Source organism: Pseudophryne corroboree (genome assembly GCF_028390025.1).
Source record: "Pseudophryne corroboree isolate aPseCor3 chromosome 3 unlocalized genomic scaffold, aPseCor3.hap2 SUPER_3_unloc_20, whole genome shotgun sequence".
In the NCBI taxonomy this organism is placed as follows: Eukaryota; Metazoa; Chordata; class Amphibia; order Anura; family Myobatrachidae; genus Pseudophryne; species Pseudophryne corroboree.
Window position 1 is genome coordinate 1,666,476 of NW_026967509.1, and position 144,179 is coordinate 1,810,654.

The window sequence follows — 144,179 nt, forward strand, 5'->3', positions numbered from 1 at the left end:
GTACAAGTATTGCAGACAATCCGCACTTGGGATGGGTGCCCAGCATCCACTACGGACTACGAGAAATAGAATTATCGGTTAATAAATTCTTATTTTCTCTGACGTCCTAAGTGGATGCTGGGACTCTGTAAGGACCATGGGGATTATACCAAAGCTCCCAAACGGGCGGGAGAGTGCGGATGACTCTGCAGCACCGAATGAGAGAACTCCAGGTCCTCCTCAGCCAGGGTATCAAATTTGTAGAATTTTGCAAACGTGTTTGCCCCTGACCAAGTAGCTGCTTGGCAAAGTTGTAAAGCCGAGACCCCTCGGGCAGCCGCCCAAGATGAGCCCCCCTTCCTTGTGGAGTGGGCATTTACAGATTTTGGCTGTGGCAGGCCTGCCACAGAATGTGCAAGCTGAATTGTACTACAAATCCAACGAGCAATCGTCTGCTTAGAAGTAGGAGCACCCAGCTTGTTGGGTGCATACAGTATAAATAGCGAGTCAGTTTTCCTGACTCCAGCCGTCCTTGAATATATATTTTTAGGGCTCTGACAACGTCTAGCAACTTGGAGTCCTCCAAGTCCCTAGTAGCCGCAGGCACCACAATAGGTTGGTTCAGGTGAAACGCTGACACCACCTTAGGGAGAAACTGGGGACGGGTCCGCAGTTCTGCCCTGTCCGAATGGAAAATCAGATATGGGCTTTTGTAAGATAAAGCCGCCAATTCTGACACTCGCCTGGCCGAGGCCAGGGCCAACAGCATGGTCACTTTCCATGTGAGATATTTCAAATCCACAGATTTGAGCGGTTCAAACCAATGTGATTTGAGGAATCCCAGAACTACATTGAGATCCCACGGTGCCACTGGAGGCACAAAGGGGTGCTGTATATGCAGTACTCCCTTGATAAACGTCTGGACTTCAGGAACTGAAGCCAATTCTTTCTGGAAGAAAATTGACAGGGCCGAAATTTGAACCTTAATGGACCCCAATTTGAGGCCCATAGATACTCCTGTTTGCAGGAAATGCAGGAATCGACCCAGTTGAAATTCCTCCGTCGGGGCCCTCCTGGCCTCACACCACGCAACATATTTTCGCCAAATACGGTGATAATGTTGTGCGGTCACCTCCTTCCTGGCTTTGATCAGGGTAGGGATGACTTCCTCCGGAATGCCTTTTTCCTTCAGGATCCGGCGTTCAACCGCCATGCCGTCAAACGCAGCCGCGGTAAGTCTTGGAACAGACAGGGTCCTTGCTGAAACAGGTCCCTTCTTAGTGGCAGAGGCCATGGGTCCTCTGTGAGCATCTCTTGAAGTTCCGGGTACCAAGTCCTACTTGGCCAATCCGGAGCCACGAGTATAATTCTTACTCCTCTCCGTCTTATAATTCTCAGTACCTTGGGTATGAGAGGCAGAGGAGGGAACACATACACTGACTGGAACACCCAAGGTGTTACCAGAGCGTCCACAGCTATTGCCTGAGGGTCCCTTGACCTGGCGCAATACCTTTCTAGTTTTTTGTTGAGGCGGGACGCCATCATGTCCACCTTTGGTTTTTCCCAACGGTTCACAAACATGTGGAAGACTTCCGGATGAAGTCCCCACTCTCCCGGGTGGAGGTCGTGCCTGCTGAGGAAGTCTGCTTCCCAGTTGTCCACTCCCGGAATGAACACTGCTGACAGTGCTATCACATGATTTTCCGCCCAGCGAAGAATCCTTGCAGCTTCCGCCATTGCCCTCCTGCTTCTTGTGCCGCCCTGTCTGTTTACGTGGGTGACTGCCGTGATGTTGTCCGACTGGATCAACACCGGCTGACCATGAAGCAGAGGACTTGCTAGGCTTAGAGCATTGTAAATTGCCCTTAGCTCCAGTATATTTATGTGAAATGAAGTCTCTAGGCTTGACCACACTCCCTGGAAATTTCTTCCCTGTGTGACTGCTCCCCAGCCTCGAAGGCTGGCATCCGTGGTCACCAGGACCCAGTCCTGAATGCCAAATCTGCGGCCCTCTAGAAGATGAGCACTCTGCAACCACCACAGAAGAGACACCCTTGTCCTTGGAGACAGGGTTATCCGCTGATGCATCTGAAGATGCGATCCGGACCATTTGTCCAGCAGATCCCACTGAAAAGTTCTTGCGTGGAATCTGCTGAATGGAATCGCTTCGTAAGAAGCCACCATTTTTCCCAGTACCCTTGTGCATTGATGCACTGACACTTGGCCTGGTTTTAGGAGGTTCCTGACTAGCTCGGATAACTCCCTGGCTTTCTCCTCCGGGAGAAACACTTTTTTCTGGACTGTGTCCAGAATCATCCCTAGGAACAGCAGACGTGTCGTCGGACTCAGCTGCGATTTTGGAATATTTAGAATCCACCCGTGCTGTCGTAGTACTACTTGAGATAGTGCTATTCCGACCTCTAACTGTTCTCTGGACCTTGCCCTTATCAGGAGATCGTCCAAGTAAGGGATAATTAAGACGCCTTTTCTTCGAAGAAGAATCATCATTTCGGCCATTACCTTGGTAAAGACCCGGGGTGCCGTGGACAATCCAAACGGCAGCGTTTGAAACTGATAGTGACAGTTCTGTACCACGAACCTGAGGTACCCTTGGTGAGAAGGGCAAATTGGGACATGGAGGTAAGCATCCTTGATGTCCAGAGACACCATATAGTCCCCTTCTTCCAGGTTCGCTATCACTGCTCTGAGTGACTCCATTTTGAATTTGAACCTTTGTATGTAAGTGTTCAAGGACTTTAGATTTAGAATAGGTCTCACCGAGCCGTCCGGCTTCGGTACCACAAACAGTGTGGAATAATACCCCTTTCCCTGTTGTAGGAGGGGTACTTTGATTATCACCTGCTGGGAATACAGCTTGTGAATGGCTTCCAATACCACCTCCCTGTCGGAGGGAGACGTTGGTAAAGCAGACTTCAGGAACCGGCGAGGGGGAGATGTCTCGAATTCCAATCTGTACCCCTGAGATACTACCTGCAGGATCCAGGGGTCCACTTGCGAGTGAGCCCACTGCGCGCTGAAACTCTTGAGACGACCCCCCACCGTACCTGAGTCCGCTTGTAAGGCCCCAGCGTCATGCTGAGGACTTGGCAGAAGCGGGGGAGGGCTTCTGTTCCTGGGAAGAGGCTGCCTGCTGCAGTCTTTTCCCCCTTCCTCTACCCCGGGGCAGATATGAGTGGCCTTTTACCCGCTTGCCCTTATGGGGACGAAAGGACTGAGGTTGAAAAGACGGTGTCTTTTTCTGCTGAGAGGTGACCTGGGGTAAAAAGGTGGATTTCCCAGCTGTTGCCGTGGCCACCAGGTCCGATAGACCGACCCCAAATAACTCCTCTCCTTTATACGGCAATACTTACATGTGCCGTTTGGAATCCGCATCACCTGACCACTGTCGTGTCCATAAACTTCTTCTGGCAGAAATGGACAGCGCACTTACTCTTGATGCCAGAGTGCAAATATCCCTCTGTGCATCTCGCATATATAGAAATGCATCTTTTAAATGCTCTATAGTCAATAATATATTGTCCCTGTCCAGGGTATCAATATTTTCAGTCAGGGACTCCGACCAAGCTACCCCCGCACTGTACATCCAGGCTGAGGCGATTGCTGGTCGCAGTATAACACCAGTATGTGTGTATATACTTTTCAGGATATTTTCCAGCTTTCTATCAGCTGGTTCCTTGAGGGCGGCCGTATCAGGAGACGGTAACGCCACTTGTTTTGATAAGCGTGTGAGCGCTTTATCTACCCTAGGGGGCGTTTCCCAGCGCGCCCTAACCTCTGGCGGGAAAGGGTATAATGCCAATCATTTTTTAGAAATTAGCAGTTTTTTATCGGGGGAAACCCACGCTTCATCACACACCTCATTTAATTCATCTGATTCAGGAAAAACTACAGGTAGTTTTTTCACACCCCACATAATACCCCTTTTTGTGGTACTTGTAGTATCAGAAATATGCAAAACCTCCTTCATTGCCGTGATCATGTAACGTGTGGCCCTACTGGAAAATACGTTTGTTTCTTCACCGTCGACACTGGAGTCAGTGTCCGTGTCTGTGTCGACCGACTGAGGTAACGGGCGCTTTAGAGCCCCTGACGGTGTTGGAGGCGCCTGAACAGGCACTAATTGATCTGCCGGCTGTCTCATGTCGTCAACAGTCTTTTTCAAAGTGCTGACGCTATCACGTAATTCCTTAAATGAGACCATCCAGTCAGGTGTCGACTCCCTAAGGGGTGACATCACTATTACCGGCAATTGCTCCGCCTCCACACCATTTTCCTCCTCATACATGTCGACACACACGTACCGACACACAGCACACACACAGGGAATGCTCTGATAGAGGACAGGACCCCACTAGCCCTTTGGGGAGACAGAGGGAGAGTTTGCCAGCACACACCAGAGCGCTATAATATGTATAGGGACAACCTTATATAAGTGTTTCTCCCTTATAGCTGCTATGTAGTTTATATATGCCAAATTAGTGCCCCCCCCTTTCTTTTTTACCCTGTTTCTGTAGTGCAGGACTGCAGGGGAGTGTCAGGGAGACGTCCTTCCAGCGGAGCTGTGAGGGAAAATGGCGCTTGTGTGCTGAGGAGATTGGCTCCGCCCCCTTCTCAGCAGCCTTTTCTCCCGCTTTTTACAGAAAAACTGGCAGGAGTTAAATACATCCATATAGCCCAGGAGCTATATGTGATGTATATTTTGCCAAAAAAAGTGTTTATATTGCGTCTCAGGGCGCCCCCCCCCCCCAGCGCCCTGCACCCTCAGTGACCGGAGTGTGAAGTGTGCTGAGAGCAATGGCGCACAGCTGCAGTGCTGTGCGCTACCTTTACTGAAGACAGGACGTCTTCTGCCGCCGATTTCTGGACCTCTTCTGTCTTCTGGCTCTGTAAGGGGGCCGGCGGCGCGGCTCCGGGACCCATCCATGGCTGGGCCTGTGATTTATCCCTCTGGAGCCTAAGAAGCCTAAGAAGCCCAATCCACTCTGCACGCAGGTGAGTTTGCTTCTTCTCCCCTTAGTCCCTCGATGCAGTGAGCCTGTTGCCAGCAGGACTCACTGAAAATAAAAAAACCTAAGTCTAAACTTTTACTCTAAGCAGCTCAGGAGAGCCACCCAGATTGCACCCTTCTCGGCCGGGCACAAAATTCTAACTGAGGCTTGGAGGAGGGTCATAGGGGGAGGAGCCAGTGCACACCAGCTAGTCCTAAAGCTTTTACTTTGTGCCCAGTCTCCTGCGGAGCCGCTATTCCCCATGGTCCTTAAGGAAGTCCCAGCATCCACTACGGACGTCAGAGAAAAGTGTTTATTACTCACCTGTGCTGATATCTGTAGGAATCTCCTCCTCCTTACACTGCTGATCACCCCTCACACACGTCTCTTCTTCTTCCTCTATATTTTCTGCCTTTATATCAGTCACATACGTCTCTTCTTCTCCCTCTATATCTTCTGCCTTTATATCAGTCACAAACGTCTCCTCTTCTCCCTCTATATCTTCTGCCTTTATATCAGTCACATACGTCTCTTCTTCTCCCTCTATATCTTCTGCCTTTATATCAGTCACAAACGTCTCCTCTTCTCCCTCTATATCTTCTGCCTTTATATCAGTCACATAAGTCTCTTCTTCTCCCTCAATATCTTCTGCCTTTATATCAGTCACATACGTCTCTTCTTCTTCCTCTATATCTTCTGCCTTTATATCAGTCACATATGTCTCTTCTTCTACCTCTGTACCTTGTATTTTTATATCAGACAGACGTTGTGCCTAAAAAACAAACAAACAAACAAACAAACAAACACTCTAATGACATTTGCATACAGTCTAATTAAACTGAGGTGAAACAGTATAATATCAGTGTACAAGACACAGCTCCTCTACAGATCATGTAGTTACAGTCACTTTGGTATATGGGTGAGACCCTAAATCCCACCTACCTGATCCTCCTGTGGGATCCTGTGATTCTCCTCTGTACTATCCTGGGAATACAGAGGACGGGGACATCTCTCTGGGGTATCTCTGTTACTGGGTCCTTCTGTAGGAGACACACAGTGACTGAGTACAGTGTATATATGTGATTATCAGATGATGTGTGTATATAGGGGCCCCCATACCTGCTCTCCACTGTACAATACATGACAGTCTCCTCTTACCCAGTGATGTGAGGGGCCGGTGATTCTCCATCATCACGTCCTTGTACAGACCCCTGTGTTCCTCTATATACTCCCCCTCCTGCATGGAGACATAGACAGTGACATCCTGACACCTTATAGGAACCAGACACACAGTGATACAGTCATCACCCCGACACATCCCCTGGTGTTACTGTATAATGCCCCATTCCCAGCAGTCACCTCTCCAGTCATCACCCAGACACATCCCCTGGTGTTACTGTATAATGTCCCATTCCCAGCAGTCACCTCTCCAGTCATCACCCAGACACATCCCCTGGTGTTACTGTATAATGTCCCATTCCCAGCAGTCACCTCTCCAGTCATCACCCGGACACGTCCCCTGGTGTTACTGTATAATGTCCCATTCCCAGCAGTCACCTCTTCAGTCATCACCCAGACACGTCCCCTGGTGTTACTGTATAATGCCCCATTCCCAGCAGTCACCTCTCCAGTCATCACCCAGACATATCCCCCGGTGTTACTGTATAATGTGCAATTCCCAACAGGCACCTCTCCAGTTATCACCCAGACACATTCCCCGATGTTACTGTATAATGTCCCATTCCCAGCAGTCACGTCTCCAGTCAACGCCCAGACATGTCCCCTGGTGTTACTGTATAATGCCCCATTCCCAGCAGTCACCTCTCCAGTCATCACCCAGACACGTCCCCTGGTGTTACTGTATAATGTCCCATTCCCAGCAGTCACCTCTCCAGTCAACGCCCAGACATGTCCCCTGGTGTTCCTGTATAATGTCCCATTCCCAGCAGTCACCTCTCCAGTCATCACCCAGACACATCCCCTGGTGTTACTGTATAATGTCCCATTCCCAGCAGTCACCTCTCCAGTCAACGCCCAGACATGTCCCCTGGTGTTCCTGTATAATATCCAATTCCAAGAAGTCACCTCTCCAGTCATCAAGCAGACATGTCCCCCGGTGTTACTGTATAATGCCCCATTCCCAGCAGTCACCTCTCCAGTCATCACCCAGACACATCCCCTGGTGTTACTGTATAATGTTCCATTCCCAGCAGTCACCTCTCCAGTCAACGCCCAGACACGTCCCCTGGTGTTACTGTATAATGCCCCATTACCAGCAGTCACCTTTCCAGTCATCACCCAGACACACCCCCTGGTGTTACTGTATAATGTTCCATACCCAGCAGTCACCTATCCAGTCATCACCCAGACACATCCCCTGGTGTTACTGTATAATGTCCCATTCCCAGCAGTCACCTCTCCAGTCATCACCCAGACACGTGCCCTGGCGTTACTGTGTAATGCCCCATTCCCGGCAGTCACCTCTCTAGTCATCACCCAGACACATGCCCTGGTGTTACTGTATAATGTCCCATTCCCAGCATTCACCTCTCCAGTCAGCAGCTGAATGATCTTGTTGGTGAGTTCCAGGATCTTCTGGTCACTGTGTCTCTCATGTATCAGTGAGTGAGGTGGAGGCACCGTAATGGGGCTCTGGGTTCTGCTTAGTCCTTCTGACAAACAGGGACGGCTGCTGGGTGTCTCACACTCATTGGATGTCTTCTTCACTACTGTGCAATCCTGCAAAATGGGGAAGGCATCAATATCACTATAAATACTGCCAGATCCCCTCACCTCCCCAGTCATGTCCCTGTATTATCACTATAGATATAAGTGATGTCACAGTGACACTCCCAGATCCCCTCACCTCCCCAGTCATGTACCTGTATTATCACTATAGATATAAGTGATGTCACTGTGATGCTCCCGCATCCCCCCACCTCCCCAGTCATGTCCCTGTATTACTATAGATATAAGTGATGTCACTGTGACGCTCCCAGATCCCCTCACCGCCCCAGTCATGTCCCCGTATTATTACTATAGATATAAGTGATGTCACTGTGACACTCCCAGATCCCCTCACCTCCCCAGTCATGTCCCTGTATTATTACTATAGCTATAAGTGTAGCTCCCTAGTAAGATGCTATGATTTGTACGAGTGTAAATAAATGAAATTTATATGGTAGTTATATGCCCTTGAGGGTGATCCTATTTCAATGCACCCTGTACTATGGGATCAGCGGGACAGTGGGACTAGATGGGCACGAGGGGACTGGAGAAAATTCTTCTAGAAGCCCCCGCGCCAGGACAAAGTGGTGTTCGCGTGCTGGTGGAGGAAGATACAGCGCCCGAGGAGAGAGACCATTAACTGGAAAAAGGACTGACCGGTAAACGGAGTTTAGAGGCTGTGTGGTGCAGAGAGCGGAGAACGGGTGGTAGCGGGTGAGGTCCTGAGTCCCTGAGCCTGGCCTGAACTGGTGGTGTAACGGCGGCCTGACTACGAGCAGGGGCAGCTCAGCAGAAGAAACGGGGAGTGACCTGACCATGGAGACAGGAGATTTGGTCGTGCTGCACCGACCGAGCGTACCAGCGTACCGCTAGTTAGCGACAGAAAGTGACGGCTCCTCTAGGGTCACTGGGTGTCCCATTATACATAAGCAGCGGTGGCGGACAGTGAAAGACGTGCCCATCAGGTGGGTGGTCCTACGCAGTACAAGAGGAAAGAGTCGCAGCCTACGAAACGGGGGATGTGATACAGGAGGCGGCCAGCGTTGCTCAGTAAGGAGGAGGCAGAAGATATGGGGGGAGTAACGGCTGGACATCCAATTCGCATGAGTCATAAGTGAAATTCCACCCCAGCACTCCGTACATGCCCAAGGAATGTTAATGGGATTTGGAGCAGCCCTAGGTGTAATACAGGGACGAACGCTGTGCACACACCCCTTAGTCCCGCTGCTGCGGAACCCGTAGTGAGACTGCTATTCATATACAGATAGGCCGGCACCATCTACGGTATCTGCGAAACCCATAGTGAGACTGCTATTCATATACAGATAGGCCGGCACCATCTACGGTATCTGCGAAACCCATAGTGAGACTGCTATTCATATACAGATAGGCCGGCACCATCTCAGGACACAGTTGTGCATGCGCGCGCGGGGGCAGGACACAGTTGTGCACGCGCGCGCGGGGGCAGGACACAGTTGTGCACGCGCGCGCGGGGGCAGGACACAGTTGTGCACGCGCGCGCGGGGGCAGGACACAGTTGTGCACGCACGCGCGGGGGCAGGACACAGTTATATACACACGCGCGGGGGCAGGAAACAGTTATATACACACGCGCGCGCGGGGGCAGGAAACAGTTATATACACACGCGCGCGCGGGGGCAGGACACAGTTATATACACACGCGCGCGCGGGGGCAGGACACAGTTATATACACACGCGCGCGGGGGCAGGACACAGTTATATACACACGCTCGCGCGGGGGCAGGACACAGTTATATACACACGCGCGCGCGGGGGCAGGACACAGTTATATACACACGCGCGCGCGGGGGCAGGGCACAGTTATATACACACGCGCGCGCGGGGGCAGGGCACAGTTATATACACACGCGCGCGCGGGGGCAGGGCACAGTTATATACACACGCGCAGGCGGGGGCAGGGCACAGTTATATACACACGCGCGCGGGGGCAGGGCACAGTTATATACACACGCGGGGGCAGGGCACAGTTATATACACACGCGCGCGCGGGGGCAGGGCAGTTATATACACACGCGCGCGCGGGGGCAGGGCACAGTTATATACACACGCGCGCGCGGGGGCAGGGCACAGTTATATACACACGCGCGCGCGGGGGCAGGGCACAGTTATATACACACGCGCGCGCGGGGGCAGGGCACAGTTATATACACACGCGCGCGCGGGGGCAGGGCACAGTTATATACACACGCGCGCGCGGGGGCAGGGCACAGTTATATACACACACGCGCGCGGGGGCAGGACACAGTTATATACACACGCGCGCGCGGGGGCAGGACACAGTTATATACACACGCGCGCGCGGGGGCAGGACAGTTATATACACACGCGCGCGCGGGGGCAGGACAGTTATATACACACGCGCGCGCGGGGGCAGGACAGTTATATACACACGCGCGCGCGGGGGGGCAGGACACAGTTATATACACACGCGCGCGGGGGCAGGACACAGTTATATATACACACGCGCGCGGGGGCAGGACACAGTTATATACACACGCACGCGGGGGCAGGACACAGTTATATACACACGCACGCGGGGGCAGAACACAGTTATATACACACGCACTCAGGGGCAGGACACAGTTATATACATTACACACGCAGGTCACAGTTATATACACACACGGGGGCAGGACACAGTTATATACACACGCACGCGGGGGCAGGACACAGTTATATACACACGCACGCGGGGGCAGGACAGAGTTATATACACACGCACGCGGGGGCAGGACACAGTTATATACACACGCACGCGGGGGCAGGACACAGTTATATACACACGCACGCGGGGGCAGGACACAGTTATATACACACGAGGGGGCAGGACACAGTTATATACACACGCACGCGGGGGCAGGACACAGTTATATACATTACACACGCAGGTCACAGTTATATACACACACGGGGCAGGACACAGTTATATACACGCGGGGGCAGGACACAGTTATATACACACGCACGCGGGGGCAGGACACAGTTATATACATTACACACGCAGGTCACAGTTATATACACACACAGGGGCAGGACACAGTTATATACACGCGGGGGCAGGACACAGTTATATACACACGCGGGGGCAGGACACAGTTATATACACACGCGGGGGCAGGACACAGTTATATACACACGCGGGGGCAGGACACAGTTATATACACACGCGGGGGCAGGACACAGTCATATACACACGCGGGCAGGACACAGTCATATACACACGCGGGCAGGACACAGTTATATACACACGCGGGGCAGGACACAGTCATATACACACGCGGGGGCAGGACACAGTTATATACACGGGGGCAGGACAGAGTTATATACACGCGGGCAGGAAACAGTTATATACACACACGGGGGCAGGACACTGATATATACACACGCGGGGGCAGGACACAGTTATATACACACGCGGGGGCAGGACACTGATATATACACACGTGGGGGCAGGACACTGATATATACACACGCGGGCAGGACACAGTCATATACACACGCGGGCAGGACACAGTTATATACACACGCGGGGCAGGACACAGTCATATACACATGCGGGGGCAGGACACAGTCATATACACGGGGGCAGGAAACAGTTATATACACACACTGGGGCAGGACACGGATATATAAACACGCGGGGGCAGGACACTGTTATATACACACGCGGGGGCAGGACACTTATATACACACGCGAGGGCAGGACACTGTTACATACACACGCGGGGGCAGGACACTGTTACATACACACGCGGGGGCAGGACACTGTTACATACACACGCGGGGGCAGGACACTGTTACATACACAAGCGGGGGCAGGACACTGTTACATACACACGCGGGGGCAGGACACTGTTACATACACACGCGGGGGCAGGACACTGTTACATACACACGCGGGGGCAGGACACTGTTACATACACACGCGGGGGCAGGACACTGTTACATACACACGCGGGGGCAGGACACTGTTACATACACACGCGGGGGCAGGACACTGTTACATACACACGCGGGGGAAGGAAACTGTTACATACACACGCGGGGGAAGGACACTGTTACATACACACGCGGGGGCAGGACACTGTTACATACACACGCGGGGGCAGGACACTGTTACATACACACGCGGGGGAAGGACACTGTTACATACACACGCGGGGGAAGGACACTGTTACATACACACGCGGGGGCAGGACACTGTTACATACACACGCGGGGGCAGGACACTGTTACATACACACGCGGGGGCAGGACACTGTTACATACACACGCGGGGGCAGGACACTGTTACATACACACGCGGGGGCAGGACACTGTTACATACACACGCGGGGGCAGGACACTGTTACATACACACGCAGGGGCAACACACGCGGGGGCAGGACACTGTTACATACACACGCAGGGGCAGGACATGTTATATCCACACGCAGGGGCAGGACACTGTTCCATATACACGCGGGGGCAGGACACTGTTACATACACACGCTGGGCAGGACACTGTTACATACACACGCGGGGCAGGACACTGTTACATACACACGCGGGGCAGGACACTGTTACATACACACGCGGGGCAGGACACTGTTACATACACACGCGGGGCAGGACACTGTTACATATACACGCGGGGCAGGACACTGTTACATATACACGCGGGGCAGGACACAGTTATATATACACGCGGGGCAGGACACAGTTATATATACACGCGGGGCAGGACACAGTTATATATACACGCGGGGCAGGACACAGTTACATACACACGCGGGGGCAGGACACAGTTATATACACACGCGGGGCAGGACACAGTTATACACACGCGGGGCAGGACACAGTTATATATACACGCGGGGCAGGACACAGTTATATATACACGCGGGGCAGGACACAGTTATATATACACGCGGGGGCAGGACACAGTTATATATACACGCGGGGCAGGACACAGTTATATATACACGCGGGGCAGGACACAGTTATATACACACGCGGGGCAGGACACAGTTATATACACACGCGGGGCAGGACACAGTTATATATACACGCGGGGCAGGACACAGTTATATATACACACGGGACAGGACACTGTTATATACACACGCGGGGGCAGGACACTGTTATATACACACGCGGGGGCAGGACACTGTTATATACACACGCGGGGCAGGACACTGTTATATATACACGCGGGGCAGGACACTGTTATATACACACGCGGGGCAGGACACTGTTATATACACACGCGGGGCAGGACACAGTTATACATACACGCGGGGCAGGACACAGTTATACACACACGCGGGGCAGGACACAGTTATACACACACGCGGGGCAGGACACAGTTATACACACACGCGGGGCAGGACACAGTTATACACACACGCGGGGCAGGACACAGTTATATATACACGCGGGGCAGGACACAGTTATATATACACGCGGGGCAGGACACAGTTATATATACACGCGGGGAAGGACACAGTTACATACACACGCGGGGGCAGGACACAGTTATATACACACGCGGGGCAGGACACAGTTATACACACGCGGGGCAGGACACAGTTATATATACACGCGGGGCAGGACACAGTTATATATACACGCGGGGCAGGACACAGTTATATATACACGCGGGGGCAGGACACAGTTATATATACATGCGGGGCAGGACACAGTTATATATACACGCGGGGCAGGACACAGTTATATACACACGCGGGGCAGGACACAGTTATATACACACGCGGGGCAGGACACAGTTATATATACACGCGGGGCAGGACACAGTTATATATACACACGGGAAAGGACACTGTTATATACACACGCGAGGGCAGGACACTGTTATATACACACGCGGGGCAGGACACTGTTATATATACACGCGGGGCAGGACACTGTTATATACACACGCGGGGCAGGACACTGTTATATACACACGCGGGGCAGGACACTGTTATATACACACGCGGGGCAGGACACAGTTATACATACACGCGGGGCAGGACACAGTTATACACACACGCGGGGCAGGACACAGTTATACACACACGCGGGGCAGGACACAGTTATACACACACGCGGGGCAGGACACAGTTATACACACACGCGGGGCAGGACACAGTTATATATACACGCGGGGCAGGACACAGTTATATATACACGCGGGGCAGGACACAGTTATATATACACGCGGGGCAGGACACAGTTATATATACACGCGGGGCAGGACACTGTTATATACACACGCGGGGCAGGACACAGTTATACACACGCGAGGCAGGACACAGTTATACACACGCGGGGCAGGACACAGTTATACACACGCGGGGCAGGACACAGTTATATATACACGCTGGGGCAGGACACAGTTATATATACACTCGGGGCAGGACAGTTATATATACACGCGGGGCAGGACACAGTTACATACACACGCGGGGCAGGACACTGTTACATACACACGCGGGGGCAGGGCACTGTTATATACACACGCGGGGCAGGACACTGTTATATATACACGCGGGGCAGGACACTGTTATATATACACGCGGGGGCAGGGCACTGTTACATACACACGCGGGGCAGGACACAGTTATACACACGCGGGGCAGGACACAGTTATACACACGCGGGGCAGGACACAGTTATACACACGCGGGGCAGGACACAGTTATATATACACGCGGGGCAGGACACAGTTATATATACACGCGGGGGCAGGACACAGTTATATATACACGCGGGGGCAGGACACAGTTATATATACACGCGGGGCAGGACACAGTTATATATACACGCGGGGCAGGACACAGTTATATATACACGCGGGGCAGGACACAGTTATATATACACGCGGGGGCAGGACACAGTTATATATACACGCGGGGGCAGGACACAGTTATATATACACGCGGGGCAGGACACAGTTATATATACACGCGGGGCAGGACACAGTTATATATACACGCGGGGCAGGACACAGTTATATATACACGCGGGGCAGGACACAGTTATATATACACGCGGGGCAGGACACAGTTATATATACACGCGGGGCAGGACACAGTTATATATACACGCGGGGCAGGACACAGTTATATATACACGCGGGGCAGGACACAGTTATATATACACGCGGGGCAGGACACAGTTATATATACACGCGGGGCAGGACACAGTTATATATACACGCGGGGCAGGACACAGTTATATATACACGCGGGGCAGGACACAGTTATATATACACGCGGGGCAGGACACAGTTATATATACACACGCGGGGCAGGACACAGTTATATATACACACGCGGGGCAGGACACAGTTATATACACACGCGGGGCAGGACACAGTTATATACACACGCGGGGCAGGACACAGTGTATACAGTGAGTTGGGGTATTGGGGTCTGCACTGTGCACAGTGACGTCACAGTACGATATAAATATATATATAAACAACGAAATCCTGCACTCTCATCGGAAAAAGTTCATCATATTGTGGGTGCTCCCAATGGACCAAATAGGCCCACGTACATACAGTAGAGGAATACAAAGGATTTGGAAGGTGCACTCGCACTAGTACAGAATTGTAGAACCTTCTTCTTTAAAATCACCAATACTTTTATTGTCGACGTTTCGGTCTGATAACAGGCCTTTTTCAAGACAGGTGATATATCATCTTCATCAATTCATCATCATAGACAACTCATATGTAGTCTTCAAAAAACACAGTGGTATATAGTCATTCATTTCTTGGACGTGACGATCATGAATACAGGCACAGTTGAGTTATACTCTCTATCGTAAAACCTACGGATCGCAATCAATTACTACTAGCGACTAGCCATCATCCCTCAGCTTTAAAAGAGAGAGTTTCCCACTTCACAGTACTTGAGAGTAATGAGGTTGAATTCTGATCCTGTGAGCAGAGATGATCAATGTAATGAGATCACTACACGTTTTCTAGAACGTGGCTATTCTCCTAAATTATTACGGGGGTGTAGACACAGAGCTGAACAAGCAATTATGGGGACTAAACCTAAAAGGAAAATGCAGGAGCGCTTGATCTTTCCTACACAGTTTGATGGGAATGCCACGAGGATGAAAAAGGCATTGCATCACCATTGGCCAATTATTAAATAAGATGAGTCTCTACCCTTCACGAAAACGGGGGTACCAATGATGGCTTATAGAAGGGGAGCTAATCTCAAACAGCTTCTCATGAAACCTAGATCGTTTCCTGAAGAAGACCCCATCAAGACTCCATGGACTACCTTGATGCAATCTAAACCGGCATGTTTTTCATGCGGCAGTTGCACTACGTGTCGGTCCATGATTACAGTTCCGACATTTAGTCACCCGCACACTGGAAAAACCATCCGATTAAAGTACCATCTACACTTCCGTCTTGACTTTATTATATATATACTGAAGTGCCCCTGTTGGTTGTATTATGTTGGCCTTAAGACACGTGTGTTTTGTGATCGTATGGCCAATCACAGGTCTTCCATACATACGGCTATTCTCACGGGTAAAACTGATAAGCCAGTGGCCCGCCACTTTTTGGATGCTAGACACCAAGTGGCATGCCTTAAATGTAAAATAATTGATTGGATCCCCCCAAATCTAATGGGGGGGTCGCTCCCTGGCTCTCAAACAGCGAGAGTGTTATTGGATACACCCTTTAGATACTGTAGCCCCTAGGGGACTTAATAAAGCAAATTCTTTACATCCCTTTCTTTAAGGGCCATTTATTAACCGTGTGATGTGGAGCCTCACGTGGTATATAGCAGACCTGTAAGTTGGCAGATGGGCTTCTTCCTACATTGAAGCCTTTTTGTCAATTAAAAAAATTTTTTTGTATGTGTAGTCATTTTTTGCACTTTTTGATTATAGGATCATTGTTATGTGAATGTCTCACCGGCCTCCGGGGTAGCCGAACAGACCTTTGGACCACTGTAATTTGCAACCCTAATAGTGCGTAGAGTACGCGTGAATTTATATGCGATGACATAGGCACATTGGGATGGTTGGATGCTCGAGTATATTTTTTTCCCAGGTGATATATAAACAATATTGGGCGAGTTTGGTTTGTTGACTTAAGGAGATAAATTTCACTCCTTAATAACAATCTGGTGCTTTTGTAGAATTTGTTGGTGGGTGCACAAGGTGTACCTATGAATAGTGCCATTGAGGGGTTTTAATTTTCCACTCTCCTACTGGACATGATGGGTATTCTATTAGATGGTTTAATATTGGGCGTAGACCGGCTGTACCCTGGCATCGATTGGAGGGGACAAGAAAATCTTTATGATTTGGAATATTGTTATGGGGAAGTGTGGAGGCACGATCCCTATGTCATTGGGTCATTACACCTATGTCTTTTGAGCCCTGATGTGCTAGCATGACGACTCCGCGGTTACGGCATTCGGATGTACACTTCCGGCAGTTGAACCGCACGTAAGTACCGTTGGAACGCATGATGACGCGTTTCCAGCGGTGCTGCACCGGGATCTTATGTGTGCGGCGTGGGCCGTCACGGGGGGATATGCGATGTGGCGGCTGGGTGTGCAGGTGAAGGGCAGTGCGTTTGGCACATTCTGGAGTTCGCTTGATTTAGAAGTTGGCTGTAATAGGAGTTTATTAGGTTGCAAGTGTGATTTCCGGAATGGACGTCACTTCCGGTCCACACGGTTTAAATAGCTTAGATGTTTATGGGGACGGCGTGCAGCAATGCCTGTGGCGTCCTCGGGCTAATGTAAGTACTGATGTGGTATTTTGTACTATTATGGGTTGTACAATGACATGTTTACAAATACTTAGTGAGGATATTATTTCCCTTAGGTGTTGGTAGGTGGACTTTCCTAAACCAAATGCCTCATACAATATTGCTGCATTAGTCCTTTGGCTACTTAATAAGGTATGAGACTGTTATTGATAACATGTTGGATGTAAGATAGCGGTGGTGGATATTATTAAGCCCTATGTATAAACGTGTATTTAAAACCTCTCTTGACAGATGGAGGTAGCTTTTTAGCGTACTTGAGTGTCCTGACATAAGTGATGCCCGGTGTGGATTCCTTGATGTTTCTCAGGTATTAAAAGGAGGATGGTTATACCCTCTAGGCACACTTCCAATGGATGTCTGTTGGTGATGGGTCCAATAGTGTCACTGTCGGGTGCCCACGGGGGCCGGTGAGGCATATTGCTAGTGACTATATACCACTGTGTTTTTTGCAGTCTACAAATGAGTTGTCTATGATGATGAATTGATGAAGATGATATATCACCTGTCTTGAAAAAGGCCTGTTATCAGACCGAAACATCGACAATAATAGTATTGGTGATTTTAAAGTTGGTTCTACAATTCTTTACTAGTGCGAGTGCACCTTCCAAATCCTTTGGAGTTCTCTACTATATATATATATATATCAGTGTAAGTATATATGCAATAAGTACTGACCAGTGTTGCCAACTATTAAATGAAAAACAAGCAACTGATGACTAAAAAATAAGCCCAAAACAAGCTCAAACCGTTACTAAAAAGCTGCCAAAAAAGCCCAACTTAAGTTTTTGGATATAGTGTAATTATTAGTGCTATGTCTGGTTGCTGGATGGACTGAAGTTCTGGATCTTGAAGTCAGGTGGATAGTTTCAGTTTCTTGAACTTTTTCTTCTGCTATCTGGTTCTCCAGTCGGGATGGTAATGATATCCCGGCAGACGGGATGCCAGGGGTCAATATACCAACAGCGGCATCCTGGCCGCAAGAATACTGGCAGCGGGGCAAGCGCAAAGAGTACATTCGCCACGGCACGGTGGCTCACTACACTCACCACAGGTTTTATTGTCACTCTATGGGTGTAGTGGACACACGAGTGGGAAAACCTGTGGCGAGCGCTGACGGCATTCCCGTCTGTCAGGATTTCGGCATCAGGATCCTTAATGCCGGGATCACGACAGCTGGGTAACTACATCCCGTCCAGTCGGTGGCAAGGGGGATACCGATGGGGGAGATGTGTGCTGAGTGTTCTTAACACAGACGGCTCAGCACACATTTCTCCCCACGCTCAGCGCAGTGCGATGCGAGGGGGGATGACGACGGGGTCCGCTCACTTCACACAGCGGCCCACTAGATTGAGTCTGCATGCAGGCTCAATCTAGCACTGGCGACAGACGTGTCATGGCTGTTTTCAGGGCCGGCCAATGATGTCGCTGCATTTCCTGCGATTGGAAACATGGCGGCGGTGCCGCTGCTTATGCATAGGCCGGGGTCAGTCACTATGTGAATTGCGATGGCATGGCGGGGCAGCACCACACATGCCGGGCGGTCTCGCCCTGTTCTGGGCGGCCCCCTGCGTGCCATTCTGGTGGTCACACATTTTGGTAAAATAGTAAAATCTGCGACAAACTCTGAATAATCTCCTCACCCTGCAGAACAGCGCTCCATCACTATCATCATCTCACTGTCACGTCACAGCGACACAATGTAACACCCCAATTACTCTATTCATCCGCAGCTTCTCACCCGTGTCTGATGGGCGGTGCCAGTAATAACATTAAAAAATACAAAATATAAAAAAAAAGCCCAAAAACAAGCAACCACCAAAGAAAAATAATATAAATGTATATATATATATAGATATAGATAGATATATATAAATATAAATAAAGCAACTTGGGGGGAAAAACTATGCTACTGACCTGTATATACTGGAGGGGAGCGCATGGGATTATGGGTAGGCACAGACGCAGTCACTAAGCAACCAGTAGCTCTCCCGCTCATAGGCTGTAGTATCCCGTCACTCATCTTCTAGCCCCGCCCACTCCTTATTTCATACACCAAGGAGTCCATCATACAGCCCCGCCCACTCTACTCGCCATTGGTCGGACTGTCCCGTCACTCATCGTGACCTGTTTGGGAGGGGGAGGGGGCGGGGCTGCGAGCAATGGGCGGGAGAAAGGTTACAGAGTGACTGGACCCTGCGACCAATAGCTAGAGACAGAGGCGGGGCTGGCTGAGTGACGGGTCGCTACAGCCTATGAGAGAGTGGGCGGGGCTGGTGGCTGATCCCATGCTCTATACGGTGACCCGGAAACAGTGCCCCTTCCCTTCCTGTACACAGAGCTCCGCCCCCGGTCTCCACCAGGTAATGGCCGCCGCCCCCTCTCCTGCCGGGCAGGGTGTATGTGCTGCAGTGTGTGGCAGGGACGTGCAGTCAGGGGAGGCAGGGGAGGCAGTGCCTCCCCTGTCATTACTGATTAAAATAATACAAAGATGATACTTATGACACATATTCTGTGTCATAATTATCTTCCTAATATTAATATAATCGTTGTTATTCATTAAATTGGTTTGGGAGGCACTGATTGCAGTGCCTCCCATAGACAATGGGAACGGGACAGAGCCGGGGGGCGGGGCCAGGCACTGGGCTGTAAAAGCCCATTGAAAAAAGGGAAGAAAGCGGCACTAGTATTGGTGCCTCTTTGACAGAGACGGGCTTTCAGCACACATCAAAGCCCGCCCCTGTCAGTGAACAGATATGATTGGACAGCGGATCCAGTGCTGGATCCGCTGGTCCAATCACCAATAAGCGGCGTCGGGACAAGGCAATCAGATCAGTCCCTGATCTGCTGCTGATGGGGGGGGGGGACACACGTCTACACAGAAGCGGGGGATTCGAAAGCCGGACCGGACCATATTCTGGAACCCCGGACGAGACCTGCTCCCTGCAGCGACCCCTGCGCTGTGGAGCTTTGTATGCACGTTCCCGGCCGGGGGACATGTCACTAACAGACTGTCAGCGGGGACCGGGGAGACAGAGAGCGAGAATGTTTATAGACGGCCGGGCTGCTGCTCCCTGTCAGCGCTGCACACACAGCGGACGGGCGGACGGGTCCGTGCGCTGATGTGGGGAGACATGACAGCCTCTTATCCCGCTGCTGCTGTGCCCGGACAGAGGTAGGGAGGGAGGGGGGAGCAGCACAGGGAGATGCTGGTGCTGTGCTGCATACAGATCATTTGTATAGCCACCTGTTGCAAACAGGGGGAGGGGGGGTTAAATTATACAGTGTTTTATATATATATATATATATATATATATATATATATATATATATATATAGCAACAGTACAAAAGAAAAAAAAACATTTGTGTGCAAAGGAGGGATCAAATAATATTTAATATTGGACCTTGGTAATACCATGTAAAATATATGTATATATATAATGCAGGGACGTGAACCTTATAGTGACCACACTTTTAAAAAATGGTGACAGCCAATTGTGATATTTTTTTAAAGTGTGGGCACTATGAGGTTCATTATATATATACACATATATGTTATATGGTATTACCAAGGTCTGATTTTATAGTTAAATTTAATCTCAAATAAATAATATTAAAGAAACACTCACTCTCCGTCACCCCGGTCACCATTGACAGCCTGTTAGAGACATGCTCCTCCCCAGACGGGAACGTGCATACAAAGCTCCTCAGTGGCAGGGGTCGCTGCAGGGAGCAGGTCTCGTCCGGGGTTCCTTTATCTGGTCCGGTCCGGTTTTCACTGAATCCCCAGAAGCGGCGGCTGCAGCAAAAAGCACCCCCTCGATACACAGAAGCAGCCGGTAGCAGCATACAGTGCTCTCGACACCCCCCCCTACCCCCCCCCCCCCCCCCCCCCGAGTATCCAGCCTAAAGCCATTCAATGGGAGGCGAGGAGGATAAAGGTACTCATCTTGGACAGGTAAGCGCTGGAGCAGTGCTGTTGCTCACGCGACACAGGGGGGGTTTCTGAGAACATAGAAACCCCCCCATGGCCGCCACAGTATATACACAGTGGCTGCAGTACCAGCCCACCCCCCCCAGGTACTCTAACGTAACTGATGTTCCTAAAAAGTGAGCTTAGGTTTGTGTTCTTGTGCTGCTGGGGATGTACTGGAGAAGCCAGTGCCTCCCCAGCCATTGACCTCACCGCACGCCACTGGTGTGTGGTGCATGGAGAGTATATTACCCGTGTCATACACACACACAGCGCTGCTCACACTGCTGTCACTGCTCATACAGGCGTGTTACACATAGGGGGCGGTATATACACATAGGGGGAGGTATATACACATAGGGGGCGCTATATACACATAGGGGGCGGTATACACACATGGGGGGCGGTATACCCACATAGGGGCACTATACACACATAGGGGACGGTATATACACATAGGGGACGCTATACACACATAGGGGGGCGCTATACACACATAGGGGGCGCTATACACACATAGGGGACGGTATATACACGTAGGGGACGCTATACACACATAGGGGGGCGCTATACACACATAGGGGGCGCTATACACACATAGGGGACGGTATATACACGTAGGGGACGCTATACACACATAGGGGGCGCTATATACACATAGGGGGTGCTATACACACATAGGGGACGGTATATACACATAGGGGACGCTATACACACATAGGGGGCGCTATACACACATAGGGGCGCTATACACACATAGGGGGCGGTATACACACATAGGGGCACTATACACATGGGGGGCGGTATACACTCATAGGGGGTGCTATACACACATAGGGGGGCGGTATACACACATAGGGGCACTATACACACATGTGGGGCGCTATACACACATGGGGGGCGCTATACACACATGGGGGGCGCTATACACACATGGGGGGCGGTATACACACATAGGGGCACTATACACACATAGGGGGTGCTGTACACACATAGGGGCGGTATACACACATAAGGGGCGCTATACACACATAGGGGGGCGCTATATACACATAAGGGGTGCTATACACACATAGGGGACGGTATACACACATAGGGAGCGCTATACACACATAGGGGCACTATACACACATGTGGGGCGCTATACACACATGGGGGGCGGTATACACACATAGGGGCACTATACACACATAGGGGGTGCTGTACACACATAGGGGCGGTATACACACATAGGGGGCACTATACACACATAGGGGACGGTATACACACATAGGGGGTCGCTATATACACATAGGGGGCGGTATACACACATAGGGGCACTATACACACATAGGGGGTGCTGTACACACATAGGGGCGGTATACACACATAGGGGGCGCTATACACACATAAGGGGCGCTATACACACATAGGGGGCGCTATATACACAAAAGGGGTTCTATACACACATAGGGGACGGTATACACACATAGGGAGCGCTATACACACATAGGGGGCGGTATACACACATAGGGGCACTATACACACATGGGGGGCGCTATACACACATGGGGGGCGCTATACACACATGGGGGCGCTATACACACATGGGGGCGCTATACACACATGGGGGGCGCTATACACACATGGGGGGCGCTATACACACATGGGGGGCGCTATACACACATGGGGGGCGCTATACACACATGGGGGGCGCTATACACACATGGGGGGCGCTATACACACATGGGGGGCGCTATACACACATAGGGGGCGCTATACACACATAGGGGCACTATACACACATAGGGGGTGCTGTTCACACAAGGGCGGTATACACACATAGGGGGCGCTATACACACATGGGGGGTGCTGTACACACATGGGGGGTGCTGTACACACATAGGGGGCACTATACACACATAGGGGCACCATACACACATAGGGGGCGCTATACACACATGGGGGGGCGGTATACACATATGGGGGGGCGGTATACACACATGGGGGGGCGGTATACACACATGGGGGTATACACACATGGGGGGCGGTATACACACATGGGGGGGCGGTATACACACATGGGGGGGCGGTATACACACATAGGGGGCGGTATACACACATAGGGGGCGGTATACACACATAGGGGGCGCTGTACACACATAGGGGGCGCTGTACACACATAGGGGGTGCTGTACACACATGGGGGGCGGTATACACACATAGGGGCACTATACACACATGTGGGGCGCTATACACACATGGGGGGCGGTATACACACATGGGGGGCGGTATACACACATAGGGGCACTATACACGCATGGGGGGCGCTATACACACATGGGGGGCGGTATACACACATAGGGGGGCGGTATACACTCATAGGGGGTGCTATACACACATAGGGGGCGGTATACACACATAGGGGGCGCTATACACACATAGGGAGCGGTATATACACATAGGGGGCACTATACACACATAGGGAGCGCTATGCACACATAGGGGGCACTATACACACATAGGGGGCGCTATACACACACAGGGGGTGCTATACACACAGGGGGGCGGTATACACACATGGGGGGCGGTATACACACATGGGGGCGGTATACACACATGGGGGGCGGTATACACACATGGGGGGCGGTATACACACATGGGGGGCGGTATACACACATGGGGGGCGCTATACACACATAGGGGCACTATACACACAGGGGGCGCTATATACACATAGGGGGACGCTATATACACATAGGGGGCACTATACTCACATAGGGAGCGCTATACTCACATAGGGAGCGCTATACACACATAGGGGGCGCTATACACATAGGGGGTGCTATACACACATGGGGGGCGGTATACACACATGGGGTGCGCTATACACACATAGGGGGCGCTATACACACATAGGGGCGCTATATACACATAGGGGGCGCTATATACACATAGGGGGCACTATACACACATAGGGGATGGTATACACACATAGGGGGTCGCTATATACACATAGGGGGCGGTATACACACATAGGGGCACTATACACACATAGGGGGTGCTGTACACACATAGGGGCGGTATACAGACAGGGGGCACTATACACACATAGGGGGCGCTATACACACATAGGGGGCGCTATATATACATAGGGGGTGCTATACACACATAGGGGATGGTATACACACATAGGGAGCGCTATACACACATGGGGGGCGGTATACACACATAGGGGGTGCTATACACACATGGGGGGCAGTATACACACATGGGGGGGCGGTATACACACATAGGGGCACTATACACACAGGGGGCGCTATATACATAGGGGGCGCTATATACACATAGGGGGCACTATACACACATAGGGGCACTATACACACATAGGGGGTCGCTATATACACATAGGGGCGCTATACACACATAGGGGCACTATACACACATAGGGGGTGCTGTACACAAATAGGGGCGGTATACACACATAGGGGGCGCTATACACACATAGGGGGCGCTATATACACATAGGGGGCGCTATATACACATAGGGGGCGCTATATACACATAGGGGGTGCTATACACACATAGGGAGCGCTATACACACATAGGGGGCGGTATACACACATAGGGGCACTATACACACATGTGGGGCGCTATACACACATGGGGGGCGGTATACACACATAGGGGCACTATACACACATAGGGGGTACTGTACACACATAGGGGCGGTATACACACATAGGGGGCGCTATACACACATAAGGGGCGCTATACACACATAGGGGGCGCTATATACACAAAAGGGGTGCTATACACACATAGGGGACGGTATACACACATAGGGAGCGCTATACACACATAGGGGGCGGTATACACACATAGGGAGCGCTATACACACATAGGGGGAGGTATACACACATAGGGAGCGCTATACACACATGGGGGGCACTATACACACATGGGGGGCGCTATACACACATGGGGGGCGCTATACACACATGGGGGGCGCTATACACACATGGGGGCGCTATACACACATGGGGGCGCTATACACACATGGGGGCGCTATACACACATGGGGGGGCGCTATACACACATGGGGGGGCGCTATACACACATGGGGGGGCGCTATACACACATGGGGGGCGCTATACACACATGGGGGGCGCTATACACACATGGGGGGCGCTATACACACATAGGGGGCGCTATACACACATAGGGGCACTATACACACAAAGGGGGTGCTGTTCACTCAAGGGCGGTATACACACATAGGGGGCGGTATACACACATAGGGAGCGCTATACACACATAGGGGGAGGTATACACACATAGGGAGCGCTATACACACATGGGGGGCACTATACACACATGGGGGGCGCTATACACACATGGGGGGCGCTATACACACATGGGGGGCGCTATACACACATGGGGGCGCTATACACACATGGGGGCGCTATACACACATGGGGGCGCTATACACACATGGGGGGGCGCTATACACACATGGGGGGGCGCTATACACACATGGGGGGGCGCTATACACACATGGGGGGCGCTATACACACATGGGGGGCGCTATACACACATGGGGGGCGCTATACACACATAGGGGGCGCTATACACACATAGGGGCACTATACACACAAAGGGGGTGCTGTTCACTCAAGGGCGGTATACACACATAGGGGGCGCTATACACACATGGGGGGTGCTGTACACACATGGGGGGCGGTATACACACATAGGGGGCGCTATACACACATAGGGGCACCACACACACATGGGGGGGAGGTATACACACATGGGGGGCGGTATACACACATGGGGGGGCGGTATACACACATGGGGGGGCGGCATACACACATGAGGGGGCGCTATACACACATAGGGGGCGGTATACACACATAGGGGGCGGTATACACACATAGGGGGCGGTATACACACATAGGGGGCGGTATACACACATAGGGGGCGGTATACACACATAGGGGGCGGTATACACACATAGGGGGCGCTGTACACACATAGGGGGCGCTGTACACACATAGGGGGGCGGTATACACTCATAGGGGGTGCTATACACACATAGGGGGGCGGTATACACACATAGGGGCACTATACACACATGTGGGGCGCTATACACACATGGGGGGCGGTATACACACATAGGGAGCGCTATACACACATGGGGGCGGTATACACACATAGGGGCACTATACACGCATGGGGGGCGCTATACACACATAGGGGGGCGGTATACACTCATAGGGGGTGCTATACACACATAGGGGGGCGGTATACACACATAGGGGGCGCTATACACACATAGGGAGCGGTATATACACATAGGGGGCACTATACACACATAGGGAGCGCTATGCACACATAGGGGGCACTATACACACATAGGGGGCGCTATACACACAGGGGGGCGGTATACACACATGGGGGGCGGTATACACACATGGGGGGCGGTATACACACATGGGGGGCGCTATACACACATGGGGGGCGCTATACACACATAGGGGCACTATACACACGGGGGCGCTATATACACATAGGGGGACGCTATATACACATAGGGGGCACTATACTCACATAGGGAGCGCTATACTCACATAGGGAGCGCTATACACACATAGGGGGCGCTATACACATAGGGGGTGCTATACACACATGGGGGGCGGTATACACACATGGGGGGCACTATACACACATAGGGGGCGCTATACACACATGGGGGGTGCTGTACACACATGGGGAGCGGTATACACACATAGGGGGCGCTATACACACATAGGGGGCGGTATACACACATGGGGGGGCGGTATACACACATGGGGGGGCGGTATACACACATGGGGGGGCGGTATACACACATGGGGGGGCGGTATACACACATGGGGGGGCGGTATACACACATAGGGGGCGCTATACACACATAGGGGGCGCTATACACACATAGGGGGTGCTGTACACACATAGGGGGTGCTGTACACACATGGGGGGCGGTATACACACATAGGGGCACTATACACACATGTGGGGCTCTATACACACATGGGGGGCGGTATACACACATGGGGGGCGGTATACACACATAGGGGCACTATACACGCATGGGGGGCGCTATACACACATGTGGGGCGGTATACACACATAGGGGGGCGGTATACACTCATAGGGGGTGCTATACACACATAGGGGGCGGTATACACACATAGGGGGCGCTATACACACATAGGGAGCGGTATATACACATAGGGGGCACTATACACACATAGGGAGCGCTATGCACACATAGGGGGCACTATACACACATAGGGGGCGCTATACACACACAGGGGGTGCTATACACACAGGGGGGCGGTATACACACATGGGGGGCGGTATACACACATGGGGGGCGGTATACACACAAGGGGGCCGTATACACACATGGGGGGCGGTATACACACATGGGGGGCGGTATACACACATGGGGGGCGCTATACACACATAGGGGCACTATACACACAGGGGGGCGCTATATACACATAGGGGGACGCTATATACACATAGGGGGCACTATACTCACATAGGGAGCGCTATACTCACATAGGGAGCGCTATACACACATAGGGGGCGCTATACACATAGGGGGTGCTATACACACATGGGGGGCGGTATACACACATGGGGGGCGGTATACACACATGGGGGGCGCTATACACACATAGGGGGCGCTATATACACATAGGGGGCGCTATATACACATAGGGGGCACTATACACACATAGGGGACGGTATACACACATAGGGGGTCGCTATATACACATAGGGGGCACTATACACACATAGGGGGTGCTGTACACACATAGGGGCGGTATACAGACAGGGGGCACTATACACACATAGGGGGCGCTATATATAAATAGGGGGTGCTATACACACACAGGGGATGGTATACACACATAGGGAGCGCTATACACACATGGGGGGCGGTATACACACATAGGGGGTGCTATACACACATGGGGGGCAGTATACACACATGGGGGGGCGGTATACACACATAGGGGGCGCTATACACACATAGGGGCACTATACACACAGGGGGCGCTATATACATAGGGGGCGCTATATACACATAGGGGGCACTATACACACATAGGGGCACTATACACACATAGGGGGTCGCTATATACACATAGGGGGCGCTATACACACATAGGGGCACTATACACACATAGGGGGTGCTGTACACAAATAGGGGCGGTATACACACATAGGGTGGCGCTATATACACATAGGGGGCGCTATATACACATAGGGGGTGCTATACACACATAGGGAGCGCTATACACACATAGGGGGCGGTATACACACATAGGGGCACTATACACACATGGGGGGCGGTATACACACATAGGGGCACTATACACACATAGGGGGTGCTGTACACACATAGGGGCGGTATACACACATAGGGGGCGCTATACACACATAAGGGGCGCTATACACACATAGGGGGCACTATATACACAAAAGGGGTGCTATACACACATAGGGGACGGTATACACACATAGGGAGCGCTATACACACATAGGGGGCGGTATACACACATAGGGGGTGCTGTACACACATAGGGGCGGTATACACACATAGGGGGCGCTATACACACATAAGGGGCGCTATACACACATAGGGGGCGCTATATACACAAAAGGGGTGCTATACACACATAGGGGACGGTATACACACATAGGGAGCGCTATACACACATAGGGGGCGGTATACACACATAGGGAGCGCTATACACACATAGGGGGAGGTATACACACATAGGGAGCGCTATACACACATGGGGGGCACTATACACACATGGGGGGCGCTATACACACATGGGGGGCGCTATACACACATGGGGGGCGCTATACACACATGGGGGCGCTATACACACATGGGGGCGCTATACACACATGGGGGCGCTATACACACATGGGGGGGCGCTATACACACATGGGGGGCGCTATACACACATGGGGGGCGCTATACACACATGGGGGCGCTATACACACATGGGGGGCGCTATACACACATGGGGGGCGCTATACACACATAGGGGGCGATATACACACATAGGGGGCGCTATACACACATAGGGGCACTATACACACATAGGGGGTGCTGTTCACTCAAGGGCGGTATACACACATAGGGGGTGCTATACACACATGGGGGGTGCTGTACACACATGGGGGGCGGTATACACACATAGGGGGCGCTATACACACATAGGGGCACCACACACACATGGGGGGGCGGTATACACACATGGGGGGGCGGTATACACACATGGGGGGGCGGTATACACACATGGGGGGGCGGTATACACACATAGGGGGCGCTATACACACATAGGGGGCGGTATACACACATAGGGGGCGGTATACACACATAGGGGGCGGTATACACACATAGGGGGCGGTATACACACATAGGGGGCGGTATACACACATAGGGGGCGGAATACACACATAGGGGGTGCTGTACACACATAGGGGGGCGGTATACACTCATAGGGGGTGCTATACACACATAGGGGGGCGGTATACACACATAGGGGCACTATACACACATGTGGGGCGCTATACACACATGGGGGGCGGTATACACACATAGGGAGCGCTATACACACATGGGGGCGGTATACACACATAGGGGCACTATACACGCATGGGGGGCGCTATACACACATAGGGGGGCGGTATACACTCATAGGGGGTGCTATACACACATAGGGGGGCGGTATACACACATAGGGGGCGCTATACACACATAGGGAGCGGTATATACACATAGGGGGCACTATACACACATAGGGAGCGTTATGCACACATAGGGGGCACTATACACACATAGGGGGCGCTATACACACATAGGGGGTGCTATACACACAGGGGGGCGGTATACACACATGGGGGGCGGTATACACACATGGGGGGCGGTATACACACATGGGGGGCGCTATACACACATGGGGGCGCTATACACACATAGGGGCACTATACACACGGGGGCGCTATATACACATAGGGGGACGCTATATACACATAGGGGGCACTATACTCACATAGGGAGCGCTATACTCACATAGGGAGCGCTATACAAACATAGGGGGCGCTATACACATAGGGGGTGCTATACACACATGGGCGGTATACACACATGGGGGGCGCTATACACACATAGGGGGCGCTATACACACATAGGGGGCGCTATATGCACATAGGGGGCGCTATATACACATAGGGGGGCGCTATATACACATAGGGGGCACTATACACACATAGGGAGCGCTATGCACACATAGGGGGCACTATACACACATAGGGGGCGCTATACACACACAGGGGGTGCTATACACACAGGGGGGCGGTATACACACATGGGGGGCGGTATACACACATGGGGGCGGTATACACACATGGGGGGCGGTATACACACATGGGGGGCGGTATACACACATGGGGGGCGCTATACACACATGGGGGCGCTATACACACATAGGGGCACTATACACACAGGGGGGCGCTATATACACATAGGGGGACGCTATATACACATAGGGGGCACTATACTCACATAGGGAGCGCTATACTCACATAGGGAGCGCTATACACACATAGGGGGCGCTATACACATAGGGGGTGCTATACACACATGGGGGGCGGTATACACACATGGGGGGCGCTATACACACATAGGGGGCGCTATACACACATAGGGGGCGCTATATACACATAGGGGGCGCTATATACACATAGGGGGCACTATACACACACAGGGGACGGTATACACACATAGGGGGTCGCTATATACACATAGGGGGCGGTATACACACATAGGGGCACTATACACACATAGGGGGGTGCTGTGCACACATAGGGGCGGTATACAGACAGGGGGCACTATACACACATAGGGGGCGCTATACACACATAGGGGGCGTTATATATACATAGGGGGTGCTATACACACATAGGGGATGGTATACACACATAGGGAGCGCTATACACACATGGGGGGCGGTATACACACATAGGGGGTGCTATACACACATGGGGGGCAGTATACACACATGGGGGGGCGGTATACACACATAGGGGCACTATACACACAGGGGGCGCTATATACATAGGGGGCGCTATATACACATAGGGGGCACTATACACACATAGGGGCACTATACACACATAGGGGGTCGCTATATACACATAGGGGGCGCTATACACACATGGGGGGCGGTATACACACATAGGGGCACTATACACACATAGGGGGTGCTGTACACAAATAGGGGCGGTATACACACATAGGGGGCGCTATACACACATAGGGGGGCGCTATATACTGACAATGCTAAATTCCTTTGTCGTATAAACAACCCTTTATGAAGCTAAGAACACTGTACGCTGTTTACTTAAGAAGTACCGTAATGGTACGCTATCTGCGTAACGATCGCTCAGCCGTAGGCGAGACGCTCAAGCGTCACGTTCGCTCACGGCCCAGTGATCACAGGACACGTTATTGGTTATGTCTAGGGGAATGATTCGCTGTAGCGTAGCGTACACTCGAGACCACGAGGAGGTCACCAGCGATGCAGACGCTCACAACACTATACCTTTATGTCTAAACCTTTTACCAATGAAATACACTGAATACCTTAATGTGAGTACAGGGTGTAAGTGCAACCTTGTGTAACCTGACTATCTACAAAGCTGCTTGAGCGTCACCGACGCTCAAGTGAACACTCAACACTATAGAAAATACACAGATACTGGTTTAGGTTCCAAGGCCTATTAACTGTATTATATCTAATATACTTGTAAAAGGGGATAACAGTACAAATGATACACTACAATATAACAGAGACTTCCTAACCACAGAACTAAACAATAAATACAAAAAGACAATACTATACTGACCTAAATGCAATACAATACAATGCTATAATACTATGAGAGATATAAGAGAAAAGAGGAGAGAGAGAGATAGAGAGAGAGAGAGAAATTGGCTCACAGAAAGACAATGATTACGGAGAGAAAACTTACGCACAAAGGGTAACGATCGCATGCGCCTCGATATCCAGCTCCCGGCTATCAGCAGATAACCGTTGATGAGAGAGTGACTTTGGATATGGTCGGCCTGCCTATTTATGCCCCACACACAATGCAATCTCATAGTCCCTACAATCCCATTGTTCATTGGCCGAAGGAATTCGGCCCTGCATCATAACAAAAGGTCATAGGGTGATTCATACAGGTGGGCTGTGACGATTTCCAACAGCTCAGGTGGGTGGGAAACTAGGTTTCCCGCCGCATACCTGAGTATGAGTAAATAATAGAAATGAGCATAAACTTCTTATGTCCATAACTATTCGCATGAGCGATTAATACGCTCCAAACCAACACCGGAATATTGCTAATTAAATACTCTTCCGATGGGTACCAAACACTGCTGTATGATTCCTGTTAGACCCTTCGTACGATGCAAAGAGGGATTCCTCAGCTCAGGGACCTTCTATATTAACTAAACTTTCAGAATCTATCAAAGGGACCATGATCTATAAACTACATTAATTGTGAAAACATGTAACGAATGGGTCGCACGCTGCGACCACGTAAACTCTACCGTAAATACGCATACCGCGCCTGCGAGTGCACGTTATTGTGGGTATGCGCTTCCACGGGAGAGTGCACGCACGCGCAGCACGGACCAGTGTGCGGTGCAAATATGGCAACGTGCATTGAGACATTTTTCTGACTTCGACAGTCCACCCTTTGGCAGTCAATAATAACTGCCACAAAACATTTAAGGAGAAAAATGTAAGTCAGGGGTTAATTGATTTCCATGGTGGGGTAGGGAAGGAGAGAGGAGTAGGTGTGAAAAGGGTATGACCTAGTGAGAAAGTAGAAGCATGTGTGTATGAGTCCATGTTTGGGGGGTCATGTATCATCGTGCCGTACGTGTGGTAAATCAAGCTTCGAGGTATTGCGAAGTATACATTTGAATTCCTTCTTATCCCGTACTAAGGGTCTGTGGATGGGCTGTCAAACTCTACCGAGCTCATTTCGGCTGTGGTTGCAACAAAATGGGGATGCACATTTTAGTTGATGATACATGAATGGGGGAGGTATGTGGTTGCTGATATCTGTGCCTGTATTCCCTATCGACTATGTGTGTTATTACCTGAGGGTTGTAGAGATGAAGATAAAGAACACTTATGGAAAATGCAATGATATTCTATGTCAGGGAAATGTACATCTGTCGTCGAAGTTGTGTTCGGTATCTGTTGAGAGTCGTCTTCTTTGCGCTGTATTGCTCCTTAGGCATGAGCAAATAGCTTTGTCTGAGCCATCAGATTTACAAAAAATGTTGGGCTAGCGTGAGTTTAAAAGTACTAGGGAAACTGGGGATCCATGGCAAAGTTCATCAAGTGTCCATTTCTCAAGTGGTCAAAAGCTGCATCTTTGGTCTTGTCTGTTGTCTTGTCTGTGTACCGTCTCGTCAACTTCCTCGTCCAAGGGGTCTTTGTATCTTGGAGAAAAGCAGAAAAACAGGTGAAAGAAACGGACCGTACAATCGCATTTTCATCACATCATGGTTTCTATCATTGGGTCATAAATCAAATCCAGGTTAATTACAGTTTCCTCACTCCTCAAGCTCATCACTCTTGTACTTTGTTTGCACCTCATTAAAGCCTGCCCGCATCTAAATATCAATCCAATCGATATAATGACACCCAGGATACAAAGGAGAAACTTTCCAACATCCATTATGACTCCTTGAGCCCATTCTCCCAAACCGGAGAACCAATTTCGCGGGTTCAACCATGACACCCAACCAGTCAGCTCATTACCTACAGCAGCAAGGGTGAGATTGTGTTTTCGACGAAATTCCCACTTTAATTGGAGAATATCATCCATCTTTTGGTCTATGACCTCTACCGGATCCTCGGTGCTATTTGTGATATACGTGCAACACTTTATGCCGTACTGTGTTGCCAATGTAACACAATATCCGCCTGTTACTGCTGTAAGGTAATTGAGAACCATCCTATGCTGAACTAGTTCTGTTTTGTAAGCTTGAAGTTCTCTTCCAGTGTATCTAAACGTGTCATCATACATTTCAGTGATATTATCTAACAAATTGGCGAGTGCGGAAATGTATCTATAATTCATCACTCCTCGAGCGGTACGAGTGAAATCTAACGCTACCAGAACCTGAATCCCGGTGGATTCATGGATAAGATCAGAGGCCGGATGCTCTAATCTTTCTGACAGTTGTCTTTTAACTCGGTGCTCGTAGTGAGTGTGAGTGTAAGGAGCTTGGGCACCACGGTGTATGTCCTTCATTTTGTCATGTGTAAAAGTCATCACTTCAGGCAATACTTTTCCAATATAACACAATCCTTCAGAGTTTGGGGCAAGCCACTTGTACGCCTTTCTCCCGCATATGAAATATGCATCATCGGGGAGAACATATGGGACGGAGAAGGACATGACCATGTTACAAACCTTCCTGGTGAAATCTCCTGACCCTAATTCTTCCATCTGCCTAATGCACGTATCAGTTTGTATGACATGTGCACAGTATCCTGGTGATACCTCTCCAACTCTAGTAATCCTATTTCCTAAGGTATATCGATACCGAAAAGATTTTCCTCTACTGGCTATGTGGCGTACGAGCTCTGTATCTGTAGGCATTCTATCTGCTCTGTGTGAAAAGGTCATGGTAAGGTTGCTCCATGACACTTCCCAATTTCCCGGTTTTCTAGGATTGGAGATATTAAAACATAAGAGGGACCTATCCACATGGTATTGGTGGAGCTTCAAACTAGGAGGGCTGGAGATATTAAACCTCCGGTCCACCGGTCTCCCACCACTTAGCTCAAGTACCTCCCCTAACGTTAAAGGAAATGGTACTAGCCCTGATTTGCTGTGACCCTGAGGTACTTGAGAGCATACCCAACAATCGGTCTTATTTAACACATTACCCACTAAGGAGTGATAGTCACTCAATGGATGCCGGTCCATATGGATATTAAAACTGGATTGGCATTTCTTTGTTACAGAGCCTACAGATACAACTTTCTTTTTGAACTAACATTCCTTCACAGTTGTTTACAAATAACATGGTTGTTAGATCGTGCCCGGTACTCGCCTTTGCTTGGTGATTGGGTTGCTATTGGAAATTTACACCTCCGTCTCAGTCATCAGGACCTTTCTGGATCCTTTCTCGACCTCACTGGTACTCCCACCGAAACAGACTGCTCTGGTCAACATCATGGTTAACGGGAAAATCCATATCACAGTCTCTTGGGGCAAGTCCATCTTACAGGAGGAGAAAAGAAGAAATTTGTAAATGGGGTATAAGAAAACAGTTTGAGGGGGAGAGAACTTGTTACGATAATAAGTTCTCTCGTCTTGTTGTTCTTCTTGTTCTGCTGTCCTCTCAAAGGTGCTGTCTCTCAGTCTTCCAAACGAACATTCTGGTGATGCAATATTCCTTCCTAACCGGCGATCTTTCTGTAAGGAGCAAAAATCTGGCATTACCATTGGTCCAACTGAGGGGTGACATACCATCTTTAAACCATGAAAACATAAGTGAGAAGAGAGAGAGAAAAAAAAAAAAAAAAGAGATAGAGAACAATTCATGTGCATATCTATATATTACATAACTCGTCTTTAACCATCAATAAGAGAAGAGAAACAAAGCATTTTTTTTTTTAAACATTGTCAACATTAAGAAAACATTGTCAGACTATTAGGCTGTCGTATCTACGTGTCTAATGGTTTCCTTGAGCAGTCCCTCCCCACCAGCACTTGCATTATTCCACTGTCTGTATCTGGCCAGAATACATTGTGGTGGATAGGTCATGCTGGGGTTTGGTAGACTTCTGCAAGGACCAAGCGAATATGCAATGTTCGAATTCTTACCAATAATCGTCAGAGATGGGGATAGAGAGAGAGAGAAAAAACATTTATTTTTTTTTCCACAAATACATTTACAACGTTTAACCTGGTCATTCCTGTGTCTTCAGTGAATGACCTCCCACTTCATTAACCGTTACCTCAGGCTTGCCTCCATTCCTAATAATCACCTTTCCTGCCTATGTGATCCTTGATTGTAATGGTGTGTATTGTAATTTTGCTCATTTCTTGGTCTAGGGGGTCTAACTTTATGTGGGCTGTTATGCCTGCAATCTCTTGCATAATGGCCTTCCTTCTGGCAATTATAGCAACTCCTGGGCTTCCTCCACGTGTCAGTGACCTGAGGTTTTGGTTGGTTTGATGCCTCCTCAAACGCTCGGATGCTCATCATCGTCAACCGTTTCCCCTGTACTTCCCTGATTCCTTGGATTTCATGATTATGGTGTTGTCTTTCTCTTGATCTACAATCTCTTGCAATGTGTCCCTTTTTATGACAACTGTAACAGACTTCCATATCTGGATTTCTCGCAGGGGTGTGTGGCTTTTGTTGGGGTGGTCTTGTGGTTTGGGCCTGTATATTTGATGCCATTAACTTATCTCTTAGTGACTCTCTGTACCTGGTGATATTCTGATCATGATTAATGACGGCCTCTCTTAGTGCGGCCACCGAGATCTCTCTCCAGTTTGGGTTGGTGGTCTGTACCCTTGTTTTTAATTCATCCTTTAAACCATTCATTAATACCTTAACCGCTATTCCTTTATGTTGTGCATTTGTCTTGATGTCTGCGATCCCAGTGTTTCTAGCCATTATTTGCAGTGCTCGATTGAAATAATTAGAAACATTTTCCTTTTCGTTTTGCCTTATGGAGAAAATTTCATTCCACTTGACAGCGGTTGGGAAATATATTCCTAACTGTCGGTTAATCTGCCTAATACATTCCTGATTGTGTTCCTCCATACAGGGTACCTCCGTGTTTAATTTACAATCAGCAATTAATTTTTCAGGGTCAACACTGGAGGGCAAACATGCCCTCAGCACTGTCCGCCACTCTTTGTTGGTGGGTTCTGTGGCGTTTCCTAGTTCTTTAATAAACCTTTGACATTTGGCTAGATTTTTCCTCGGATCAGGAAATTCAGACATAATTGATCTCAATTCGGTCCGAGACAAGAGACAGCGCATTGCACTGTCCTTGACGGGAATGATTCCCTGATCGTCAGTCTTCCCATTGGGGACTGAGATCACCCTGGCCAGATCGAGCTCAGTTACATCATCTTGTGTTGGTCTTACAATATGGGGTACATCTGTTTGTGCGTGATATGAAACATTGTACGTACCTGTGGACACGACCTCACCTGACCCTCCGTTAGGGGGTTCGATTATTGCCTTTACCAATTTGGTCGCGTCCACCTGGATGGCTTTTGTGATGGTTGCTGGAAGAGGTGCTGACATCGTTCTGGGCTCACTTTCTTGTTGGTGTTCCTGAGGAAAGTTTAACATGGGGTGCGACTTGCATAGGTTAATAGTTGTACATTCAACAGTATTACAATAATCATTGTTACATTTATTACCCTTATTCTTATGATCTATATTACAGTTGCTAAGAGCGTTTTTATTGTTCCACTTTTGTGCTTTTCTCTCCGCAATCAACTCCTCTCCTGATGCCATGTCTCTCCTCTCAAGATAAGAGTCAGAAAAGTCAATAGACTCTCTTTGTAATTCACTTTCCTGTTGCCATAACTGTAAATATTCATAATGTTTATTTTGTCTCTTCGTTGGTTCAATGAGACTTATCCTCCTCCTTAAATTTTGTAACACTTCTGGACTAAAGCTACCTATTCTTGGGAATTTGTCCCTGTCTTGTACAGTCATTCTCTCCCATTCATCACATAAAACTTCAGCGTGATTTCCATATTTCTTACACATCACATATCGTGCCGACCCGATGGATCGGTTCTCTGAATCAACCCGAACCGAGGTTGATCGCCCCCTACCTGAACAACTGGCCCCCATAATCTGCAGGCGTTGCTTATTCCTCCTTGAATATCAAGGCTTTCAGCGAACCCTTACAAACAAACCAAGATGTCCTTGGGCAGGCCGGCGGTGGTGGTTTCTCAAGTACCCCACTTACTTCTCGCCCACGTTGGCCAGTACTGCAATCACTGTATCCAGAGCTGCGGTACCCAACACAGGGCCCCTGTGAACCTTTATTTACTGGGGCGCTTTCCCCAGCAAGTATCGGTTGTTGGATAGTTCCTGAGTGACCAGCGAACTTCCCTTCCCAAAAAAATAAAAAATTACACAAATCACGTCAGAATGTACAAATAGCGTTTGTGACCACTTTACTCTAATGGTATTAGGTCAGATTACTAACTACTGCACACAATTACGTGCGGTCCAATCGTTCAGTACATAAGCACTACCTGTTATGTACTGAAGGATTAATGGAATCGATGTTTCCGGCCGCGATTCCTTCAGCAAGAGCTTGTATGGCCTATATGGGTTCTGCACCAACACCCCAGGCGTTGTGCCACTGGACTTTTATAGCGGACCTCTTTGTCTATTTTACCTGTTACCTTATGACCTCCTGGTCTGTTACCTTATGACCTCCTGGTCTGTTACCTTATTGTCCGCTATACTCTAATGCTCAAATATTATTTAACCAGGGATGCCTCCCTAGCCACCGTATATGTCACTTACACGTATGTCCCTTGACGAGTACTCGGCTTTCCTTGTGGTTCCACCTTAAAGTTATATAAACTTTTGTATACAAAAACACACTCACTCAACACATGTACACTTTTGTTTCTATATCTATTTCTGCGCAGAAATTGTCTTCAGTCCAACAGTGTTACTAATTAGGAGCAGGATCTGTTAAACTAAATTTCAGATTTTCCAAAAAATAGATTTGCGTTATTTACCGCTTCGCGTTATCTACCGCTGTGCGTTACTTATCGCCTTTGCGCTAATTATCGCTTTGCGCTAAAATCCAACTTTTCGTGGCTTGAGCTACGTGGGCGTAACCGGACGCTACGTTGCGTAATGTACGCTGCGTGCGTCTGCCTTTTGGATTGCGTACGCTAGTCTTTGTTAGCGACACGTGTACGCAATGTAAAAGATCCACCGTAACACAATATATTTTTGTCAATGTAAATGATCCCTGATCATCTACCGCAATCCACACTGACTGCCTTGTATCTATAAACCGTGTGTTTGTTCTATACTTTAACTATTACCTCTACTATGAAATAACAGCAAATCTCCTTTTAGCACTTTCTATCAACTATAAAAATTGGCAAACAGGAATAGTGATATACGAAAAATGAAATACACAAGTGAAAAGAAATGCAGGTATATGCGTGCGTACGCAAGACAAAAGAAAAATAAACAGTTTTAAAAAAGACACAAGCGTTTTGTTCTTACTTCCGGTTACCGGGTTCCTTCAGCACTCTTTATCTAAGCGAAGCAGACGCTTATCCCGCCAGCACTATGAGACAATCTCCCACCCTTTGCTGGGGGATAATGTCTGCTGATCTACCTAGTGTAGATGTGAGAAGTATAGGACGAGTCCCCAATTGACAATGCTAAATTCCTTTGTCGTATAAACAACCCTTTATGAAGCTAAGAACACTGTACGCTGTTTACTTAAGAAGTACCGTAATGGTACGCTATCTGCGTAACGATCGCTCAGCCGTAGGCGAGACGCTCAAGCGTCACGTTCGCTCACGGCCCAGTGATCACAGGACACGTTATTGGTTATGTCTAGGGGAATGATTCGCTGTAGCGTAGCGTACACTCGAGACCACGAGGAGGTCACCAGCGATGCAGACGCTCACAACACTATACCTTTATGTCTAAACCTTTTACCAATGAAATACACTGAATACCTTAATGTGAGTACAGGGTGTAAGTGCAACCTTGTGTAACCTGACTATCTACAAAGCTGCTTGAGCGTCACCGACGCTCAAGTGAACACTCAACACTATAGAAAATACACAGATACTGGTTTAGGTTCCAAGGCCTATTAACTGTATTATATCTAATATACTTGTAAAAGGGGATAACAGTACAAATGATACACTACAATATAACAGAGACTTCCTAACCACAGATCTAAACAATAAATACAAAAAGACAATACTATACTAACCTAAATGCAATACAATACAATGCTATAATACTATGAGAGATATAAGAGAAAAGAGGAGAGAGAGAGATAGAGAGAGAGAGAGAAATTGGCTCACAGAAAGACAATGATTACGGAGAGAAAACTTACGCACAAAGGGTAACGATCGCATGCGCCTCGATATCCAGCTCCCGGCTATCAGCAGATAACCGTTGATGAGAGAGTGACTTTGGATATGGTCGGCCTGCCTATTTATGCCCCACACACAATGCAATCTCATAGTCCCTACAATCCCATTGTTCATTGGCCGAAGGAATTCGGCCCTGCATCATAACAAAAGGTCATAGGGTGATTCATACAGGTGGGCTGTGACGATTTCCAACAGCTCAGGTGGGTGGGAAACTAGGTTTCCCGCCGCATACCTGAGTATGAGTAAATAATAGAAATGAGCATAAACTTCTTATGTCCATAACTATTCGCACGAGCGATTAATACGCTCCAAACCAACACCGGAATATTGCTAATTAAATACTCTTCCGATGGGTACCAAACACTGCTGTATGATTCCTGTTAGACCCTTCGTACGATGCAAAGAGGGATTCCTCAGCTCAGGGACCTTCTATATTAACTAAACTTTCAGAATCTATCAAAGGGACCATGATCTATAAACTACATTAATTGTGAAAACATGTAACGAATGGGTCGCACGCTGCGACCACGTAAACTCTACCGTAAATACGCATACCGCGCCTGCGAGTGCACGTTATTGCGGGTATGCGCTTCCACGGGAGAGTGCACGCACGCGCAGCACGGACCAGTGTGCGGTGCAAATATGGCAACGTGCATTGAGACATTTTTCTGACTTCGACAATACACATAGGGGGCGCTATATACACATAGGGGGCGCTATATACACATAGGGGGTGCTATACACACATAGGGAGCGCTATACACACATAGGGGGCGGTATACACACATAGGGGCACTATACACACATGTGGGGCGCTATACACACATGGGGGGCGGTATACACACATAGGGGCACTATACACACATAGGGGGTACTGTACACACATAGGGGCGGTATACACACATAGGGGGCGCTATACACACATAAGGGGCGCTATACACACATAGGGGGCGCTATATACACAAAAGGGGTGCTATACACTCATAGGGGACGGTATACACACATAGGGAGCGCTATACACACATAGGGGGCGGTATACACACATAGGGAGCGCTATACACACATAGGGGGAGGTATACACACATAGGGAGCGCTATACACACATGGGGGGCACTATACACACATGGGGGGCGCTATACACACATGGGGGGCGCTATACACACATGGGGGGCGCTATACACACATGGGGTCGCTATACACACATGGGGGCGCTATACACACATGGGGGCGCTATACACACATGGGGGGCGCTATACACACATGGGGGGCGCTATACACACATGGGGGGCGCTATACACACATGGGGGCGCTATACACACATGGGGGGCGCTATACACACATGGGGGGCGCTATACACACATAGGGGGCGCTATACACACATAGGGGCAGTATACACACATAGGGGGTGCTGTTCACTCAAGGGCGGTATACACACATAGGGGGCGCTATACACACATGGGGGGTGCTGTACACACATGGGGGGCGGTATACACACATAGGGGGCGCTATACACACATAGGGGCACCACACACACATGGGGGGGGAGGTATACACACATGGGGGGGCGGTATACACACATGGGGGGGCGGTTTACACACATGGGGGGGCGGTATACACACATAGGGGGCGCTATACACACATAGGGGGCGGTATACACACATAGGGGGCGGTATACACACATAGGGGGCGGTATACACACATAGGGGGCGGTATACACACATAGGGGGCGGTATACACACATAGGGGGCGGTATACACACATAGGGGGCGGTATACACACATAGGGGGCGCTGTACACACATAGGGGGCGCTGTACACACATAGGGGGGCGGTATACACTCATAGGGGGTGCTATACACACATAGGGGGGCGGTATACACACATAGGGGCACTATACACACATGTGGGGCGCTATACACACATGGGGGGCGGTATACACACATAGGGAGCGCTATACACACATGGGGGCGGTATACACACATAGGGGCACTATACACGCATGGGGGGCGCTATACACACATAGGGGGGCGGTATACACTCATAGGGGGTGCTATACACACATAGGGGGGCGGTATACACACATAGGGGGCGCTATACACACATAGGGAGCGGTATACACACATAGGGGGCACTATACACACATAGGGAGCGCTATGCACACATAGGGGGCGCTATACACACATAGGGGGCGCTATACACACATAGGGGGCGCTATACACACAGGGGGGCGGTATACACACATGGGGGGCGGTATACACACATGGGGGGCGCTATACACACATGGGGGGCGCTATACACACATAGGGGCACTATACACACGGGGGCGCTATATACACATAGGGGGACGCTATATACACATAGGGGGCACTATACTCACATAGGGAGCGCTATACTCACATAGGGAGTGCTATACACACATAGGGGGCGCTATACACATAGGGGGTGCTATACACACATGGGGGGCGGTATACACACATGGGGGGCGCTATACACACATAGGGGGCGCTATACACACATGGGGGGTGCTGTACACACATGGGGAGCGGTATACACACATAGGGGGCGCTATACACACATAGGGGCACCATACACACATAGGGGGCGCTATACACACATGGGGGGGCGGTATACACACATGGGGGGCGGTATACACACATGGGGGGGCGGTATACACACATGGGGGGGCGGTATACACACATGGGGGGGCGGTATACACACATAGGGGGCGGTATACACACATAGGGGGCGCTATACACACATAGGGGGCGCTATACACACATAGGGGGTGCTGTACACACATAGGGGGTGCTGTACACACATGGGGGGCGGTATACACACATAGGGGCACTATACACACATGTGGGGCTCTATACACACATGGGGGGCGGTATACACACATGGGGGGCGGTATACACACATAGGGGCACTATACACGCATGGGGGGCGCTATACACACATGGGGGGCGGTATACACACATAGGGGGGCGGTATACACTCATAGGGGGTGCTATACACACATAGGGGGCGGTATACACACATAGGGGGCGCTTTACACACATAGGGAGCGGTATATACACATAGGGGGCACTATACACACATAGGGAGCGCTATGCACACATAGGGGGCACTATACACACATAGGGGGCGCTATACACACACAGGGGGTGCTATACACACAGGGGGGCGGTATACACACATGGGGGGCGGTATACACACATGGGGGGCGGTATACACACATGGGGGGCGCTATACACACATAGGGGCACTATACACACAGGGGGGCGCTATATACACATAGGGGGACGCTATATACACATAGGGGGCACTATACTCACATAGGGAGCGCTATACTCACATAGGGAGCGCTATACACACATAGGGGGCGCTATACACATAGGGGGTGCTATACACACATGGGGGGCGGTATACACACATGGGGGGCGCTATACACACATAGGGGGCGCTATACACACATAGGGGGCGCTATATACACATAGGGGGCGCTATATACACATAGGGGGCACTATACACACATAGGGGACGGTATACACACACAGGGGGTCGCTATATACACATAGGGGGCGGTATACACACATAGGGGCACTATACACACATAGGGGGTGCTGTACACACATAGGGGCGGTATACAGACAGGGGGCACTATACACACATAGGGGGCGCTATACACACATAGGGGGCGCTATATATACATAGGGGGTGCTATACACACATAGGGGATGGTATACACACATAGGGAGCGCTATACACACATGGGGGGCGGTATACACACATAGGGGGTGCTATACACACATGGGGGGCAGTATACACACATGGGGGGGCGGTATACACACTTAGGGGGCGCTATACACACAGGGGGCGCTATATACATAGGGGGCGCTATATACATAGGGGGCGCTATATACACATAGGGGGCACTATACACACATAGGGGCACTATACACACATAGGGGGTCGCTATATACACATAGGGGGCGCTATACACACATAGGGGCACTATACACACATAGGGGGTGCTGTACACAAATAGGGGCGGTATACACACATAGGGTGGCGCTATATACACATAGGGGGCGCTATATACACATAGGGGGTGCTATACACACATAGGGAGCGCTATACACACATAGGGGGCGGTATACACACATAGGGGCACTATACACACATGTGGGGCGCTATACACACATGGGGGGCGGTATACACACATAGGGGCACTATACACACATAGGGGGTGCTGTACACACATAGGGGCGGTATACACACATAGGGGGCGCTATACACACATAAGGGGCGCTATACACACATAGGGGGCGCTATATACACAAAAGGGGTGCTATACACACATAGGGGACGATATACACACATAGGGAGCGCTATACACACATAGGGGGCGGTATACACACATAGGGGGTGCTGTACACACATAGGGGCGGTATACACACATAGGGGGCGCTATACACACATAAGGGGCGCTATACACACATAGGGGGCGCTATATACACAAAAGGGGTGCTATACACACATAGGGGACGGTATACACACATAGGGAGCGCTATACACACATAGGGGGCGGTATACACACATAGGGAGCGCTATACACACATAGGGGGAGGTATACACACATAGGGAGCGCTATACACACATGGGGGGCGCTATACACACATGGGGGGCGCTATACACACATGGGGGGCGCTATACACACATGGGGGGCGCTATACACACATGGGGGCGCTATACACACATGGGGGTGCTATACACACATGGGGGCGCTATACTCACATGGGGGGGCGCTATACACACATGGGGGGCGCTATACACACATGGGGGGCGCTATACACACATGGGGGGCGCTATACACACAGGGGGCGATATACACACATAGGGGGCGATATACACACATAGGGGGCGCTATACACACATAGGGGCACTATACACACATAGGGGGTGCTGTTCACTCAAGGGCGGTATACACACATAGGGGGCGCTATACACACATGGGGGGTGCTGTACACACATGGGGGGCGGTATACACACATAGGGGGCGCTATACACACATAGGGGCACCACACACACATGGGGGGGCGGTATACACACATGGGGGGGCGGTATACACACATGGGGGGGCGGTATACACACATGGGGGGGCGGTATACACACATGGGGGGGCGGTATACACACATAGGGGGCGGTATACACACATAGGGGGCGGTATACACACATAGGGGGCGGTATACACACATAGGGGGCGGTATACACACATAGGGGGCGGTATACACACATAGGGGGCGGTATACACACATAGGGGGCGCTATACACACATAGGGGGTGCTGTTACACACATAGGGGGGCGGTATACACTCATAGGGGGTGCTATACACACATAGGGGGGCGGTATACACACATAGGGGCACTATACACACATGTGGGGCGCTATACACACATGGGGGGCGGTATACACACATAGGGAGCGCTATACACACATGGGGGCGGTATACACACATAGGGGCACTATACACGCATGGGGGGCGCTATACACACATAGGGGGGCGGTATACACTCATAGGGGGTGCTATACACACATAGGGGGGCGGAATACACACATAGGGGGCGCTATACACACATAGGGAGCGGTATATACACATAGGGGGCACTATACACACATAGGGAGCGTTATGCACACATAGGGGGCACTATACACACATAGGGGGCGCTATACACACATAGGGGGCGCTATACACACAGGGGGGCGGTATACACACATGGTGGGCGGTATACACACATGGGGGGCGCTATACACACATGGGGGCGCTATACACACATAGGGGCACTATACACACGGGGGCGCTATATACACATAGGGGGACGCTATATACACATAGGGGGCACTATACTCACATAGGGAGCGCTATACTCACATAGGGAGCGCTATACACACATAGGGGGCGCTATACACATAGGGGGTGCTATACACACATGGGGGGCGGTATACACACATGGGGGGCGCTATACACACATAGGGGGCGCTATACACACATAGGGGGCGCTATATGCACATAGGGGGCGCTATATACACATAGGGGGGCGCTATATACACATAGGGGGCACTATACACACATAGGGGATGGTATACACACATAGGGGGTCGCTATATACACATAGGGGGCGGTATACACACATATGGGCACTATACACACATAGGGGGTGCTGTACACACATAGGGGCGGTATACAGACAGGGGGCGCTATACACACATAGGGGGCGCTATATATACATAGGGGGTGCTATACACACATAGGGGATGGTATACACACATAGGGAGCGCTATACACACATGGGGGCGGTATACACACATAGGGGGTGCTATACACACATGGGGGGCGGTATACACACATGGGGGGCGGTATACACACATAGGGGGCGCTATACACACATAGGGGCGCTATATACACATAGGGGGCGCTATATACACATAGGGGGCACTATACACACATAGGGGGCACTATACACACATAGGGGACACTATACACACATAGGGGACGGTATACACACATAGGGGGTCGCTATATACACATAGGGGGCGGTATACACACATAGGGGGTGCTGTACACACATAGGGGCGGTATACACACATAGGGGGCGCTATACACACATAGGGGGGCGCTATATACACATAGGGGGCGCTATATACACATAGGGGGCGCTATATACACATAGGGGGTGCTATACACACATAGGGAGCGCTATACACACATGGGGGGCGGTATACACACATGGGGGGCGCTATACACACATGGGGGGCGCTATACACACATAGGGAGCGCTATACACACATGGGGGGCGCTATACACACATGGGGGGCGCTATACACACATGGGGGGCGCTATACACACATGGGGGGCGCTATACACACATGGGGGGCGCTATACACACATGGGCGGTATACACACATGGGGGGCGCTATACACACATGGGGGGCGGTATACACACATGGGGGGCGGTATACACACATAGGGGGGCGCTATACACACATAGGGGGGCGCTATACACACATAGGGGGGCGCTATATACACATGGGGGGCGGTATACACACATGGGGGGCGGTATACACACATAGGGGCACTATACACATAGGGGGGCGCTATACACACATAGGGGGCGCTATATACACATAGGGGGTGCTATACACACATAGGGGACGGTATACACACATAGGGAGCGCTATACACACATGGGGGCGGTATACACACATAGGGGGGCGCTATACACACATAGGGGGCGGTATATACACATAGGGGGCACTATACACACATAGGGAGCGCTATACACACATAGGGGGCGCTATACACACATAGGGGGTGCTGTACACACATAGGGGGCGCTATACACACATGGGGGGCGGTATACACACATGGGGGGGCGGTATACACACATAGGGGGCGCTATACACACATAGGGGGCGCTATACACACATAGGGGCACTATACACACATAGGGGGGCGCTATATACACATAGGGGCACTATACACACGGGGGCGCTATATACACATAGGGGGACGCTATATACACATAGGGGGCACTATACTCACATAGGGAGCGCTATACTCACATAGGGAGCGCTATACACACATAGGGGACGCTATACACATAGGGGGTGCTATACACACATGGGGGGCGGTATACACACATGGGGGGCGCTATACACACATAGGGGGCGCTATACACACATAGGGGGCGCTATATACACATAGGGGGCGCTATATACACATAGGGGGCGCTATATACACATAGGGGGCACTATACACACATAGGGGACGGTATACACACATAGGGGGTCGCTATATACACATAGGGGGCGGTATACACACATAGGGGCACTATACACACATAGGGGGTGCTGTACACACGTAGGGGCGGTATACAGACAGGGGGCGCTATACACACATGGGCGCTATACACACATGGGGGGCGCTATACACACATGGGGGGGCGCTATACACACATGGGGGGCGGTATACACACATAGGGGGGCGCTATACACACATAGGGGGGCGCTATATACACATGGGGGGCGGTATACACACATGGGGGGCGGTATACACACATAGGGGCACTATACACATAGGGGGGCGCTATACACACATAGGGGGCGCTATATACACATAGGGGGTGCTATACACACATAGGGGACGGTATACACACATAGGGAGCGCTATACACACATGGGGGGCGGTATACACACATAGGGGGGCGCTATACACACATAGGGGGCGGTATATACACATAGGGGGCACTATACACACATAGGGAGCGCTATACACACATAGGGGGCGCTATACACACATAGGGGGTGCTGTACACACATAGGCGGCGCTATACACACATGGGGGGGCGGTATACACACATGGGGGGGCGGTATACACACATAGGGGGCGCTATACACACATAGGGGGCGCTATACACACATAGGGGCACTATACACACATAGGGGGGCGCTATATACACATAGGGGGGCGCTATATGCACATAGGGGGCGCTATACACACATAGGGGACGGTATACACACATAGGGGGCGCTATACACACATAGGGGGGCGCTATATACACATAGGGGGCGCTATACACACATGGGGGGCGGTATACACACATAGGGGCACTATACACACATAGGGGGCGCTATACACACATAGGGGGCGCTATACACACATAGGGGGTGCTATACACACATGGGGGGTGCTGTACACACATGGGGGGCGGTATACACACATAGGGGGCGCTATACACACATAGGGGGCGGTATACACACATGGGGGGGCGGTATACACACATGGGGGGGCGGTATACACACATGGGGGGGCGGTATACACACATGGGGGCGCTATACACACATAGGGGGTGCTGTACACACATAGGGGGCGGTATACACACATAGGCGGCGCTATACACACATAGGGGGTGGTATACACACATAGGGGGTGCTATACATACAGGGGGGCGCTATACACACATAGGGGGCGCTATACACACATAGGGGGCACTATACACACATAGGGGGCGCTATACACACATAGGGGGTGCTGTACACACATAGGGGGCGGTATACACACATAGGCGGCGCTATACACACATAGGGGGTGGTATACACACATGGGGGGGCGGTATACACACATAGGGGGTTCTATACATACGGGGGGCGCTATACATACATAGGGGGCGCTATACACACATAGGGGGCGCTATACACACATAGGGGGCGCTATACACACATAGGGGGCGGTATACACACATAGGGGGCGCTATACACACATAGGGGGTGCTGTACACACATAGGGGGCGGTATACACACATAGGCGGCGCTATACACACATAGGGGGTGGTATACACACATGGGGGGGCGGAATACACACATAGGGGGTTCTATACATACAGGGGGGCGGTATACACACATAGGGGGTGAATAGGGTTGCCCCTTCGTGTCTCCTGTCCCTTCCCAGTTGCCCCCTACCTGCCTCCCATATCCCCCTCCCCTGCCTGTCCCCTTCTATCCCCCTCACCTGATGTGACGACACCGCAACCCTGGCACTCCACATGCATTCCTACTGTCCACTTTCCGCCAAGAACCTCATCTCCTCCCAGTCCTCAAACCCTGGCACCCCTTTTCCACTGTCAACTCGCTCCTCTGCCCCCCCCCCCGCTGCCTCGTCTCCCCCCCTCCCTGCCCCCTCACTCTCTGCTCTTGACTTTGCCACCTACTTCCCATGCAAAATTGGCTCCCTATGGCAGGATATCACATCCCACCAGACCCTGAGCAATGCCCTCCTCCATTTCCTGACACCCCCCCCCCCCCCCTTACCTCCTACCAACTCTGACATCTCTCTTCTTTGTATCTAGTGTGGAAGTCATGGCCCTCAGCCGTTCCTCACCCTCTCCACCTCCCCATTTGACCCTATCACCTCCTCCGCTACCTCTCTTCTTCTGCCTGTTCCCATCATGCCCATCTCATTCTCTCCCTCTCATCAGACACTGTCCCCTCGGCCTTCCATCATGCTCTTGTCTCCCCTATTCTTATAAACCCCTCCCTTCATCCAACCAACCACTCTCTCCAACTACCGACCATCTCTCTCCTCCTAACTCCTGTCTTTCCTCACACTCACTGCTTGTTTCATTCCAGCCTGGCTTCCGTCCTCTCCACTCCACTGATACTGCCCTCGCTGAAGTCTACAAAGACCTCCATGCTGCCAGATCCAATGGTCACTACTCTCTGCTTATTCTCCTTCACCTCTCTGCTGCATTGGACACTGTGGACCACCCTCTTCTTTAACTACTTTTCTCTAGCATCCATAAGGGATATTGTAGACAGAATTAGAACCATGGGGTATAGACGGGTCCAAAGGAGCACGTGCACTTTAAACATTCTACCACTGGGTGTGCTGGCTCCTCCCCCTCTATGCCCCTCCTACAGCTCAGTTTAGATAAAGAGCCCTCGGGAGAGGATGCCACTCTGCAGCTCCAGAGTTTTCCTTCATTTTTATTTCTAACTTTTAATGATTTCGGTATGCTGTTTGGGCAACAGTATACCTGCACTATGGGAGATTTTTTTGGGGGGGGGATGGTCACCGGCCTCCTGAGGTGTAGAGCCGCTTCCCGTTGCATGACCACCGTCCTGAGGGGCTGTTTGTTCAGCGGGGCATGGCGCCTTGTCTGTCGCAGCCGCAGCATTGCGCACACCCCTAACACTGCCTGAAGGTGATCTTCAGTGGTGAGTACCAACCGGGGGGACCCGCTAGGGGGGGTCCCCCGGACAAATGTGCGGCTGAACCTCCTGGGGGGGACCCGCTATAGCCCCTGCGTGAGACTGGCTAAACACAGGTGAACCAAGCATTTATGTGAGGTTGTACATACATAAGGAGACATGGCCAGTATAAATATACAGCAGTAGCTCCGGCGCCATGGCAGGGGGCGGTGCTACATTAGAGCGGGCTCAGCGGCATATTGGCGTCTTCCTCTGCATGAGCTGCAGCAGCCTCCACAGCTCCTCCAGAACTGCCCCTGTATACACTGGTACCGGGTATAGGGGGGGGGAGCCGCTATCATTGTGCACAATAATCCCCTGTGGGGTTTTATAAAGAATCTCACTGTGGTTACACAGATGTAACAACCGCTGACAGCCTCACTGGGGCCGGTCACCATTGTGTGCGCTGGAGTCCTCTCTTCTCTGTCTCCTCTCACATGCAATAGGGCAGGCTTGTCATATATCATATCAGGCTGTATTGTGTGTGTGTATTGTACTGTTTTCTACTACACTATGGTAAAACAGAAGTCATGCAGTGTGTGTAATGCCAGGTTCTCTCCTAGCACATCCAGCTCAGTATCATGTGAGCAGTGTAGTCAGTCATCTCATGCTGATACTAATGTGGGGGAGAATACAGAGCCCTCCTGGTTGGGGGCTATAAAAACTATAATGTCTGATATGTCATCTCAGCTCACTGCAACTGCAAACAAGACACAAGAACTGCAGCAAGCAGTGGCTAGCCTTACTGCTAAGCGTCGCTCCCTGCCTGCTTCACAGAAACCTGCTCTACCTGCACTCCTATTGGATACTGATGATGATGTACAGGATTATGGGGATCCCACCCCAATCCAAGGTATTGAACCCCTCGTATTGGCTATTAGGGAGGTGTTAAAGCTCCTCCTGGGGGATGCAAGTACTCAGCAGTCATTTTTCCTCCCTCAAAAGGAACCAAAAGTCACATTCCCTGATTCCACGGAATTGGATGATTTATTTAAACTAGCCTGGAAGAATCCAGATAAAAAATATCGGGTGACGAAAAGGTTTCTGAATACCTTCCCCTTTGCCCCTGAAGGCAGAAAATTCTGGGAAGAATCCCCAGCCGTAGACGTCTCAGTGTCTCGCCTTTCTAAAAAGGCGGTGCTCCCTGCTCCGGGCTCCCTTACGGTGAAGGACCCGGCAGATAGGAAAATAGAGACCACTCTAAAATCTATTTTCTCCTACGTCCTAGAGGATGCTGGGGATGCTTCAAGAACCATGGGGTATAGACGGCATCCGCAAGAGACATGGGCACACTATAAGACTTTGAATGGGTGTGAACTGGCTCCTCCCTCTATGCCCCTGCTCCACACTCCAGTTAGATTCTGTGCCCAGTGAGACTGGATGCACACTGAGGAGCTCTCCTGAGTTTCTCTGAAAATACTTTTTGTTAGGTTTATTATTTTCAGGGAGATTTGTTGGCTACAGGCTCCCTGCATCGTGGGACTGAGGGGAGAGAAGCAGACCTACTTCTTAAGAGTTGAAGGGCTCTGCTTCTTAGGCTACTGGACACCATTAGCTCCAGGGGGTTCGATCACTACGGTACGCCTAGCTGCTTGTTCCCAAAGCCGCGCCGTCACCCCCTCACAGAAGCCAGAAGATAGAAGCCGGGTGAGTATGAGAAGATCAGAAGACTCCAGTGACGGCTGAAGAGGTGTCGCGCTGCGCTCCGTGTTCCCACACATATCACAGCACTGCAGGGCGCAGGGAGGGGCGCCCTGGGCAGCATGAACACCTCAAATCAGACTGCCTTGAGTTATAACAGTGCCCCAGGCACTAGATAAGGGTCCCCCGCCAGTATAAACATATTTTTAAGCGGGACTGAAGCGCGATATGTAGTGGGCGGGGCTTAGCCCACATACCTCTGACCAGCGCCATTTTATCTCCTCAGAAGCTGCAGAGACGCTGGCCCTGTCCTCCACACGGCTGTACAAGTAACAGGGTGCAAAACGGGGGGGGGGGGACGACAAATAAATTGGTGCTTATTTGTATATATATAAAGCGCTAACAGGGCTGGGCAGTCACCTTACTGGCCTCAGTACCGGGATAGGCGCTGGGTGTGAGCTGGCAGAACGCTCTCTGTGTCTCTCTTACAGGCTTTATTGTGGGTCTGTCTCCTATATCCCAGTGTGGTTGTGGGTGTCGGTACGTGTGTGTCGACATGTCTGAGGCGGAATGCTTTTCCCAGGAGGAGGCTGGAGTGGGGACAGAAAATACTGTGAGAGTGACCGTGTCGAAACCGCCGACGGATGATTGGATGAATATATGGAGAGTGTTTTAAACGCAAACGTGACTAAGTTGACTAAGAGATTTGATAAATCTGAGTCTAAGAACCAGACATGGAGGAAATCCATGGAAGATGCTTTGTCACAGGCCCAGACCCATTCGGGGTCACAGAAACTTGCAGTTACCCAGATAGCAGAGACATATACCGACACAGACTCTGATTCCAGTGTCGACTATAGTGATGCCAGATTACATCCAAAGCTGGCTAAAAGTATTCAGTACATGATCGTGGCGATAAAAGACGTGTTACATATCACTGAGGACCCTGCTGTCCCTGATACTAGGGTCTGTATGTATAAAGGAAAGAAACCTGAGGTGACGTTTCCTCCCTCTCATGAACTGAACGCTCTTTTTGAAAAGGCTTGGGAAAATCCTGACAAAAAGATACAGGTTCCCAAAAGAATTCCAGTGACATATCCGTTCCCCTCTGGGGACAGGGAAAGGTGGGAGTCAATCCCCACGGTAGACAAAGCTTTATCGAGTGTATCCAAAAAGGTGGCGCTTCCGTCCCCTGACACGGCAGCCCTAAAGGATCCTGCGGATCTTAAGCAGGAAAATACCCTGAAATCCATTTATGTCAGTACAGGGTCACTGCTCAGGCCTGCCGTTGCTGTGGCATGGGTGAGTAGCGCTATTGAAAGGTGGGCAGATAACTTGTCATCTGAGGTAGATTCCCTAGATAGGGATAGCGTGCTTTTGACTTTGGGTCACATCAGGGATGCTGCAGCGTATTTAAAGGAAGCTGTGAGGGATATTGGCCTTTTGGGATCAAGGGCCAATGCCATGGCAGTCTCAGCAAGGAGAGCGTTGTGGATTCATCAATGGAATGCTGACGCTGACTCTAAGAAGGTGATAGAGTCTCTACTATTTAACGGTAGGGTCTTGTTTGGCGACGGCCTCACTGACCTAGTATCTACGGCTACCGCGGGTAAGTCATCGTTCCTGCCTTATGTTCCTGCACAGCAAAAGAAAACGCCCCACTATCAAATGCAGTCCTTTCGGCCCAATAAATACAAAAAAGGACAAGGATCTTCTTTCCTTGCTACGAGAGGAAGGTGAAAAAGGTCACAAGCTGTGGCAAGTTCCCAAGAGCAGAAGTCCTCCCCGGCTTCTGCCAAATCCACCGCATGACGCTGGGGCTCCTCTGAGGGAGTCCGAACTGGTGGGGGCACGTCTCGAACTTTTCAGTCAGGTCTGGGTGCACTCGGACCTGGACCCTTGTATAGTCGAAATAGTAACCCAAGGGTACAAATTGGAGTTTCAAGACGTGCCCCCTCACCGATTTTTCAAGTCGGCCTTGCCAGCATCTCTTCTAGAAAGGGAAATAGTAAGCGCTGCAATACTAAAGTTGTGTCACAGCGATGACAAGTGAGTATTTGCCTTTACTAAAAAACCAAGAGACTTGTTATATTATATTCTTTTACTAGAATCAATTCACATTACACTTAAATAAATACATTTGTTAAAACATATATTCAAATGTATCTGCTCAATTATTAATATATTTCAACCGGAATGCATTCCTTATTTAATAAATTAATATAATATTATAAAGCCGCTTTTACTTAATTGATTGAACCCGTATTTTATACAAGGGTAACCAATTAGTAAGAACCATAAATCATCTGTTTAATTTGCCGTTATTGCCACATTTTTCTCATTACTATATGCCAGTTAGTAATATATAGATGATACTATAAAGGTCTCCACTATAACCTGTCACTGGCGTCCCAGTGCAGGATTAGTCTTTCCTGGTGTGTTTTTGCCCGTTCACACGGGGTTATAATTACCCTTTCCTGGAAATGTCCTCCGCTTTAGCACTATAGCACAAGTGCAAGGATTAGTTTTAAGGTATATACCTTTTGGAGTTCCCGGTTGGTGGGCAGCGTTTACAAGCACACAGTCAGCGGTAGTAATAGTGGAGACTTTCACAAGTTGTCGGCGCTGCACTGAGCAGCGTTCAGAAGGCTACAATCGCAGTGAGCCGTAGATGTCCTCAGTGGATAAGCACACTGTGAGCGGTAGCCAGACACAGAGGATGCGGCAAGAAGTGAGCTGCAGAAACCGGCACAGCTGAGAGGGGCAGACGCGGCGGAAGCGGCCAAAGACACAATCAGCGGTTGAAAAAACGGGTGATGACGTCAACGCGTTTCGTCCCGTCAATTCTCGGGACTTCCTCAAGACTGGCTTCTCAGTGGGATAATGGCTTTTTATCTACCTCTTAATGAGAAGCTCCAAATCACCTGTGTTTATTTAATTAGAATCTTAATTGAATGTTACTCACAATCAGTTTCACTTTGAATCTATATGAAATGCTGTGTTCTCTTGCTTTATTTCAAGACACTCCATATATTCAAAGTTTAACATTATTAAAACATAGTGCTAAAGCACTGTATTGGGAGTCACTAAGCGCACAGACACATCTTTATTGTATTTCAGTGTAATTTCAGGCTCTTGCAAAGCCTAGTCTGTGCAGCTGGTGCTCACCCAATATAAGTGAATTCATTTAATTTAGTATCTGCGCCTGGGAATTGGGTGTCTAGTACATCCACCTGTTGTTTTTTGTCTAAAGTTGTGTCACAGTCAAGTGATTGTCACGGTGCCCCCATCACAGCGGGGGGGGGAGGGTTTTATTCGAGCCTGTTCGTGGTCCCGAAGCCGGATGGTTCAGTCAGACCGATTCTGAACCTAAAATCCCTCAATTTCTTTCTTAAGAAATTCAAATTCAAGATGGAATCTCTACGTGCAGTGATCTCCACGCTGGAAGAGGGGGATTTTATGGTATCGGTCGACTTAAAGGATGCATACTTGCATGTCCCCATATTTCCTCCGCATCAGACTTACCTAAGATTTGCGGTACAGGATTGTCATTACCAATTTCAGACGTTGCCGTTTGGTCTGTCCACGGCTCCGAGGATTTTCACCAAAGTAATGACGAAAATGATGGTTCTCCTGCGCAAGCAGGGAATCACAATTATCCTGTACTTGGACGATCTCCTCATAAAGGCGAGGTCCAAGGAGCAGTTGTTGAAGAATGTGGCTCTTTCACTGACGATTCTGCAACAACACGGGTGGCTCCTAAATTTGCCAAAATAACAGTTGGATCCAACGACACGGCTTTCGTTTCTGGGTATGATTCTGGACACAGAATTGCAGAGAGTTTTTCTTCCAATGGAAAAAGCTCTTGAATTACAGAACATGGTAAAACAATTTCTGAAACTAACAAAAGTGTCAGTTCTTCAATGCACTCGGTTGCTGGGGAAGATGGTGGCGGCCTACGAGGCCATTCCATATATGACAGGTTCCATGCAAGGGTGTTTCAGTGGAACCTGTTGGACCGGGTGGTCTTCAGTATGCCGACTGACGGGATCCCGGCGCCAGAATCCCGACAGCCTGCATACCGACATTTATTCTCCCTCGTGGGGGTCCACGACCCCCCTGGACGGAGAATAAAAAAGCGTGGCACGCGTAGCGCGGCGAGCCCGCAAGGAGCTCATTTCCGCTTGCCACACTGTCGGTAAGCCGGCGGTCGGGCTCCCGGCGACGGTATGCTGGTTGCCGGCATACCATACTGAACCCTGTTGGACCAATGGTCCGGGTCTCACCTGGACATGCATCGGAAGATAATTCTATCTCCCAGGACCAGAATCTCCCTTCTGTGGTGGCTGCACAGTTCTCACCTTCTGGAGGGGCGCAGGTTCAGGATTCAGCATTGGATCCTAGTGACCACAGATGCAAGCCACCGAGGCTGGGGATCAGTCACACAGGTAAGAAACTTTCAGGGAAAGTGGTCGAGCCAAGAAGTTTTGTCTACACATAAACATTCTGGAATTAAGAGCCATTTACAACGGCATACTGCAAGCAGAACATCTTCTTCGAGGTCTGCCTGTCTTGATTCAGTCAGACAACATAACAGCAGTGGTGTACATAAACTGCTAAGGCGGTACAAGGAGCAGAGCGGCGATGGCCGAGGCCACGAAGATTCTTCCCTGGGCGGAAAGACATGCCAGCGCTCTGTCAGCCGTCTTCATTCCGGGTGTGGACAACTGGGAAGCAGACTTCCTCAGCAGACACGATCTCCAGCCAGGAGAGTGTGGTCTTCATCGAAAGGTCTTTGCAGAAGTGACAAGTCGTTGGGGAGTTCCTCAAGTAGACATGATGGCGTCACGCCTCAACAAGAAACTTCAGAGATATTGTTCCAGGTCAAGGGACCCTCAAGCTATAGGGGTGGACGCCCTAGTGACACAGTGGGTGTTTCCGTCAGTATATGTGTTCCCTCCACTTCCTCTCATTCCAAAGGTGATAAAGATTATAAGAAGAACAAGGGTTCAGGCGATACTCATTGTTCCGGATTGGCCAAGAAGGGCCTGGTATCCAGAGCTTCAGAAGTTGCTCATAGAAGATCCCTGGCGTCTTCCTGTTCATGAGGACCTGTTGCAACAGGGGACGTGCGTGTATCAAGACTTACCACAGCTGCGTTTGACGGCGTGGTGGTTGAACGCCAAATCCTAGCCCGAAAGGGTATTCCCAGTGAAGTCATTCCCACACTTCTTCAGGCTAGAAAAGAAGTAACGGCAAAGCATTACCAGCATATTTGAAGAAAAGATGTGTTTTGGTGTGAATCCAAGAAGGCTCCTACGGAGGCATTTCAGCTGGGGCGGTTGCTCCATTTTTTGCAAGCAGGTGTGGATGAGGGCCTAAAGTTAGGCTCCATTAAAGTACAAATTTTGGCCTTATCTATTTTCTTTCAGAAGGAGTTGGTCTCCCTTCCAGAAGTTCAGACCTTTGTGAAAGGCGTACTGCACATACAACCTCCCAGTGGCACCATGGGATCTTAACATGGTGTTGCAATTCCTGCAATCTCATTGGTTTGAACCTTTGCGTAAGGTTGAGTTAAAATTCCTTACTTGGAAAGTAGCCATGCTGTTGCCCTTGGCATCTGCAAGGCGGGTATCTGAATTGGCTGCTTTGTCGCACAAAAGTCCCTATTTAATCTTCCATGCTGATAGGGCGGAGTTGAGAACTCGTCAGCAATTTTTGCCAAAGGTGGTTTCTTCGTTTCACGTGAACCAGCCTGTTATAGTTCCAGTGGCTACTGATGCCTTGGTCAGAGCTTTGCAAATCTATGTCGCCAGAACGGCTCAAGTTAGGAAAACAGAGGCTCTGTTTGTCCTGTATGCTCCCAACAAGATTGGGGCTCCTGTTTCCAAGCAGACTATTGCACGCTGGATCTGTAATATGATTCAGCAGTCTCATTCTACGGCAGGATTGCCGTTACCGAAGTCGGTGAAGGCCTATTCTACCAGGAAGGTGGGCTCATCCTGGGCGGCTGCCCGAGGGGTCTCGGCATTACAGCTGAGCTGCTACTTGGTCAGGATCAAACACCTTTGCGAAGTTCTACAAGTTTGATACCCTGGCTGGGGAGGACCTCTTGTTTGGTCAATCTGTGCTGCAGAGTCATCCGCACTCTCCCGCCCGTTCTAGAGCTTTGGTATAAACCTGTTATGCACACCAGTGCCTGCAGGAATGTACTGGTGTCTGAACGGATAGGGATGCAAAACAAATGAACTCACAGACAGACTGGGGAATATGACATTACGTACACAGAAGGTGATAGGGTAACAAAATAAACACAAAGTGAACAGAGAAGCCCAGAGGCTAAGAAACTGGGTGTCTCCCTAGTATTAGGAATGCTCAGATGGGAAAAGCAAGATGTTGTGTTTTAATACGTAGAGAACCCGAAATGTAAAACCCTAAAGGGTTACCAACGGGTGTGGCAGTAAACTCCTTGGTCAGAGATGGAATGATAGACACAAGGAGAGTCTCCACAATCCTAATCCTCACTTGCAGTGCACAGGTTCAGCTTACTGCCACTAAACTGACACCTGAACTCCTTGCACAGTGAGAATGGATTTAGGCAGGCAAATCTGAGAATACAGCCGCAAACTTGCTAAGTTCACAGAGTAGCAAAAGAACCCCAGCAAGTTAAACGACTGACTCCAGTCTTACTGCTAGGTCCTGATTGGCAGAGTGTAGTACCAAATCCCCAGGCCTATCTGCAGTAAGCAACAACAAATACAAAGCTACACAGTACTGGCTAACTTTCAGGAACTAACTAACCAACAAAGATTCAGCAGCATCTGCTTAACCTGAGAAGAGGGTTTATAAAGCAGGTGCTGTCCACGCCCCACTCAGACCTCACAGACTGTGAGCACAAAAACCAGCACCGTCCCCTGCCGTGCACAGAGCCTGTAACCACTGCACAGCAAAAGACCCGAACCGGAGTATCAGCTGCGCTCAGGTTACTCCGCTAGCACTTGTCTCCCGGTTGCCATGACGACGTGGCAGCACAGAGCAGGAGACCCTAACAAAACCCCATGGTTCTTGAAGCATCCCCAGCATCCTCTAGGACGTATGAGAAAATAGGATTTTAATACCTACCGGTAAATCCTTTTCTCTTAGTCTATAGAGGATGCTGGGCGCCCGTCCCAGTGCGGACGGTATCTGCAGCTATTGGTTGTAGTTACGCATATGTTGTGCCGAGTTCAGTCAGTCTGTGACTGTTGTTAATCATGCTGTTGCATGCGTTGTTGTTGAATGCCATGTTGTACGGCGTGTTGGTGGTGTGAGCTGGTATGGGTCTGGGACTCAGGGTCGACAGCACAAAGGTCGACACACTTTAGGTCGACACCAATTGGTCGACACACATCAGGTCAACAGGGTCAAAAGGTCGACATGGTCAAAAGGTCGACAGGAACAAGGTCGACATGGAAAAAGGTCGACATGAGTTTTTTATGTTTTTTTGGTGTCGTTTTCTTCGTAGAGTGACCGGGAACCCGAATTAGTGCACCGCGTCCCCTCGCATGGCTCGCTTCGCTCGCCATGCTTCGGGCATGGTGCCTTCGCTCCGCTACCGCTTCGCTCGGCACACTTTACCGTTCCAATCGTAGTCCACGTGGATCGTTAAGTATGAAAAGGTTCAAAAAAAGAAAAAAATCATGAAAAACTCATGTCGACCTTGTTCCTGTCGACCTTTTGACCCTGTCGACCTAATGTGTGTCGACCAATTGGTGTCGACCTAAAGTGTGTCGACCTTTGTGCTGTCGACCTGGAGTCCGGATACCAGCTGGCAAAGCCGGATTAACAATGGGGCGGATGGAGCTGCAGCTCCAAGCCCCCTATCAAAATAGGCCCACTGCATCTGCTGTGCTGCTGCAGCCAACTGTTTTTCCTGCTACTGCAGCTTACTTACTCCCTCAGCACAGGCGGCATAAAGTGTGTTCTCACGCCGTCGCAGTGGAAGGCTCCCGTCACGTGCCCTGGCCTCTCCACGCTGCATACACAGTGAGTGATATTACCGCCCCGGCACCATCGCGCAAACTGAACTAATCTGAATTGAACAGCAGCAGCAGCGGCTGCCCACTGGCCGGAAGTGACGTACGGTAAGATATGGTCGGGAGAAGAGCCAGCGCTGACTGGAGGGCGGCGTGTAGTCTGTTAAGATGACTGACAGACTGCACTGTCGGTCGGTCGCCTTACCCCCCACATGACCTTGCTGGCTGCCCTCCAGGCCCTGAGCAGTGAGCACATTGGTGCTGGCTATACACAGCAGAGCCTGACTCCTCCCATGCACAGCACAGAGAGGATGAGCCAGCAACCTATGGCTGATTTGGAGCCTGTCCCCTTCTGTCTCCCCTTGGCTGCGGAACAAAGGACCCCAGCTCCCCTTGTCACCATGCCTAGCGCTGGCAGCTGGGACTTTCTACATCAGATTTGGTGAGTACCTGTGTGCCCCCTCCCCATTACATGTCAGTACCTGTTTAGGTGCCACACGTGGGTTGGGTTGGGGAGGTTAGGCATCCCCGGGGGAGGTTAAGGTCAGGCTACGGTGGAGGGCGGGTTAGGTTTACGCCACGGGAATGGGGGATAGGGTCAGGCACTAAAGGGGGAGGTTAGGGTTACGCTACAGGGATAGCGGGTTAGGGGGTAGGGGAGAGGGTGAAATACCCTCTACTCACTTTTGTTGGGGAATCCTGGCATCAGTATTATGAACACTGGGATCCCGTGCACTGGCATTTGATACTGATTCCCTTCAGTGCTATGACTAGTATCACTGTTAGCCTGGTCCTTTAACATGCAATGGCAGGGGTTAGTGCTGAGGGTTACTGCCGCAGCCAAATGGTGAGTGACAAGGACACAGGCAGAGGGGCGGCTGGCAAACACATACACACACATTCACTTCTATGGGAAACGGGATGCAAATGAGCGTGGAATGCTGCAATGTGTTTGCATCACAGTCCTGCTGCAGTACCATGCTAAAAGCAGCAGGGCTGTAGCGGCATAAATCTGTGTAATCAGTCTATCTATTTCTCTGACGTCCTAGAGGATGCTGGGGACTCCGTAAGGACCATGGGGAATAGACGGGCTCCGCAGGAGACTGGGCACTCTATAGAAAGATTTAGGACTATCTGGTGTGCACTGGCTCCTCCCCCTATGACCCTCCTCCAAGCCTCAGTTAGATTTCTGTGCCCGGCCGAGCTGGATGCACACTAGGGGCTCTCCTGAGCTCCTAGAAAGAAAGTATAGTTTAGGTTTTTTATTTTCAGTGAGACCTGCTGGCAACAGGCTCACTGCAGCGAGGGACTAAGGGGAGAAGAAGCAAACCTACCTAAGTGGTGGTAGCTTGGGCTTCTTAGGCTACTGGACACCATTAGCTCCAGAGGGATCGAACACAGGACCCGACCTCGTCGTCCGTTCCCGGAGCCGCGCCGCCGTCCCCCTTACAGAGCCAGAAGCTAGAAGGTGTCCGGAAAATGGGCGGCTGAAGACTTCTGTCTTCTCCAAGGTAGCGCACAGCACTGCAGCTGTGCACCATTGCTCCTCATGCACACCACATGCTGCGGTCACTGATGGGTGCAGGGCGCTGGGGGGGGGGCGCCCTGAGCAGCAATATTAACACCTTGGCTGGCAAAACTAACACCATATATAGCCCCAGAGGCTGTATAGGTGTATATTAACCCCTGCCAGAAACGATAAAATAGCGGGAGGAAGCGAGCCGAAAAAGGGGTGGAGCCAACTCCTTCAGCACACTGGCGCCATTTTTCCCTCACAGCTCCGCTGGAAGGAAGCTCCCTGGCTCTCCCCTGCAGTCCTGCACTACAGAAAGGGTAAAAAAGAGAGGGGGGCACAATTTAGGTGCAGTATATATATTATATAGGCAGCTATAAGGGAAAACACTCTGTATAGGTGATATCCCTGTGTTATATAGCACCCTGGTGTGTGCTGGCATACTCTCCCTCTGTTTCCCCAAAGGGCTTTGTGGGGTCCTGTCCTCTGTAAGAGCATTCCCTGTGTGTCTGCTGTGTGTCGGTACTGCTGTGTCGACATGTATGTTGAGGATAATGATGTGGAGGCGGAGCAAATGCCTGTGAATGTGATGTCACCCCCTGCGGGGTCGACACCAGTGTGGATGGACTTATGGAAGGAATAACGTGACAGTGTCAGCTCCTTACATAAAAGGTTTGACGACATAGGACAGCCGGCTACTCAGCTTGTGCCTGTCCAAGCGTCTCAAATGTCATCAGGGGCTATAAAACGCCCGCTACCTCAGATGACAGATACAGACGTCGACACGGATACCGACTCCAGTGTCGACGATGATGAGACGAGTGTACCCTCCAATAGACCCATCCGTTACATGATTGAGGCAATGAAATATGTATTACACATTTCTGATGATACCCCAGGTACCACAAAAAAGGGTATTATGTTTGGTGAGAAAAAAATACCAGTAGTTTTTCCTGCATCTGACGAATTAAATGAGGTGTGTGAGGAAGCGTAGACTTCCCCAGATAAGAAATTGATCATTTCTAAACGGTTAATGGCTGCGTACCCTTTCCCGCCAGAGGATAGGTCACGCTGGGAAACACCCCCTAGGGTAGATAAAGTGCTGACACGCTTATCAAAGAAGGTGGCACTACCGTCTCCGGATACGGCCGCCCTAAAATATCCTGCTGATAGAAAGCAGGAAAGTACCCTAAAAGCTATATACACACACACACTATATTGAGACCCGCTATTGCATCAGCTTGGATGTGCAGTGCTGCAGCTGCGTGGCCAGACTCCCTGTCGGAAAACATTGATACCATGGATAGGGACAATATTTTGCTAACGATTGACCATATAAAAGACGCGGTCTTATACATGCGTGATGCACAGAGGGATATTTGCCGGCTGGCATCAAAAATAAGCGCTATGTCCATTGCCGCCAGACGGGGGTTATGGACTAGGCAATGGTCTGGTGATGCCGACTCCAAGCGGCACATGGAAGTTTTACCCTATAAAGGGGTGGAACTTTTTGGGGAAGGTCTTTCAGACCTCGTTTCCACAGCTACTGCTGGGAAATCGACTTTTTTGCCACAGGCTACCCCACAGCAAAAGAAAACACTGTATTATCAGGTACAGTCCTTTCGGCCCCAGAAAAATAAGCGGGCTAGAGACTCATCCTTTCTGCCGAGGGGCAGAGGAAGGGGGAAAAAGCTGCAGCACACAGCTGGATCCCAGGAGCAGAAGTCCTCCCCTGCGTCCGGTAAGTCCACAGCATGACGCTGGGGCTGCTCAGGCGGAATCGGGAACGGTGGGGGCACGTCTCAGGTTTTTCAGCACACAGTGGGCTCTCTCACAAGTGGATCCCTGGGTCCTTCAAGTAGTATCTCAGGGGTACAGGCTGGAATTCGAGACGTCTCCCCCCCCCCCCCCCCCCCGCCATTTCCTAAAATCTGCCTTGCCGGCAACTCCCTCTGCCAGGGAGGCAGTGTTGGTGGCTATTCAAAAACTGTATTCACAGAAAGTGATTGTCAAGGTACCCCTCCTTCAGCAAGGAAAGGGTTACTACTCCACAATGTTTGTGGTACCGAAACCGGGCGGTTCGGTGAGACCCATCTTAAATTTAAAAGCCTTGAACACTTATATCAAAAGGTTCAAGTTCAAGATGGAATCGCTCAGGGCGGTTATTGCGAGCCTGGAGGAGGGGGATTACATGGTCTCCCTGGACATCAAGGATGCGTACCTGCATGTCCCCATTTACCCTCCGCACCAGGAGTACCTCAGATTTGTGGTACAGGACTGTCACTATCAGTTCCAGACGCTGCCGTTTGGGTTATCCACGGCACCGAGGGTCTTTACCAAGGTAATGGCCGAAATGATGATACTCCTTCGCAAGAAGGGAGTTTTAATTATTCCGTACTTGGACGATCTCCTGATAAAGGCGAGGTCCAAATAATAGTTGATAATGGGGGTGGCACTTACTCAGGAAGTGCTACAACAGCACGGCTGGATTCTCAATATTCCAAAGTCACAGCTGGTCCCGACGACATGTCTTCTGTTCCTGGGAATGATTCTGGACACAGACCAGAAAAGAGTGTTTCTTCCCCTGGAAAAAGCCGAGGAATTGTCATCTCTGGTCAGAGACATCCTAAAGCCAGGAAAAGTGTCGGTACATCAATGCACCCGAGTCCTGGGAAAAATGGTAGCTTCGTACGAAGCAATTCCATTCGGAAGCTTCCACGCAAGGACGTTCCAGTGGGACATGTTGGACAAATGGTCCGGGTCCCATCTCCAGATGCAAAAGCGGATAACCCTATCGTCCAGAACCAGGGTGTCGCTGCTGTGGTGGCTGCAGAGGGCTCATCTACTGGAGGGCCGCAGATTCGGAATACAGGTCTGGGTCCTGGTGACCACGGATGCCAGCCTTCGGGCTGGGGGGAAGTCACAAAGGGAAGAAATTTCCAAGGACTGTGGTCAAATCAGGAGATTTCTCTTCACATAAATATCCTGGAGCTAAGGGCCATTTACAATGCCCTAAGCCAGGCAAGACCCCTGCTTCAAAACCAGCCGGTACTGATCCAGTCAGAAAACATCACGGCGGTCGCCCATGTAAACAGACAGGGCGGCACGAGAAGCAGGATGGCGATGGCAGAAGCCACAAGGATTCTCCGATGGGCAGAGAATCATGTGTTAGCACTGACAGCAGTGTTCATTCCGGGAGTGGACAACTGGGAAGCAGACTTCCTCAGCAGGCACGACCTCCACCCGGGAGAATGGCGACTTCATCCAGAAGTCTTCCAAATGCTGGTCAACCGGTGGGAAAAACCACAGGTAGACATGATGGCGTCCCGCCTCAACAAGAAGTTGAAAAGATATTGCGCCCAGTCAAGAGACCCTCAGGCGATAGCGGTGGACGCTCTAGTGACACCATGGGTGTACCAGTCGGTTTATGTGTTTCCTCCTGTACCTCTCATACCCAAGGTACTGAGAATAATAAGAAGGCGAGGAGTGAAAACCGTACTCGTGGTTCCGGATTGGCCAAGAAGAGCTTGGTACCCGGAACTTCAAGAGATGCTTACAGAGGACCCTTGGCCTCTGCCGCTCAGACAAGACCTGCTGCAGCAGGGACCCTGTCTGTTCCAAGACTTACCACGGCTGCGTTTGACGGCATGGCGGTTGAACACCGGATCCTGAAAGAAAAGGGTATTCCGGAGGAAGTTATCCCTACCCTGATCAAAGCCAGGAAGGATGTCACCGCAAAACATTATCACCGCATTTGGCGGAAATATGTTGCTTGGTGTGAGGCCATGAAGGCCCAGACTGAGGAATTTCAACTGGGTCGTTTCCTGCACTTCCTGCAAGCAGGGGTGACGTTGGGCCTCAAATTGGGATCCATAAAGGTCCAGATTTCGGCTCTGTCGATTTTCTTCCAGAAAGAACTGGCTTCACTGCCTGAAGTTCAGACTTTTGTCAATGGAGTTCTGCATATTCAGCCTCCTTTTGTGCCCCCAGTGGCACCTTGGGATCTCAATGTGGTTTTGGCATACCTAAAATCACATTGGTTCGAACCACTTAAGACTGTGGATTTAAAATATCTCACGTGGAAAGTGGTCATGCTGTTGGCCCTGGCGTCGGCCAGGCGGGTTTCAGAATTGGCGGCTTTGTCTTGTAAAAGCCCTTATCTGATTTTCCATATGGATAGGGCAGAATTGAGGACTCGTCCTCAGTTTCTCCCAAAGGTGGTCTCAGCTTTTCACTTGAACCAACCTATTGTGGTGCCTGCGGCTACTAGGGACTTGGAGGATTCCAAGTTGCTGGACGTAGTCAGGGCCCTGAAAATGTATGTTTCCAGGACGGCTGGAGTCAGGAAAACTGACTCGCTGTTTATCCTGTATGCACCCACCAAGCTGGGTGCTCCTGCTTCTAAGCAGTCTATTGCGCGCTGGATTTGTAGCACTATTCAGCTGGCGCATTCTGCGGTAGGCTTACCACAGCCTAAATCTGTAAAAGCCCATTCCACACGGAAGGTGGGCTCATCTTGGGCGGCTGCCCGAGGGGTCTCGGCTTTACAACTTTGCCGAGCAGCTACTTGGTCAGGGGCAAATACGTTTGCTAAATTCTACAAATTTGATACCCTGGCTGAGGAGGACCTGGAGTTCTCTCATTTGGTGCTGCAGAGTCATCCGCACTCTCCCGCCCGTTTGGGAGCTTTGGTATAATCCCCATGGTCCTTACGGAGTCCCCAGCATCCACTAGGAAGTCAGAGAAAATAAGAATTTACTCACCGGTAATTCTATTTCTCGTAGTCCGTAGTGGATGCTGGGCGCCCATCCCAAGTGCGGATTGTCTGCAATACCTGTACATAGTTATTGTTACAAAAATCGAGTTTTGTTGTGAGCCATCTCTTCAGAGGCTCCATTTGTTATCATACTTTTAACCGGGGTTCCTATCACGAGTTACATGGTGTGATTGGTGTGGCTGGTATGAGTCTTACCCGGGATTCAATAATCCTTCCTTATTGTGTCAGCTCTACCCGGGCACAGTTCCTAACTGAGGCTTGGAGGAGGGTCATAGGGGGAGGAGCCAGTGCACACCAGATAGTCCTAAATCTTTCTATAGAGTGCCCAGTCTCCTGCGGAGCCCGTCTATTCCCCATGGTCCTTACGGAGTCCCCAGCATCCACTACGGACTACGAGAAATAGAATTACCGGTGAGTAAATTCTTATTTTATCTATTGATATCTGAAGTTCAGAACATGGGACATCTGGCCTATCAGTTTCACTATCCACGTGGACATCTACTGGGAAAAGGAACCTGTGGTGAGCGAAGCAAGGTTATGCTGTTCAATGTTCTGAAAACGTTTGAAGATAGAATCGTTTATGCTATGTGTGACATTATTGAAACGTCCTGAGTGCCATAGATAGATGTATATATGTGTGTGTGTGTGTGTGTGTGTGTGTGTGTGTGTGTGTGTGTGTGTGTGTGTGTGTGTACGTGTATTTATATGTGTGTATAATATTGGTATTTATATTCTGGTCATGTTACATTGAGTTTGCTAGCATTTATTCCTAGGTATGTTCTCCCGTTTGAGCCATGCTGACATGAAATAAATGGATGTTCAGAATTTTTCAAACACATGCATATATACATGCGCACCACACACACACACACACACACACACACACACACACACACACACACACACACACACACACACACACACACTATATATATACATCACTGATCACACCACCATATCATTAGCCACACACTCGCCATGCTGGTCACATCTCCTGCGGAACCACACAATAGGTCCTTCACAAATTTCAGCTCCAGGCCCATGAGGACCTTAATCTGGCACTGCCAGCTGGTATGTATCTCACCTTAGTTTAAAATGTTAAATAAATCCTTTTCCTCGAAATGTCCGTCTCCCTGGGCACTGTTCCTATAACTGGAGTCTGGAGGAGGGGCATAGAGGGAGAAGGTAGTTCACACCCATTCAAAGTCTTATAGTGTGTCCATGTCTCCTGCGGATCCCGTCTATACCCCATGGTTCTTGAAGCATCCCCAGCATCCTCTATGGACTAAGAGAAAAGGATTTACCGGTAGGTATTAAAATCCTATTTACGTTGCTGCAGGCGTAGCACAAAGGCCGGTCATTGCAGGTTGCTGGATGACACATGCAAATGTGGAATCTCTTCCCTTCACAGGTGAATGGCTCTTTGGAGGTGACCTGGACACCTGGATTTCGAAGGCTACGGCCGGAAAATCCACATTTCTCCCTTCGGGTGCCCCTCCTTCTAGACGTTCCTAAACGGGACCATCTACTCAGTCCTTTCGGTCCTCCAGATTTCGATCCAGAGCCAGAGGAGCCTCCAATGCAGCGAGAGGCTCCAGGGCAATACCTATAAAACCAGCAGTTGCTGGGTCTCAGAACCAGAAAACCAGTTCTGCTCCCGCAAACACTTCAGCATGACGGTGCACACCCACCCCGGGGGGATCTCGTGGTGGGAGCTCGGTTACGTCACTTAAGCCACATCTGTGACGGTTCTTGCCAAGATGCTTGGGTAAGGGACCTTATCTCTCAGGCCTACAAGCTGGAGTTTGACGTTTCTCCTCCCCAACGATTTTTCAAATCAGGCTTACCAGTTTTGGAAAGTATGCGTGGTACTCTACTACTGGCCATAGAGAAGTTGGTACAGTCCCGGGTCATTGTCCCAGTACCACTGTTGCAACAAGGACAGGGTTACTACAGTCTGTAGTACCGAAAACAGATGGGTCTGTGAGATCCCTTCTGAATCTGAAGTCCTTGAATCCTTACCTGAAGGTTTTCAGATTCAAGACTGAATCTCTGAGGGCAGTGATCGCAGGCCTGGAACCACAGGAGTTCCTAGTATCCCTGGATATCAAGGATGCTTATCTACATGTCCCAATTTGGCCATGTCATCAGGCCTTTCTGAGGTTTGCCCTGCTGAACGATCATTACCAATTTCAGGCATTACCCTTTGGCCTGTCTACAGCTCCAAGGGTGTTCACGAAGGTGATGGTGGAAATGATGTTTCAGCTCAGGGTCCAGGGGGTCAATGTGATCCCATACCTGGACGATCTCCTGATAAAAGCAAGATCAAGGGAGCTTCTATTACTCCACATAGATCGCACTATCCAACGCCTGTCTCACCACGGGTGGATCCTTAATCTACAGAAGTCCCACCTGGAACCGTCTCCGCGGCTCCTGTTTCTGGGCATGCTACTGGATACTGTAGCATAGAAAGTATTCCTCCCAGTTGACAAGGCGAGAGCACTCCAAGAAATGGTATGCATGGTCTTCAGACCTGCTCGAGTGTCCGTTGATCTTTGCATAAAATTGTTGGGAAAGATGGTGGCCTCCTACGAGGCGATACAGTACGGAAGGTTCCATGCAAGACCCTTCCAATTGGACATCCTGAATAAATGGTCCGGTTCCCATCTTCAGGTGCACCGGATGATTCGGCTGTCACCCCATGCCAGGATTTCACTCCTGTGGTGGACACAGTCTTCCAACCTCTTGGAAAGCTGGAACTTTGGGATTCAGGACTGGATCCTCCTCACAACAGATGCAAGTCTATGAGGATGGGGAGCTGTCACCCAAGGGGCACAGTTCCAGGGCAGGTGATCTGCCCAGGAGGCCCTGCTTCCAATCAACATTCTGGAACTTCAGGCTATCCAGAACGTCTCTGCTTCAGGCGTCTCCTCTACTAAGGCCACAGGCAATCCAGGTGCAGTCGGACAACGCTTTGGCAGTGGCGTACATCAATCGACAAGGAGGGACAAAAAGCAGGGCCTGCATGCGAGAAGTGTCAAGAATACTCCTCTGGGCAGAAAAACATGCAAGAGCGCTGTCCGCAATCTTCATTCCGGGAGTGGAGAACTGGGAGGCGGACCTCCTAAGCCGCCACGACCTCCACCTGAGGGAGTGGGGACTACACCCTCAGGTGTTCCAACTGAACATCCACAGGTGGGGTTGCCCACAGATCGACTTGATGGCCTCTCATCTCAACAAGAAGCTTCGCTGCTATTGCTCACGGACTAGGGACCCTCAGGCGAATGCAGTGTATGCGCTGACTTCGCTTTGGCCTTACCAGCTGGTCTACCTGTTTCCTCAAGCGGGTCAGACAACAAAAAGTGGAAGCAATCTTGATTGCCCTGGATTGGCCCTGAAGAGCATGGAACACGGCTCTTCTGGACATGTCTGTACAGGACCCTTGGCCTCTACCACTAAGAAGGGATCTTCTTCAACAAGGACCGTTCGTCTACCCGGACTTACGGCAGCTTAGTTTGATGGCATGGAAGTTGAGCGGAACATCCTAGCTCACAAAGGGCTTTCCAAAAAGGTAATTGCCACTATGGTACAAGCCAGAAAACCTGTGATGTCAAAACACTATCATATCTTGCGGAGATATGTCTCTTGGTGCGAAGAACGCACATATCCCTCTTCGGAATTCCACTTAGGAAGGTTCCTGTGTTTCCTGCAGGCTGGAGTGGATAAGGGCTTATGTCTGGGATCCACTAAAGTCCAGATTTCAGTTCTTTCCATCTCCATCAAGAAAAAGTTGTCTCTCTTGCCAAAAATTCAGACCTTCTTGCAAGGGCTGCTTCATATACAACCTCCCTTTGTGCCCCCTATGGCACCTTGGGATCTAGATGTTATGTTACGTTTTCTACAGTCCTCCTGGTTTGAACCTCTGGTGATGGTAGAAGACAAGTACCTCACGTGGAAGACGGTGATGTTACTGGCCCTGGCTTCTGCTAGGTGTGTCTCAGAATTGGGGGCCTTATCCTGTCAACTGATTACCTCCTCCCAGTCCTACCTATTTTGCACGTGCTCTCCCCATCTCACTCTCCACCTCTCTACAAAACTTCAAATGGGCTCTCAAGGCCCACTTCTTCACAAACCCCAGCCAATTGTCCTCCTAACCCTCTTATCCGCACTCAGTCTTCCGCTTCTATGTCACCCTGGTCTGTTAGCCCTATCTGCAGTAATAATACAGGGACATGACTGGGGACTTGAGGGGATCTGGGAGCGTCACAGTGACATCACTTATATCTATAGTAATAATACAGGGACATGACTGGGGAGGTGAGGGGATCTGGGAGTGTCACAGTGACGTCACTTATATCTATAGTAATAATACAGGGACATGACTGGGGAGGTGAGGGGACCTGTCAGTATTTACAGTGATATTGATGTATCCCCCATTTTGCAGAGTTGCACAGTAGTAAAGAAGACATCTGGTGAGTGTGAGACACCCAGCAGCCATAGCCGTGTGTCACGTGGACTGAGCAGAACTAAGAGCCCCATCACGGTGCCTCCACCTCACTCACTGATACATGAGAGGCACAGTGACCAGAAGATCCTGGAACTCACCAACAAGATCATTCAGCTGCTGACTGGAGAGGTGACTGCTGGGTATGGGACATTATACAGTAACACCGGGGGATGTATCTGGGTGATGACTGGAGAGGTGAATGCTGGGAATGAGACATTATACAGTAACACCAGGGGATGTGTCTGGGTGATGACTGGAGAGGTGACTGCTGGGAATGGGACATTATACAGTAACACCAGGGGACGTGTCTGGGTGATGACTGGAGAGGTGACTGCTGGGAATGGGACATTGTACAGTAACACCAGGGGATGTGTCTGGGTGATGACTGTATCACTGTGTGTGTCCGGTTCCTATAAGGCGTCAGGAAGTCACTGTCTATGTCTCCATGCAGGAGGGGGAGTATATAGAGGAACACAGGGGTCTGTACAAGGACGTGATGATGGAGAATCACCGGCCCCTCACATCACTGGGTAAGAGGAGACTGTCATGTATTGTACAGGGGAGAGCAGGTATGGGGGCCCCTATATACACACATCATCTGATCACATTTCTCTAACGTCCTAAGTGGATGCTGGGACTCCGTAAGGACCATGGGGAATAGCGGCTCCGCAGGAGACTGGGCACAACTAAAGAAAGCTTTAGGACTACCTGGTGTGCACTGGCTCCTCCCTCTGTGACCCTCCTCCAGACCTCAGTTAGAATTTTGTGCCCGGCTGAGCTGGATGCACACTAGGGGCTCTCCTGAGCTCCTAGAAAAGAAAGTATATTTTAGTTTTTTTATTTTCAGTGAGATCTGCTGGCAACAGACTCACTGCTACAAGGGACTAAGGGGAGAGAAGCGAACCTACCTGCGTGCAGCTAGCTTGGGCTTCTAGGCTACTGGACACCATTAGCTCCAGAGGGATTGAACACAGGCCCAGGCTCGGTCGTCCGGTCCCGGAGCCGCGCCGCCGTCCCCCTTGCAGAGCCAGAAGCAAGAAGACGTTCCTGGAAATCGGCGGCAGAAGACTTCGGTCTTCATCAAGGTAGCGCACAGCACTGCAGCTGTGCGCCATTGCTCCCCATGCACACCTCACACTCCGGTCACTGATGGGTGCAGGGCGCTGGGGGGCGCCCTGGGCTGCAATATAGAGTACCTTGCTGGCAAATAACACATAATATAGTCATAGAGACTATATATGTGTAAAATACCCCTGCCAGATATACATATAGAAAAGCGGGAGAAGTCAGCGGAAAAAGGGGCGGGGCTATCTCCCTCAGCACACTGGCGCTATTATCCCTCACAGCTCCGCTCGAAGGATCGCTCCCAGGCTCTCCCCTGCAGTTTCAAGACTACATAGGGTTAAAAAAGAGACGGGGGGGGCACTAAATTTAGGCGCAATATATATATATATATATATATATATATATATATATATATATGCAGCTATTGGGAAAAATCACTCAGTTATAGTGTTAATCCCTGTGTTATATAGCGCTTTTGGTGTGTGCTGGCATACTCTCTCTCTGTCTCCCCAAAGGGCTTTTGTGGGGTCCTGTCCTCAGTCAGAGCATTCCCTGTGTGTGTGCGGTGTGTCGGTACGGCTGTGTCGACATGTTTGATGAGGAGGCTTATGTGGAGGCGGAGCAGGTGCCAATAAATGTGATGTCACCCCCTGCGGGGCCGACACCTGAATGGATGGTCATGTGGAAGGAATTACGTGATAGTGTCGACTCTTTACATAAAAGGTTTGACGACATAACAGATGTGGGACAGCCGGCTTCTCAGCTCGTGCCTGCCCAGGCGTCTCAAAAGCCATCAGGGGCTCTAAAACGCCCGCTACATCAGATGGCAGACACAGATGTCGACACGTATACCGACTCCAGTGTCGACGACAAGGAGACTACTGTACATTCCAATAGAGCCACCCGTTATATGATTGCGGCAATGAAAAATGTCTTGCACATTGCTGATGTTACCCCAGGTACCACAAAAAAGGGTATAATGTTTGGGGAGAAAAAACTACCAGTGGTTTTTCCCCCATTTGATGAATTAAATGAAGTATGTGAAGAAGCATGGGCTTCCCCCGATAAGAAACTGGTAATTTCTAAAAAGTTACTAATGGCGTACCCTTTCCCGCCAGAGGACAGGTTATGTTGGGAGACATCCACTAGGGTGGATAAAGCGCTCACACGTCTATCAAAGAAGGTGGCACTGCCGTCTCCGCACACGGCCGCCCTCTAGGAACCTGCTGATAGAAAGCAGGAGGCTATACTGCAGTCTGTTTATACACACTCAGGCATTATACTGAGACCAGCTATTGCTTCGGCATGGATGTGCAGTGCTGCAGCTGCGTGGTCAGATTCCCTGTCAGAAAATATTGACACCCTAGACAGGGACACTATTCTGCTAACCATAGAGCATATAAAAGACTCAGTCTTATACATGAGAGATGCACAGAGGGAGATCTGCCGGCTGGCATCTAAAATAAGTGCATTGTCCAATTCTGCTAGGAGAGGCTTATGGACTCGGCAGTGGACAGGGGATGCAGATTCTAAAAGGCACATGGAAGTTTTGCCTTACAAGGGTGAGGAGTTGTTTGGGGATGGTCTCTCGGACCTAGTTTCCACAGCGACAGCTGGGAAATCAGCATTTTTACCCCATGTTCCCTCACAGCAAAAGAAAGCACCGTATTATCAGGTACAGTCCTTTCGGCCCCAGAAAGGCAAGGGGGTTAAAGGCGCGTCCTTTCTGCCCAGAGGCAGAGGTAGAGGGAAAAAGCTGCAAAATACAGCCAGTTCCAAGGTACAAAAGTCCTCCCCCGCTTCCTCTAAGTCCACAGCATGACGCTGGGGCTCCACTGGCGGAGCCAGGTGCGGTGGGGGCCTGTCTCAAGTACTTCAGCGATCAGTGGGCTTGCTCACGGGGGGATCCCTGGATTCTACAAGTGGTGTCTCAGGGATACAAGCTGGAATTCGAGGAGTCTCCCCCTCGCCGTTTCCTAAAATCTGCCTTGCCAACGACTCCCTTGGACAGGGAGGCAGTGCTAGAGGCAATTCACAAGCTGTATTCGCAACAGGTGATAGTCAAGGTACCCCTCCTTCAACAAGGAAGGGATTACTATTCCACAATGTTTGTGGTACCGAAACCGGACGGTTCGGTCAGACCTATTTTAAATTTGAAATCCTTGAACACGTATATAAAAAGATGCAAGTTCAAGATGGAATCGCTCAGGGCGGTTATTTCAAGCCTGGAGGAAGGGGATTACATGGTATCACTGGACATCAAGGATGCTTACCTGCATGTCCCCATTTACCCTCCTCACCAGGAGTACCTCAGATTTGTGGTACAGGACTGTCATTACCAATTCCAGACGTTGCCGTTTGGTCTGTCCACGGCACCGAGGGTATTTACCAAGGTAATGGCCGAAATGATGATACTCCTTAAAAAAAAAAGGAGTTATAATTATCCTGTACTTGGACGATCTCCTTATAAAGGCGAGGTCCAGTGAACAGTTGCTGTTATGCACACCAGTGCCTGCAGGAATGTACTGGTGTCTGAACTGTTATGCACACCAGTGCCTGCAGGAATGTACTGGTGTTTGAACTGTTATGCACACCAGTGCCTGCAGGAATGTACTGGTGTCTGAACGGATAGGGATGCAAAACAAATGAACTCACAGACAGACTGGGGAATATGACATTACGTACACAGAAGGTGATAGGGTAACAAAATAAACACAAAGTGAACAGAGAAGCCCAGAGGCTAAGAAACTGGGTGTCTCCCTAGTATTAGTAATGCTCAGATGGAAAAAGCAAGATGTTGTGTTTTAATACGTAGAGAACCCGAAATGCTGTTGCTAAGGGCAACAGCAAAACCCTAAAGGGTTACCAACGGGTGTGGCAGTAAACTCCTTGGTCAGAGATGGAATGATAGACACAAGGAGAGTCTCCCCAATCCTAATCCTCACTTGCAGTGTACAGGTTCATCTTACTGCCACTAAACTGACACCTGAACACCTTGCACAGTGAGACAGGATTTAGGCAAGCAAATCTGAGAATACAGCCGCAAACTTGCTAAGTTCACAGAGTAGCAAAAGAACCCCAGCAAGTTAAACGACTGACTCCAGTCTTACTGCTAGGTCTGGATTGGCAGAGTGTAGTACCAAATCCCCAGGCCTATTTGCAGTAAGCAACAACAAATACAAAGCTACACAGTACTGGCTAACTTTCAGGAACTGACTAACCAACAAAGATTCAGCAGCATCTGCTTAACCTGAGAAGAGGCCTTATATAGCAGGTGCTGTCCACGCCCCACTCAGACCTCACAGACTGTGAGCACAAAAACCAGCACCGGATCCCCTGCCGTGCACAGAGCCTGTAACCACTGCACAGCAAAAGACCCGAACCGGAGTATCAGCTGCGCTCAGGTTACTCTGCTAACACTTGTCTCCCGGTTGCCTTGACGATGTGGCAGCACAGGGCAGGAGACACTAACAGTACCACCCCTCTGACGAGGTGTCAAAGAACCCCTACCACCGGGTTTATCGGGGAACTGCGAGAAGAAAGAGCGTATCAGTCTGGGGGCATGAAGATCACAACTGCGCACCCACGACCGCTCCTCCGGGCCATACCCCTTCCAGTGCACCAAAAATGACAGCCGACCCCGAACCATCTTGGAGTCAAGAATCCTTTCAACAACAAACTCCCTCTGGCCACGTATCAGAAGAGGGGAAGGTCTTCCACTGGAAGAAGGATTACTAATCGCCCGTTTTAAAAGGGAACAATGAAATGTTTTATTGATACCCAAAGAACGGGGCAGATCTAACTGAAATGCTACCGGATTGATAACCCTGGTGATCTTATAAGGGCCGATGAACCGGGGGCCTAACTTATGAGATGGCTGTCTCAACTTCAAATTCTTGGTAGACAACCAGACGAAGTCTCCTAATTTAAAGCTGCACAGGCTTTTTTTTCGCTTGTCAAAAACCCTTTTGGTCACTAATGACACAGACACAAGGGCTTTCTTCACTTTCCTCCAAATACCTCTAAGGACCGAAACCACAGAGGAACCACCAGGCGTGGAGTCCAGGGGGTCAAAAGAATTGGCCTTAGGATGATGCCCATACACACAAAGGAAGGGAGAGATCCCTGTAGCAGAGTGAGCCGCGTTGTTATAGGCAAACTCCGCCATGGACAGATGAGCAACCCAGTCAGTCTGACACTTGGAGACATAACACCTGAGGAACTGCTCCAAGGACTGGTTCACCCTTTCAGTCTGCCCATTAGACTGCGGATGGTAGCCTGACGACAAGCTGACAGAAATCTGGAGATCGGAACAAAATGCCCTCCAGAATTTGGCCACAAACTGGGATCCGCGGTCAGAGACCACATCAAGTGGCAACCCGTGGAGACGCACAACATGCAGCATAAATAATTCAGACAGGCGTCTGGCCGATGGCAGCCGAACCAGTGGAACGAAGTGCGCCATCTTCGAAAACCTGTCAACGACAACCCAGATGGCTGTCATCCCCGAGGATTTGGGCAAGTCCACCACAAAATCCATTGAAATGTGAGTCCATGGCTTAGATGGGATAGAGAGTGGATGTAATGGGCCAACAGGAACCCCTCTAGGAGTCTTATTTCGGGCACAGATGTCACATGCCCGAACCCACTGATCCACATCCTTAGCCACCGAGGGCCACCACACCGCCCTAGATAGCAACTCCCGAGTTCTGGCAATACCCGTGTGACCTGCCGACTTCTTGGCATGGAATTCCAGGAACACTCGCTGTCTTAACCTAGGAGGCACAAACAAAAGACCTACCGGAAGGTCTGGAGGAGCCTGCTCCTGTGCTCTAAGGACTAATGATAAGAGGTCCTGGGTAATGCCCACTTTAATACATGATGGGGACACAATGGGCAACGGCTCCTCAGTGGTCTCCTGGATTGGAGCAAAACTCTGCGAGAGCGCATCAGCCTTGATGTTTTTTGACCCAGGGCGATATGTTATCAAAAAATTAAAGCGAGCAAAAAACAAAGCCCATCGTGCCTGCCTGGCATTGAGACACTTCACTGACTCTAAATATGCCAGATTCTTATGGTCGGTGAGAATTGAGACCACAAACTGAGCCCCCTCAAGCCAGTGTCTCCACTCCTCGAGTGCATCCTTAATAGCCAACAATTCCCGGTTACCCACGTCATAATTCATCTCGGCAGGCGAAAATTTACGGGAAAAGTAAGCACAGGGATGAAGGCGATTATCAGACACTCCCATCTGAGAGAGCACTGCCCCAATACCCATCTCAGAGGCATCCACCTCCACCACAAAAGGACGCTCTGGATCTGGGTGTCGCAGCACCTTGGCCGATACAAATGCCCTTTTGAGACGGGCAAAAGCCGCTTTAGCCTCAAAAGACCAGTGAGCAACATCCGCTCCTTTCTTAGTGAGTGCCACCAAGGGCGCCACTATAGACGAAAATCCAGCGATAAATCGTCTATAAAAATTCGCAAAGCCCAGGAAACGCTGAAGCGCCTTCAAACTAGTGTGCTGCACCCAATCCAGGACTGCCTGTACCTTGGAACCCTCCATTTGGAAACCTTCTGGGGAGATAATATATCCTAGAAATGCGATTTGCTGAACTTCAAATTCGCACTTCTCCAGCTTCGCCCCAAGCCGGTGGTCTCTGAGTTTCTGGAGGACTAAGCGTACATGCTTCCGATGTTCCTCCAGGGAATGGGAGAAGATTAGGATGTCATCTAAGTATACAACTAAGAATCTATCCAAATATTCCCTGAGTACATCATTCATGAAATCCTGGAAGACTGCCGAGGCATTACAGAGCCCAAAAGGCATCACCAAATATTCATAATGCCCTGAGTGGGTATTAAAGGCAGTCTTCCATTCTTCCCCCTCTCTTATTCGGATTAGATTGTACGCACCGCGTAGGTCAATCTTAGAAAAAATGGTGGCAGTATGAAGCTGGTCAAACAAGACCGAAATGAGAGGCAGTGGGTATGAGTTTTTAATCGTGATACGGTTCAATTCCCTGAAGTCGATGCAGGGTCGCAACGAACCGTCCTTTTTACCCACGAAGAAGAACCCCGACCCAACTGGAGACTGTGAATGTCTGATAAATCCCTTAGCCAAGTTCTCCTGAATGTACTCTGCCATAGCCTGAGTCTCAGGACGTGACAGGGAGTACAACCTGCTCTTGGGAAGCTTAGCATTTGGCAACAAATCAATGGCACAGTCATAGGGGCGATGGGGAGGTAGTACCTCTGCAACTTTTTTGGAGAACACGTCCGCAAAATCTGCATAACACCCTGGCAATCCTGGCAAACTTAGCTGTGAGAGCCTGACTGGAAGGCTCAAGCAACTCCTGAAACAATCAGTACCCCAACTAAGAATCTCCCCAGAGACCCAGTCAAATTGAGGATTGTGGGCCCTTAACCAGGGTAACCCCAACACCAATGGGGCAAAAGTACAGACAGTCACATAAAAGGACAATTTTTCAGAGTGTGTGGCTCCAATAAACAAAGAAATCTGGCTAGTGCAAGAGGTAATTTTACCTTGGGATAATGGTTCCCCGTTTAACCCACATCTCAATTTCCGATGCCAAGGGTACTAAGGGAACAGAGTGTTTCAGGGCGAATTGGCGGTCCATAAAAACCCCGTCGGCCCCACTGTCCACAAAGGCCTCAGTCTTGACAGTTTGACCGAGGCTCTTCAAGGTCACCGGAATGATAAAAGTCTTCTTGGGAAATTCTGACTTCTGGCCTGACAGGATATTTCCCATCACCCTCAGGCCCTGAAGTTTTCCGGCTTTTCTGGGCATGATACTACCACATGACCTTTATTCCCACAGTACAAACACAACCCCTGCTGTCTCCTCCGCGTCTTCTCACGCGAGGAGAGGCGGGTAGCCCCAATCTGCATAGGCTCCTCGGAAAATTCCTTAGAGTCTGAGGTTCCCTTGGGAAAGAAGGAAACCTCGGCCTTTCAAGCCTACGCTCTCTCAGCCGTCTATCCACCCGGATTGATAACTGCATGAGCTGATCCAAGCTATCAGGCAAGGGATATTGTACCAGTTGGTCTTTTATCTGGTTAGAAAGACCTCTTCGGTACTGGTGTCTCAGGGCTGGGTCATTCCACTGGGTATCATGGGCCAACCTCCAAAACTCCGTACAGTAAACCTCAACTGGCCTTCGCCCTTGCTTAAGGATCGAAATCTTAGCCTCGGCTGAGGCCGTCTTGTCAGGGTCATCATACAACATGCCCAGGGCCGTAAAAAAAGCATCAACACTTTTAAGCGACGGACAGTCAGGCTGCAACCCATATGCCCAGACCTGTGGGTCTCCTTGTAGCAAGGAAATCACTATGCCCACCCGCTGAATCTCCGACCCAGAAGACTGAGGCCTAAGCCGGAAGTATAGCTTGCAGCTCTCCTTGAAAGAAAAGAACTGCGAGCGATCTCCAGAAAAACGATCCGGGAGATTTACTTTTGGCTCCTTAACCCCTGAAGGTGCTGCTGCTGCGGGAGCTCCGCCAGCGGCCTGGGAGGTGTGCATTTTAATGGACAAATCATTAAATTGTCGAGTCAGGACCTGCACCTGATCGACCACCTGTTGCAACGTATTTTGAGGGGTATGCTCCATATTCCCTCAAAATTTCAACAGGAGTATTAGGCTGCTGAATATGTTATGCACACCAGTGCCTGCAGGAATGTACTGGTGTCTGAACTGTTATGCACACCAGTGCCTGCAGGAATGTACTGGTGTCTGAACGGATAGGGATGCAAAACAAATGAACTCACAGACAGACTGGGGAATATGACATTACGTACACAGAAGGTGATAAGGTAACAAAATAAACACAAAGTGAACAGAGAAGCCCAGAGGCTAAGAAACTGGGTGTCTCCCTAGTATTAGTAATGCTCAGATGGAAAAAGCAAGATGTTGTGTTTTAATACGTAGAGAACCCGAAATGCTGTTGCTAAGGGCAACAGCAAAACCCTAAAGGGTTACCAACGGGTGTGGCAGTAAACTCCTTGGTCAGAGATGGAATGATAGACACAAGGAGAGTCTCCCCAATCCTAATCCTCACTTGCAGTGTACAGGTTCATCTTACTGCCACTAAACTGACACCTGAACACCTTGCACAGTGAGACAGGATTTAGGCAAGCAAATCTGAGAATACAGCCGCAAACTTGCTAAGTTCACAGAGTAGCAAAAGAACCCCAGCAAGTTAAACGACTGACTCCAGTCTTACTGCTAGGTCTGGATTGGCAGAGTGTAGTACCAAATCCCCAGGCCTATTTGCAGTAAGCAACAACAAATACAAAGCTACACAGTACTGGCTAACTTTCAGGAACTAACTAACCAACAAAGATTCAGCAGCATCTGCTTAACCTGAGAAGAGGCCTTATATAGCAGGTGCTGTCCACGCCCCACTCAGACCTCACAGACTGTGAGCACAAAAACCAGCATCGGATCCCCTGCCGTGCACAGAGCCTGTAACCACTGCACAGCAAAAGATCCGAACCGGAGTATCAGCTGCGCTCAGGTTACTCTGCTAACACTTGTCTCCCGGTTGCCTTGACGACGTGGCAGCAAAGGGCAGGAGACCCTAACAGTTGCTGATCGGAGTAGCACTAGCTTGGGAAGTGCTACAACAGCACGGCTGGATCCTGAATATTCCAAAGTCGCAGCTGGTTCTTGCAACGCGTCTATTGTTCCTGGGGATGGTTCTGGTCACAGAACAGAAAAGGGTGTTTCTCCCGGAGGAGAAGGCCAAGGAGTTGTCATCGCTAGTCAGAGACCTCCTCAAACGAAAACAGGTGTCGGTGCACCACTGCACGCGAGTCCTGGGAAAGATGGTAGCTTCTTACGAAGCAATTTCGTTCGGAAGGTTCCATGCACGGATCTTTCAGTGGGATCTGTTGGACAAGTGGTCCGGATCACATCTTCAGATGCATCGGATGATAACCCTGTCTGCAAGGACCAGGGTGTCTCTACTGTGGTGGCTGCAGAGTGCTCATCTTCTGGAGGGCCGCAGATTCGGCATACAGGACTGGGTCCTGGTAACCACGGACGCCAGCCTTCGAGGCTGGGGAGCAGTCATACAGGGAAGACATTTCCAAGGACTATGGTCAAGCCAGGAGATGTCCCTACACATAAATATTCTGGAACTAAGAGCCATTTACAATGCCCTAAGTCAGGCAAGTCCCCTGCTTCAAAGTCAGCCGGTACTGATTCAGTCAGACAACATCACGGCGGTCGCCCATGTAAACCGACAGGGCTGCACGAGAAGCAGGATGGCAATGGCAGAAGCCACAAGGATTCTCCGATGGGCGGAAAATCACGTGTTAGCACTGTCAGCAGTGTTCATTCCGGGAGTGGACAACTGGGAAGCAGACTTCCTCAGCAGGCACGACCTCCACCCGGGAGAGTGGGGACTTTATCCAGAAGTCTTCCGGCTGATTACAAACCGTTGGGAAAGGCCACAGGTGGACATGATGGCGTCCCGCCTCAACAAAAAGCTAGAAAAATATTGTGCCAGGTCAAGGGACCCTCAGGCGATAGCGGTGGACGCTCTAGTGACACCTTGGGTGTACCGGTCGGTTTATGTGTTCCCTCCTCTTCCTCTCATACCAAAGGTGCTGAGGATAATAAGAAGGAGAAGAGTAAGAACTATACTCATTGTTTCGGATTGGCCAAGAAGAGCTTGGTACCCAGAACTTCAAGAAATGATCTCAGAGGACCCATGGCCTCTACCGCTCAGACAAGACCTGCTGCAGCAGGGGCCCTGTCTGTTCCAAGACTTACCGCGGCTGCGTTTGACGGCATGGCGGTTGAACACCGGATCCTGAAGGAAAAGAGTCATTCCTACGCTGATCAAAGCCAGGAAGGATGTGACTGCAAAACGTTATCACCGCATATGGCGAAAATATGTTGCTTGGTGTGAGGCCAGGAAGGCCCCAACGGAGGAATTTCAACTGGGTCGATTCCTGCACTTCCCACAGTCAGGGGTGACTATGGCCCTCAAATTGGGGTCCATTAAGGTCCAGATTTCGGTTCTGTCGATTTTCTTCCAGAAAGAACTGGCTTCACTGCCTGAAGTTCAGACTTTTGTTAAAGGAGTGCTGCATATTCAGCCCCCTTTTGTGCCTCCAGTGGCACCTTGGGATCTCAACGTGGTGTTGGATTTCCTTAAGTCGCATTGGTTTGAGCCACTTAAAACCGTGGAGCTAAAATATCTCACGTGGAAAGTGGTCATGCTGTTGGCCCTGGCTTCGGCCAGGCGTGTGTCAGAATTGGCGGCTTTGTCATGTAAAAGCCCTTATCTGATTTTCCATATGGATAGGGCGGAATTGAGGACTCGTCCCCAATTTCTTCCTAAGGTGGTTTCAGCGTTTCATTTGAACCAACCTATTGTGGTGCATGCGGCTACTCGGGACTTGGAGGATTCCAAGTTGCTGGATGTAGTCAGGGCCCTGAAAATTTATGTTTCCAGGACGGCTAGAGTCAGGAAAACTGACTCACTATTTATCCTGTACGCACCCAACAAGCTGGGTGCTCCTGCTTCAAAGCAGACTATTGCTCGCTGGATCTGTAGCACAATTCAGCTTGCGCATTCTGCGGCTGGACTGCCGCATCCTAGATCAGTGAAAGCCCATTCCACAAGGAAGGTGGGCTCTTTTTGGGCGGCTGCCCGAGGGGTCTCGGCTTTGCAACTTTGCCGAGCAGCTACTTGGTCGGGGTCAAACACATTTGCAGGATTCTACAAGTTTGACACCCTGGCTGAGGAGGACCTAGAGTTCGCTCATTCGGTGCTGCAGAGTCATCCGCACTCTCCTGCCCGTTTGGGAGCTTTGGTATAATCCCCATGGTCCTTACGGAGTCCCAGCATCCACTTAGGACGTTAGAGAAAATAAGATATTTCTCGTAGTCCGTAGTGGATGCTGGGCGCCCATCCCAAGTGCGGATTGTCTGCAATACTTGTATATAGTTATTGTTTAACTAAAGGGTTATTGTTGAGAGCCATCTGTTGAGAGGCTCCGTTGTATTTCATACTGTTAACTGGGTATAGTATCACGAGTTGTACGGTGTGATTGGTGTGGCTGGTATGAGTCTTACCCGGGATTCAAAATCCTTTCCTTATTGTGTCAGCTCTTCCGGGCACAGTATCCTAACTGAGGTCTGGAGGAGTGTCATAGAGGGAGGAGCCAGTGCACACCAGGTAGTCCTAAAGCTTTCTTTAGTTGTGCCCAGTCTCCTGCGGAGCCGCTATTCCCCATGGTCCTTACGGAGTCCCAGCATCCACTACAGACTATGAGAAATAGATTTACCGGTGAGTAAAATCTTAGTATATACTCTGTACTCAGTCACTGTGTGTCTCCTACAGATGGGTTCAGTAACAGAGATACCCCAGAGAGATGTCCCCGTCCTCTGTATTCCCAGGATTGTACAGAGGAGAATCACAGGACCCCACAGGAGGATCGGGTAGGTGGGATTTAGGGTCTCACCCAATATATTACAGTGACTGTCACTATATGATCTGTAGAGAAGCTGTGTGTCTTATACACTGATATTATACTGTTTTCTCCAAATGTCATTATAGTGTTGTGCTTTGTTTGTGTTTTTTTTAGGTAGAACGTCTGTCTGATATTAAAACAGATGATATAGAGGGAGAAGAGGAGACGTATGTGACTGATAAAAAGGCAGAATATATAGAGGGAGAAGAAGAGACGTATGTGACTGATATAAAGGCAGAAGATATAGAGGGAGAAGAAGAGATGTATGTGACTGATATAAAGGCAGAAGATATAGAGGGAGAAGAAGAGACGTATGTGACTGATATGAAGGCAGAAGATATAGAGGGAGAAGAAGAGACGTATGTGACTGATATAAAGGCAGAAGATATAGAGGGAGAAGAAGAGACGTATGTAACTGATATAAAGGTAGAAGATATAGAGGGAGAAGAAGAGACGTATGTGACTGATATGAAGGCAGAAGATATAGAGGGAGAAGAAGAGACGTATGTGAGGGGGGATCAGCAGTGTAAGGAGGAGGAGATCCCTACAGATATCAGCACAGGTGAGTAATAAACATTTATTACAGAAAAGAGTCACATATTCTCCTTGCTCGGTCACTACAGCAATCTCTTATCCTACACCCTCCTTTGTCAGTACAAACCAATGAGGAATATTTATTTTCCCAGTGGGGAAGTCATGAGCCATCACCTCTATTATACTCCTGCTCTCCCCCTCACATCATGTCACTGTGTGTTACCAGCCCAGAGATCTGACCAGTCTCCTCCCCACTCTCTCTGGTGTATCTCGTACATCAGGAGCCATCAGCCCCTATTATACTCCTGCTCTCCCCTCACATCATGTCACTTTCTGTTAGCAGCCCAGAGATCTGACCAGTCTCCTCCCCACACTCTCTGGTGTATCTCATACATCAGGAGCCATCAGCCCCTAATATACTCCTGCTCTCCCCCTCACATCATGTCACTGTGTGTTACCAGCCCAGAGATCTGACCAGTCTCTTCCCCACACTCTCTTTCCGGTGTATCTCATACATCAGGAGCCATCAGCCCCTAATATACTCCTGCTCTCCCCTCACAACATGTCACTGTGTGTTACCAACCCAGAGAATTGACCAGTCTCCTCCCCACACTCTCTGGTGTATCTCATACATCAGGAGGCAACAGCCCCTATTATACTCCTGCTCTCCCCTCACATCATGTCACTGTGTGTTACCAGCCCAGAGATCTGACCAGTCTCCTCCCCACACTCTCTGGTGTATCTCATACATTGGGAGCCATCAGCCCCTATTATTCTAGGCTGGGGATACTGGGATACTTAGTACTATGGGGTATAGATTGGGTCTATTGGAGCCTAGCACTTTAAGAAATCATTAGTGTGTGCTGGCTCCTCCCCTCTATGCCCCTCCTACCAGACTACATTTAGAAAAACGTGCCCAAGGAGCCGGGTGCATTCTCTGGAGCGCCAGAGAGTTTTTTTCAGAATGTATTTTAGTTTTTGTTTTCAGGAAGGACGGGTTGGCACCAGTCTGCCTGCGTCGTGAGACTTAGGGGGGGGACCGGTACCAACCTCTTGAAGGGTTAATGGTCCAGATCCCCGCTGACAGGACATAGCTCCTCAAGGGGGTTGCTTCGCTCACCCACAGCGGTGTGCACTCTTCCCCACAGCATGCCGCCACCCCTAATTGAGTGGTGAGTGCTAAACCGGTTCAGATGGCGGCATTAAGGCAGCGGGCACAGTGCTGCTGTTGTCCCTCTATGCATGCATGATGACACCCAGACGTGACTGAAATCTTTTAGTCTCGCTCCCACCTGCCTGATCTCCAGGCTGAGAGGTCCACCATCATGCTGAATATTTGGAGGAAGCAGAACCTGGATTCTGTCCCTGGGAACCTGTTGGTGCAGGTTTTTTTGATCTTCCCCGACCTCCTGTAAAGAAGGTGGGAGGGGGTTTGGATTTTTTAAATGTTGCGGTCCAAAAGGACTGCAGTGTAGGTGTAGGATAAGATTTCCTAGCTTGGGCTGCTGCGGTGGGAAGAAATGTCTTACCCGCAGTCGCCATGGAAATCCACGAATCCAATGCATCCCCAAATAGTGCCTGACATGTGAATGGCAGGTTCTCCACACTTTTCTTGGATACTGCATCCGCAGTCCATTGGCGTAGCCAGAGTCCTCTGCGTGCCGAGACAGCCATGGAAGAAGCAGGCCAATGTCCTTCATGGCCTCCACCATGAAACATGCAGAATCCTGTATGTGACGTAAAAACAAGTCAATGTCACTCCTATCCATAGTATCTAAGTCCTCTAGTAAGGTGCCTGACCACTTTACTATGGCTTTAGAAATCCATGCACAAGCAATAGTGGGCCTTAAAGCCACGCCTGTAGCAGTGTATAGTGATTTGAGCGTAGTCTTAATCTTGCGGTCAGCCGGCTCCTTTATGGCGGTTGAACCAGGGACAGGTAAAACCACCTTTTTAGACAGCCTAGATACAGAAGCATCTACTATAGGTGGATTTTCCCACTTCTTCCTATTCTCTTCAGGGAAAGGGAAAGCAATGAGAATTCTTTTAGGGATCTGGAATTTTTTCTCTGGGTTTTCCCAGGATTTCTCATACGTCCTAGAGGATGCTGGGGACTCCGTAAGGACCATGGGGTATAGACGGGATCCGCAGGAGACATGGGCACACTATAAGACTTTGAATGGGTGTGAACTGGCTCCTCCCTTTATGCCTGGCATGACATGTATGCAGTGCACGGACACTGTATACGAACCCCCGCCAGCATGAACCGTTAAAATAACAGCGGGGCTGAAGCGCGCCGAGACGGGGGCGTGGCTTAGCCCTCACAGCACAATACATCGCCATTCTCTCCAACAGTCCCTGCCAAAAGCTCTGTGTACATAGCAGTGTAAAGGAAGTGGGGCACAGTGATTAGTGCAATATACAAGTATAGCACTATGTTAGATCATGGCCGTGTAGTCAGTGTGTTGTGTATAAGTGTCTGTGTTTTCCCTGTCAGATACCCACTATAGCTTTTAGTACACATGTGTCGACATGTGTGAGGGCTCTGTCGCAAACAGTTATGGGAATATCTCTGTCGGCATTGCCGACTCCTGTGGTACTTGATTGAGTAAATGAAGTGTCAGCAGGTCGGTAGTGGTATTCTTTCAAAGAGTAAACACGCTATGGGAGACACAGTAGTATGTGGGTGACCCTGTCGGCACCAACTGTCAATACTGGGTGTAAATTAACATGCTGTAACTGCCTTATACCTGTATATATATTTATATGTATATGTATGGTACGGTTTCATGGGCCTGTAGCTCGAGCACAGACATGGTAGTATTGTGGGGGTGTGATATTAAAATTATATATGTATATTTCCCTTGGACCCCTTGGGGTCGCAAGAATGTTATTTGCTTGGTACTACTCCCTGCTGTTGACGATTACTATGTTTTATGTCGACCATAAGGTTTCCTGGTTAGATCCACAACTGGGGCATTCAGTACATGGACATACACATTCAGAACACATTAATGTCACTAGGGACCCGATGGTTGCGGACAATCCGCTTATATGTATGGTGTATATATATATATTTATAAAGCTAAATATTTATCTTATATAAAACCCTTTATGAGGTCTAAGAACACTGTACGCTATTTACTTATGAAGTACCGTAAGGGTACGCACGTTGCGTAACAATCGCTTATCCGTAGTCGAGACGCTCAAGCGTCACGTTCGCTCACGGCCAAGAGATCACAGGCAGGTACGCTATTGGCTGCCGACTAACGTAATGGTTCGCTATAGCGTAGCGGACGCTCGGGACCACGAGGAGATCACCAGCGGCGCAGACGCTCACAATGTTAAACCTTTATATCTAAACCATCAACAATGTATTATGCAGTAAAACCTTAGTGTAGTGAAAGGGTGTAAATGCAACACAGTATAACCTTATTAACTCAAAAGCTGTTCGAGCGTCACCGACGCTCTGAGAATACTTAACACTATAAGAAATACACAGATACCGTGCTTTAGGGTCTAACGCCTTATATGAATGTTATTACTTGCAAAAAGAGTAATACAGTACAAGTCACACACTACAATATAACATAGACTAACTAACCAGATAACTACACAGGAAATACAATACAATTACGTTTAAGGGAAAATGAAGGAGAAAGAGGAGAAGAGAGAGAGAGATATGGCTCACAATAACAATAAAGACAATATGATTGCGGAGAAAACTTACGCACAAAGGGAAACGATCGCATGCGCCTCTGGATATCCAGCTCCCGATTATCAGCAATGAGAACCGTTGAAGAGAGTGAGCTGGATACCATCGGCTTGTCTATTTATGCCCCACACACAATACAATTCAATGGTCCCTACAATCTCATTGTTCATTGGACACAGGAATTCGTCTTCGCATTATAACAAAAGGTCATAGGTTGATTCATACAGGTGGGCTGTGTCTACTTCCAACTGCTCAGGTGGGTGGGAAACTAGGTTTCCCGCCGCATGGATAAGTAAGTGCAAATAATAGTAAATGGGCTTAAACTTCTTATGTCCATAACTATTCGCACAAGCGATTAATCCGCTTCAAACCAACACCGGAATATTGCTAATTAAATACTCTTCCGATGGATACGAAACACCACTGTATGACCCGTGTTGGACCCTTCGTATCAAACAAAGAGGGATCTCTTTGTCCAGGAACATGCTACATTAACTAAACTTTCAGAATCTATCAAAGGGACCATGATCTACAAAATACATTATATAGTGAAAATATGTAACGATTGAGTCGCACGCTACGAACACATAAACTCTACCGTAAATACGCATACCGTGCCCCTGCGGGTGCACGTAACAGTGGGTATGCGCACGCACGGGAGAGCGCACGCATGCGCAGCGCGGACATGTATGAGGTGCAAATATGGCAGTGTGCATAGTGATATTTTTCTGACTTTGACAGTCCACCCTCTGGCAGTCAACAATAACTGCCACCTTCTAAAACATTTCAAAAAGAGAAAAATATATGTCAGGGGTTAATACATTTCCATGGTTGGGTAAGGGAGGAGAGAGGAAGGTGAGAAAAGGGTATGACCTAGTGAGATAGCAGAAGCATGTGTGTATGAATCCATGTTTGGGGGGTCATGTATCATCGTGCCGTACGTGTTGTACATCAAGCTTCGAGGTATTGCGAAGTATACATTTGAATTCCTTCTTATCCCGTATTATGGGTCTGTGGATGGGCTGTCAAACTCTACCAAGCTCTTTTCGGCTGTGGTTGCAACAAAATGGGGGAGCACATTTTAGTTGATGATACATGAATGGGGGAATATGTGATTGCTGATATCTGTGCCTGTATTCCCTATCGACTATGTGTGTCATTACCTGAGGGTTGTAGAGATGAAGATAAAGGACACTTATGGTAAATGCAGTGGTATTCTATGTCAGGTTAATGTACATTTGTCGGTTGAAGTCTTGTTCGGTGTCAGTTGATTGCAGTCTTCTTTGTGCTTTTGCCCATAAGGTGCGAGCAAAAAAGCTTTGTCAATGTCCATAGACTTACAAAAAGTGTTGGGCTAGCGTAATTTTAAAATTTCTAGGGAAACTGGGGGTCTATGGCATAGTTCATCAAATATCTGTGTATAAGGTTGTCAAAACTTCTTCTTTAATCCATCAGTTGTCTGTATACAGGATCATCAAATTCCTCGTCCTTGTGGGTCTTTTTACCTTGGAGGAAAACGGAAAAACAGGTGAAAGAAACGGACCGTATAATCGCATTTTCATCACATCATTGTTTCTACAGTTGGGTCATAAATCAAATCCATTGGAATTACAGTTTCCCCACTCCTCAGACTCATTACCCTGGTACGACGTTTGCACTTCATTAAAGCCTGACCGCATCTAAATATCAAGCCAATTGATATGACAACACCTAAGATACATAGAAGAAACTTCCCAACATCCATTATGACTCCTTGAGCCCATTCTCCTAAACCAGAGAACCAATTTTGCGGGTTCAACCATGACACCCAACCAGTCAGCTCATTACCTACAGCAGCAAGAGTGAGATTGTGTCTACTGCGAAATTCCCACTTCAGTTGGAGAATATCGTCCATCTTTTGGTCTATGACCTCGACCGGGTCCTCTGTACTATTTGTAATATATGTGCAACATTTCACGCCGTACTGCGTTGCCAGTGTGACACAATATCCGCCTGTCACTGCTGTGAGGTAATTGAGAACCATTCTATGCTGGACTAGTTCTGTTTTATAAGCTTGAAGTTCTCTTCCAGTATACCTAAACGTATCATCATACATTTCCGTGATATTGTCTAACAAATTTGCAAGCGCAGATATGTATCTATAGTTCATCACTCCTCGAGTGGTGCGAGTGAAGTCTAACGCGAGTAGAACCTGAATCCCGGTGGATTCATGGATCATGTCAGAGGCCAAATGCTCTGTCCTTTCTGTCAGTTGCCTTTTAACTACGTGCTCGTAATGAGTATGAGTATAAGGAGCTTGGGCACCACGGTTTATATCTTTCATTTTGGCATGTGATACAGTCATTACTTCAGGCAGTACTTTTCCAATATAACACAATCCTTCAGAGTTTGGGGCAAGCCACTTATACGCCTTCCTCCCGCATATGAAATATGCATCATCGGGGAGAACATATGGGACGGAGTAGGACATAACAATATTACACATCTTCCATGTGAAATCTCCTAACCCTAATTCTCCCATCTGTTTCGTACACGTATCAGTTTGTACGATATGTGCGCAGTATCCTGGTGATACCTCTCCAACTCTCGTAATCCTACTTCCTAGGGTATACCTATACCGGAAAGATTTTCCTCTACTGGCTATGTGGCGTATAAGCTCTGTATCTGTAGGCATTCTATCTGCTCTATATGAAAAGGTCATGGTTTGGTTACTCCATGACACTTCCCAATTTCCCGGTTTTCGGGGGTTGGTAATGTTAAAACATATTAGGGACTTATCCACATGATATTGGTGGAGCTTCAAACTAGGAGGGCTGGAGATATTAAGTATCGCAAAATATTTTTTCTGTTAGATGTGAAACGGCACTGAGCGCTTTTTACCTGTGTTTTTTCCACATTTGCTTACAAGGGTTAAGTGGCCCTTTTCACCTCAGGTAGCTGCATAGGTGTGTTTTGCGCCTTGGGTAATTCATCACTTTATTTTCTGCATATTAAACCTCCTGTCCACCGGTCTCCCACCCTTTAGCTCAAGTACCTCCCCTACCGTTAAAGGAAATGGTACTAGCCCTGATTTGCTATGACCTTGAGGTACTTGAGAGCATACCCAACAATCTGTTTTATTTAACACACTACCCACTAAGGAGTGATAGTCACTCAATGGATGCCGGTCCATATGGATATTAAAACTGGATTGGCATTTCTTAATGCACCCATCCTCAACTACGTTGTCACAGAGCCTACAGATACAGTTTTCTTCAGCTAACAATCCTTCACAATTCCTTCTATTGTCAATGCTATCGGATCGTTTTCTGATACTCGCCTTTACTTGTTGGTTAAGTTGTTCTTGGAAAACTACGCCTCCATCTTTATCATCAGAACCCATTCCAGAACCTCTCTCGACCTCCATGGTACTCTCGCCGGAACAGACTGCTCTGGTCAACATCATGGTCAACAGGAAAATCCGGATCACAGTCTCTTGGGGCAAGTCCATCTTATAGGAGGTAAACGGAGAAGAATGAGAAGAGGGAAAGAAATAATTGAGGGAGATGGGATGGGAAGTTGGAGAAAAACAATAAAAGGGAACAGGGGATCAACAACTGCTTTTGATCTTGTGATCTTGTGATCGGTGTACCGCTGTTAGGGGAGGCCTCAGTCAATCTCGGCGGATACCACTGGTAAGTCTAACTTCGTGAGTTAGATTCCCTCACAACGGTTGGTGACGCATTCTGCTGTGGGATGCAGTCATTTTAACCGGTTCGATACCGTTCTTTTTTCCCCTTTCTGTGCAGATTGTGGAAGGTGAAAAAGTAAGAGTTCTGCAGCCTTGTTAGGTTCGCAGAAGCGGATGTCGTTTTCTGTTTCTACCACATCCACCGCATGTCGCTGGGTCTATCTGGCTGGAGCCCACTCTGGTGGGAACTCGTCTACTACTCTTCAGTCAGTCTGGGAATGGACTTGGACCTGTGAGTTAATAATGGAATCCAAAGGGGGACATCCTGGAGTTTACAGATGATTCCCCTCACTGATTTATAAAATAGATCTTACCGATTCCCCTCTGAAAGGGGAGGTAGTACGCGACGCCATATCAGAGTTGCGTCAGGTTCAGGGCATTGTCCTGCTGTCCCTGTTAAAAAAAAAAGAAAGAAAACTAAGATTTCTACTTACGAAGTTGAACTACAGGATGGAATCTCTCAGGCCAGGGAGCTCCAGTACGTAGAGGTAGAAAGGGGTTTAGATGCGTTTTTCTCCACATTCAGCTTACCTGGGTTGATGTCCAGGATTGTCTTTGCCATTTCACCGGAGTGATGGCAGTATGATGGGTTTCTTTCACTAGTAGGAGCCATTGTTATTCTGTACTCAGACGCTCTCCGGATTAAGGCGAGGTCAAGAAACAAGTGGTGCAAATCGTTGTTTCTCTCTGACTGTTCTTCAACACAGGGGAAGGCTGTTGTTCCCAATGACGGAGATGTCGGAGGTGGGTATCAGAGTAGATACTGAACGGTTGAAGTTCTGTGTGTTCCTGTGGAAAGAGGTCTGAGGATCCGGAGTCGGGTCAGATTTGCAGTGACAAACCATCAATATGTTCCGTTGATGAAGAAGATGGGTGCGGCCTAAGAGGCCTTTTTCGGTGAGCAGGTAAAATGCCAGAGTGGTTTTCACGGGGCCAGTTGGAAATGTGGTCCGGATCTCACCTGCACAGGCGCCGGAATATAATCCTAATGGCCAGGATATCGCTCCTGGGGTGTCTGCTCAGTTCTCACCTGCTAGAGGGACGAAGGTTCGGAATCCAGGATGAGATCCTGGTGTCCATGCATGCAGATCTCCGATACTGGGGAGTAGTCCTTGCAAGGGAAGTATTTCCAGAGGAAAAGGTCAAGCTGGGAAGTTTGTCTGCAATAAGCTTTCTTGAATTAAGAGCTATTTTCAGTGAACATATGCTTAGTTATCTGCACGTGTTAATTCTGTTGGGCGACTTGACAGCAGTGGTGTTAGTAAGCCGCTAGGGCGGAACAAGGAGCAAAGCAGCAATGGCAGATGCCGTAAAAGTTTTCTGCTGGGTGGAAAGACTGGTAAACGCTATATTAGCAGTCTTAGTTCCGGATGTGAACGACGGAGAAATAGTTTCCTCTGCAGACTCGATCTCCATCCGGGAGAAATACTGTCGTCATCGAGAAGTTTCGCTGAAGCGACAAGTCTTTGAGGAGTGCCTCACTTGGACATGTTGGCATCTCACCTCATCGAGAGACCTCAGGTATATTGTTCCAGGTCAGAGGACAATCAAGCTATAGCAGTGGACGTCCTCGGGACACCTTGGGTTTTTTCAGTCGGTCTATGTGTCCCGTCCGTTATCACTCTTCTGAAGGTGATAAACGTAATAAGAACAAAGGTTCAGGCGATCCTCATCGTTACAGTCTAAACAAGGAGGGCTTGGTATCCAGTTCTTCAAGATTTACTCATAGAAGATCCCTGGCCTCTTCCTCTACGTGAGGAACTGTTACAGCAAGATCCGGGCGTGTATCAAGACTTACAGTGGCTGCGTTTGACGGCGTGGCGATTCAATGCCATATCCTTGCCAGAAAGGGGATTCCCAGTGACGTCATTGCCAATCTTCTTCAGGCTAGAAAAGAAGCAAAGCCTTACCACCGTGTTTGTAGAAAATATGTGTCTTGGTGTGAATCCAAGAAAGCTACTACGGAAGCTTCAGCTGGGTCGTTCTTCTCCATTCTTTGCAAGCAGGTGTGGGTGCAGGCCTAGAGTTAGGCTCCATTCAAGTGCGGCTTTGACCTTATGCATTTTCTTTCAAGAAAGAACTGGCGACCTTTCTGGAAGTTCGTGGAAGGAGTACTGCACATCCAACCTCCATTTGTGCCCCCATTGGCACCGTGGGACCTTGACGTGGTGTTGCATTTTCTTGTGTCACAATGATTGGAACGTTTATGAAAGGTTGTGTTAAAATTTATTTCTTGGAGAGTGGTCATGCTTTTGGCTTTGGCGTCCGCAAGGCGGGTGTCGGAAGTAGCGGCTGGGTCTCACAAGAGCCCCTGTTTGATCTTCCAGGTGGATAGAGCAGAATTGAGAACTCTGATAATAGTTCTGCCAAAAGTGGTTTCAGTGTTTCGCAGAAACCAGCCTATTTGATGCCTGTGGTTACTTAAGCATTGGCTGATTCAAGGTCTCTCGATGTAGTCAGGGCTTTGAATATTTATGTCACCAATTTGGCTCAGATTGGGGAAACAGAGGCTCTGTTTGTCCGGTATGCTCCCAGCGTGATTGGGGCGCCTGCGTCTCTGCAGTCGGTTACACACTAGATCTGTGATCCGATTCGGCGTGCTCGTTCTATGGCTGGATTGCCGTTACCGAATTCGGTGGTGACCCATTCTACTAGGAAGGTGGGCTCTTCTTGGGCGGATGCCCGAGGAGTCTCGGCGGTTCAACTTTGCCGAGCGGATACTTGGTCGGGTTCAAACACTTTTGCTAAGCTCTACAAGTTTGATACCCTGGCTGATGGGGACCTCATGTTTGCTCAATCTGTACTGCAGAGTCGTCCGCACTCTCCCGCTCGGTCTGGAGCTTTGGTATAAACCCCATGGTCCTTACGGAGTCCCCAGCATCCTCTAGGACGTATGAGAAAATAGGATTTTTATACCTACCGGTAAATCCTTTTCTCTTAGTCTGTAGAGGATGCTGGGCGCAGTGCGTACTGTATCTGCAGTTATTGGTTATGGTTACACTCTTGTGGTGTTTCTTTTCTGTCAGGCTGTTGCTGACGTTGTGCATGCCATGGCATGCGGTGTCTGATTATTGGTTGTGTTGACACACAGGTTGTGTTACATATTCTCTCAGCATGTGGCTGTGTATTTTCCATGCCGTTGGCTGGTGTTCTATCGAATGCCACGTTCTGCGGTATGTTCATGGTGTGAGCTGGTATGACACTCACCGTGTTTAAACAATAAATTATTTCCTCGAAATGTCCGTCTCCCTGGGCATAGTTTCTAACTGAGGTCTGGAGGAGGGGCATAGAGGGAGGAGCCAGTTAACACCCTTTCAAAGTCTTGAAGTGCCCATGTCTCCTGCGGATCCCGTCTATACCCCATGGTCCTTACGGAGTCCCCAGCATCCTTTACGGACTAAGAGAAAAGGATTTACCGGTAGGTATTAAAATCCTATTATTATTATTATAATACAGAGGGAGCAGCCTGTGGTGTCCTGTTAATAATAATAATAATAACGGGACTGCTCCCTCTGTATAGTAATAACAACAACAGGACACTACAGACTGCTCCCCTTGTATAATAATAATAATAATAATAATAACGGGACTGCTCCCTCTGTATAGTAATAACAACAACATGACACTACAGACTGCTCCCCTTGTATAATAATAATAATAATAATAATAATAATAATAATAATAACGGGACTGCTCCCTCTGTATAGTAATAACAACAACAGGACACTACAGACTGCTCCCCTTGTATAATAATAATAATAATAATAATAATAATAATAATAATATTATACAAGGGGAGCAGCCTGTAGTGTCCTGTTGTTGTTATTACTATACAGAGGGAGCAGCCTGTGGTGTCCTGTTGTTGTTGTTGTTGTTGTTGTTGTTGTTGTTGTTGTAGTAATAATACAGGGGAGCAGCCTATAGTGTCCTGTTGTTGTTGTTGTTGTTGTTGTTATTATTATACAGGGGAGCAGTCTCTGGTGTTCTATATTATTATTATAATACAGGAGTAGCAGCCTGTGGTGTCCTGTAATTATTATTATTATTATTATACAGGGTGAGCAGCCTGTGGTGTCCTGATATTATTATTATTATTATTATTATTATTATACAGGAGTAGCAGCCTGTGGTGTCCTGTTGTTGTTATTATTATTATTATTATTATACAGGGTGAGCAGCCTGTGGTGTCCTGTTATTATTATACAGGGTGAGCAGCCTGTGGTGTCCTGTAATTATTATTATTATTATTATTATTATTATTATTATTATTATACAGGGTGAGCAGCCTGTGGTGTCCTGTTATTATTATACAGGAGTAGCAGCCTGTGGTGTCCTGTTATTATTATACAGGGAGAGCAGCCTGTGGTGTCCTGTTATTATTATACAGGGTGAGCAGCCTGTGGTGTCCTGTTATTATACAGGGTGAGCAGCCTGTGGTGTCCTGTTATTATTATAATACAGGAGTAGCAGCCTGTGGTGTCCTGTTGTTGATGATGATGATGATGATGATGATGATGATGATGATATTATTATTATTATACAGGGTGAGCAGCCTGTGGTGTCCTGTAATTATTATTATTATTATTATTATTATTATACAGATGGAGCAGCCTGTGGTGTCCTGTTATTATTATACAGGGTGAGCAGCCTGTGGTGTCCTGTTATTATTATAATACAGGAGTAGCAGCCTGTGGTGTCTTATTATTATTATTATTATTATTATTATTATTATACAGGATGAGCAGCCTGTGGTGTCCTGTAATTATTATTATTATTATTATTATACAGGATGAGCAGCCTGTGGTATCCTGTAATTATTATTATTATTATTATTATTATTATTATACAGGAGTAGCAGCCTGTGGTGTCCTGTTGTTGTTGTTGTTGTTGTTGTTATTATTATTATTATTATTATTATTATTATTATAATACAGGGTGAGCAGCCTGTGGTGTCCTGTAATTATTATTATTATACAGGGTGAGCAGCCTGTGGTGTCCTGTTATTATTATACAGGGTGAGCAGCCTGTGGTGTCCTGTTATTATTATACAGGGTGAGCGGCCTGTGGTGTCCTGTTATTATTATACAGGGTGAGCAGCCTGCAGTGTCCTGTTATTATTATACAGATGGAGCAGCCTGTGGTGTCCTGTTATTATAGTGTTCCTTCTAGGCTGTCTCAGCAGGGTGCGGCCCCCTGCCCTGTCTCGGTGCACCCTGCAGGACCATAAATCGCCCCCTTGTATACAGAATGCAGCAGGCAGAGTGCAGGTTACAATGTTGTCGTCTACTCCTTGCCCACCTCTGGAACTGGAACACAATTTCTATCCTTAGTGAACTGGATGGCAGAGGAGGCACTGTAATAACACAGCACACTGATAAAGAGGAAAAGAACAGGGAAAGCAGTGAGCATGTTCTGCTTACAGTATTTCCCGAGTAGAACAGACTTATTTTTTTCCTATATATTTTAACCCATTGTTTAATTTTTCTGTTTTACAACACATAGAAGACTGGACATATACAGTATGTTTCTCAGTATAGATGTTAGGGGTCTTATATGTATGTATGTATGTATGGGTATATGATTTACTAAAGGCAAAATGTATGTACAAAAACTATAAACATATGCGCTATGCTTTGTGTGCAAAGTGTCACATCAATAATGTGCCCTTCAAAACAAAAATGTGCCCTCTTCACTGCTCAGCACCCTGCCCTAAAAATATCCTAGAGTGAACACTATATTATAATACAGGGGGAGTAGCCTGTGGTGTCCTTTTACTATTATTATTATTATTATTATTATTATTATTATTATTATACAGGAGGAGCAACCTGTGGTGTCCTGTTAATAAAGACATGTTATTATTTTTATACTGGGGTGCAGCCTTTAGTGTCGTTATTATTATTATTATTAATTTTATTATATGTAATTGTGGGGATTGAAAATATTGCTCAAATTCTAGGATATATTAAAGCAAGGACCATAATATCCCTGGCATGTGTAACTGATGATAATTAGAGCAGTATGAAGCAAATGTATATCACACTCCTGGAAGTGTCACTGTGACATCACTTATCTATAGTAATAATACAGGGAGGTGAGAAGGTCTGGGATAGTCACTCTGATGTCACATATATATATATATAAATAATACAGGGACATGACTGCGGAGGTTATGAGGTCTGGGATAGTCACTCTGACGTCACTTATATATATAGAAATAAGACAGGGACATGACTGCGGAGGTGAGGGGATCTGGGAGCGTCACTTTGACATCACTTATATCTGTAGTAATACTGGGACATGACTGGGGAGGTGAGGGGGTCTGGGAGTGTCACTTTAACATCACTTATATATATATAGTAATAATACAGGGATATGACTGGGCAGGTGAGGGAATCTGGGAGCATCACTGTGGCATCACTTATATCTATAGTAATAAAGGGACATGACTGGGAAGGTAAGGGGATCTGGGAATGTCACAGTGACATCATTAATATCTATAGTAATAATAGAGGGACATCATTGGGGAGGTGAGGGGGACCTGGGAGTGCCACAGTGACAAGAGAAAGAAAGTAGACTTCATTGTGGGCGCACTCTTGTGAAGAAATAATGAGATATTCTCAAAAAATAAAACGTAACTTTTATTACAAATGATTAAGAAATTATGCAATCTCCTGAGAACAAATAATGTCTGCCACCTTCCCCCTGGCTGTCTCCTGCCGCCTTTCCCCTGCCTGTCTCTTGCCGCCTTTGCCCTGCCTGTCTCTTGCCGCCTTTTCCCTGCCTGTCTCCTGCCACCTCCACCCTGCAGCCCACCTGCCTGTCTCCTGCAACCTTTCCCCTGCCTGTCACCTGCAACTTTTTCCCTGCCTGTCGCCTGCAACCTTTCCCTTGCCTGTCTCCTGCAGCCTTTCCCATGCCTGTCTCCTGCCACTTTTCCCCTGCCGGTCTTCTGCCACCCCCTTGCCTGTCTCCTGCCACCTCTGCTACACCATCGGCTGGATCTGTGAATTCTGAGGTTACGGAGACTGTACGCTGCAGCTCCATGAATGAGGCCATGAAATTTCCCTCAGGAGACCCTGTCCCTTCACAACCAATTCTCACCCTTACACCACTTCATGGCTGCAGCCATACTCGTCTGACAACTCAGGACACATAGAGCACATGCTCCGTATGGGTCGTGCACATGAGCGGTGTACCGAACATCAGCTCATTGTGACTCCACCCACAATAGCGCTACACTCTAGATCAGGCCCACTATGCAGTACAGCCTTATGGGGCTGGGTCACAGGAACCTCGCAGACACTGACCAGGACTCTATGGCTGTGGGGAAATAGGAGACTTAATGACCACTCTATTCCATATTTACTATGTTACATGTGCAATATGTTTTATGTATTATATTTATTCCAAGGAACTCCAGCTGTGGGGAACGGACACTTTATTACACATCACACGTTCTGTATTCTCTCTGATTCACCGAGGATGGACAAGGACAGGAGTCACAGGACTGAGAGGATAATAAATATCACCCTGGAGATCATCTACCTGCTGACTGGGGAGGTGAGTGGATCTGGGAGCATCACATTGACCTTATATCTATAGTAATAATACAGGGATATGACTGGGGAGGTGAGGGGATCTGGGAGGATCACTGTGACTACTTATATCTATAGTAATAATACAAGGACATGACTGGGGAGGTGAAGGGATATGGGAGCGTCACAGTGACCTTATATCTATAGTGATAATACAGGGACATGACTGGGAAGGTGAGGGGATCTGGGAGCATCACTGTGGCCTTATATCTATAGTAATACAGGGACATGACTGGGGAGGTGAGGAGATCTGGGAGCATCACTGTGACCTTATATCTATAGTAATAATACAGGAACATGACTGGGGAGGTGAGGGGATCTAGGAGTGTCACCGTGACATCACTTATATCTATAGTAATTATACAGGGACATGACTGGGGAGGTGATAGGATCTGGAAGCATCAATGTGACCTTATATCTATAGTAATACAGGGACATGACTGGGGAGGTGAGGGGATCTGAGTGCGTCACTGTGACATCTCTAATATCTATAGTCATAATACAGGGATATGACTGGGGAGGTGAGGGAATCAGAGCATCACAGTGAGGTCACATGTCTATAGTAATAATACAGGGATGTCACTGGGGAGGTGAGGGGATCTGGGAGCATCACAGTGACATCACGTATATCTATAGTAATAATACAGGGACTTGACTTGGGAGGCGATGGAATCTTGGAGCTTCATAGTGACGTCACTCATCTATAGTAATAATACAGGGACATGACTGGGGAGGTGAGAGGATTTTGAAGCGTTACTGATAAGTAACTTATATCTATAGTAAATACAGGGACTTGACAACGGAGGTGGGGGGATCTGGGAGTGGCGCAGTGATGTCACATATCTATAGCAATAACACAGGGGCATGACTGGGGAGGTAAGGGGATCTGGGATCGTCACAGTGGCATCACATATCTATAGTAAATACAGAGACATGACTGGGGAGGGAAGGGGATCTGGTAGCGACGCAGTGATGTCACATATCTATAGTAATAACACATGGACATGACAGGGGAGGTGATCTGGGAGTGTCACAGTGACATCACTTATATCTATAGTAATAATACAAGGACATGACTGGGGAGGTGAAGGGATCTGGGAGCATCACTTTGACGTCACATATATCTATAGTATTAATACAGGGACATAACTGCGGAGGTGAGGGGTTTGGGAGCGTCACAGTGATGTTACTTTTGTCTATAGTAATAAAACAGGGACATGACTGGGGAAGTGAGTGAATCTGGGAGTGTCACAGTGACATCACTTATATCTTTAGTAATAATTCAGTGACATGACTGGGGAGGTGAATTGATCTGGGATCATCACAGTGACATCACTTACATCTATAGTAATAATACAGTGATGTGACTGGGGAGGTGAGGGGGTCTTGGAGCCTCACAGTGACATCACTTATATCTAAAGTAATTATACAAGGACATGACTGGGGAGGTGAGGGAATCGGAGCGTCATAGTGAGGTCACTTATATCTATATTAATGATACAGTAATGTGACTGGGCAGGTGAGGGGGTCTTGGAGCCTCACAGTGACATCACTTATATCTATAGTAATAATACAGGGACACGACTGAGGAGGTTAAGGGATCTTGGAGCTTCATAGTGACGTCACTTATATCTATAGTAATAATACAGGGACATGACTGGGGAGGTGAGGGGATCTGGGAGTGTATATATTGATATTTGATGTCTCCACCTTTACACAGGATTACACAATCGTGAAGAAGACATCCAATGGGTGTGAGACACCCAGCAGCCATCCCCATGTATCAGGAGGACTGAGAAGAACCCAGAGCCCAATCACGGTGCCTCCACCTCACTCACTGACACATGAGAGACACAATGACAAGAAGATCCTGGAACTCACCAACAAGATCATTCAGCTGCTGACTGGAGAGGTGACTGCTGGGAATGGGGCATTATACAGTAACAACGGGGGACGTGTCTGGGTGATGACTGGAGAGGTGACTGCTGGGAAAGGGGCATTATACAGTAACACCAGGGGACGTGTCTGGGTGATGACTGGAGAGGTGACTGCTGGGAATGTAACATTATACAGTAACATCGGGGGATGTGTCTGGGTGATGCCTGGAGAGGTAACTGCTTGGAATGGGGCATTATACAGTAACACCAGTGGATGTGTATGGGTGATGACTGGAGAGGTGACTGCTGGGAATGGGACATTATACAGTAACACCAGGGGACGTGTCTGGGTGATGACTGGAGAGGTGACTGCTGGGAATGGGGCATTATACAGTAACACCCTGGTATGTGTCTGGGTGATGACTGGAGAGGTGCCTGCTGGGAATGGGACATTATACAGTAACACCAGGGGATGTGTCTGGGTGATGACTGGAGAGGTGACTGCTGGGAATGGGGCATTATACAGTAACACCAGGGGACGTGTATGGATGATGACTGGAGAGGTGACTTCTGGGAATGGGGCATTATACAGTAACACCAGGTGATGTGTCTGGGTGATGACTGGAGAGATGACTGCTGGGAATGGGACATTATACAGTAACACCAGGGGATGTGTCTGGGTGGTGATTGGAGAGGTGACTGGTGGGAATGGGGTATTATACAGTAACACCAGGGGATGTGTCTGGGTGATGACTGGAGAGGTGACTGCTTGGAATGGGACTTTATACAGTAACACAAGGGGACGTGTCTGGGTGATGACTGGAGAGGTGACTGCTGGGAATGGGACATTATACAGTAACACCGGGGGATGTGTCTGGGTGATGACTGGAGAGGTGACTGCTGGGAATGGGGCATTATACAATAACACCAGGGGATGTGTCTGGGTGATGACTGGAGAGGTGACTGCTGGGAATGGGACATTATACAGTAACACCAGGGGACGTGTCTGGGTGATGACTGGAGAGGTGACTGCTGGGAATGGGACATTATACAGTAACACCGGGGGACGTGTCTGGGTGATGACTGTATCACTGTGTGTGTCAGGTTCCTATAAGGTGTCAGGGTGTCACTGTCTATGTCTCCATGCAGGAGGGGGAGTATATAGAGGAACACAGGGGTCTGTACAAGGACGTGATGATGGAGAATCACCGGCCCCTCACATCACTGGGTAAGAGGAGACTGTCATCTATTGTACAGGGGAGAGCAGGTATGGGGGCCCCTATATACACACATCATCTGATAATCACATATATACACTGTACTCAGTCACTGTGTGTCTCCTACAGATGGGCCCAGTAACAGAGATACCCCAGAGAGATGTCCCCGTCCTCTGTATTCCCAGGATTGTACAGAGGAGTATCACAGGACCCCACAGGAGGATCAGGTAGGTGGGATTTAGGGTCTCCCCAATATACCAAAGTGACTGTCACTATATGATCTGTAGAGGAGCTGTGTGTCTTATACACTGACATTATACTGATTCACCTCAGTCTAATCTGACTGTATGCAAATGTCATTGTATTTCTCTTTCATCCACTAGGGGACACTGGAGTCTTATACAGTAGGGGTCTAAAGCTTGCAACCGGAGGTGTGGCACAATGTAAAATTAGCATTGTCTGCACAGCCGGCTCCTCCCCCTTCACATCCCTCCTCCCTCAGTTTGAAAAATTGTGCCTAGGCGGTAACATTACAGAAAACTCAGGCTGCGTCAACCTAATGAAAAGGGGGACAAAAGCCTTTGAATTAGAGAGACAATGATCCCATATAAAGGGATCTGCATCTCTCTATGGAAAGTCCGGAGCACAGAGTCAGCATTTCCATGGGCAGTGAGTACTGGTGGTTAATATGGGCCTTAGATAGAAAGGCAGAGGCTATTAGCAGACTCCTTCCAATTCCCACAACTTGAGGTTTAAAAAATTATTATTATCTGGCCAGTGTGCACGCTGCTGCCTCCAGGCTTCCTGTAACTTATGTCCTGGCAGACTAGCAGCGCTGCTCCCCCGCCGCCCGACTTCTTTTATACACACAGCGAATGCTCAAACACTCCCTGGCCGGCTTCTACTCCCGCTGCATGTCAGCTCCCACGCCGCCCCCCCTCTACATCGGAGGGAGACGCATCGCGGCTGTCAGCGGCGGCTTCCTCACATACAGCAGGGACGCGCACTGACCTCCCGCCGCACGCTGAAATGGTCTCTAGCTCTCTCCCACCGCCAGCGGAGGGAGACACAGCGCGCCTGTCAGTAGCAGCATCACACACACTACGGGCGCTTGGGAAGTGCGTCCACCGCCCGGTTAGATGATCTCTCGTCCCTTCCCGCCGCCAGCGGAGGGCTGAGTGTGACGACAAAGGGGGAAATTAATAGAAACTGATCCTCTTGCTAGTAAGTCCGGCCTGGGGCAGCCGTTAAGGAGGTAGAGTGACCCTAGGAAGGACCCAGAGAGCCTTAGTAATAAATATTTATTAAATAAATGGCGGCCATTTTTAAATTAATAGAGGCGCCAAAAGGACTCTCTCAGGCGTTATTATTACCTTTAGAATAGACGGGCTTCCTGGCCGGTCAGAGCAGAGGGACGGGTTATTATAATAGAGCAACTGCTCCCTCTACTGGACATTTGTATTTAGGACTCTCTCAGGCGTTATTACCTTTAGAATAGACGGGCTTCCTGGCCGGTCAGAGCAGAGGGACGGGTTATTATAATAGAGCAACTGCTCCCTCTACTGGACATTTGTATTTAGGACTCTCTCAGGCGTTATTACCATTAGAATAGACAGGCTTCCTGGCCGGTCAGAGCAGAGGGACGGGTTATTATAATAGAGCAACTGCTCCCTCTACTGGACATTTGTATTTAGGACTCTCTCAGGCGTTATTACCATTAGAATAGACAGGCTTCCTGGCCGGTCAGAGCAGAGGGACGGGTTATTATAATAGAGCAACTGCTCCCTCTACTGGACATTTGTATTTAGGACTCTGCTGCAATGGATTTTCAATGGATTCTGACAGGCATTTTTATGCTTTAGATTTTCAAGGGACTTCTAAACAAAAGATCCCGATGAAATGATGGGAACGACTGGATCACAACCCCGACCTCAGAACTGAAATACAGTTGGGTGTGTGAGGGTTGCAACGAGGCTGGTGATATTATTATTATAAATTGTTATTTTTTGTTTTGTGTGTAGTGTTTAGAAAGATCCAGCTAGGGGGATCCAGTGTACCTTTACTCCCATCACCCATTACCGTCTTTCTGTTCCTATTATAAAGGGGGGAAGCACTGAGGAGCGCTCTATGGGGTACGGCTTCAAATGTCGCCAACACTAAGACTTATTATGTTTCCACAAAATGTAGTAAGATGAGCAAGGGTGAGCGGCTCCTGGGTATGCGTTGCCTGTCTAGTTAAGGGCGTCCAGCACGGGAGGAAGGCTCCGCCAAGGTCATGGGAGCAAGCCCTAACAGGTATTTCAAAGGAAATGTCAGAATCCCGCAAACAGCAGTCGGAAAGGACTGAGGGATTCTCAAAGACTATGGAGGAATTTCTGATTTAAATTAATCCCTCCTGCGCAAGCATAAAGAAATGCGAACAAGTCGATTAAGAGAACCATCCTCATCTTACACGAAGGAGGAAGAAGGTCTTATTATAGATAAAGAGGCAAGATACTGAAGTCTGCCTTAGATCAGGAGTTTAGATTCCCTTATAGAAGCGGTTATAGAGACCCTTGCAGCAGGCAAGAATTTGGAATTTATAATAATTTGGATTATAGGATTCTCATAACAAATGTCAGTCTCAGAGGTTGGGGAAGCTGTCCTAGAGTCCCACCACTTTCAGGGCAAATGGACTTTACTGGAGAGAGGGTTACCAATAACCATTCTCGAACTGAGAAGCAGTTTACAATTCGCTTCTCTTAGCCGAAGATATAGTCAATGGTCAACAGTGAACCGGAAAGCAGATTATCACAGTCGCCAGGACTGCATCCAGGCGAGCGGTGCTTACACAGATCTTCGACATGATGGTGAGTAGATGGTGTCTACCTCAGGTGGACCTGATGGCATCTCGACAAAATCATTAGCTGCCCAGGTATGTGTCCAGAAGAAGAGATCCAGCAGCAGAGGAAGTGGACACGCTGACACTTCCTTGGTGTTACAGAAGGGTTTACATTTTTCCGCCTTTCACACTCATACCCCGAATTCTCCAAAAAGGGGTAATACGAGAGCGAGTATGGGCAATTCTCATAGCACCAAGTTGGCCCCGTAGAGGTTGGTACTCGGACTTACGGGGGATACTAGCGGAGGACCCTTGGCAGTTACCTCGAAGGGAGGACCGGCTATATCAGGGGCCGTTCCTCCACTCAGACCTGAACAGGCTACGTTTAATGGCGTGGCTGTTGAGACCCGGATCTTAAGAGTGAGAGGTATACCAAGAATGGCTATTCCTAAAGATGATCGCTGCTCAAAAGCCGGTGACACCCATGTACGACTGCAGACATTAGAAGAAGTACATGGACTGGTGTTAGGAACATGGGTAGAATTAGACGAACGTCCACTTACCCAGACTTCTACTTTTCACTCCAGCTGGTCTAGATGAAGGACTAAGACTAGGTTCCTTGAAGGTTCAAGTTTCGGCTCTCTCCATCCTATTTCAACAGCGGTTAGCGTCCTTACAAGAGGTTCAAACCTTTTTACAGGGGGTTCTGAGGATACAACCTCCTTTCCGTCCTCCCACTGCGCAGTGGGACTTAGATTTGTAGTTGGAATTTTTGAGATCACCATCTTTGGAGCCGTTGGAAAGAACAGACCTGCAATATCTCTCTTGGAAGGTCACGTTATTACTTGCCTTGGCTTCGGCTGGAAGGGTTTCGGTGTAAGGAGCCCTATCAGGTTAGAGTCCTTTGTTAATTTTCCAGAAGGATAAGGCCAAACTCCGTACATGAGCGGATTTCCTTCCTAAGGTTGTTTCGGGGTTTCAGGTAAACCAACCGATTGTGGTCCCATCCTTTCAGGGATTCGCAGAAGGGGACGTGTCTTTGGATGTTGTCCGAGCTTACGAATATACTACAAGTTACGTCGTCCTTTAGAAGGTCGGACCATTTTGTTTGGTCCAAAGAATGGTTGGCCAGCATCTAGGCAGTCTTTGTTTAGATGGAATAGCTTTGCCAATCGGCAAGCTAATATTTCCTGTGGTAAGCAGTTTCCGGTTCAGACTGGTGCTCATAATACCAGATCAGTGGGTGCCTCATGGGCGGCTATTCGAGGTGCTTCCACTACTCAATTTTGCAGAGCGAGAACGTGGTCTTAGCCCACACATTCGCAAACTTTTACAGGTTTGATACCTTGGCGTCCGGAAATTCTAAGTTCGGATGTTTAGTTTTGCAGGCCATCGACAGCACTCCCTCCCTTGGGGATAACTTTGGGACGTCCCCTACTGTATAAGACTCCAGTGTCCCCTAGTGGATGAAAGATAAAAGATGATTTTGGTACTTACCGATAAATCCATTTCTCTGAATCCTCTAGGGGACACTGGATGCCCGCCTCAGTGCTGTCAACCTGCTGTGTTCAAAGTTCTTGTTCAAACAGTTCGTGCAAACAGCGTTGGTTTTTCTGTTAAGAGTTTCTTGGATGCTGTTGCTTTGTTGTACGGTTCGGTTCCTCGCCAAGTGCTATAGTATCATGTCCTATTCTCTCAGTCACGTTTTCCAAACTGAGGGAGGAGGGATGTGAAGGGGGAGGAGCCGGCTGTGCAGACAATGCTAATTTTAGATTGTGCCACACCTCCGGTTGCAAGCTTCACACACCTACTGTATAAGACTCCAGTGTCCCCTAGAGGATTCAGAGAAATGGATTTATCGGTAAGTACCAAAATCATCTTTTTTTGGGTTATTTAGGTAGAACGTCTTTCTTGTATAAAGGCAGAAGATATAAGGAGAGAAGAAGAGACATATGTGACTGATATAAAGGCAGAAGATATAGAGGAAGAAGAAGAGACATATGTGACTGATATAAAGGCAAAAGATATAGAGGGAGAAGAAGAGATGTATGTGACTGATATAAAGGCAGGAGATATAGAGGGAGAAGAGGAGACATATGCGACTGATATGAAGGCAGAAGATATAGAGGGAGAAGAAGAGACGTATGTGACTGATATAAAGGCAGAAGATATAGAGGGAGAAGAAGAGACGTATGTGACTGATATGAAGGCAGAAGATATAGAGGAAGAAGAAGACACGTATGTGACTGATATAAAGGAAGAAGATATAGAGGGAGAAGAAGAGAAGTATGTGACTGATATAAAGGCAAAAGATACAGAGGAAGAAGAAGAGACGTATGTGACTGATATAAAGGCAGAAGATACAGAGGGAGAAGAAGAGACGTATGCGACTGATATGATGACAGAAGATACAGAGGGAGAAGAAGAAACGTATGTGAGGGGTGATCAGCAGTGTAAGGAGGAGGAGATCCCTACAGATATCAGCACAGGTGAGTAATAAACACTTATTACAGAAGTAACATATTCTCATTGCTCAGTCACTACAGCAATCTCTTATTCTACACCATCCTCTGCCATCATCCCAGTTCTCAGTTGGGTGTTTATAACACAAGGTTATCCATGACAAACATCAGATGAATAGAGTTATTACACACAACACTATAATGTTATTAAAAGTAACAAGCAGAAGTTTTTAGGGATCATATATAAGTAGTAGTGTGTAATTTGTATGGGATCTAAATTTCTCAGTTTAGCAACCATTTATTAAATAACCTTCATTTTGTTAGATGATGCAGGTATTAAATAACTCCTTGTATATAGTAGACCTATTTGGCCATTTGTGGTCATGTTTACTATATCTTTTCATTTAGTGAGGTGTAGTCGTGGTGTAAAGGACAGTTTGTGATTCCTGATTAGTTAAAAAAACAAATACCAAATACTGAACAACATCACCAAACAGGTAATTTCAACTTTAAACTTGTCATTTATTTTGTACTGTCTGGACATGGCTACTAATAACAGATGCACAGACATAATTCTTAAAGCTATGTGTGCAAATGCTAGGAGATTAGGAGACAAAATTCCAGAGCTAATTGTGATAATGACCAGGGATAACCTGGATATTGTGGCAATTACAGAGTCATAGTGCAATGAGAATCATGACTGGGACATAGCTATACCAGGATACAATTTATTTAGGAAGGATAGAATGGTCAGTGTAGGAGGAAGCGTAGCAATGTATGTGGGAAAAAAGCATAAATGCTACTTCAATTAATACAAAATATTGAAGACAAATCTGAGGCCCCTTTGGTCACCACAGAAACCGGGAAAAAGGACATTATTCATATTGGGGTGATCTCTAGACCACGTGGCCTGGGGCAGGATTTGGACAGGAATCTATTGTTGGACATCACTAAAATGGCTTTAAAGGGAGAAGTCATAATCATAGGAGACATTAATTTACCTGATGCAAGGGGTGGGGTCTTTTGCAATTTCAGCTGCAAGTGGTAAATTCCTTACAGGGAGCATCTCTCAATAAACAGCAGATATTTCCCTTCTGCATAGAAGAGCGGTCCGGAAAGAAAGAAGTAAACTTCCTTTTTGGGAGCACTCTTGTTAACTTAATTGCAATTAAAATATAACCTTTAATAACTATTCACTAAAAATTCATATATATGGATCTTACTTACTTAAAAGAAAGATTACTATTGACTGAATTGTCTTACTATCAGTATTATATCAATCAGGGTGAAAAATATTTTATTTAGAAGAAATATATTCATATGTGTAATACTTAACCATCTAGAACACTGCCAGACAGCCGTGGGCTCTCCCTATTGTTTCCTGTAAATAGAATCAGTTACATGTGCATGGTATCCACACATACACCTTATTCATTATCATTTTCAGAAGGGAGAGGCTGAGGCTTATATATACTGTCTATGTATGGTAGGTCTCCCTTCCATACCTACCATACATAGACAGGAAAACTATGTATATAGGAAACTATAGGTCTGTAAGACAATACAGAAGGACACTATAGGTCAGTAAGACAATACAGAAGAAACTATAGGTCAGTAAGACATTACAGAAGAAACTATAGGTCAGCAAGACAATAAATAAGGAAACTATAGACCAGTAAGACTACAGTAAGCCATGATACGTCAGTAAGACCATACAGTAAAAAACTATAGGTCAGTAAGACAATACAGTAGGAAACTATAGGTCAGTAAGACAATACAGTCAGAAACTATAGGTCAGTAAGACAATACAGTCAGAAACTATAGGTCAGTAAAGGGCCCTACACACTTAAAGATTATCTGTCCAATCTGGCTGATTGGAAAGAAAATCTGGCGATGTCTGGGAGCAAATGACAATCAACCATTTGCTCCCAAAATCAAGAAAATGGACAAACACAGTTCAGATAAATTGGTTTAATGAAACAAATGTAACCAATTTGTCTGAAAGTCCATTTTTGTCTGTTTTCCAATCTTTGAGAGCAAATAGTAAATTGCCATTTGCTCCCAGACATTGCCAGATTGGACAGATAATCTTTTAGTGTGTAGGGCCCTAAGACAATACAGTAAGAAACTATAGGTCAGTAAGACAATACAGAAGAAACAATAGGTCAGTAAGACAATACAGTAGGAAACTATAGGTCAGTAAGACAATACAGAAGAAACTTTAGGTCAGTAAGACAATACAGTAGGAAACTATAGGTCAGTAAGACAGGAAACTATAGGTCAGTAAGACAATGTAGAAGGCAACGAGATGAGTAAGACAATACAGAAGAAACTATAGGTCAGTAAGAATAGAGAAGGAAACTATAGGTCAGTAAAACAATGCAGAAGGAAACTATAGGTCAGTAAGACAATACAGAAGGAAGCTATAGGTCAGTAAGACAATACAGTAGGAAACTATAGGTCAGTAAGACAATACAGAAGCAACTATAGGTCAGTAAGACAATACAGAAGGAAACTATAGGTCAGTAAGACAATACAGAAGGAAACTATAGGTCAGTAAGACAATACAGAAGGAAACTATAGGTCAGTAAGACAATACAGTAGGAAACTGTAGGTCAGTAAGACAATACAGTAGGAAACTATAGGTCAGGAAGACAATACAGTAGGAAACTATAGGCCAGTAAGACAATACAAAAGGAAACTGTAGGTCAGTAAGACAATACAGTGGGAAACTAGGTCAGTAAAACAATACAGTAAGAAACTATAGGTCAGTAAGACAATACAGTAGGAAACTATAGGTCAGTAAGACAATACAGTAGTAAACATCTACAAAGCCTTTTTCTCTTACATCCTAGAAGATGCTGGGGACTCCGTAAGGACCATGGGTTATAGACGGGCTCCGCAGGAGACATGGGCACCTAAAAGAACTTTTCCTATGGGTGGGCACTGGCTCCTCCCTCTATGCCCCTCCTCCAGACCCCAGTTAGATTCTGTGCCCAGAGGAGAAGGGTGCACTGCAGAGAGCTCTCCAGAGTTTTCTGTAGAAAAAGAATTTTGTTAGGTTTTTTTATTTTCAGGGAGCACTGCTGGCAACAGGCTCCCTGCATCGTTTGACTGAGGGGAGAGAAGCAGACCTACTTAACTGATAGGCTCTGCTTCTTAGGCTACTGGACACCATTAGGTCCAGATGGAGTCGGAACACAGGTCTTGCCCTGGGGTTCGTCCTGAAGCCGCGCAGCCGTCCTCCTCACAGATGCTGGAAGATAGAAGCCGGGCGAGTATGAGAAGATAGAAGACATCTCAGGTGGCAGAAGACTTCAGATCTTCTTGAGGTAAGGCCATTGCTCCCAGACACAACACACAGAGGCAGCACTGATGGGTGCAGGGGGGAGGGGGGGCGCCCTGGGCAGCAATAATCCTCAAAGTTTGATGCACAAAGAGTAGGATTAGGCTGCGGAGGCAGTAAATCACAGATCCCCCGCCATTTTATTACAATTGCACTGGGACCGAAGCCCGCCGTCGGGTGGGCGGAGCTTGATCCTCACCACTAACCAGCGCCATTTTCTCCACAGAAGCTGCATGAGGACGCTGGCTCCCCGGTCTCTCTCCCTGCTGAACACTTTCACAGGCTGGAAAAAGAGGAGGGGGGCACATTGGTAACGCAGTGAGTGGGAATTGTATGTATGTACGTATGTATATATATATATATATATATATATATATATATATATATACAAACAAACACGAGGAACCACTGCACTCGCCATTCCCAGGGGTTGGGGTGCGGTGGGCTGTGACCACCAAACTCAAATATACCAAACAAAAAACCCAGCACTCTCCTAAGGTGAATGAAGCTGCTTAGGAGAGTGCTGGGTTTTTTGTTGACATGTCTGAGGCGGAATGATTCTCCAAGGAGGAGGTGGAGCAAATGAGTGGTGTGTCCCCGTCGGTAGTGCCGACTCAGGAATGGATGGACATGTGGCATATGTTGAATGCAAGTGTGGCATCTTTACATAAGAGGCTTGATAAGGCTGAATCCAGGGAGGCATCAAGAGGTCAATCCTCGGATTGGACCGACTCACAGGGCCCGTCGGGGTCTCAAAAACGTCCCTTAGCACAAATTGTGGACATTACTACCGACACGGACTTTGATTCCAGTGTCGACTATGATGAAGTGAAATTGCAACCTAAGGTGACAAAAAGCATTCAGTGTATGATTGTGGCAATAAGGGATGTGTTGCATATTGAGGATGAACCCTCGGTCCCCGACACAAGGGTACACATGTTTAAGGGTAAGAAACAGATTATTTATTTTCCCACATCTCATTAACTAAATAAGTTCTTTGGAAAAGCTTGGGAGTTCCGGAGAAGAGACCGCAGATCCCAAAAATTATTTATATGGCATACCCCTTCCCTAAACAGGACAGGGTACGTTGGGAATCACCTCCCACTGTGGACAAGGCCTTAACGCGCCTGTCCAAGAAAGTGGCGCTACCGTCTCCAGACACAGCGGCCCTCAAGGATCCTGCGGATCGCAGGCAGGAGACTACTTTAAAGTCTATTTATTCGCATACTGGAGCTGTGCTAAGACCGACTATTGCGTCGGCATGGGTATGTAGCGCAATTTCAGCATGGACAGATGATCTGACGGCTGAATTTGATACCATGGATAGAGATACTGTATTGTTAATTCTAGCCCATATTAAAGGTGCAGTCTTATTTATGAGAGCTGCTCAAAGGGATATTGGATTGCTGGCTTCTAGGGCCAATGCCATGTCTATCTCGGCGAGACGATTCTTATGGACTCGCCAATGGACGGGTGATGCGGATTCCAAAAAACATATGGAAGTCCTACCCTATAAGGGAGACGTATTGTTTGGGGATGGGCTGACGGACCTGGTTTCCACAGCTACCGCAGGTAAATCAAATTTTCTCTAACGTCCTAGTGGATGCTGGGGACTCCGTAAAGACCATGGGGAAGAGATGGGCTCCGCAGGAGACTGGGCACTCTAAGAAATAATTAGTACTACTGGTGTGCACTGGCTCCTCCCTCTATGCCCCTCCTCCAGACCTCATTTAGAATCTGTGCCCGGCCAGAGATGGGTGCATTTTAGTGAACTCTCCTGAGCTTGCTAATAAGAAAGTATTTTAGTTAGGTTTTTTATTTTCAGAGAGCTTCTGCTGACATCAGACTCTCTGCTACGAGGGACTGAGGGAAGAGAAGCAAACCTACTCACTGAAGCTAGGTTGCGCTTCTTAGGCTACTGGACACCATTAGCTCCAGAGGGATCGAACACAGGTACGTTGGTCGTACGTTCCCGGAGCCGCGCCGCCGTCCCCCTCGCAAAGTCAGAAGCCGGCAGACGCAAGAAGACATCGAAATCGGTGGCAGAAGACTCCTGTCTTCACATGAGGTAGCGCCCACACTACCCACACACTCTGGTCACTGTAGGGTGCAGGGGGGGGGGGGCCCTGGGCAGCAATTAGGATACCTCTTGGCAAAAAGACACATATATACAGCCGGGCACTGTATATATGTACGAGCCCCCGCCATTTTATTTACACAGACCCGGGACAGAAGCCCGTTGCTGAGGGGGCGGGGCCTTCTTCCTCAGCACTCACCAGCGCCATTTTCTCTCCACAGCTCCGCTGAGAGGAAGCTCCCCAGGCTCTCCCCTGCAGTATCCAGGTAGAAAAAGCGTAAAAAGAGAGGTGGGGGCACATAAATTTAGGCGCAAATTGTCATAAACAGCAGCTACTGGGTAAACACTAAATTACTGTGTAATCCCTGGGGTTATATAGCGCTGGGGTGTGTGCTGGCATACTCTGTGTCCCCAAAAGGCCTTTGTGGGGGTCCTGTCCTAAAGTGAGCATTCCCTGGTTGTGTGCAGTGTGTCGGTACGTTTGTGTCGACATGTTTGACGAGGAAGGATACGTGGAGGCTGAACAAGTGATGATATGTGGGGTCGCCGCCGACACCTGATTGGATGGATATGTGGAAGGTGTTAAATGATAACGTAAGCTCCTTGCATAAGAGGTTGTATAAAGCTGAAGCCTTGGGACAGTCAGGGTCTCAGCCCATGCCTGATCCTACAGCGCAGAGACCGTCAGGGTCTCAAAAACGCCCACTATCCCAGATTGTTGACACAGATATCGACACGGATTCTGACTCCAGTGTCGATGACGATGATGCTAAGTTGCAGCCTAAATTGACTAAAGCCATCCGCTACATGATTATAGCAATGAAGGATGTGTTGCACATATCAGAGGAAAACCCTGTCCCTGACAAGAGGGTTTATATGTATGGGGAGAAAAAGCAAGAAGTGACTTTTCCCCCTTCACATGAATTAAATGAATTATGTGAAAAAGCGTGGTATTCCCCTGATAGGAAAGTAGTAATTTCCAAAAGATTGCTTATGGCGTACCCTTTCCCGCCAACCGACAGGTTACGCTGGGAATCCTCCCCTAGGGTAGATAAGGCGTTGACACGCTTATCTAAGAAGGTGGCCCTGCCGTCACAGGCCGCCCTAAAGGATCCTGCGGATAGGAAGCAGGAAGGTATCCTGAAGTCTGTTTATACACATTCTGGTACTCTACTGAGGCCAGCAACTGCTTCGGCCTGGATGTGTAGTGCTGTAGCAGCATGGACAGATACTCTGTCTGAGGGGATAGATACCCTGGACAGGGAGACTATTTTACTGACCCTGGGACATATCAAAGACACTGTCTTATATATGAGGGATGCCCAGAGGGAAATTTGCCTACTGGGCTCTAGAGTAAACGCAATGTCGATTTCTGCCAGAAGGGTCCTGTGGACTCGGCAGTGGACTGGTGATGCCGACTCTAAAAAACACATGGAGGTTTTACCTTACAGGGGTGAGGAATTGTTTGGGAACGGTCTCTCGGACCTGGTTTCCACAGCAACGGCTGGGAAGTCGAATTTTTTGCCATATGTTCCCTCACAGCCAAAGCACCGTATTACCAAATGCAGTTCTTTCATTCAAAAAAAGCCTCCACTAAATCCACCGCGTGACGCTGTCAGGAGCGGTGGGGGCACGTCTCCTAAATTTCAGCCACCAGTGGGTTCGCTCACGGGTGGATCCTTGGGCTATACAAATTGTGTCTCAGGGATACAAGCTGGAATTCGAAGTGACGCCCCCTCACCGTTACCTAAAATCGTCCCTGCCGGCTTCTCCCATGGAAAGGGAGGTAGTGTTGGCGGCAATTCACAAGTTATATCTCCAGCAGGTGGTGGTGAAGGTTCCCCTTCTTCAAAAGGGATGGGGCTACTATTCCACAATGTTTGTGGTGTCGAAACCGGACGGTCCGGTCAGACCCATTTTGAATTTAAAATCCCTGACCATTTATCTGAAGAAATTCAAGTTCAAAATGGAATCGCACAGAGCGGTCATTGCAAGCCTGGAAGAGGGGGATTTTATGGTGTCGCTGGACATCAAGGATGCTTACTTGCATGTCCCCATTTATCCACCTCATCAGGAGTACCTCAGTTTGTGGTACAGGACTGTCATTACCAATTCCAGACGTTGTCGTTTGGCCTGTCCACAGCACCGAGAATATTTACCAAGGTAATGGCGGAGATGATGGTACTCCTTCGAAAGCAAGGAGTTACAATTATCCCATACTTGGACAATCTCCTCATAAAGGCGAGGTCCAGGGAGCAGTTGCTGATCGGCCTAGCACACTCTCAGGAAGTGTTGCAACAACACGGGTGGATCCTGAATATTCCAAAGTCGCAGCTGATCCCTACGACGCGTCTGCCCTTCATGGGCATGATTCTGGACACAGACCAGAAGAAGGTGTTTCTCCCGGCGGAGAAGGCTCAGGAGCTCGTGACTCTGGTCAGAGACCTCCTAAAACCGAAACAGGTATCGGTGCATAACTGCACGCGAGTCCTGGGAAAGATGGTGGCGTCATACGAAGCCATTCCCTTCGGCAGGTTCCATGCGAGGATCTTTCAGTGGGATCTGTTGGAAAAGTGGTCTGGATCGCATCTTCAGATGCATCGGCTGATCACCCTGTCCCCCAGGGCCAGGGTGTCTCTTCTGTGGTGGCTGCAAAGTGCTCACCTCCTCGAAGGCCGCAGGTTCGGCATACAGGACTGGGGCCTGGTGACCACGGATGCAAGCCTCCGAGGATGGGGGGCAGTCACTCAGGGAAGAAACTTCCAAGGGCTGTGGTCAAGTCGGGAGTCTTGTCTGCACATCAATATCCTGGAACTAAGGGCCATATACAACGCCCTGAGTCAAGCGGAGCCTCTGCTTTGAAACCAACCAGTGCTGATTCAGTCAGACAACATCACCGCAGTGGCCCATGTTAACCGCCAGGGCAGCACAAGAAGCAGGGTGCAATGGCGGAAGCCACCAGGATTCTTCGTTAGGCGGAGAATCACGTGCAAGCACTGTCAGCAGTGTTCATTCCGGGAGTGGACAACTGGGAAGCAGACTTCCTCAGCAGACACGACCTCCACCCGGGAGAGTGGGGACTTCATCAAGAAGTCTTCACGCAGATTGTAAATCGATGGGAACTGCCACAGGTGGACATGATGGCGTCCCGCCTCAACAAAAAGCTAAAAGGGTATTGCGCCAGGTCAAGGGACCCTCAGGCGATAGCTGTGGACGCACTAGTAACACCATGGGTGTTCCAGTCGGTCTATGCGTTTCCTCCTCTTCCTCTCATACCAAAGGTGCTGAGAATTGTAAGAAAGAGGAGTGAGAACAATACTCATTGTTCCGGATTGACCAAGAAGGACTTGGTACCCGGAACTGCAAGAAATGCTCACAGAGGACCCATGGCCTCTGCCTCTCAGACAGGACCTGTTGCAACAGGGGCCCTGTCTGTTCCAAGACTTACCGCAGCTGCGTTTGACGGCATGGCGGTTGAACACCGGATCCTAGCGGAAAAAGGCATTCTGGAGAAGTTATTCCTACGCTGATAAAGGCTAGGAAGGACGTGACAGCAAAGCATTATCACCGTATATGGCGAAAATATGTTACTTGGTGTGAGGCCAGGAAGGCCCCTACAGAGGAATTCCAGCTCGGCCGGTTCCTGCACTTCCTACAGTCAGGAGTGTCTATGGGCCAAAAATTTGGGTCCATAAAGGTCCAGATTTTGGCCCTATCCATTATCTTTCAAAAAGAACTGGCTTCACTGCCTGAGGTTCAGACGTTTGTTAAGGGAGTGCTGCATATTCAGCCTCCTTTTGTGCCACCGGTGGCACCTTGGGATCTTAACGTGGTGTTGGGTTTCCTGAAATCCCACTGGTTTGAGCCACTTAAAACCGTGGAGCTAAGGTATCTCATGTGGAAAGTGGTCATGCTGTTGGCCTTAGCTTCGGCTAGGCGTGTGTCAGAATTGGCGGCTTTGTCATGTAAAAGCCCCTATCTGGTTTTCCATATGGACAGGGCAGAATTGCGGACTCGTCCGCAATTTCAGCCAAAGGTGGTGTCATCTTTTCATTTGAACCAACCTATTGTGGTGCCTGCGGCTACTCGTGACTTGGAGGATTCCAAGTTACTTGACATAGTCCGGGCTTTGAAGATTTATGTAACCAGAACGGCTGGAGTCAGAAAGACTGACTCGCTGTTTATCCTGTATGCATCCAACAAGCTGGGTGCTCCTGCTTCAAAGCAAACTATTGCTCGCTGGATCTGTAACATGATTCAGCAGGCTTATTCTGCGACTGGATTGCCGCATCCAAAATCAGTGAAAGCCCACTCCACAAGGAAGGTGGGCTCTTCTTGGGCGGCTGCACCAATAACTTTTTGCGGCTAATTGGTTAGGGAGTTTTTGCGATGAACTGAATCCCCCCCCATAAAATGTTTATACATACAGTATGATGTTACATTGAGATTACCGCTGGAGGAAACTCTGCCACAATATTATTAAATGTGTAATTTATCCCATCCTCGTATGGGTGTAATATATTAATATATTCTTACTGAACAGGATTACCAGCACTGAATCAATTATCGCCCAATATAATATACATGCCGATGTTTAACAACAAATACAATTGTCTTTTGATTACTTTATGCACCTTTATACATTTACCTTTGTGTTTTATATATCACTGATTTATCTTACATACTTTACTGTACTTAATAAAGGTTATATATTATTTATTAGTGCGCAAACAGGACAGCACTTTCTCTTCTTTGCTGTTTTATTATTGCAAAGCCCATGTCACCTCTAGTAATCCCACATGAGTGCCCATGTCACCTCTAGTAATCCCACATGAGTGTCCATGTCACCTATAGTAATCCCACATGAGCGTCCATGTCACCTCCAGTAATCCCACATGAGTGTCCGTGTCACCTCTAGTAATCCCACATGTGCGTCCGTGTCACCTCTACTAATCCCACATGAGCGTCCATGTCACCTCTACTAATCCCACATGAGCGTCCATGTCACCCCTAGTAATCCCACATGAGCGTCCATGTCACCTCTACTAATCCCACATGAGTGGCCATGTCACCTCTAGTAATCCCACATGAATGCCCATGTCACCTCTAGTAATCCCACGTTAGCGTCCATGTCAACTCTAGTAACCCCACATGAGCGTCCATGTCACCTCTAGTAACCCCACATGAGCGTCCATGTCACCTCTAGTGATCCCACATGAGCGTCCGTGTCACCTCTAGTGATCCCACATGAGCGTCCGTGTCACCTCTAGTGATCCCACATGAGCGTCCGTGTCACCTCTAGTAATCCTACGTGAGCGTCCATGTCTCCTCTAGTAATCCCACGTCAGCATCCACGTCACCTCTAGTAATTCCACGGGAGCGCCCGTGTCACCTCTAGTAATTCCACGGGAGCGCCCGTGTCACCTCTAGTAATTCCACGGGAGCGCCCGTGTCACCTCTAGTAATTCCACGGGAGCGCCCGTGTCACCTCTAGTAATTCCACGGGAGCGTCCACGTCACCTCTAGTAATTCCACGGGAGCGTCCACGTCACCTCTAGTGATCCCACGGGAGCGTCCGTGTCACCTCTAGTAATCCCACGTGAGCGTCCTTGTCACCTCTAGTAATCCCACGTGAGCGTCCCTGTCACCTCTAGTAATCCCACGTGAGCGTCCGTGTAACCTCTAGTAATTCCACGTGAGCATCCACGTCACCTCTAGTGATCCCACAGGAGCGTCCACGTCCCCTCTAGTAATCCCACATGAGCATTCAGTGTTGATCAAGCTCCAGTCTAAGCATCCTAGCTTTTTTTGTTTTTTAATAAACATAAAAGCAATGATTACAGGTAAAAATGTCAGTTATAGAATTATATATTGTATCCTGTAACACCCTGAGTCTTGTCTACTCATTTTATATATTAATGTATTTTATTTCCAGGAGATGGACACACAAGCAGGAATATCTCAGAAGGACATCTAATGTTATCCCCGGATTGTGACATAAAAGATAATGACAGTAGACAGGATTCTCCAGGAGATAACCCCATTACCCCAATTATACATCCAGCTCTATCAGCTGATCCCTCTGATCCTGGGAAATGTTCTCCTGATCACTCTGATATTGGTGCATCTGTTACAGCTCTGAGAGTAGATTCAGTGTTTCCTTGTTCTATAGATGCACCATGTTTTACACAGAACACAAACCGTATTACTCATCAGCCAGCTAAGGCAGGTGAGAGGCCATTTCCATGTTCTGAGTGTGGGAAATGTTTTACATATAAATCATATCTTGTTACACATCAGAGAAGTCACACAGGTGAGAAGCCGTATTCCTGTTCTGAGTGTGGGAAATGTTTTGCACAGAAATCAGCTCTTGTTACACATCAGAGAAGTCACACAGGTGAGAAGCCATTTTCATGTTCTGAGTGTGGGAAATGTTTCGCATATAAATCAGATCTTGTTACACATCAGAGAAGTCACACAGGTGAGAAGCCGTATTCCTGTTCTGAGTGTGGGAAATGTTTTGCACAGACATCAGCTCTTGTTACACATCAGAGAAGTCACACAGGTGAGAAGCCATATTCCTGTTCTGAGTGTGGGAAATGTTTTTCATTGAAATCACATCTTGTTAGTCATCAGAGAAGTCACACAGGGGAGAAGCCATATTCCTGTTCTGAGTGTAGGAAATGTTTTGCACGGAAACCAGCTCTTGTTATACATCAGAGAAGTCACACAGGTGAGAAGCCGTATTCCTGTTCTGAGTGTGGGAAATGTTATTCATCGAAACCAGATCTTGTTATACATCAGAGAAGTCACACAGGTGAGAAGCCATTTTCCTGTTCTGAGTGTGGGAAATGTTTTTCATCGACATCAGTTCTTGTTAAACATCAGCGATTTCACAGATGAGAAGCCATTTTCATGCTGTGAGAGAAATAAATCTGCTCTTGTTGAACATATTAGACATTACCCAAGTACGGAACCATTTACATCTTCTGGAGTATAATTATCACTGCCGTCCAATGTTCCTCAAGGGTGAATCCTATCTCCTATGCTTTATGCAATATAAATGCTACCACTGGGTGATATAATCAGACGTCTTGGCCTGGTCTACCACTGCTATGCAGATGACCTGCTTTTTGCTCCATGTACTGAGAACCTAATACCAATCCTAAATGGTTGTCTAGCTGAGCGCCAGGGGTGGATGATACCAGTTGGCTGTGACTCAGTCTTTGTGAAACATAATAGAAGCTCCCGAACAAAGGACAAGACTACAGCTTTACCAACCATCTGGATTTATGCTTTGGTGTTCAGAATTGCAAAATACTAAACATGTGCTGAATCTTTGTGTTGTCCTGGTATGTGGCTGACACAGACATCAGGTATCTGCCACATACTAATCCTCATTCTTCCATCTGTGGACCATAGCCAGAATCAAGCACTTGATTCCCTCAGAAGTTCATAGACTACTGCAATGCCATCTACCTGGGTCACCCAGCAAAAGAATTACAGAGCTTGCAGCTAGTACAGAATGCAGCAGCCAAGCTGTTACCTAACCAGCCCGTTCCTGCCTCCTAACACCCATTCTCTATTCCCTTCACCGGCTGCCTCTAAGATGACAAATCTATTTCATAATTGGCTAACTGACCTTCCCAGCCCAACATTACATGGTCCAAGGAACTAGAAGCAGCTTCTGCCTCCTTACTGCCCTGCTTGCTTGCTTCTACAGATGGACTGTTACCAGCAGTACCAAGAATCTCCTGTCATTCATTTATGGGTTGAACGTTTAGCTTTGACCATGGAACTCACTGCCTTGCACAGTCCAAGAGGCCTCCACTCTAGAGACCTTCACAAGCAGACTGATGACTGTTACTCACGCTTTTCATTAATGTACCTCTATTTACTTCCTAAATAATACATCCCAAATGCTTAGGTCTTTTTTCTGCTGTTTATTTTGTATCTTGTGCTTTGTGTAAATGTGAATGTCTAATACCAGTTTCCACAATCTGTATTGCTGCACGACAATATGGCGGCCATTGGAACGTGTTTTCACTTCTTCTAGTTTGCCTAACTTGTTGCAGACACTCATCTTGATCAGGAGTGTCGAGTGTTTTCTTATACAAGATCCTGTCCATATATACCCTGTACATTATCATGTGCATTAGAGTCACCCGGGTTCCATCTGCGGTGGTTTGTTGTATGTTACATCTATATGGTGCGGATACTCCCCTGTATTTCATAATAAAAGCTTTTGTTTGCATCTAATTATTACATTAAAGCTTTTATTTTTTATTCTGTTTTATATTCCCGTCTGAGTAATTACGCCATAATGTCTAATCTCTGAGTGGACCCCAGAAGATGTAAAGAAACCGTGTAAGTGTTCCATCATTCTGTTTCGTGTAAGCATACAGGTAAGTGATGGCACGGTGGTCACTGACCGTCACATTCAGGTGGTATCATGGAAGTGGGACTGTCTGGGCTTATTCTAGTCTACTGCAGAAATAAAAAACTCAGCCTTTATCCTGCTTATAAAAATTACAACGCCCGTAAATCAAGCTTGGCCGGACAAGACAGAATCCACATTAATGGTGGCACATCATATAGGCTGAGGACCCAATGCTATAAACATAAATGGAATAGCAGCGCTAGTGAAATGGTTTGTGAATGATTAAAAATAATAATAATGGTATTGAAGATTTTAGTGAAAATTAATAACAATTTAATATTCCATATGGTTAAAAACATTTAAAAATAACATATTCCAGGCCATTCATAAAATATTACTCAATGAAACTACTGCCTATCTGGTGTAGTCCGTTCCTAATATAGAGGACTGGTGTAAATTTGGTGACACAAGGATGGAAATAAACCAAAGGTGAAGTCCCACAGGGGTTGTTACCACAAAATGCCGCTGGAGGTGTAGTCCCTTGAAGTAATCCTTTAATTGGATTCAACCCAAGCAAGGGTTTTTTGGGGGGGTTCCTCACTGCAATGCGGTATCCTCCTGCTGTGGAGGGCGTAGATAGTGGTCACGATGGTTTTTATCACCACAGGTTCTTTGTAAAAGGTCACTCTCCAGTCCTGGTTCGGACACACCAAGGCAGTCCAAAGTTCCAAAGGATGAGGGCCTGGTTTGCCTCCTGAGGACCCAATGCTTCTGGTATATATGGCATAACTCCCTCTTCACCCACAAAAACCTTCCCTTAACCATTCACAATGTCCACCATTGCCCCTTCAGAAGGGTCACAACTTTCCTTTGCTTTTTCCACCTACTCCACAGAGCCCAGGACCATCTCCATGACCATTTCATGTTTATCTGGAGGCCTGGCACCTGGGAGGTTCATGGCCTGAGATGACCACAGAACTGCCAGGTAGTGGGCAAAAAGGATCCACAGCCCCCTGAGGAACTGGAGAGTCCAAAGATCGACCCTGCATGAGGTAAAGAAGGGTCAAACACAGGGCCTGTCTTACCTATTTCCTTCCTAAAAGCTGCTCTTTACCCACTTTGGTACCTGTGGGATCCCACTCCAATCTTCCTTGAGAGTCCTTACCCTCACTAATCCCTTCTACACCTACCAGTTCCTTCCCCTTCCAACCACTCCTTTTTAAGCTTTTCACCACCTGCTGTGTGAGTCCCATCCAACTACTCCATTTCTTGACTCATTGGTGTAGCAACCCCCTTCTCCCCACCACACTGCTACACTGCAGTACTCACTAAGCATACACACTCACATCATGATTACACAGCTGTGCCATGTCACAACTGAGGGCCTGAGCTGACGGGAGGAAGCCTCAGTTGTAGGGGCTGAGATGTAGTGGAACCTGGGAGGTTGAATCAGACCCCTGGACATGTAAGTTACACGCAGGAAGATTGCCCGAAGGCGTGACCACGACAACCAAAGTAAAAGTCAATAATCATTTATTAAACAAGCTCCATGTGTCACAGCAGTGGTAAAATAAATACTATAATCAACAGTAAGTATATCACAGTTCCTGGGTACTACGGGTTGGCAATGGCCACAGGGCTCTGGTAGAATTAGGTACAGTTCTTATTGTCCTTGAGATGGAAAGTCCTTACCAGGCCCGACTGTAGTAGTGAGAATAGCCCAGGAACACACCAGCTGATGTTCCTTGGAAAGCTGGTCCGCTGTTGATGAAGTAGCTGCTGTGGGTACTAGTTGGAACCAGTCAGGTGTTAACACGGAGTGGATGCTGGATGGTACCAGCCAAATGATCGTATGAAGCTTGGGAGCGATGAAATACTGGTACCGGTGGTTTGTGGAAATCTGCAGGAAAAGCACCGGCACTTTAAGAGAAGCTGATCTCTGCTGGAAGCAGATGGATCTGTAGCTGGAAACTGGAGTAGTCACGGAGGACTGCAGAGTCAGGCTGCACCGCAGGTGGTAGGCTGGTGCGGGTCTCTTAGTGGAGGCTGGAGACAGGAGCTGGAAACCTGGAAAAACAACCACAGGAGAGAGAGACTGGAAACAAGGTTTGACAACCAAAGCACTGACGATCTCCTGGTTCAGGCACAGGATATTTATACCTGCAGCAAGGCAGGCATTGGCTGAACAATTATGCAGATTCCAGTAGAGCAGCGGATTGGTGGAAACTGAGGCATATGATAGAAACCAACATGGCTGCGCCCATGTTAGCACTTGGAGGGAAAGCTAGTTTGAGAAACCATGTGGAGATTCAGCAGTAATGGCGGCGCAGGCCGAGGAGGGCAGGAGACGCCACACCGACAACTTGCATACTGGAACCACATGGATGACAGCGGAGGCCGCGGCAGGCATGAGACGCCACACTGATGAATCTGTATACTGGAAACACAGGAACGGCGGCAGAGGCCACGGAGGGCTGGAGACGCCATTCTAAGACTTAACATGAAGCCGCTTGTGACATCGCTTTAGAGTGACAGGAGGGAGATGTACAGTATGGACATCAGCAACGCAGGCGAGATCCGGCCCTGGAACGCTGAGCCAGCCTCAGGAGACATCTGAATGGTAAGTAATGGCGTCCAGATACCCGGATTGTAACATGCCAGAGACACTGTCTCACTGACAACCAGGATGAGACACTCCCAGAAAGGCATGTATGTATGAGTACGGAGAGAGTGGGCGCAGTGTGGCTGCATGACTGACAGCTGAGCCTGTCACGTCAGTGAGGTGGATGGGGCATCCCATTCCCAGCTGGAACAGCACACTATATGTAAGAGCCGGAGCGGTGCAGGGCTACTGGCTGACAGCCTATCATCTCGGTGCAGCGGCAGAAGTCTGTAAATGATGGGAAATAACATCTGGCCCATGGCTACTGTGAGGAAATGAGAGGTCTGTGACAATATAGCTATGCCTCATTTCTCATGTCAAATATGTACTTTTTATCCCCATATCCCTATACATTAAATTCATCTGTTTCCTCATTCTCCATAACATGTCCATTACTGCTCACCCAATATTGTGTTTAAATCAACCTTAATATTAATATATGCAATTGTGTTACGTTATCTGTTACAACTTTAGATAATGTATTCATGTTAGACCTGGTTTTCTATTGTTTACTACCACCACCACAGTGGACACTTAAACGGTGAGTCATATAAGGTACCATTGTCCCTTTTTGTTTACTCCCTATTGTCCAACAGTGAGCTGACCAGACATGGTTGCTCTCTGGCTGATGTAATCACCTTGATTAGAATATGTATTGTATTCCAATGCTGTAAGATCCTTAGACAAATATGTCACACACACCCCTGCTATATGAAGCTACTGGTAGAGCTAACCAGAGAGTTGAAAGGAGAGATTCTTTGCTCTCTGATTAAGAAGTGATGTTCTGTCAGGAGTTTGTGGTGGGAATTGTCATGTGGAATTGGATTACAGAGGTGTGCTGAGCTGTTTATAACCCATTCTGTTCAATAAACCACCGTTGTTTTTTTATCTACCACTGTGCCTGAGTGATTTGGAACTCTGTATCGTCACAGCTACTATCAATGGCGGGTAACTTCCTGGCTCTCTCTGCCTTTGATGGTAAAACTAGGTATCATCAGGTAGACTATCAATGATTCCTGATCATCAATGGTTGATGGCCAATCCTAGACCGGACCCTGAGAGACCACAGCCACCACCGGATCCACAATGTGTACCTGGAAGCTGCCACATCTGGCACTTTGTCACCTACCATCAGATCTACCTTCTCCTAGAGAGCCACCTCTCCACAGCTTTCCACATCTAGGCTGGAACTCTGCAGGTTTCCTTCACCACCTGCTTGGATCTCCTTTTGCATCAGCATCCCGGCCAGCCTCACACAGGTCAATGGAAGCAGCATTATGATAACTTTTGACTCTATTTGCTGCAGCTGCTGTATAGTTCCTGTGATTTCCTCCAGCTTATTAACCAGCTGCACCAGCTCCTCATTTTATGTAACTCTATCCCAGCTGCTGCAAGTTTTTTCTCCTGCAGGGTCCACAGGTTATCCACAGGATAACATTGGGATATGATGACGCGACAGTGGATTTGCACCAAACGGTCAAAGCTTTTGGCCTCCCAGCATGCAGTGGGCCCGTCCATATGTCCCCACCTCCTGGCTCAGGCAAATCAGTTTTTTGTTTGGTGTAGCAGGAGCCAGACCATGGTCAGGGAGCTGCTGGTTTTTAGCAGCTATAAGCTTTCTTATTTTATTTCTATAGTCTATTTTTCTTGAGTGATCTTTCTAAAAAGCATCTTACACCTACCTTAGAAAGAGTCGCTCCAACAATTCCTCGCCGGGTCGTGACCACGCTTACCCATGAGTACAGTGCTGTTTTGGCGGGAGTCTGCATCGGATATACTAGCAAGTCCAGCAGAATTTACCTGGCTGTAGCCGGAGCATGGGGAGAAGGTAAGGCATCGGTTCTGCTTAGAGGGGGAACACGGACACAGCCGCACTGTTTTGGAGGAGACTACCAAACAGTCACTGATGCTGCTGCCACCTAGGGTGCACCAGCGCTAGGCCTTCAGGATCATAGGCTCCAGAGGTAGTATGGGATTGATGTCACCAGTGGGGAGTCAGATGCTTCCCTGTTCACCCCTCCCCCCGGTTCATGACCAGTTTCATCCGAGTCTCCCGCCATGAACCATTTTCCCGCTTTCGCCTGAGACGCTGTGTATCTAAAAAGACCCAGTCGTAACATAGGCGTCTGTGTTCACTGTAGGTTCACGGGGTGAGTGTGTACACTATTAGCGTCTGGATCCACTCAGCGTTTGCTAATGTATTGTTCAGTCCTGGAAGCGAGGTGAGTCTCCCTGTATCACATTCTACTGAGCACGGGTAACACAGTACTAAGTCTCTATCTACCTTTTTCATGTAGTCCGTAGAGGATTCTGGGCGCCCGTCCAAAGTGCGGACTACTTCTGCGAGACTTGTATATAGTTTTGCTTACATAAGGGTTATGTTATGGTTTCATCGGTTTTGTGCCGATGCTATGTTGTTTCATACTGTTGACTGGTTCTTGTGTTCCTAGTTATACGGTGTGTTTGGTGTGTGCTGGTATGAATCTTGCACTTGGATTGCTAAAATCCTTTCCTCGTACTGTCCATCTTCTCTGGGCACAGTTTCTCTAACTGAGGTCTGGAGAAGGGGCATAGAGGGAGGAGCCAGTGCACACCCATAGTCTAAAGTCTTTCTTAGTGCCCATGTTTCCTGCGGAGCCCGTCTATCCCCTTGGTCCTTACGGAGTCCCCAGCATCCTCTACGGACTACGTGAAAAAGATTTACCGGTAGGTTTAAAATCTTATTATTCCTAGAAGGATACGTTTATCGTATCCCTTCCCTGAAGAGGACAGGAACAGATGGGAATCACCCCCCATGGTAGACACTTCAATTTCTAGGCTGTTTAAGAAAATTATTTTACCTGCCCCAGGGTCAGCTTCGTTAAAAGAACCTGCTGACCGTAAATTAGAAACAGCGTTAAAGTCCCTTTATATGACTACCAGAACGTTACTTAGACCCACGATTGCTTGTGCATGGGTCGGTAACACTGTGGAAAAATGGTCAGACAACGTGCTTGCAAATATAGACACAGTTGATAAAGATGAAATGGTCTTAACTCTAGGTCACATAAAAGATTCTGCAGGTTACTTGGTGGAAGCTGTAACGGACGCAGGCGCAGCTGGCTCATGAGGAGTACTTTTTGCCAGACTGTTTCTGGATTCAGTGCGTTAGTGTAAAGAGACAGGACAGAACTTGGTTATCACCTATACAGCATGCTGCCTGGATTCACAATAGAACTGTATAAATGGACATCACATATTATTGTGAAACATCATCCCTCTGTTATATGTGTTTGTGTTTATCAGGGAATAATATGTCTAGCCTGATGTTATGTACAGAATTCATATGAAGATGTATATATATGAATGTATTGGTTATTGTGTTATAGTTTGTAAAATAATGTCCCCGTCCCCGTCCCATGTGACTGCTATGATAACCTGTTTGTTTGGTGTTGGAGATACAGCCAGTCTCAGATGTCAGTCCATACACCCCCCTCATTCTTCCCCACACAATGGATTCCAGGCTACACAATCAGATTAAGTAAGGTTCATTTAGTTAACATCTATTGTGTGCTAGAGGACATGCCTGGACATGTGAAAGTAGGTCTATCTGAAAGTGTTCTGTAGTCAGCCCCTTTAATGTAACCCACCCAATACAGAGCCAGAAGGTGTCACCTTATGGTAGGACAGACAAAGGTTTGAGGATAACAGAGGCTATGGAAACAGGGAGTGCACGGAAGTTCCTGGCCTGAGAGGAGTGATGTGTTTGGCTTCTGAAAGCTACTGGTAAGAGAGTGCTGCCAGTGTGCTGAAGCCTAGAAGCATTGATAGAATCTGCTGGATTCAAGAGGCTACTGGACGTGCACTGAGGGAGAGATCTACACAGAAGGTCAGAGAGAGTGGATGTACCTCTGGAGTGGAGACACTGACTAGACATTGCGGTGCTGTCAGTGGCAAAGGGCACTGTGTGAGCTGGTATCCCAGACCAGGGGACGCAGAACTACTGCTGGCATGTGACATCAGGAGACTGTAATTCTAAACTACTGTGGGGACTTAGTAAGTAGGATACCATCCTGGCATGTAATAGTTACTGTTTTGTGTACTGTGTGTGTATATTTACAACAAAGGGCATTTGCCACTTTACTAAACTGTTTACCTGAGTGATCTGAAAATCCGTATCTTCACAATTGGTGGCAAGCAGTGGGGTCAACTCAGTCTTAGTTTACCCTGGGTAAGGCTGCGAGAGGTATCAGCGGAGGGCACCTAAGAGCCTTGTAAACAGTTTGGCACACAGTAGCCAGGTGTCTTGCTGAAAAGTTGTTGCGAGAAATGTCACAGTACGTTTGTAAAGTCAGCAGTATGGAGGCAGAAACAGAGGTGTACAAAAACCTCAACAAGAGATTCCTGCATATGGTCTGTCGAGCACGCGGTATTAAGGTGACCGCAACAGATGTAAAGGAATCATTAATTGTGAAATTGCTGAAATGGGATCAAGAAAACCCTTGTGATGAGGAGGAGGACTCTGAGGAGTCAGACAATGAGGAACAAGTGACGGAATGGTAGAGACCTACAGCCGGGACATTCGATGCCAGTAACCGCAGGGAGAGCGGAGGATCGGAGGTGGGATCCCGAGGGTTAGTACAACCCCGTCTGAAAGCCCTTGGAGAAGGGAAGGTTGGAGAAACTTTTGAAAGGACACCGGAGGTATTACAGGCCCGTCTAGAAGCGCTGGGAGATGGCGCGACACCCGAGGATCGGATGCGGGTAATAAAGGAGGTCCTGGGATTACTAGACAACAGTCCTACAATGTCCAATACTCTACAGACTCCCCTGTCTAATCAGGATGTGCTCCAGGAAATGGGCCAGCAACGCAACCTGGTGTCTGAAGTTTTGCATGGAGGAGATTTGCCAAGCCAGCGACTGGGTCAGAGGAAGGAGAGCTCGAGCAGTCGGCTGATGGAATCCACTCTAAGGTGGAGTGAACAGACCAGGGAGCAAAGTGTGTTGGATCACTTCAGGAGGCAGTTATCCCCAGAAAGGCGTACATGGAGTCTGGACCATACAGTGTGGGTAAGTGCAGTGAATGCTACCCTGTGCTACCCTATGCAAGGAATATATCAGGAACAGCTGAGTTACAGCATTCCTTTACAAAGGACTAACCAGTCAGCTAAGGTACATGTGGTGGGAGGGCTCAATGTACCACACACAGAGGACAAGACCCAGAGTCATGATCTGCTTGATACAGCAATAGACCTGGGAAAAGTGCAGCTTCCAAGCTTTCCATTTCCAGAGATGGAAGATCAGGAACTGGTGAACGAATGCCAGTACCAAGAAGATGTTGGTGTCAAGGGTACCAAGGAGCTGATAAGGGCCAAGGATTCACTGCTGCAGGTGAGGTCTAGTCTGCCAGAGACACCTGAACCAGCTGTCCAGTTTGCTATGCTAGGGGAGGTACAGAAACTAAGGGCGATCCGGCACCGGATTTTTATTAGGTAAGGATGATAGTAGAATTAGTAAAGAGAGACCAAAATTGGACAGTATGTTACCCTTAACAGATAAGGGAGAAAAAAGCGGCAAAATTAGCCCTTTTTGGTAAAAGGTATATAAAAATATATACGTATATATGTTATGCTGTCCTAGTTGGTGGTGCACCCAGAGCCAGAAAGTATGCAAACTTTAAAAAAATGGGAAGAAAAAAGAAGGCTCTTGTGTGGGCGCACTCTTATGTAAGAAGTAGATTAGATATAATAATTGAAATGGAATATTTAAAACATAACTTTTAATTCACATTTTTATGATGCAGGGTTCTTCCCTGAAATCTGTCCAATAAATTGCCAGTTAGAACGTGTCTTTATAAATAAAATGTTCTGGTCTCTTATCGGTAAAGAGTGTATGGAAGGGTTGTAGACATGAGATGGTCATACCCCCATTCCCCTTTGACCAGTACAGGATTACTGTATTGATGGAACCACGGGGTGGTCAAGACACAATGGTATATAGGGCTATGCTCTTTGGCTATGATTGATTAGGGTAATGATCATATGTCAAACCTCTCAAAGTGATACCAAGAATTAGCATACATATATCAAGATTCTAGAAAATGGAAAAAATACATATCATGAAAACAGTGCCAATGACCATTATATTTTAAACACCGAGATGAGAAAAATAGTATTAAGAGATTTATTGAATAGAAGAAATTGGTGATACTGCTGTTGGTGTTGATATCGCATAAGCTAGGAAAATCCTACTCTACAACACCAGGTATTCACAGGTGGTCACCCTTCCTGATACTGACCTGGCCCTTATGCTAGGGGAGGCCCAGAAATTATCAATTGAGGGCGTAGAAGACATTTCAGACCCAAGGGAGGGGGTAGAGGATTTTGAGGGGGGAGTACGTGGAGAAGAATTACAGATACTCGCTGCTCCCCTGCAGCCAAATTCATCCCAGTGGTTAAGTGCAGAAGAAGGGCCCCAGCCACTGACTATCCCTGCCAGGTTTCCTGATGCAAGCCTGGTGATGCAGATTGTGCTACCCTGTGATATCTCATAAGTAGAGGGAGTAATGTCACTCAAAATGGGGGAGGGGGAGGCAAACCACTGTCCAGATGCACCAGAGGTGATGGAGGTAAAGTTCCCAGGGAATATAGTGTTGGGGATGGAGAGTGAGGACCCCAGAGACCAGATTTTGTTGATGCAGCTCACTCTCCTCGCTGATGCACCAAAGATAAAGGGAGTGTTGTCACCTAAAAAGGAGGGTGGTGAGGGACGCACCTCTGATGATAGGGGTTACCCACCACCAATCAGGCTGTTTAAACACAGTGCCTGGGATACTGGAGGGGGTCTTAAAAACTGTGAACTGCTGAGCCCAGACCCTCCACCGCCAGATGGAAACGTAAGCCCACACTTGTTTGACCCAGGCGGTCCAGATGTGATGTCTGCCCATCCCAAATGGGTTACTCTTGTCACTGAATCGCAGCAGCTGGAAAAAGTAGAGGAGGTCTGTAACGGACACAGCCCCAGCTGGCTCATGAGGAGTACTTTTTGCCAGCCTGTTTCTGGATTCAGTGCGTTAGTGTAAAGAGACAGGACAGAACTTGGTTATCACCTATACAGCATGCTGCCTGGATTCCCAATAGAACTGGACATCACATATTATTGTGAAACATTATCCCCCTGTTATATGTGTTTGTGTTTATCAGGGAATAATATGTCTAGCCTGATGTTTTGTACAGAATGCATATGAAGATGTATATATATGAATGTATTGGTTATTGTGTTATAGTTTGTAAAATAATGTGTGTCCCCCCCATGTGACTGCTTTGATAACCTGTTTGTTTGGTGTTGGAGATACAGCCAGTCTCAGATGTCAGTCCATACACCCCCCTCATTCTTCCCCACACAATGGATTCCAGGCCACACAATCAGATTAATTAAGGTTAATTTTGTCAACATCTATTGTGTGCTAGAGGACATGCCTGGACATGTGAAAGTAGGTCTATCTGAAAGTGTTCTGTAGTCAGCCCCTTTAATGTAACCCACCGAATACAGAGCCAGAAGGTGTCGCCTTATGGTAGGACAGACAAAGGTTTGAGGATAACAGAGGCTATTGAAACAGAGAGTACACGGAAGTTCCTGGCCTGAGAGGAGTGATGTGTTTGGCTTCTGAAAGCTACTGGTAAGATAGTGCTGCCAGTATGCTGAGGCCTAGAAGCATTGTTGGGATCTGCTGATTTCAAGAGGCTACTGGACATGCTCTGAGGGAGAGATCTACACAGAAGGACAGAGAGAGTGGCTGTACATCTGGAGTGGAGACACTGACTAGGCATTGTGGTGCTGTCAGTGGCAAAGGGCACTGTGTGAGCTGGTATCCCAGACCAGGGGACACATAACTACTACTGGCATGTGACATCAGGAGACTGTAATTCTAAACTACTGTGGGGACTTAGTAAGTAGGATACCATCCTGGCATGCAATAGTTACTGTTTTGTGTACTGTGTGTGTATATTTACAATAAAGGGCATTTGCCACTTTACTAAACTGTTTACCTGAGTGATCTGAGAATCCGTATCTTAACAGAAGCTATGAAGAATATTAGTTTGCTGGGTTCCAAATCCTCAGCTATGGCAATTTTGGCTCGTAGAGCACTGTGGATTCGCCAATGGAATGCAGATGCGGAATCAAATAGAAATATTGAGGCGCTCCCCTACAATGGTGAGGTCCTCTTTGGCGACAAGCTGGATGCCATGATTTCAACAACTACCTCAGGCAAATCAGCATTTCTCCCTTCTGCAGCAGCAACCGCTAAGAAAGCGTCTCATTCTCATACGATGCAGTCCTTTCGGCCCAACAGATACAAAAAGGCCAAAAATGCCCGCTTCTCCGCAGGAAGAGGGCGGGGAAGAGGAAGGAAGCCTACCACACCATCAGGCTCGCAGGATCAGAAATCAACCGCTGCTTCTGCAAAAATCACAGCATGATGCTGGGACTCCCCTGCGGGACTACGATCAGGTGGGGGCGCATCTAAAGATCTTCAATCAGGTCTGGGTGCACTCAGATCTGGATCCTTGGATAATACAAATATTATCTCAAGGTTACAAGTAAGAGTTTCAAGAGCTCCCCCATGCCAATTTTTCAAATCAGCCTTACCAGTTTCTGTTCAAGACAGAGGAAAGGTCCTGGACGCATTACACAAATTATGTCATGATAAAGTAATTTCCTTAGTTCCTGTACTACACCAGGAACAGGGATTTTATACAAGCCTGTTTGTGGTACCAAAGCCGGACGGCTCGGTCAGACCGATTCTAAACCTAAAATCTCTGAACCTTTTATTTAAGAAGATTCAAATTCAAGATGGAATCCCTGAGAGCGGTGGTCTCCAGTTTGGAGGAGAAGGAATTTATGGTGTCAGTGGACATCAAGGATGCTTATTTGCATGTTCCAATTTACCCTCCACACCATGCATACCTGAGGATTGCGGTTCAGGACTGCCACTACCAGTTCCAGATGTTACCTTTCAGGCTCTCCACGGCGCTGAGAATATTTCCGATCTTCAGGAGTTACTGGTAGAAGATCCTTGGCCTCTTCCTCTTCGAGAGGACCTGCTTCAGCAAGGGCCATTGGTTTATCAAGACTTACCGAGGCTGCGTTTGATGGCATGGCTGTTGAGTGCCAGATCCTAGCCCAAAAGGGTATTCCCAAGGAAGTAATTCCCACACTTATTCAGGCCAGGAAAGGAGTAATGTCTAGACATTATCATCGCATTTGAAGAAAATGTCTCCTGGTGTGAATCCAAGGAGTTTCAATTAGGGCGTCTTCTCCTATTTCTACAGGCTGGTGTGGATGCAGGTTTAAGATTGAGATCTATCAAGGTCCAGATTTCGGCCGTGTCCATTTTCTTTCAGAGGCAATTGGCTTCACTTCCTGAGGTTCAGACGTTCATAAAGGGGGTTCTGCTCATCCAACTACCATTTGTGCCTCCTTAACGTGGTGTTGCAGTTCCTTAAATCTGATTGGTTTGAGCCTCTACAGGAGGTGGAGTTAAAGTTTCTCACTTGGAAAATGGTCATGCTGTTGGCCTTGGCATCAGGCAGAAGGGTGTCTGCGTTAGCGGCTTTGTCTCACAAGAGCCCTTATTTGATCTTTCGTGAAGATAGGGCTGAACTGAGGACGCGTCAGCAATTTCATCCTAAGGTTGTATCTTCCTTCTATGTGAACCAATCTATTGTGGTGCCAGTGGCTTCTGACACCTCATCTGTTTCTAAGTCCTTGGATGCCGTCAAAGCTCTGAGGACTTATGTCACGAGAACAGCTCGTGTAAGGAAAACAGAAGCATTGTTTATCCTCTATGATCCCCACAAGATTGGGTGTCCTGCTTCTAAGCAGACTATTGCACGCTGGATCAGATGTAGGATTCAGCATGCTCAGTCCACGGCAGGTTTGTGGTTACCGAGTGCCCAGGGGGTCTCGGCTTTACAGATTTGCCGAGCAGCTACTTGATCAGGGGCAAACACGTTTGCTAAGTTTTACAAGTTTGACACCTTGGCTGCTGACGACCTTCAATTTGTCAGTCAGTTCTGCAATAACTAACGCACCTTCCCGCCCATACTGGGAGCTTTGGAACATCCCCATGGTACTAAAATGGACCCCAGCATCCTCTAGGACGTAAGAGAAAATAGGATTTTAATATACCTACCAGTAAATCCTTTTCTCGTAGTCTGTAGAGGATGCTGGGCGCCCGCCCAGTGCTCCTTTTTCTTGCATTATGTTAACATGTGTTGAGTTGTTCTTCAGCAGTTGCTGTTATGTTATTCATGCTCGCTGGCATGTTTTCTATTGTATGCCATGTTGTGCGGCATGGCTGAACGGTGTGAGCTGGTGTTAATCTCGCCACTCACTTAAATATATCCTTCTCTCGAAGTTGTCCGTCTCCTCGGGCACAGTTCCTATACTGAGGTCTGGAGGAGGGGCAAAGAGGGAGGTGCCAGTTCACACTGTTAAAAAGTCTTAAAGTGCCGAAGGCTCCTACGGACCCGTCTATACCCCATGGTACTAAAATGGACCCCAGCATCCTCTATGGACTACGAAAAAAAGGATTTTCCGGTAGGTATATTAAAATCCTGTTTTAACTTAGCAAGCCTTTCCTCGTACTCCAGTATCTCTAGCCCTTTAATCAATTTAGTAGCCCGCTTTTTGAACCCTTTCTAGTTCCCCGATATCTTTTTTTATAATATGGTGCCCAGAACTGAACACAATATTCCAGGTGCGGACACACCAATGATTTGTACAGTGGCAGGATTACATCCTCGTCCCTTGTCTCAATGCCCCATTTTATGCATGCGAGCACTTTACTTGCCTTTTTTGCAGCATTTTGACATTGTGTACTGTTAAGCCTATTATCCATGAGCACCCCCAAATCTTTTTCCACCACAATTACCCCTATAATTTCCCCATTTAGAGTGTACGATGCTTGTGTGTTTTTTGTTCCAAAATGCACAATTTTGCATTTTTCTATATTGAACCTCATTCCCCATTTAGACGCCCAGGCTTCTAGTTTAAATAAGTCATTTTGTAGAGACTCCACATCGCTATCTGAATTAAATACCTTACACAGCTTAGTATCATCCACAAAGATTGACACTGTGCTTTCCAGGCCTATTCCTAGATCGTTTATAACTATATTGAACAGTAGCGGGCCAAGTACGGACCATTGTGGTATTCCGCTGACTACTGGTGCCCAGCTGGAGAACACCCCGTTGACCACTACTCGTTGTACTCTGTTATCCAGCCAATTACCTATCCATGTACAAATAGTATATCCTAGATCAAGTACCCTTAATTTGATGATCAGTCTCCTGTGAGGCACTGTTTTGAAGGCTTTTGCAAAATCTAAATACACCATATCCACTGCTTTTCCCTGATCAAGATTCTTGCTCCCTTCCTCGTAGAAGCTAATTAAGTTAATTTGACATGATCTGTCCCTTACAAACCCATGCTGACATTTGCTAATAATCTTATTAACCTGCAGATAATCCTCTATGCTATCCCTCAAGATACCTTCCAATATTTTGCCCACTGTAGAAGTTAAGCTAACTGGTCTATAGTTACCAGGATTATTTTTAGTTCCCTCTTTAAATAAAGGCACTACCTCTGCTATGCGCCAATCCTTAGGTACCTTGACTGATCTGATTGAACTGTGGAAAACCAAGTATAGGGGTTTTGCTAGCTATGAGCTAAACTCCATAATAACCCTCGGATGAAAACCATCTGGGCCTGGTGATTTATTAATCTTTATTTTGCTTAGTCTCTCCAGGACAACAAGTATCCAGCCAAGAGTCATTACCTTCACTATATTTATGCACTACTTTCTCCGACTGATCCTCCCTGGTGAATACTGAGGAAAAAAATTGTTCAGTATTTCCACTTTTATTTTATCATTTATCAAAGCTTCCAATTCTTCTTTTAATGGGCCTACATTCTCCTTCTTTAACCTTTTACTGTTTATGTATGTATAAAACTTTTTAGGATTGCTTTTACTCTCTATAGCGATTTGCTTTTCGTTTACAATTTTTGCTGCAATTATTACTTTTTTGCATTTTTATTGTATTTCTTGTAATGCTGGAATGACTCCTCCCCTCCATTAGATTTAAATGTTTTGAAAGCACGCCTCTTTTTTAGCCATTGCTACTTTAACCTCCTTATTGAGCCACATTGGTTTGTTTTTAGTACTCCATGCTCATGGGAATGAATTTGTGAATATGAGCATGGGAATGAATTTGCGAAAATTGCTGTCAAGCAACCCTTTTAAAGCATCCCACATTTCCCTTGTGTCTTTACCATGAAACAAAACTTCCCAATCAATCTCGTTTAGTGCCTGTCTCAGCATATTGAAATTAGCTTTTCTAAAGTTAAATGTATTAGTTGTTCCCTTATAGCTATGTTTCTTGATACTGATGTAAAATGTGATCATATAGTGGTCACTGTTTCCCAAGGTCTCCCCAACTTTAGTGTTTGATATAATGTTCACATTATTGGTAATAACTAGGTCCAGAATAGTTTTACCTCTAGTTGGGTCCTAGACTAATTGAGTTAAGTATTGATCCTTTAATGTATTTAAGAACCTGCTGCCCCTAGTTATTACACATGAAACGTTACTCCAATTCATATCAGGATAGTTAAAATCCCCTAACACTAGGATGTCCCCCATTCCCGCAGCTTTTTTAATTTGGTGTAAGAGTTGTTCCTCGTCATGTACACTAATATCTGGTTACTTGTAGCACGTGCCAATGACTAGTTTCTTTGCCTCTGTGCCCCCACTTGTGATCTCACCCCATAGCGACTCCACGTTATCTCCAGCCTCCCCGAAAATACCCTCTATTAAGTTTGGTTTTAGAGATGGTGTAACAAAGAGACATACCCCTCCTCCCCTTTTGGTAGCCCTATCCCTCCTGAAAAGAGAATATCCCTCCAAATTCGCAACCCAGTCGTGAGAGTCGTCCCACCATGTTTCCGTAATACCTATAATATCATACTGAGACTTTGATACAAGTCATTCAAATTCCCCCATTTTACCCGATAGGCTTCTTGCCTTCACAAGCATACATCTTAGCTTAGCCTCTCCATTGCCCGTTTGTTTTAGTGGTATCTTATCTATATTTACAAGTGTCTTTCTAGACTTACCCTTACTGACTGTTATTATACTTCCTCCCTTTCCACCCCCATCGTGCTTAATACAGCCTTCCTCACTACTATTTCTATCTGACCTATTAAGACTTTCTAAACCCCCTCCCTGATGTAAGTATCCTCCCTTATGATATGCACATTATTTTCTATATACCATATTGCTGAGCCATATTCATTATTAGGTAATAAATTGGGAATATCTTGGCAATACCTGTGTCAGTATTTCCGATGTCAATACCAATGCAAATACCCTTGCCATCTGATCTTACGCTCCCCTCTTCTCCACCCCCAAATTGTTTACTACCACCATCCTTTCTGTTCTCCCTGATTAACCCACCACTTCTAACTAAACCCTCCCCCCAGGCTCCTAGTTTAAAAGCTCCTCTAACCTTCTAACCATCCAGCACCGCAGACCCCTCCTCATTCAGTTGCAATCCATCGCGACAAAGATGGCGCCTGTCTGACAAGTCCGCCTAGTGTTCCAGGAACACAAACCCTTCCTACACCAGTCTCTAAGCCACACAATTACCTCCCTAATCTCCCTCTGCCTCCCTGGATTAGCGCATGGCACTGGTAATATTTAGGAGAATATTACCCTAGATGTCCTTGCCTTAAGTGTCTTGCCTAAGTCCCCATGGTCTTTCTTAAGGACATCCCACCTACCACTAACTTTGTCATTGGTGCCAACTTGCACCAAGACCGCCAGGTCTTTACCAACCCCTCCCAACAATCTACCCTCTCCACGATGTGCCGTACCTGAGCACCTGGAAGACAACAGACTGTACGGCGATCACGGTCCCGGTAGTAGATTGCCCTGTCTTCCTGATAATAGAATCCCCTATAACCACAATCTGACTAGGTACCTCACCATCTGCATCGGTGGGAATGCTCCTCTGGTTGCTAGAGGGAACGGTCTCCTCCGGTTCCGTCATATCCTCACTGCCATCCTCAGAATCTCTGTCCAATCAGGCGAATTTACTGGGGTTTGGAAGATTGGAGATGTCCTGTCTTCCCCTCCCCCTCTTCTTCTTCCTTCTAACTGTGACCCAGCTGTCTACCTGATCTTCCTCATCTACCAGTGATCCCCCCTGCAACTCCACCACGGTTCTACCTAAACTTTGCTCAAGATTGTGAATGCTCCTTAGTTGTGGAAAGGTCTAGATCAGTTACCTGGGCTTCCAAGGCGGCCGTACGCTCACATCTTGCACAGATGTACCCGCACTCGGACTGTTGTGTCAGGTGCTCATACATCATGCACGACATGCATTGAGTGAGATTACTAATCTTGGCCACACCCATTTTTTAATTAGTGCTAACTCCCTGTTACCTTCAGAAAATCAAAAAGAGGAGGACAATCAATATATAAGGAATATATTAGGAACAATAAAATAAAGGAATAAGGGACAATAAATAAAAATATGAATAAATTTATAGGATAAGGATAAATTTAGTACAAAGATGGGCACTCAACAATAAAATGCAGTAATGGACAAAGGAAGACAATCGGTTATACAACACAGTGGGAAAAGTTAATAGGGAAAGTTAATACTTATCTGCTCCACTGATCTGCACAGAAGTTGTTCTCCCCGGCTGCAGGCTCCCTTCCCCACCGGCTGCTGGCTCCCTCCGGCCACTGCTTCCTCCTGGCTGCTGGCTCTTCCTGGCTGCTGGCTTCCCCCTTGTTGCTGGCTTCTGGCTCCCCCGGCTTGCGGCTCTAGCACCTTGCTGCTCCGTCCTTGTGTGCGCCCTCGTGTGTGCGCACCCAATGTCACTTCCGGTTCCAGTCGCTTGATGCTTTATCTCAGTAATAGGGTTCTCCTACATACTTGAAATGTATCTGTAGTTGATTATGTGCTCATATTGCTTACTGTACTAATGTATAACCTGTGACTGCTGAAGTTACTATAATTCTGTCAGTTTTTTCTGTCTATTCCGATCTTCAATGCTGGTACAAAGCAGGGTAGGTTCGGATTTTATGTCACTTTAACAAAATTTAAAGTGATTACCGTCTCAAATTGTGTAGTACACTGTGCAAGTGTCTGATTATTTATCATGTCTAAGAGCAGCAAGGGTGAGGAAAATACACTCACAGCAGCACCAATACTCATATCATGTTTGTCAAAGCTGGGTTAACCTCTCAGGATCTGGTTCAGAAAAATTGTTTTAGCTCTCACCAAAGTCTTTTGAAAAATCCAAGGAGGACACAGGTGCAAGTTGAACCCCTATGGGCTACCTTTGTACAGACATTATCCAGTATAGCTGACTGGATAATTCCAACTTCTTTACCAGGGATAGGTTACACTATTAACCCTTACATGCAGCATTCCCCCTGGGGTTTATCATATAAACCCCAGGAAGCAGCAGCCTCTCAACAAAAACAGACCGAAAGGACAGTGGTGAGTAAATCACATAGATATGAAACAACATCTTCACAGTCTACACATGCTTCAGATGAGGATTCATTGGAGAATGAAGACTCATTACACTCTGGTTCTGCATATGAAGATGAGGAAGGAGGTCTCAGCTCAGTGGACATATCTGAGTTAATTAATGCGATGAAAGCCATTATATCCTTAGAATAATCAGCAGAGCCTGTGTTAAAATACAAGTCACCTGTGTTTAAATGTCCCAAAACAGTCCGGACTGAGTTTCCTGGGTCAGAACAGCTGAAGGAAATTATGGAAGAGGCTTAGGCTACTCCCATTAAGAAATTTAGAATTCCAAGGAAATGGAATTCCAGTTATCCTCTTCTGGCTGAGGACAGTTTAAACAGGGAGATGGTCCCAAAGTAGATACGCATGTCATTCGATTAGTGGGAATATCGACATTACCTCTGCCTTCAACATCATTAAATGTCATGGATAGGAGAGTTGATGGTTTTAAAACAAAACATTTTTTTCCCTGTCTGGGGCAATCGTAAGACCAGTTATGGCTTCAGCCTGGCTGGCAAAAGCAGTGGCTGCCTGGACTGATACATTGGAAGGGGATCTTTCAATTGCATCTAGAGAGCAAAACTCTCATGTAGCACATGTCAATCAGGCTGCAATGTTTTTGGAAGAAGCAGCCTTGAATATGGGTACTATTGCCTCTCAGGCATCAGCTTCAGCAGTAGCCGCTCACAGAGCAGTTTGGCTACGTACATGGAAAGCTGATTCAGAATCCAAAAAGGTTTTGGAGTCTTTACCTTTTACTGGAGATAATCTTTTTGGTAAAGAATTAATCAGTATCTTGGAGTCAGAAGCAGACTCCAAAAAAGTGAGGTTTTCTTCCACATACAAATTCAAGCCTAAAATTCCAGCTTTTCAGCCCTTTCCGTCTCAAGGGAAAACAAAAGGAAAAGGAGATGGAAACAGTCCCAATACAACAAGTCTGATGTTAGAGCCGAATTATAATAATAATAATAATAAATGAGTGTTCTCCATTGTGATGATATTCAGCATAGAGAATTTATTATCAAAGAGGGAACCGCTCCCAATATTATGTGCAGAGGAGCCTGGACCAAGATAGAATTCATCAATGAGCCTGTGTCTTTAGAACACTGACTTTACATTATTTATACCATAACATTATACAGTTATTCATATCTTTTCTCTGACGTCCTAGTGGATGCTGGGAACTCCGTAAGGACCATGGGGATAGCGGGCTCCGAAGGAGGCTGGGCACTCTAGAAAGATCTTAGACTACCTGGTGTGCACTGGCTCCTCCCACTATGACCCTCCTCCAAGCCTCAGTTAGATTTCGTGCCCGGCCGAGGTTGGATGCACACTAGGGGCTCTCCTGAGCTCTTAGAAAGAAATAGACTTAGGTTTTTTATTTTCAGTGAGACCTGCTGGCAACAGGCTCACTGCAGCGAGGGACTAAGGGGAGAAGAAGCGAACTCGCCTGCTTGCAGCCGGATTGGGCTTCTTAGGCTACTGGACACCATTAGCTCCAGAGGGATCGACCGCAGGCCCAGTCCTTGGTGTTCGGTCCCGAAGCCGCGCCACCGTCCCCCTTACAGAGCCAGAAGCGAGAAGATGGTCCGGAAAATCGGCGGCATGAAGACTCCGTCTTCACCAAGGTAGCGCACAGCACTGCAGCTGTGCGCCATTGCTCCTCTCACACACTTCACACTGCGGTCACTGAGGGTGCAGGGTGCTGGGAGGGGCACCCTGAGGCAGCAATAAAAACACCTTGGCTGGCTAAAATACCTCAATATATAGCCCCAGGGGCTATATATGAGGTAAATACCCCTGCCAGAATTCCATAAAAAGCGGGAGAATAGGCCGCGAAAAAGGGGCGAAGCCTATCTCCTCAGCACACTGGCGCCATTTTTCCCTCACAGCTCCGCTGGAAGGAAGCTCCCTGGCTCTTCCCTGCAGTCTACAAGAAAAGGGTTAATAAAGAGAGGGGGGGCACTAAATTTAGGCGCAGTATATATTATATATAAAAACAGCAGCTATAGGGGACATAACTCAGTTAGTCCCTGCATTATATAGCGCTCTGGTGTGTGCTGGCATACTCTCACTCTGTCCCCCCAAAGGGCTTTTGTGGGTCCTGTCCTCGTTTAGAGCATTCCCTGTGTGTCTGCGGTGTGTCGGTACGGCTGTGTCGACATGTTGAATGAGGAGGCTTATATGGTGACGGAACAGAGACCGATATATGTGATGTCGCCCCCTGTGGGGCCGACACCAGAGTGGATGGATAGGTGAAAGGTATTAACCGACAGTGTCAACTCCTTACATAAAAGGGTGGATGACGTAACAGCTGTGGGACAGCCGGCTTCGCAGCCCGCGCCTGCCCAGGCGTCTCAAAGGCCATCAGGGGCTCAAAAACGCCCGCTTTCTCAGATGGCAGACACAGATGTCGACACGGACTCTGACTCCAGTGTTGACAAGGGGGAGACATATACACAATCCACTAGGAACATCCGTGACTTGATCCCGGCAATAAAAAATGTGTTATATATTTCTGACATTAACCCAAGCACCTCTAAAAATGGGTTTTAGGTTTGGGGAGAAAAAACAGGCAGTGTTTTGTTCCCCCATCAGATGAGTTAATGAAGTGTGTGAAGAAGCGTGGGTTCCCCCGTTAAGAAACTGGTAATTTATAAAAAGTTACTGATGGCGTACCCTTTCCCGCCAGGAGGATAAGTTACGCTGGGAGATATCCCCTAGGGTGGATAAGGCGCTCACACGGTTGTCAAAAAAGGTGACACTGCCGCCTTAGGATACGGCCACTTTAATAGGTACCTGTTGATAAAAAAACAGGAGGCTATCCTGAAGTCTGTATTTACACACTCAGGTACTAGACTGAGACCTGCAGATCGTGCTGCTGCAGCGTGGTCGGTGACCCTGTAAAATACTAGTTGGCAAACATAAAAACATATTAAAGACGTCGTCTTATATACGAGGGATGCACAGAGGGATATTTTGCCGGCTGGCATCCAAAATAAATGTAATGTCCATTCTGTCAGGAGGGTATTAGAGACCTGTCACTGGACAGGTGATGCTGACTTAAAAAGCGCATAGAGATTCTGCCTTATAAGGGTGAGGAATTATTTGGGGATGGTCTCTGGGACCTCGTATCCACAGCAACTGCTGGGAAGAAATAATTTTACCTCAGGTTTCCTCACAGACAAAGGTACAGTCCTTTCAGCTTCAGAAAAGCAAGCGGGTCAAATGGCGCTTCCTTTCTGTACAGAGACAAGGGTAGAGGGAAAAAGCTGCACCAGTCAGCCTGTTCCCAGAATCAAGATTCTTCCCCCGCCTCCTGTGAGTCCACACCATGACGCGGGTGCTCCACAGGTGTAGCCAGGTATGGTGGGGGGCCGTCTCAAAAATTTTCAGCAATTAGTGGGCTCGCTCACAGGTGGATCCCTGTTTCTTTCAAGTAGTATTTCAGGGGTACAAGCTGGAATTCGAGATGTCTCCCCCCAGCCGTTTCCTAAAATATGCCTTGCTGACAACTC

General features: G+C 48.2%; 1 protein-coding gene and 1 long non-coding RNA gene across 2 annotated transcripts; both read left to right on the top strand.

Moving 5' to 3' along the window:
* Nucleotides 1–19,847: 19,847 nt before the first annotated feature.
* LOC134983677 (uncharacterized) lies at nucleotides 19,848–84,605 on the top strand. The gene is made up of 3 exons (XR_010191670.1): nucleotides 19,848–19,916; nucleotides 72,012–72,203; nucleotides 84,520–84,605. It is a non-coding gene; the product is annotated as an uncharacterized LOC134983677 (long non-coding RNA).
* An 18,847-nt stretch (nucleotides 84,606–103,452) lies between these two features.
* LOC134983675 (oocyte zinc finger protein XlCOF7.1-like) lies at nucleotides 103,453–122,273 on the top strand. Its single transcript, XM_063949341.1, has 3 exons — nucleotides 103,453–103,547; nucleotides 108,039–108,630; nucleotides 119,962–122,273. The coding sequence occupies exons 2-3, from the start codon at nucleotides 108,186–108,188 to the stop codon at nucleotides 120,927–120,929; spliced, it is 1,413 nt and encodes a 470-aa protein (XP_063805411.1). The 5' UTR covers nucleotides 103,453–103,547; nucleotides 108,039–108,185; the 3' UTR covers nucleotides 120,930–122,273.
* Nucleotides 122,274–144,179: the final 21,906 nt, after the last annotated feature.

Coding starts and splice junctions, on each gene's coding strand:
- LOC134983675 (XM_063949341.1), top strand. CDS start 108,186: ATGTATGTGACTGATATAAAGGCAGGAGATATAGAGGGAGAAGAGGAG. Junction 108,631..119,961: donor CCCTACAGATATCAGCACAG/GTGAGTAATAAA, acceptor TTTTATTTCCAG/GAGATGGACACACAAGCAGG.